The sequence below is a fragment of the Eubalaena glacialis genome, chromosome 12 (genome assembly GCF_028564815.1).
Source record: "Eubalaena glacialis isolate mEubGla1 chromosome 12, mEubGla1.1.hap2.+ XY, whole genome shotgun sequence".
NCBI lineage: Eukaryota > Metazoa > Chordata > Mammalia > Artiodactyla > Balaenidae > Eubalaena > Eubalaena glacialis.
Genome location: NC_083727.1, coordinates 67,588,866 through 67,733,044, shown reverse-complemented (window position 1 = coordinate 67,733,044; position 144,179 = coordinate 67,588,866). Strand labels below are relative to the sequence as shown.

At 39.2% G+C, this 144,179-nt stretch overlaps 1 protein-coding gene and 1 non-coding gene across 5 annotated transcripts; both read right to left on the bottom strand.

Moving 5' to 3' along the window:
- Nucleotides 1-37,997: 37,997 nt before the first annotated feature.
- TRNAE-UUC (transfer RNA glutamic acid (anticodon UUC)) lies at nucleotides 37,998-38,069 on the bottom strand. The gene has a single exon. It is a non-coding gene; the product is annotated as a tRNA-Glu (tRNA).
- An 18,441-nt stretch (nucleotides 38,070-56,510) lies between these two features.
- Nucleotides 56,511-123,225, bottom strand: MAP3K7 (mitogen-activated protein kinase kinase kinase 7). 4 transcript variants are annotated; one of them, XM_061207689.1, is made up of 17 exons: nucleotides 122,864-123,224; nucleotides 111,131-111,241; nucleotides 107,966-108,031; nucleotides 107,424-107,469; nucleotides 106,111-106,249; nucleotides 98,161-98,285; nucleotides 95,678-95,806; nucleotides 93,306-93,436; nucleotides 91,647-91,728; nucleotides 88,826-88,956; nucleotides 88,043-88,172; nucleotides 85,363-85,443; nucleotides 73,818-73,882; nucleotides 64,504-64,609; nucleotides 60,219-60,280; nucleotides 59,399-59,514; nucleotides 56,511-57,324 (listed from the first exon to the last, which is right to left on the bottom strand). In XM_061207689.1, exons 1-17 carry the CDS (start codon nucleotides 122,981-122,983, stop codon nucleotides 57,144-57,146), a joined length of 1,821 nt encoding a protein of 606 aa, XP_061063672.1. In that variant the 5' UTR covers nucleotides 122,984-123,224; the 3' UTR covers nucleotides 56,511-57,143. The 4 variants fall into 4 exon arrangements, with proteins under 4 accessions (XP_061063672.1, XP_061063673.1, XP_061063674.1 ...); XM_061207690.1 differs by lacking the exon at nucleotides 85,363-85,443; XM_061207691.1 differs by lacking the exon at nucleotides 59,399-59,514 and having other exon boundaries at nucleotides 57,212-57,324; nucleotides 122,864-123,225.
- Nucleotides 123,226-144,179: the final 20,954 nt, after the last annotated feature.

Here is a 144,179-nt window from a genome sequence, read left to right as displayed (position 1 = left end):
GAAACTGCTGTACCTCAAACATCCAGAGTTAGTATCCATCCTGTGGAGATGGAAAATTTGAGGAGGAAGAAGAGGGAAGGCAATGAATGTTGAGCTGAAATAAGAAATAGATTAGACTCTGACTAAGCTGGTGTCTTTTTCCCCCACACACCTTATTTGGGTTAATCTTATATTTAATGCTTTTAATGTTAAATTATAGATAAACGGCCATTTGAAAACATTTATTGGATAGGATTTTCATACAAGATGGCAGAATGAAACAATTTGAACACATTCTTATTGCTCTATATTAACATAACTAATTCGAGATGTTCAGTCAACTCCTTTGAAAGCGAGCATAGAAAAAAGGGAAAGAGACAAAGGCCACACTCGGAGAGGCAACATTAAAACAGAGAACTCCCTTCACCTGGTCAATTATTTCAGGGCAAGAGATAAGGCTCCTCATTAAGAACTAGCGTCATAAAAAGTACTTTGTGAAAGGAAATTACACAGAAAGAAGAAAGGGAAAGCAGGAAGCAAGCGCTATGGAAAATGTTTCTCCATTTTTCTAATTATTCACTTCATTTCCTGGAAAGGAATGGTTGCCCACTGGTGGGTTGGTCTAGTTTAATATTTACCTCAAAGTAGAATTCTATTGCCTAAGCTTTATTAACAAAGTCAAAATTACCGAGAAAAAAAGTGAATGACCATTAGAACGATGTGGACTTTCTGAAGACATTGTCTAATTTTTCTCATCACTTTTTCTGAGTGATAAGTTAACTTGAATGGGTAATGCAAGCAATGAGAACAAAGGGCCCGAGAGGCAGTTCAAGCAACCCCCCTTTTAATTTTTTTTCTATTTTAGAAAATTGACTTTGAGGTTTATATAGGAAATAAATTACATCCTCTACACTTGACCACAGATGGTGGAAAATCACCTAACTCCCACCTGCCTGAATCCTTGCACTTATTTTCATGTTTCTTCTTAAAACCGTTTCTACAGATCAGAGAAGAGGAGTGATGATTCTTGCCCACAGCTACCTCCTTGAAGATACTCGCCCCAATAGCGAGCTATATATTTATTCACTCTTTGAGCACTTGGGGGTGGGAAGGGGAAATTTCCATCTGACCTTTCAGTGCATTCCTTTTGTGAAAGTGACTTTTTTAGTGTGAATTCTCTGATGTGGTTGCATTTGGCTGAAGTTATTCTTATTTTTAGCCCATCTGGCAGCGAACCCAAATTTAATATCAGCGTGTGTGTATGTGTGTTGGGTGGTTTGCCAGGTTGAGCTGTTGCTGAGGTTTCAATCATGGTCACCATATCAGTGGCAAGATCTTAGTTCTCTGGGAGGTAAAAATGGAAATAATATCTGGCTCTTAATATCTGGCAGTAATATTTGTGAAGAAATGGTGACCTCAATCCTGGTAATTGCTATCTACAGTTGTTATTACTACTAATACTACTTCTAGACAATGTACTGGTTCAGGATTTAAGAAACTTGTGAACTTTAATTGCAGTCTCAAACAACACATTTAACCTTTCTGGAAATGTCTTTATGCAACAAATACAAGTCATTTAAAACTTTATTTTAAAATCTTTTACTGGCCATTGAACCTCAAGGGCAGGACAGTTTAAGCATCATTAGCAAGAAAACAGCAGAACTAGGCAGGAGAATCTTATGATCTAACTCCTTGCTTTCCTTGTCTACTTCCTAAATGGAGATCACCATACTCCCTATCCTAGGACAGTGCACTGAATTCCTATCTACCTATGACATTATTCAACAGTGACAATGATATGCTGTGACTGAGACTCAGATCAGTTGACATGTGAATAACACTCCTAAGTGTTATAAAGGATGGTCTCTCATCTTTGTTTTGCTTTTGTTCATAAAATCCAATTAACTGCCTCTGGGCTGAAAGATTGGGCTTATGGAGGAAGCAGCAGCTTATGGAAGAACCGCTAAAAGTGCTGACTTGGGTTTTTGGAGGCAGATGTTCAGACTGGGCAGGGGCTGAGAAGTCAGGGTGACAGATACAATGGGGTTGATTTATTACCTTTGGAATTGGTGGAGGCTTTGTCCAGAAATGGGCAAGTTCAGTGCTTCTCAAACCTTAGGGTTTTTATATATCCTGACCTTTACACCTCACATTCACCCTATGAGGTGGATACTATTATTACCTTCATTTTATAGATAAGTAGGTTGAGACTTAGGAAGTTAATTAAAATGCCCAAGGTCACCAGCTGGCAATTAATAGGAAGCAAGATTACCACCACACTGTACCCGTCTAAATCCACTTCATCCTATTTCCATCCATTGTTTCATCGTGGGTTTGTATAATTTGTAATGATGACTACTGGTCATGATACCTTGCTGGTCACACTGGCTCCCGTGCAGTGTGGGTCTGGACGTAAACCGGATGCAGGCGGAGCTCTCTGGCCGTCCCCAGAGGAACACGAGCATCTTCTTACCTGGCCCGTCCTGTCATTTATTCCCCATCTGCACATCTCTGCATGCACACGTGTCCAAGTGCCTGTATCTTCTTTATGACTCTAACCTTCCTTCCCTCAGGCCGCAGCGAGTCACTGCTTTTTATTAGGTGGTGTAATGAGGCCATCTGCCCAGCGGTGCCTCCGAGCAGCACCCTCTCACCATGCACATCTGTTCCTGCGAATCTGCAGCAACACCAGCCTCTCTGAGATCACAGGCACCGAGAGAGACTTGTTTTATGTCAGCACTCATTTCCCCCATCCTCGTTTTCTGTGGGTTAACAGGGAGACGCAATATTCCTGAGCATTTGGGGACAATTTTGAAGGGCAGTCCTATTGCCAGGTCTCCTGGAGTGGATGAAAGATGACGACAGGTATGAATTTTATGGATCAGATCAAGTGTCTCTGTTACATGGCATTGTCCTTAGAGTTTCTGTTGTTCACGAATGTGGCTAATACAGGAAACTGTGAAGACTGGTTAGCAGCGGGAAGGAGGCCCGTGTTTCTGATTCTGTTGGACCCATGCTTCATTCACAAAGTTGAAAGAGCCGCTTTCTAAATTCAAAGGGAGGCAGCTGCCAGAGAGAAGTCAAATGGCAAATCTGAGACCCCATTCGGAGTTGGCAGAAGACAGCAGGATCAAACTTCTCTCCCGGTCCCAACTTAGGACAACTATGGCTATTGTATGGCTCTTAGGAATTGGCATATGAAGGTATTTCATCAGCTGTGTCAAAACAGTGAGGATAAAAATAATCACTGCATACTGAGGCCCTGCTGTTTATGAGATGCAGGCATCGTTTCTGGGAAGTGTAGGAGACATAATACCCATTGTCCTCCTAGTTGGTCCCCAAGCGTCTTAATGGGGAAGGGGCTTAATGAGCTTTGGCTTCCTAGAAAATAGGAAATGAAACAAAATATCTATTGTTCTCAGTGTAACCATAATGATCCTCAGGACAGAAAACCCTGGGGTTATATAGGAAAGGGTACTCATGACTAATGAGAAGGAGATTCTCTCTACTAGTAGGAGACTTATTTCAATGTGGGAGTAACATACGGCATTATCAAAATACATGAGACACACCCAGGTTCACTCAGCAACTATTTATTGAGCCAGCACTATTCTGGGCACAAAGGATGTAGCTGTGAATGTGACAAAATACCAGCTCTGGTGGGATGACAGTTCAGTGGGGGCATAAGATAACACACAAACAAATAAGAAACACATGGAATGGTAAGTGCTTTGCAGAGAGTTAAATATTGGGTGGGGTGAGAGAGACACAGGGGTTGCTCAGGGAAGGCCTCTTTGAGCAGGTGACCTGGAAGCCCATTTCTGACTGTCAAGGAAGAACCAAGTAAAATGCAAAGTTGAGGGGAAGAGCACTCCAGGTAGAGAAACAGCTTCCAGGCTCTAAGATGAGAATGAGCTTGGAATATTTCAAAGACAGAAAGACACCTGACCTGGCCGAGCAAGGTAAGTGAGAAAGAATGTTAGGGTGTGAAATCTGAGAGGCAGGCAGGGGCCAGGTCACGCAGGGTTGTGTGAGCCACGGGAAGGATTTGAATTTTATTATAAATTTGCTGGGAAGCTATTGGAGGGGCAATAAACAGGAAGATGACATGGTCAGATATGTATAGTGTTTTGAAAACTTTTTATTTTGCTATGATTTCAAACTTACAGAAAAGTTGCAAAATAAGTAAGAGCTCCTATGAACTGTTACCCAGATTTACCAGTTGATTACATTTTTGGTCCTATTTATTTACCATTATCTCTCTCTGTACAGTTGTCCCTCTGTATCTGTGGGGGATTGGTTCCAGGAGCCCCTATGGATACCAAAGTCTGCAGATGCTCAAGTCCCTTATAGAAAATGGTGTAGTATTTGCATATAGCCTATGCACATCCTCCCATGTACTTTAAATCATCTCTAGATTACTTATAATACCTAATACAATGTAAATGCTATGTAAATAGTTGTAAATATAATGTAAATGTTATATAAATGGTTGCCAGCACATGGTAACTTCAAATTTTCCTTTTGGGAACTTTCTGGAATTTTTTTTTCTGAATATTTTCGATCTGCTGTTGGTTGAACCTGAGGATGTGGAACTGGTGGATACAGCAGGCTAGCTGTATATTCTTATAAGTATATGCATGTTTCCCCAAACCACTTGAACATAAAGCAGAGACATCACACTCTTGTAACATTAAACACTTCGAAAATATATTTCCTGAACCACAAAAACATCCTCTTATGTAACTGCAGTACTCATCGAAAATTAGGACATTTAATACTTACACAGTATTATTATTCTAATCTGTAGTCCACATTGAAATTTCATTAATTGTCCCAATAATGTACTTTATAAGCTACTTTTTTTCCAGGTCCTGTATTCAATCTAGGATCAAGTGTTGCATGTACTTTGTCTTGTGTCTTTAGTTTCCTTCAATCTGGAACAGCCCTCAGGCTTTCTTTGTCTTTCTTGACCTTGATGTTTTTAAAGAACACAGAACAAATATTTTGTATTGTACAGTGTCCCTCAATTTGGGCTTGTCTGATTTTTTCTCATGATTAGATTCAAGTTGTGAATTTTTGGCAGGATTTCAAAGAAATATTGTTATGTACACCTCAGTGCATGATATCAAGAGGCACATGATGTGGTTTGTCCCTATACTAGTGATGTTAGCTTTGATCACTTGGTTAAGGTGATGTTCCCCAGGTCTCGCCTCTATAAAGATACTATTTCTCCCTTTGTAATTAGTAACTGATTTGCAGGGAGTTTCTTTGAGACTCTGTGTAAATATCTTGTTGTTCATCAAACCTGACAAGTTTTAGCATCCATTGTTGAATTTCTGAATCCATCACACTTTATTTATTATTTGGAATTCAGCTGCAGGGAAGAACTTTCCTTTCTGTGTGTGTGTGTGTGTGTGTGTGTGTGTGTGTGTGTGTTAAAAAAGAGAAAGTAAGGAAGATAAAAGCAAAGCAAGGAGAACAGTTAGGAGGCTATTGCAGCATTCCACATAAGAAATGTAAATGGCTTATCTCAAGATGTGTTAGCAGAGGGATGGGGAGAAATGGATAGATTCAGGCTCTGTTTTAGAGATGAACTTGAGAGATTTTGCTAATGGTTTCCATGTGGGGGGGGATGCAAAAAAAGTTATCAAGGGTGATTTCTAGATTTTTGTCATGAGCAAGTGGTACCATTTAACGGCACCAATTGGTGGCACCATTATGGCACTCCTTGAGATAGAGAAGACTGGCGGAGACACTTTGGGAAGGAAAATCAAGAATGTTGATTGGCCGTAAGTCTGAGGTGCTTGCCTAAAATCCACATGGCAATGCCAAATAGTCCAAATAGTTGGTGCAAGAGAGTGGGAGTGGCTGATATACAGGTGCTATATAAAGCCAAAACGCTGGATGAGACTCCTTAGAGGATGCATGAGGACGCGGAAGAGAAGGGGTCATTGCATAAACCCTAGGCCACTCGAATGCTCAGAGGTCAGAAGAACGAAGCAAATTTGGCGAAAGAGCTGGACAAGAGGCAACCAGCAAATGGGCAGCAGAACCGGTAGAGTGTGTTCACAGTCAGGAGGAGAGAGTGGTCTACAAGGAGCGAGTGGTACACTCTGTGTGCGAGGAGGGGTAGGATGAAGGCAGGGCACGCGTGTGATTCTCCAGCTTGAGGCTCAGTGGAGCAGGACCAGGCAGAAGGGGCTGAGGGGAGAAATGGAGAAGAGGAAGTAGAGGCAGAGACAGTAAGCAACCTTCATGAAATTTCTCTGTGAAGGACAGCAGAGAAATAGGGCCGTGGCTGTGTGAAAATATGGGGTAGAGGAAGTTTTGTTTTGTTTTTTTCTTTTCTACTTTTTAATATGGGAAGCACAGGATCGCACTCTGATAGAGGGAGTAAAAGGGATGGTGCTGAAGAGAAGAAATAATTGGAGGAACCAAGTCCCTGAGACGGATGAGGAAAGATGGGAGCCAGAGGGCGGCTGGTCACTGGAGAGAAGGACACCTGATCCTTGGTGACCATGGGAAGGAAGCCCTGAGGACATAGGGTGTTCGTCTTGGTGGTGATGTGATGAGGGAGGCCCTTCTGGTTGCTTCAGTTTTCTGGAGGAAGTGTGAGAAGGCAAGGTCCTCAACTAAAACTGAGGTGGGTATGATGTGAAGAGAGAAGATGTGAAACAGTCACTTTGGAGAGTGGGAAAGCTCACAGATGTGGAGTGGGGTAGGGTTACCAGGCAGGGCTGAAGGCCAGTTGGAGACTTTGTGGCTGTGAATTGGAGTGAAACTAGTCAGGAACGTCATATTGAAAAGAAAGTTCTATAAAATAATGATGTGAATATCTTGTAATAACTCATAATGGTACATAATTTGCAAAAAGAAACCTGAATCACTATGCCGTATACCTGAAACTAATAAAATATGGTAAGTAAAGTGCACTTCAATTAAATAATAATAATGTGTGTACCACCCCATCGTTCTCAAAGCACCTCTCACACCCACTAACTTGTTTGGTCATCACATAATCCTGGGGAGTGAGAAGGTAGCATGAATACTTCCCCTTTAGAGATGGTCCAAACTGTAACTTAAAGGGAATAAATGGCCAGCATGGGTCACGTAAGCAAAGCATCTGACTACAAAACTCGTGTTCTTCTATTGCACCAGCATCCATGGAAGTGACTCAGAACAAGTGCGGTCGCGGAAACAAGTAAAACTCAGACCCATAACCATATCTGTTTTGAAAAGATTTTAAAGATGATGCTGTAGCAGAATATGGCTGACGGATTTGATGACGGTGATTCATGATAGAATAACCGTTAAAAGATTCTTACAGCATGACCCAAGAAAAATAAGGTTGATAAGCGTGGATGATAAATGGTGCTAACATAGCATGGTGGTTAAGAGGGTGGACTTTGGGATAAAGAATTACCTAGATTCAAAACTTGGCTCTATGAGATCCAGGCTTTGTGAGAGGATAAGTAATTTGACTTCCCAAAGTCAAGTTTACTCATCTGTAAAATGGTCATGACAATAGTACCCTCCTTCACTGGGTTGTAGTAAGGATTAAATAAAATATTGATGTAAAGAGTGTAGTACAGTGTCTGGTATACAGTTAGGGCTCATTAAAGTTATACAATTATTATTAGTAGTAAAAACTAAAAATGCAATGTGAGGATGGGCTGCTGTAAATTGTATCAACAGGTATGAAAATGTGAAGCCCAGCAATTATTTCTCAGAAGTGGGTTGACAAAGGAATATACACAGTACTCTATGTACGAACGTAAGATGATTTAGCAATAACTGCCACCAAGTATACTAGAATAGAAGTTTAATCGACAAGGCGATAGATTTGGCCCATAAAAAAATTTGCTGCTGGGTAAAAAAAAAACCCAAAAAACCCAAAAACAGAAAACAACCTTCGAGAACTTATGCATATTTATTTATACGTATAAAGCTCTCATTTAAAAATCTATTCAGGAAATATAAGCAAATATGTAACTCTGACAGAGAAACCATAGAAACTATGAAAAATTACAAATTCAAAGTAAACATGTTGGGTCAGCAATGTCAGTGATTCTGATCTTACCACGTGGGCACTTTATATCACATTACAGTAACATTCCAAAGACAAGGAGTTAGCTGGCTGCCTTCCCATCAGAAGGGCCCTAGTCTGTCCATATGTGAATATGTCGGGCTTAGCTGATGAGCCCCATCCTATCTTATGGAGTTTCTATCATGGTCATTCGAGTTACTAAAATAAGGTCATAAGGCAGCAGTTCTGTTATTTCTGATCCCTGGGCAGGTTGAATGCTGGTTTATCCACACAAGGTGCTATGCAAAATTAAAGAGGAACCCTGTGTAACTGGCAATAGAGGACTGCATATAAATCCTGTGTTTTATGAAACCTGATAACTCTTTGTAATTGTGAGGAATTATTCTGTTGAGTTAAAATAGCAAAGCTGTGCCACACTGCCTGTAAGGTTATTTTACCCTTCCAGTCTGACTCTTGAAGGCTTTAGTACCTAGGATTTGCTGAGTTTAGATCCCTGCTAAGGAAGGCTATAGCATAGTTCTCCCTAAGCCCTGTGCCTCACAGCTACCCGTGCAGCTTTAAAATTTTGTGATGCCCTGAACTCATCCCAGGAATATGAAGCCAGAATCTCCAGGGTTGGAGCCCAGGTACGGGCATGTTTCACTGTGATTATGCACACTAAAGGTTGAGAATTGCATTAAAGCAAACCTCCCAGGTTTCATAAGCTACTATATAAATATATGTGTGTGTATCCTACATTCCTAGATATATATTCATTTTCATTAAAATATTTAGGATTATTTAATGCCTACAGAGCCCATGCTCTTGAGAGTTTGAGAGTCAAAGTGACTGTTGATTTTTCTGCTAGGTCAGCAAGGTATTTCAGTAGCTTATCACAAAGTTCTTTATCAGATAAAGAGTGTTTTCAGCAGTAAGCAACAGAAAACCCATCTGAGTCACTTAAACAAATAGAAGGGTATTTTTCTTACAAGACTAAGAAGTCTGAAAATAGGTAGCCCAGGGCTGGTGCAGCAGTTCAATGATGTCAACAAGAACCTAGGACCTTTTTCTTGTTCTCTCCTGACATCCCTACCATGTGGCTTATTACACCATGGCTACAATATGGCTGCCTCTGCTCCAGGCATCACATCCACATTCAAGGCAGGGGGAAAGAAAGGAAGAGTAGCACTCGTCATGTCTCTATCAGGGAAGAAGATCACTGTTCACATCTCTTGGACCAGAACTGTGTCTTATGGCAATCTTTTGCTGCCAGGGAGGTTGGAAAAGTGACTATTTAGCTTTTCTTGCCTCCAGGGTGAAGGGACAAGGAGGAAAGAAGGTTAAGAATGGCCAGTCAGCACATTTTGTCTATCCATATGCCTAATCCATTAACTTCCCTGGCATCAGGGAAAGTGTCTTACTGCATCTCTGAATCATTCAGGTTTTTTTTTTTATTACCTTTAATGTCATCAATTTTATTAAAAATGGCAATAGCAGCTGCAACTATCATTTATTGACTACTTACTGTGTGCCAGGCATTGTGTTAGCTGATTCTTCTACCTTGCCTCTAATCCAACTACAATAATACGTCCTGCAAGGTGAAAATCGCTGTCCCTATTTCACAGGTAAGTAAACAGCCTCTCTGAGGCTCAGAGAGGGTAAACGGTTTGCCCAAGGCTACATCCTAAGAAGTGAATGAGCTGGGATTTGAACTTCAGTCTCTATGGCTCCAAAGCGTATGCTCTTTCCCAGTGCAGGCAGGGCCTCTATACCCGGATCAAAAATAGTCTTGAGTGATCCACACACACGAAGAAATATAGATTTATCATAATCACTACCACATTCCTTTTATAGCAGGCTCCGTCTCGTACCCACCTGCTGCCCCCTTACAACTCCTTTAAGTTATTCAAGAGAAGAAAGTCATCCTGATGTTGAAGACATCTCCCAAGTACTGTGGTCACACGTCGGGGCAGCCAGCTCGGCCTGGGACGCGCCCCCGGCCCCGCATGCGCACTCTCTCCCTCTGCTCTCGCCCTCCCACCCCTGGAAGCGCAGCTCGACAGACAGCTTCGTGTTGCCAATCTTTCCAGGAATTCAGCAAGGTCTCTGGGAAATACTGGGACGCGCAGTTTGAAAAGACAAAGCGGTATGGTCGTGTTACTTCTGGCATAGAAATAGATTTTACACTGGCAAGGTCAAGCCTTGATTCCTGGGGCGGACTCGACCCGGCGGCGGCGGCGGTGCTCAGTGATGATGAGCTGGGCGCTCCGCACGGCTATTGTGCAACCCTTGGATCCCAGCCTCCGGGAGGCTGGCCCGGGCAGTGGACCCACCTTAGGCAGAGGGGCCTTTCTTATTCAAGTCTGATTTACAGGAGACGTGACAAGATGCAGCAGAGAAACTGACCTCCGGGCAACTCCTTAGATGGAACTTTCGGTAAAAAGAGGAGCCAGCTGGATTTGCGAGGCTTTCCCTCTGCTCCAGAAAACCCCCGGAGACATTTCCTTACTGGGTTAATAAAGCTAAGATTCTCAAGCTTTAGAGACCAGCCTGTGATCACAGTAGCATTCTCCAGAAACACTTTTCAGGTCCCTGTTTTGTGGTCTCTTGAACAGTCAGAGGTGGGGATGGATGACAGTCCCCGAGGGATCTATTTCAAGCCATGGAAGCCCAGGTAAGTAAAATAACAGCCTGTATTTGCAAGCTACTCAGTGCTTAACATTCTCTTGAGACTCAAAAGCAAATCGGAAAACATTTTCCTGATTTTGACTCTTGTAAATACTCCGTTTTGCTTGTGATGCTGCCTTTGCTGCTTACTCTGAAGAGGCAGGTGATCAAAGGTGACCCAGGGACAATGGCTCTTCTGTCTCCCAAGGAGCTGCTGGTAGCCTCTGGCTCTTGGATTGATGCAAGCCAGATTTGGCACTTGCTTGTTCTCCAGGCTTGGATGTCTTAGGCACTCAGCCCCCATAAAGGGCCCCCAGGGGCTGAGAGCCCACATACACACTTTCTTCTTTTGGCCATGGCACACAGGACATGTCTGTGGTTCTGCCATCTCTCTACCTTACCTGTGGCATCTTCATCCACATATGAGGGCCTCCGTCTCTACTGCCTATAAGCACTGGCGGAGTGGGAGTGTAGTGGGCGAATCTCTGTACTCAAAAGTCAGCCAAGAGCTCTGCCGTGACCCCACAGCCAGAGAGGAACCACATGCTGTGTTTAAACTTCACAAGAGTCCTACATTCCTTGGTTCTAATAATGGGGTCTGAGGCCTCTAAATTCATAAATTTATAAGTACTAATTGTCTCCTTTTCAAAGGCTAACAACTCAGATGAGGCTGTGAACATCCAAGGAGGGTCTTCTGAGCTAGTCCTCTAGGTTCAGAATTCTCTTAGAAAAGCCTTCTCATCTAATGTGCTGTAGTATGTGCTCATTGATTCTGTTTGCAGGCTCTCTCTCCCACTAGAATGTAAACTCCATGAAGGTAGGCCTCCACTTTGCTCACTGAGGCAGCCTGAGCACCTAGGCCAGTGCCTGGCAAGTCCTATACCCAACAAATCGTAGTTGCCTTGATGCATGGAAGCTGCAGGGTGGCCATATTCTGTTCTATGGTCTAGAGAAGCAGGAGAGTCAGGATGTACAGAGAAGAAGCAAGCAGACTTCCAAAGAGGGGAGCAAGAGCTTTCTCTGTGGGTCCCAATTCCTTCTTGAGTCCAGACTTCCCTTTGGCCCTTGGGTTTCATGACTCCTTGGGATAAATGGCCTCCCTTCCCCCTTAAACTGCAGTTGGTTCCCATGACTTGCAACAAAAGACCTTCACTAATTATGTGAGCAGACAAAACCCCTAGAGCTTGCATTCAAGTGGAGGGAGACGGACAAGGAAAAGTAAGTGGAGTATGTGGTATGTCCCGTAGTGATGAGGGCCAGGGAAAATCAAATCAGGGAAGAGGGAAGGAAAGCATCTAAAATCCCGAGTAGGGACCCCAGCTTAAAATGCTCAGGGAGAGCCCCACTGAGAATGTGGTATCTGAGCCGAAACCCAAAGCAGATGAGAATGCAAACCAGGACGGTATGTGGGGAAGAGCATTCCAGGCAGAAGGACCGGCAAGTGCAATGGCTCCGAGGCAAGTGTGAGAAAGACCGAGGAGGCGAGAGAGGCAGGAGCCCAGTAAGGCTGGGAGGAAAGTAGGAGGACAGAGGGGCCGATGGGCGGGGACATTGTAAGAACTTTGGCCGTTAGCCAGAGTAAGGTAGAACGCAGGTTTTGAGCAGTTTTGCATTTTAAAAGGAGCCCGCTGGCTGTGGTAGGAGATCACTGTGGTGGCTGAGGTGGGCAGGATGGAAGCAGGAATCCCAGTAAGGAGCTCCTGCCATAACCCAGGAGAGGGAAGGCATGGCTGAATGGGGCATCAGTGGAGGAGGTGGTGAGAAGTGGCCCAGTTCTGCATCTAGAAGGCAGAGCTGTGCCTTCAACCGGCGAGGCCCCCTTTCCCGGACCAGCAGGATGTCTCCTCTGGGCTCGGTGAGAGCAGCTGGGCTGTTGACCCACTGTATCCTGCCCGGTCCCCAGCCTGCCCTTCGTGCTCCCCAGCCACGGCGCTACTGGGGGACTGAGCCCGCTCCACTGATCCCGGCGCGGCTGCACCCCTTTCCCACCTCGACGCTTCTCGTCGTGGGCTGCTTGCTGAAGAAGCTGTTTCACGCTTGTGGCCGTGGTGTGGTGGAAACAGACCAGGAGCGGTCGATAGGGGTCCAGTCCTGTGTTTGGCTGCGGCTCGGGCCTCAGTTTTCTCATCTGTGAAACGAGGGGTTCGATTTGCAGGATCGCAGGCTGTCGTTCTGTGGGTCTGAAGGTGGAATGATTCTGTCACTGAACCCAGGTCAAAACCAAACGCTCCATCATAAGTCAGAAAATAAATAACAAATCCCTCGGGTGGTTACCGGAGTGATGTAAAGTTAGCAAGAGTTCTCTCTGGGAAGCAAAGTTGTAGATTTTATTTTATTTTTCCTGGAACTATTCTACATTTTCCAACTCTTTCCAAATCTTTTAATATAATTTAGTATATGCATGTGCACATAAATGTATATGCATTCATAAGTGTGGTCTTCATATTTCTTTTCCTGTTTTGATTGCCCCCGCCTCCCCCCTTTCCTGTTCCCCACTGTCACCGTCTTGTTACACCCCCCCAAGCCCAGAAACCCATTTCTCCAATGAACATCCGTATGACCTCAGTGGTCACACAGCAATCAATCATCCATTCATTCCCTTAAAAAAAGACTCCAAGGCACAGCCTTGAAGACCCCACCTGCCATGGGAATCATCTTGGCACTGACCTGTTTTTGATGGGCCAGAGAAAGGGGTGGGTGACAAAAAAAGGGTAGGGAGACAAGAGCATGGGAGACTTTTGTTTCTTGTTTCCTGAATGAGTGTCCAAAACCTTAGGACTAATAGGATCATTTGTAGGATGATCGGCCTGCCTTGATAGCAGAATGGCTTTAGACTCTGCCACTACATTTGAACTCAGGGTGGCTTTCCACTGGGAGGACAGGTTGTCAGCATGTGGCTCTTGTAACAGGACTGGGGATGCTGCATACATGGGACTGGACTGGTGGCGTGCCAGGTCCTGAGCTAAACTGCACCATAACTTAATGCAGAAATTGCCATTAAGAGCTCCCCAGTTGGCCATCCAGCCTAGAAAGCAAGGCTGTGGCAGGCAAGCCTCCCCAGCCAGGAACAGGATGTGTGATAGGCACCCTCACCACCCCGAGACAGAGCAGGATGTGACGGGTCATTTCCTGCCGAGGACAGTCACCTTGTGAGGCTCAGAGCACTAAGCTCTGGGCTACCCCGGGCCTTGGACTTGCCTAGAACACATAGTTTTATAGATACATATACTTACGTGTCTGTGTATATTTTTTCCTTCTTCCCTTTCACACCTCTGGCTCGGACTTGGGTGGTGGTGAGAAGAAAGGCTTGTGTGAACCAGAATGTATGAACAATGCACGTGAGAGCTGCCTGGTTCCCGGAGGAAGAAAGGGCTCCAGAGAGGGTCCGGGCAGCTGGGGCAGACTCACGGAAAATCATGGAATTCCACAGTTGAGGCCCAGAGGAAGTAGATAGAAACAAAGATTATAGCCATGGAAGGGCCTGGAGGATATTCATATCCCACCCCACTGTCTCAGCAGGTGGGGAAACTGATGCCCAGAGATGTTAGAGAGGAAAAACCTTGTTCTTCAGCAGCTCAGCTACAGTAGATCAGACCCAAACTCATTTACCTACCTAAGTCTCAAAGTGACAGACTTCAGAGAATATGGAGGAATTAGGAAGACCTTTATTCTTGTTTAGTCAGAATAAAACAGAATGTTATTGACTCCTCCAAGGCAGACTCCAATTGTTAGGACTCCCTTTACGCCTTCTGAACTGAAAAGGAGCCGCCTCTTTTTCTTTCTGTGGGTGGGGAAAGGTTGGCGGTGTTTGCCTTCAGGCTATTTGTGATAAATCGCCTGTGAATTTTATCCTTAAGGCTTTGGGAGTGGACTTAGAACCTTAATTTGTGGTTCTGAGTGTTTCATTCTTGGTGACTTTGTATTATTTTGGGAAACCCTAAGAGAGTGGCTTGGCCTTAAATACAACCTCTTAAAATGGCTTGGAGGACTAGTTTGGGGACGTCCGGGCCGCAGAGCTGGGACCTGCAGGAACACGTTTACAACTGTGAGTCTCTATCCTCGAGGGTTATAAAACATGCCAGAGGATTTCCTCCTATTTTATAAGCCCACTGGGTCAATAGCTCCTGTGTTAATAGTTGAAAAATATGTATATATACAGGGAAATCTCCTTAATTTGGGCTAATATCAAGGAAAACCGCCTAAATTAGGAACAGAACTGATTGAAAGGAAAAGTTGAAATAGAAGGGATTAAAAAAAAGACAAAACCCCACTACTCTGTTCTCTGTAGCTACACCTTTGTTTTTGTTTGGTTTGGTTTGTTCACACTGTAGTGTATGCAGAAGTAGATGTTGTACTCATGAAACTTAATGTCATGTGTTACCTCGATAAAAAATAAATTTAAAAAATTTTGTGAGCGTGGTATCTGCACAGTGCAATAAAGCAAAGGGCAGTAAAATGAAAAAAGAAAACCCACCCCAAATATGTATACATATATTAAAATAAGGTAGGTACCAAAATCTTGTCAGTAATATATTCAACCCTAGTGCACTTCATATTTAGCAGAGGTTCAGCAAGATCTTTGGTATCAATTGTTTGAAGTACAGGTGTTCTGAAATGCTGAAAAGCCAGTGTTCTTTTTTTTTTTTTTTTTTTTATTTTAAAATTTTATTTATTTATTTATTTATTTACTTATTTGGCTGAGGTGGGTCTTCGTTGCTGCACGCGGGCTTTCTCTAGTTGTGGCGAGCAGGGGCTACTCTTCGTTGCAGTGCGCAGGCCTCTCATCGTGGTGGCTTCTCTTGTTGTGGAGCACAGGCTCTAGGTGCGCAGGCTTCAGTAGTTGTGGTATGCGGGCTCAGTAGATGTGGCTCACGGGCTCTAGAGCACAGGCTCAGTAGTTGTGGTGCACCGGCTTAGTTGCTTCGCAGCATGTGGGATCTTCCCGGACCAGGGCTCAAACCCGTGTCCCCTGCATTGGCAGGCGGATTCTTAACGACTGCGCCACCAGGGAAGTCCCAGCCAGTGTTCTTAAATAGTAATAAAATACCTCTTCACTCTTGCTAATTAAAGAAGAAACTACCACTGTTACCATTATTATTGAGTGATTTTTATTCCTATAGGTGGACCTATGAAATAGAATATTGTAAATTCCAAATCTTTCTCACGGTGTTTGGGAATTTTCTTGAGAGACTATTCACATGATATCCAACGTCTGAGACACCCTTGTTTCTCACTCAGCAGCTGACATAGGAAATGTGTCTTTTTAAAATTAATTAATTAATTAATTAACTAATTTATTTATGGCTGCGCTGGGTCTTCGTTGCTGCGTGAGGGCTTTCTCTAGTTGCGGCGAGCGGGGGCTACTCTGTTGCAGTGCGCGGGTGGCTTCTCTTGTTGCAGAGCATGGGCTCTGGGCATGCGGGCTCAGTAGTTGTGGCACGCGGGCTCAGTAGTTGTGGCTCATGGGCTCTAGAGCGCAGGCTCAGTAGTTGTGGCTCACCTGCTTAGTTGCTCCACGGCATGTGGGATCTTCCCAAACCAGGGCTCGAGCCCGTGTCCCCTGCATTGGCAGGCGGATTCTTAACCACTGTACCACCAGGGAAGTCCCAATGTCTCTTTTTTTTTTTTTTTTTTTAATAAATTTATTTATTTTATTTATTTATTTATTTAGCTGCGTTGGGTCTTCGTTTCTGTGCGAGGGCTTTCTCTAGTTGCGGCGAGCGGGGACCACTCTTCATCGCGGTGCGCAGGCCTCTCACTGTTGCAGCCTCTCTTGTTGTGGAGCACAGGCTCCAGACGCGCAGGCTCAGTAGTTGTGGCTCACGGGCCCAGTTGCTCCGCGGCATGTGGGATCTTCCCAGACCAGGACTCGAACCCGTGTCCCCTGCAATAGCAGGCAGATTCTCAACCACTGCGCCACCAGGGAAGCCCCCTGTCTTTTTTTTTAAGGGAAAAAAATTACAGATTCTCTTGGAAAATAAATAATGGATGGAATAATAAAGGGAACCACACTTCTGAACTGTCCCTTGGTCTTAGTTTTCACCTGGATATAGTAATACATTGAAGGCAGTATGCTCCCATAAGTAGTCAGATTGAAAAACGGAAAATCTGGAAAACTTCTAATGCAAAAATAATGCCTCGATTGTTCCATCAGCAAAGGAAAGTCACTGGATTGCTCCCACCCGGTGTGATTCTCCCTCCTCCGCTTCTGGTTTCCCCTGTGACCCACGACATCCATCAACCGGGAGGGGAGCAGGGAGCTAGGGCTTCTCACCCTCCCATATCTCAGCCAAATGTTCCTAAGAGGCATCATCTCCTCAGTGCTATCCCCATTATCACCTTTGTCTAAAACCGGTATGTTTTGTTTGAATATTGTTTTAAAAATAGCTGGCTCTAGAAGAGATATTGGCCTTTTTAGAAAACTGCTTCTGGCATGAACCAGATAATCTGTGAGCCTGAGCTCTTTGAGAAAGCAGTGTGTATCAGAAAGCCGGCGGTAAAAGCTATGGTTGCTAAGGGAACAATTGAATTGCTGACACGGAGACATATGATGGGACTGAAAACTCTTTTTTCTTCTCCTGCCACACGGAAAAGAAAGCAGATGAGTCAGAGGGACTGGTAGACGGTCCTTTCTGCCTGTAAAGAAAGCTAAACTGCCAGAATTGCCTGTTAGCCTAAAGGGAGAGACTAGTGGTGGTTAAGGTTGAGAAAAGCTGAGAGCAGCTGGAAAGTTGGGGATAAGTTGGTGAACGCTGAGGCTGAAACTGTGACTCAAAGCGTGCTGAAAAGAAAAAAGCCACCTACTAATGAGACTCACGTTAGGCTGTAACAATGTGCGGAAGGCTTAATCATATGTAGATATATTTCTTTGAACACCATCTCCTAAATACTTTGAAATGTTTTTTGATTGATTCATTCACTCCTGTACCATTCAATTGCCATTTTTGAGAGCCTGTTGTTTGTTTAAACACCTTTTATTGAGATAAAAATTATATACTTTAGGGCTTCCCTGGTGGCGCAGTGGTTGAGAATCTGCCTGCCAATTCAGGGGACACGGGTTCGAGCCCTGGTCTGGGAAGATCCCACATACCGCGGAGCAACTAGGCCCGTGAGCCACAGCTACTGAGCCTGCGCGTCTGGAGCCTGTGCTCCACAACAAGAGAGGCTGCAACAGTGAGAGGCCTGCGCACCGCGATGAAGAGTGGTCCCCGCTCGCCGCAACTAGAGAAAGCCCTCGCACAGAAACGAAGACCCAACACAGCCAAAAATTAAAAAAAAAAAAAGACCTAAAGAAGAAATACATGGCGAATATCTTTGTAAAAAAAAAAAAAAAAAAAAAATTATATACTTTAAAATTCAACCATGGTAACTTTGTAGTTTAATGATTTTTTAGTAACTGTATAGAGTTCTGAGTCATTCCTCCCATCCAGTTTTAGAACTTTTCCATATGGACAGGAAGTTCCCTTTTGTCTCTTCATAGTCAATCCTGCTCCCAGCCCCAGGCAACTACTGATCTGTTTTATATCTCTATAGATTTGCCTTTTCTAGAAATTTTATCTAAATGGAATTATGTGATCTGTGGTCGTGTCTGGCTTATTTCATTTCATGTGATGTTTCTGAGATTCATCCATGTTGTACCAGATATAAGTAGCTCGTTCTTTTTTTGAAATACTGAATAATGTTCCATTGTATAGCTATAACACATTTTGTTTATCCATTCACCAGTAGGTGGACATTTGGGTTGTTTCTAATTTAGGGCGATTATGAATAATGCTACCATGAACATTCATGCACAAGCCTTTGTGTGGACATCTGTTTTCATTTCTCTTGGGCACATACCTAGGAGCAGAATTACTAGATCATACGATAAGTATATGTTTAACTTCTTAAGAAACTGCCAGACTGTTTCCCAAGTGGCTTTACCATTTTATACTCTCATCAGCAGTACATCAGGGTTCCAGTTTCTCCACATCCTCTCTCTGTATTTGGTATTATAAGTCTTTTTGATTATAGCCATTCTAATGGGTGTGCTGTAGTATCTCATTGGAATTTTCAATTGCATTTCCCCAGTGACAATGATGTTGAGTGTCTTTTCTTGTCCTAAATGTTTGCGTATTAGGAAAAAATATTTTAAATAATAGAATTTTGAGTGGAAAATACGAAAACCAAAAAACGATGAAGGAAGGCACATGTCCAGATATTCTCCATCAGAGTTTATAGGACAGTGTTTCTCGTTGCAAACTACTTGCATCAGAATCACGCAGAGTATTTTTTTAAAATGCACATGCCCCCTATCCTGCAGAGTCTATACCTGAGTAGGGGTTCCAGAGCCTACATTTTTAACCATTCCCCACCCCCAACATTGGGTGATTCTTATGCACACTGGAGTCTGAGAGCCGCCACCCTAAACCCAAGGCATATTTGCTCACCTGGTGACCATTACACTGACTGCAGGTTCAGGGGTCAGTACTACCTGAGGTCCCTAAGAAACAAGTAGCCTTGAAAGAGACCTTGGACCCAAGCATCATGAACTCAGTGTGTAAGCCTTCAGGAAAACCGTCTTTCTGACCCTAGACTTCTTGTGCTGGAAATGGAAAAACTGGAATTCATCACACACAATATACATAATCCTTGTGTGCTATTACTAGGCAAGGAATTGCAAGGATCTGGTTTCCACCTCCTTTATAAGGTGGGCTGGAAGAACACAAGAATGCATGTGGGTTAAGTGCACAGAGTTCAAATATGAAAAGTCTCCACCAAAATCCCGAAAACACTGGCCATTTTTGACCAGGATAACTCTGTTTTAATGTCATTTCCAAAAGGAAGCCTTTATCGTCAGTTCAGCTGAAAACTCCTCAGTAGATGGCTTCCATCCTTCCTCTCCAGAGTGTGAGTCTGGTGGTCCAGGATGGATGCAAGCGTCTTAATCAGTGTCACCAGTTCCTCAGATACTCACCTGTTAAGGTTGACTGAACAAAAAGGGCTTAAATACTGCCCTTGGACTCAGGGTTCGTTATCATTGCTAGGTCATGCTTTAATGCATAAATTTGTAAGCACTATTGCTATTACCTCCCAAATAAGAACAAAAATCCGAAAGGCCATGGCCAGGCTTTGGGAGGATATTTCCCTAGAAAAGGAAGGTTTAGGACTCAAAGGGATGCATTCTCTGTACACCATGAGGATGTTGTAAAGCAGAAAACGTTAATAAAACCGTCAGAAATGAGGTCAAAGAGCTTAACGTGGAGGTGGGGCTGACGGTCTGGAATCTTACCAAGGATCTGCTTTTCTTTCCATAAAGGAAAAGCTAAAAAGGGACTCTTCCCATCTGAACTTCAAACTAGTTTTAAATACATTCAGGAAAAAAATTTATACACACAGCAAACCTCCCACTCAGACACCCTCCCACTGGCTGGTAATTCTCTCTGGATGGTCTGTGGTGGCATCCTGGGCACCATGGCACTACTCTCCGTGGCTCTGGGGATGTTGAGCACACGCACGTATGACGGTAGGACGGGTCTTTGTGGGATCCTTTCCCTCCAAAAGGTGACTTAGAGGCACTGTGAAGAGGAATTGCTTTGTAGGAACCCAGAAATGCAAACATTTATGGAATTACTAGACACAAATTACTTGGCACTGCAAATTGGAACAATTAGCAAACCTTTGTAAGGAAGGAATGTTGAACGTGCAACAACTTGAGAATGGAATAAAAATGGACCTATTATTCTTTGACTCAATTAAGCGCACATAATGTATTCAATATGCTTTTGCCAAACCATATATTTATCTGTACTGTTTGAGGGCAAGGGTGGGGCTACTTCTAAGCGAGACCCATTCATACCAGCCCTGCCCCTTACCCACCACGGAATGGAAGGAACTAGTGGTTTCTGCAAACGGATGAGAACTAGCCTGGTTGCACAATATCTTGTACACAGGTAAAATGATGCCAACACACTGAGTTATTTTTCATAATGGTCACAGATTTTTATAGGAATTGGCGATAGAGAAAGGGACCATCTGAAATAAAGCCATTTAGTAATGTGACTTTTTTCCCTTCTAGCTAAGTCCAAATTACGGACGTACTCTTTCCTGTATTCACCAAGATGGTGAACTAGACTCGCCCATTGGAAGTGAGCTTTAAAATTGGCACACAATTAGAATTTCTGTTCTACTAAAATAAAAATATCCAGTGGCCTGTCAATAATTTTACATTGCCAAAGGGCCAGGAAATCCTTTTCTAGTTTGTCTATCCATATTATTTTAAAAATGTAACCCGTATATGTATTACTAACAAACGACCACCCTCTGGGGAACGAGTAACCAGTGACTGAAAGCCACCATCAGAACTCGAAGGGACTGTAAAGATGATCTAGACCACACACCTCCCCTACAGGTTGGGCAAACCCTCATCTTCTGACTCCTTGTTCAGGCCTGGCCCAAAATCACTGGTCTCGAGTATGTGCCAGAAATGGCATTGGAGGGCTGGAGTGGGCTGCCCAGCTGTCCTGGCCTCACAGCAATAGTTCAACAAGGACTTTTTTTTGGTATTACTTTCTTCTATCACCTCTTACTCTGTCTCTTTCTATGTCTGCATTTTTTTTTTTCCTTTGAGACTCATCTTTGCTGTAATGCAAATACTTGCTCTTATTCCAAAATAAATTTTTCTGATTCTTGGAATACACTAGTTGGCCGTGTCTTGGCATTATGTTTATAAAGTTGTTTCTGTTTCAACTTTGAATATCTTCCATGTTAGGACTCTTTTTTGGGGCGGGGGGTAACTTTTAAATTTTGAAATAATTTCAGAATTTCTGAAAAGCTGCAAGAATAGTACAAAGGATTCCTATATACCTTTTACCCAGATTCTCCAATGGTTGACATTTTCCCGCATTTGCTTGATCATTTTCTCTCTGCATAGATACATATTTATTAGTTTTTTGCCTGAACCATTTGAGCGTAAGTTGTAGCACGATGCCCCTTCACTCCTACATCATTCAGTGTGTACCTTACTATAAAAAGTATTGCACTTCAATGCTGAAAAAGGAAAAAGCAGATAAGCAAAAAGAAGAAAATTAAAATCCATCTGGAGTCTTGCTACCCAGAAATAAACATTTTGCCGTATATTCTTCCAGTTCTTTTCTATGCATATATTCAAACTTTTTACCCAAATGTGACATTAAACATACAATGTTAAGCCTGTTGGAGTCTACATAGCACAGTGGGCGAGCTCTGGTTCTGGAGTCAGCCTGGGTTCAAATCCTGTGTGTACTACTCACTATCTGTATTCATTTCCTGTGGCTGCCATAACAAATTACCACAAACTGGGTGGCGTAAAACAACAGACATTTATTCTCTCATAGTTCAGGAGGTGAGAAGTCTGAAATCAAAGTGTCAGCAGGGCTGGTTCCTTCTGGAACTCTGAGGGAGAATCCGTTCCATGCCTCTCTCTGTGAGCTATGGGCGGCTGCCAGCAACCCTTGGCATCCCCCGGCTTGTAGACACATTGCTCCAGCCTCTGCCCTCTCTCCTCTCTACCCTCCAGTAGACTTCTGTCCTGTGTCTCTGTGGGTCTCAAATCGCTCTCTCTCTTCTCATGTAAGGATACCAGTCATAGGTGAATCCAGGGTGACTTTGTCTTTAGATCCTTAATTACCTTTGCAAAGATGCTATTTCTAAATAAGGGCACATTCTGAGGTTCCAGGTGGACATGAATTTTGGGGAGACACTGTTTATCTCACTATATTAGCACTGTGTTCATGGATAAGGAATTTTACCTCTCTAAGTGTAAGTTCCTGGGGTTATTTTAAGGACTAAATGCGATAACACACATAAAGCTAATACATAATATCCAGGACATGGTAAGCATGCAACAATTGCTAGTTATTGATTGTGACAAAAATACGAGTATAACATAATTTATTCAATCAATAACCTATCAGCTATTTAGATTTTTTCCCATTTTTTGTTATTATAGGTAAACTCCTAATAAATATCCTTGTGACTTTATTTTTGAAAATTTTTTTACATATTCATGGTTATTTACTGAGCATAAATTAGGTGTGGTTCCCAAAATTCTAAGACTTTTGAGGTCCCGAGTCCTTTCTTGGGCTGCGTGGTGTTATGACTGATCTCCACTGTCCGTTTGCGGAAATCATCTTTGGTACAGCAGTCTGGGGACCTATCTTAGTTTTCCCCAAATTACCATTCCTGGTAATACACACTGAAGATCTGACAATGTGGGTGCCTGTTCACTAATGATTCTCCTCCTGATGGAAACGCAGCAGGGCGTGGGAGGAGACGCACAGTGGAACGTGTGTCCCAGGGGCCACAGCTGGGCGGGGAAGGAGTGGTACCAAATCTGAAGCTCAGTCACTGGATTCTGCAAAGCAGTTTTGAACACTCAGGTAGACGGTAAACCACAACAACCGTGGCAGGAAAACAGCCCACCACAGACAAAAGCCTAAAGCTCCAGCTGACACTCTGGTGCTCACGTCTTACTAAGAAATTGCTGAGCAGTTCAAAGTCCTGGCTCAAAGCCCTCACCGCACATCGAGGAACCGAGGGGCCTTCTTTCGGGGGCGACCCTCGGGCCCCAGGTGATTCCAGCCCCGCTCTCCACCTCCTCCTGGGCACAGAGGTGAGGCCGTAGGAGCAGGAAAAGGAAAGGCTCTACGCACTGTCCCTGCTGTAGCCAGAGTACTTTGGTTTCCAATGTGAATTGTGTTCTTTATGACGTCAGAACGCAGAGAGGGTCACACAGATGCACCAGCGAACCAGGTGAGAAAGTGACTGAGGGCCATCCACTAAGGCCCTGGCATTTGACAGTTTCCCCCTGGAACAAACACACAAACCTTTAGTCAGCTTCTTTTGACCACAGTTAGAACATATTGCCAGGGCAGGCGACCACAAATGGTATTTAAAACCAGCTTGACGGTTTTGGGGGGAAGCTAAGTCAGAGAAATGCTCCCCCATCACACACACACACAAGCCCAGCCTTACCCTACCTCCCACGAGAAACTATTTTTCTTTTGATTGGCATTCTTTTTTAAAATAATGTTTGAAATAGTTCTCAAAAGTCATGAATTTGAAGCTGAGTGGATCTACCTGAAAAACCTATATTTAGCTTTGCAATGGGGTTGTGAAAACTTGTTTTTATTTTGATTGTTGTGGGTTTGCACCCCTGGAGTTTCGTTTTGACTTTTCGGGTTAAATGAGTTTCAAAATGAAACTCATCCGATTGTCAAATTTTCCCCCTTGTTTTAATTTAAAAACTGGAGGCTCTTTTATTCCAGAGGTTCTGACTATTAGTGTTTCTCCAGAATTCCTCTCCTTTCCCTGTAGCAAGCTGACTATTGCCCCTCGCCTGCGTGTTTAACACCTCTTTTCCCCCTTCTTAATGCCTTTAAAACAAAGAGCTGAGGCCAAGGGAACGCCCTTGGTTGTCAAAAGAGCTGAGCTCATATTCTTGCTCGTGGGTGGCGAAGCAAACTTGATCAGATCTGTGCTTGTTTCCTCATTGGAGAAATGGGATGCAAATAAGATCTTCTCTCTCTTTTTTAGGGTGCTGTAACCAAAAATCCAAGTTGAACTTGACTGTCAATTAAGGAACACTATCCCTCCTAAGTAAAAGTTGTTATTATAGGGAGGGATTTTATATCAAAATGTTTTTCATAAGCATTTGGAGCCTCAGGACCTGATGTTGGAAGGTGCGAAGTGAATTCCTACGCCCCCAGAGAGGTACAGCCTCAGACAGTTACTCTGACTGGCGAAGAGAAGAATGAATTATTAAGCCAACCTGTGAAGAGAGAACCGACATTCTATACTTTCTCTATTATCATAATTTATTGGGATTACTTTTTTAATGTCTGTTATACTTTATACAAAATAGTTAATAAGCTACAACTCTATTCATCTTATATTCATGTCCTATTGCTGCTGTAACATATTACCATAAACTGAGTGGCTTTAAACACAACATAAGGCTTCCCTGGTGGCGCAGTGGTTAAGAATCCACCTGCCAATGCAGGGGACATGGGTTCAAGCCCTGGTCCAGGAAGATCCCACATGCAGTGGAGCAACTAAGCCCGTGGGCCACAACTACTGAGCCCACACTTCACAACTACTGAAGCCCACGCACCTAGAGCCAGTGCTCCGCAACAAGAGAAGCCACCGCAATGAGAAGCCCTCGCACTGCAACGAAGAGTAGCCCCCGCTCACCGCAACTAGAGAAAAAGCCTGTGCACAACAAAGACCCAACACAGCCAAAAATAAATAAATAAATAAATAAATAAATAAATAAACAAACAACACAAACTTACTATCTTCCAGATCTGGAGGTCAGAAGTCTGAAAGCAGTTTTCCAGAGTAAAATCAAGTTGTCAGCAGGGCAGTGATCTTTCTCAAGGATTCAGGGGAGAATCTGTTTCCTGCCTTTTCCAGCTTCTTACGGCCGCCTGTATTCCTTGGCTTGTGGGCCTGCATCACTGTGACCTCTCATAAGAACCTCAGTGAGTACATTCGGCCCACCTGGATAATGCAGGATGATCTCCCCATCTCAAGATCCTTAACTTCATGATGTCTGAAAAGTCCCTTTTGCCATGTCAGGTAACAACATACTCAAGGTTCCAGGGATTAGGATGTTGGCACTTTGGTGGGCCAGTATTCAGTCTGCCACAAGGTACAAAAGCAGGGACCCAACCTCCTAGCCCTCTGTTGATCCAGTACTTAGCACACACACCACATCGCAGCAGACACTTGATTACTACGTGTAGAATGAATGCAGGAGGTTATGCCTGCTCTTGGCAGTTCTACTCATTAGATGCTTATTGAGCACCTTCTGTGAGCCAGACCTAAGGGCTGCAGAGCTGTCCAGGATCACAGACAGCTGAGGAGAAGACTGAAAGGGGCCCTGGGTGTCCAGAGCCCGGGGAGCAAGGGCACCGTAGCAAGTCCGTTTGTACCCTTGCAATTTCTTCCTTTAATTATTGGCTGCTGTCTTATCTAAGCATTCTTTGAATACATCCCCTTGGCAAATGTGATTAATTATATTCAGATTTATTTCTTTATTTCTAGTTTTTCCCCCCTGGGTCCTCTTCTGATGTGTTAAGGAGTTTCTACTGAGAATTATTAAAAGAATCAGTGATTAAGTCCCTGCAGAACCTCCCCATCCCCACCATGTGCCCCACTCAGCGAAAGCTCAGGTGGCCCAAAGGAGGTCCAAAGTGCAGCTCAGAAACACAGAAGAGGTTAAATGGGTTTTCCGAGCCAGCCTGAGAACCTAAGCACTGTAGCTCATTGGTTTTATGTGTAAATGTATTTCAAATTTCAAGTAGAGCTAATATACGTGTAACCTTTCAGAATACAACCCGTTAGCAAGTTATAGCCTGTCAGCTCGTGCACCAGTGTCCAGAATCTGAATCCCCTGACTCAATTCAGGACAACTCAGGTGAGTTACAGAACCCCATGTGGTTTAAGGCCCTTCTACACAAGGTCTTCTGGGGTTTGGAAGGGCTGTGCAGGCCTTCTAAGGAAGCAACCCCGTCTCCTGTCTACCCTAGACGTGACTTTTGCATTTCTCCCCTTTCCCCTTTCTCTCCCTCTAGCAGTCTGAAACAAGCTAGAGGATGAGCAGCCAGCTTGGAGGAGGTCAGCAGGAGGCTGCAGATAGAGAACTCCAGAGGCTGCGGCAGCCGTGAAGGACAGAGGTGGGATATACCAGTTGCTAGTGGCAGCCACCTCTACACATAGGTCACTCCAAAGGTCAGGCCTGTCTGATATTTGCAAACCCACATTTCCTGCCACGCTCCCAAGTACACCAGGCGCCTGCAGAAATCTACACTCACCCGTTTCTGAAAGGTTGATGGGTCCTCCCAGAGTTGGAAGGGATGCCTCTGTGGTTCAAAAGGTATGAGCTAAATTGGGAACACATTTGGTTCAAGTTTAGTCTTGAAAGCTTCTCCTCTTCAACTTCTCACGTCCTGTTAGCTGATTGCACTCCTGAGCACGAACGGCTCTGTGCTGCTGCCCTTTTGAGGGTGGATGTTGGAAAAAAAATAGAGTGCTAATCCCACACAACTGCTTTCAATTCTGCCCACGTGGGTTTGGAGTAGGAGGGCTGTTCACTCCGAATTTTTCTACACAGTTTTCAAAACCTGCATTTTTTCCATGCTAACATATCTCTGCTTGTCGGCATCTAATTGAGTTCACACACACACACACACCCCTTGTGTTCATACACACTATTTTCTCAAAGGGAGGAATCAGCAAGTGTGAGCCAGGATGACCACTAGGTGGCAGTATATGAAACACTCCTAAGGTGCTCAGGGGAGCGAAGTTTGAGGACCACCCAGAGCTGGGGTTCCCAGATATTAATCTGTAAAATTTTTTAATGAAGAAGAAGAAAAGGGGAGCGCTCTGTAGGTTTGTCAAGTTTTTATTTTTCCGGGGAACATTATTAAGATATAAATCAACTTCCACTGCTTCCTAAGAGAAACATTTTAACCATAGAGAAATAGGAAGGGCAGAATCTCAAAATTAGGGATTGTCTTCTCAATGTAATAAATGTCGTTTTATGAAAAACTCACCACATTGTCCTTGTGTTCTCATTTTCATGCAGACTCGTAGAAGAGTCATCATGATCAAGCCTTTGGGAAATAAACCTAGAGGAAAATGTGCCATTCCAGAGTGAAATCAAGATCCTTGCATTATCTTACTTCCAAACTGATCCTAACTAAGGCTTAAGTAGGGTTTCCATCTGGAGGCACAAAGGAGAAGCAGGGATTGCCATTCGGTCAAGCTGGGTTTGATAAAAGGCACTGGGGAAGCACGTGTCTAGACAAGCACATGGGCTACCTGCCCCCATGTTGGCTGCATTGCTGTTGAACCACCTGCCTCATGGTCTGGGCTACCTCTGTCTTTGCCTGTGTCAGGCCAACCTCGCCTTCGGAATGGGCCCTGTCTAGCTGAACGTCGCTGAGCCAGGCCTCTGGGGACTTCCCGCCGGTCCCAGCTGGGTGGGCATCTTTGCATCTTGCTCTACCTCATCAAAGAGTTTGCACTAGAACCCGAGTCCCCTTCTGTGGCAGAGCTGGGGTGAGACACTATACGTGGTGAAAGGATGTGCTCACCCCTCACAGAGCGACACAGATGGTAGGCTTTCAATCCGAGAGACCCTCATGCAGATTCCATGGCTTGGGTAAATCACTTCCCCTCTCTAATCCTCAGTCTCTTCATCTGAAGGTCGGGATCATGATGACATATACCTCTGTTAGCCACTGTCAGAGTAAAGGAGGTCATCTATAGTAAGTGTATAACACAGTGCTTCCTGTGTGCTCAATATGCATTAACTAATATTAATAATATAATTAATTTTGGTGCAGGGTGCTCGTTTCTAGAGTTAGGCAGGCTAGGTCACACCCCAAAGATGCCCTTCTTTGCAATGAGAATGTTACACACTGCATTTTGGGAGAAATTAGCTCACCACCTCTGAGTCTCTGATTTCCTATTAACAGCACTTAACTCTGTAACTGGTCGCAACTGAAAGTGACCGAGATGTTACATAGCCTGAGGATTTGGTTTTGAGGCACAGAGCAGGAGACCTGGAATTTTCCTTCTAGGATCCCGGGCAGCCCTGCTTACTCAGAAGGATGGCAACTACTTAGTATTCAAAGGGTGGGCAGCCCCGTTAAGCATCTCCGTCATTCACTAATTCTACTTAATTCAGTAGAAGGTCCCACAGCAGGTATGTCTATGCAGATAGAGCAGCCTCTGGTGAGGTTGGAGAGCACAGAGAAAACTCCAGATAATCGGACACACTGAAACTGATACCACGACACAGGAGTTGTGGGATGACTCATCCCGGCCTGGTGTAGGAAACTCCGCTTGTCACCGCCCGGGATCGTCATTGGTAAGGGGACCCTGGAAGGCTGTGCTTGCACTGCCACCTAGTGGTTACAAAAAGCAAGACTCAGTCTGGGAAGGATTCTGGACCCACAGACAGACCCACCTGGGCAATGATCACCGAGAACCAACATCCTCCTCACAGAAATTTTATAAGTTGAACATTTTATTCACAGATTTACAAACCAATTTCCTAATTTAATTTGATTTAATTTGATCACCCCGACCAAAGCACTGAAACGCTGTGAGATTCAAGGTAGGGGCAAAAGCACCAGCCTAGGAGTCTAAAGGCTTGTTTGAGTCACTAGCTCACTGTTCAACTTTGGGGAAGTGGCTTAAATCTTCCATTTTCTCTTAGAAAAATGGAATCTAACAATACCCAGGGTTTAGGCGGCTGTGAGGTCTGAGTGTGAAGCCCCTTTATAAACCATATGGTGTTCTCCCCTTTCTAGCATCCTGCTCCTGCGTCCCCGGGATTCTGCCTCTCTGCATCCCGATGCCCACACCCTCGTTTCAGTAAAACCTATCAGCCAACCCCTCTTCTCCCCCAGGAAGTGGTGGACCCCTCTCCCTTAGTAGTGCTGAAAATAGAAAGCACACAAAAACCAAACAAAAACAAAAAATGGGAAAGATCCAGCCCCGGATGTGCTTATAGGACAGTTAGCAATGAAAAGGGTCAAGAGAGACCCCTGCCATTCACAGCCCGCATTTACCAGGAGAAAACTTCATTCAGAGGACAACACACACCCTGAGGTGGATTGACACCCGACAGGTCATGCTGCGTTTACACCGAGTGATGGCTCCCCAAGCAGAGACAAGCAGAGGGTTCTGCTTGTTCCCCAGCCTCAGCCCTGGCCCTGGGCCTGGGCCTTCCTGCCTGACCTGGGTGGAGGCCTCCTCAGAACCACTTCCTGCCCTGCTCAGCCCTTCTCTGATCTCTGAAATTCTCCAGGGATCTGAGATTCTGCACACCTGAATGGGCTCCCCTAGCTCAGCCCCCTACCCCTCATCTTCTGAGGGGCTGGCTGGGCCTCACTGTGTGTCCTGCATCCCCAGCTGACCTCTAGGGCAGAGGTCTCCAAACTTGATGATGAGGCACCCCTATCTGTAAAATCATTTTAAGCACACACCTCACTATGAATATTGATTTCAGTATATATATGCACTACTGTATTAATACATCATGTATATTATAGGACTTTCACAAAGACAGATATTTTAAAAGGATGAGAAATTAAAATATAATGTATATATCATCACGCCTATGCCCTGGAGTGGGTGCGGCCCCACGGGCTTAGGTTTTTTTAAATATATTTGTAAATATTCCCTATGAGCACAAAACACTTGAAAAGTTTTAAAAATTAGGTACAAGTATGTTTACAGACTCAACTCTCAGGAAAGATTTTGAAACTATCACTTAAATACATCTCCCAAACTTTGAAATAGAAATAGGACATATGAGGTGAACCCTCTCCTGAAGCCCCGTCATGAACGCAGAGATGGAGGAGACCTCTGCCAGGAGGGGAGTCAGGCATGAGGAGGAACCATGATTCTCTTCGCAAATTACACCTTCCTCATCAGCCATCTCAGAAGACTGCGGCCATGCACGGTGAGAACCTCGGACACAGAGGCCAGTAGCTTTCTTGCTTTGTGTTCCAGCATCTTCTGACTTTCCTGAGAGGACTCTTGTCAGGATCTGCTGAAGTAAAGAGGAGCAGCTCTCCAGCAGCTACTAGACACAAGCGCTACTGGTTCACGTGCATACATTGTGCCATTTAATCCCCAAAGCCATCCTGAGAGACAGGTGCGTGCCCCGCACTGCAGAGGGAAGCTGAGCTAGGAGAGGTTAGGTCATGCCCTCAAGGCCCCAGAAGTAGAGTCTGCCTGCTTCTAAAGCCCCAGACTAATCGTACAAGTTCACAATAGTCAACTTTTGATAGTAATAGTAATATAAAATAAGTTGACATTTATGGAGTGCTTAATCTTTATAAAGGCTTTACTGCTGCATTTGTTCCTCACAAAAGCATTATGAGTTGATTGTATTATTTAAAAAGGAAACAAAAGCTTAGTGAAGTTAAGTAATTTGCTCAGAGTTGCCAGTTCTAGAAACTTGTGGAAATGTGATGTTTGACCTCAAAGTTGGAAACTGTAACCTCTACCTCCTTGTCCAAGTCAGTCCGGCTCTGCTGACTGGGAAGTGGGAAAGCAGGACCCAAACAGCAGCATTCGGGGTTCGCTGAAGGGTTTCTCCCACAGCTGAAGATTTCCCAGACCGGGAGGGGTTACATCAAGCAGGATTAGTTTGTCAGGTTGGCCGAAGGCCAGACAGAGCTGGGAATCCCTGCTCAGAGTCTATGTGAACCTCTGAACTTCTGTTTTCTTGCTGTGAAATGGACGGGCTGGACAAAACACTCCCCAAGATCTCCTGTCCTCTGACTTCCATGGTTCTATGATGGAATATGGACATTTTTGTGTGGGGAAGGGAAAGGTCTGAGAACAAAGATATTCCCTCCATTTAACAGGGATCCACCCGGCCTCCAGCCTGGAGGATGCCCACCTCCCCCCCCAACCCCAACTGTGTTCTCCAACTTCTAAGCACAGGCTGTTTGTTTTTTTAATTGAACTGTCATGTAAAACATCAATCCTTCATTTAATTCCTGAATTTCAGGGAAATATCCTTTGTTTCTGGAGACTCCTTGGTTTCAGCATGTGGGGTTGTTCCCTTGAATCAGCTTCCTTAAGAATATCAAGCAATGCTCACCTGGCCTTGTCCTCTGTGCGGGTTTTCTCCTTGACTCAGCAGCAATTAACCCAGAATTTTACCCCACAGTGCGCCAATTTCCTGAGACACAAAATTTGGGAGATGTATTTAAGTGATAGTTTCAGAATTCCTCCTGAGAGTTAATAGTCTGTAAACACACTTTTAGCTAATTTTTTAAATTATTTTTTTATTTTTTTGGTCGCACCATGCGGCACGTGGGATCTTAGGTCCCCCCAACCAGGGATCGAACCCGACCCCCCTGCAGTGGAAGCACGGAGTCTTAACCACTGGACCGCCAGGGAAGTTGCATTAGCTAATTTTAGAAACGTATCAAGTGTTTTGTGGTCATAGGGAATATTTACAAATGTATATATAAAAAAATCTAAGCCTGTTTATAAACTTCCCATAATAGTCTGTTGCCTCTAACCAGTAGCATAGGGCCGTGAATTCTCACTCATCCCCTAGATAGTTCCTGACTGAAGATCAGGGGTCAGGTCTCATACATGTCTCATGTTTTGTATTTCTACAGCCTTGGTTCAGTGCTGTCCCTGTTTGTTGAATTGAATGGATTTTAGTAAAGGAGTTCACAGGTTTGTTTAGTCTATTTGTTGCTGGACAGCTCTAATAGAATGTCATTCCCCAGCAGAACTAAGACACGTTTCCAGGTAATGCATTCCTCATAGCTGGGTAGAAGGGAGAGGAGCTCACCAGATCCTTACTGATAGGCAGCAGGAGGAAAGAACAAGAGTACTGGGAGCCTTTGTAAGCAAACGGTTCTGAAGACTCATCCCTGCTCACTTGTTGATATTTTAGCAGATACACCACACCAGCTGTGTGTAGTAGGAACTACCTACATATGAACGTTGAACTGGGCTTCCTTGGCCCAAACTCAACTGGCAATAGAGAAAAAGTCTTCTTACACCATCCTCCACCTTAAAAGCAAAGATTTATTTTGTGTCTAATCTCCGGAAGCTTGTAGTTTTCCATGCAGCTGGATATAAGGGTCATTACTAGGTCCACATCCACTTCCCCATCTTTCCCACTATCTACTATCATATGAGCTAGAGATTCTCACCTTTAGATTTTATTCTATATAGAGCTCTAGTGATGAAGGAGGCTGATGAGGTCATTGACTTTCTTTGTCCAACACTGCAGCCACTAGCCACATGTGGCTATCTAAATTGAAACTAATTAAAGTTAAATAAGAAATTTTAAAAGATGGTTTCTCACTGGCACTAGCCATATTTCAAGGGCTTAATGGCCACTTGTGGCTAGTGGCTACCATATTTAAAGCACAGAAGTAGAACATTTCCATTATCACAGAATTTCTATCAGATAGTGCTGGTAGACAAAAGCACTGATTTTAAAAACAGAGGAGAGATTAAATGCTTCACTCAAGGGCCTCGGCAGAACTATGAATGAAACCCATTTTTCCATACTTGAAAGCTACTCTTCTCTTCACTACACTGGAGGAGGTGTCCTTTAAACTACCCAGGGGAGGAGTTTCTCAGTGGCATGTTAATACACATCATCACAAGTTAACAGATAGGACCATCTAGTCCTCCCTGGAAGAAGCCAGCTCAGGCAGTGTGGAGAGCCAGGAAGAATGAGTCACAGGAGATGAGGGTCCATCATGACTCAGGGCATGGGTCAGGCAAAGCCAGAGGCAGGGCGTGTGTCATCCACATCTGTATTTCCCGGCCTGGACCAGAGTTGGGACTCCATTGTGTCAAAGGAAACAAGAGGAGCCAGGGGTGGCCTGAGTGGCTGGGTATTAAGCCAAAGGACAGTTAGGGAAGACTGGAGAACTCTAACCAAGATCTTCAATAAGAAGAGAGTGTCGCTGTGCCAGCTTTTCACTCTGTCTTGTCTTGGCCCTCCAGATTTAGGCTCTGCTTACTGGGATGTACAACACCATTCCGGAGTTGTTAAACTTTGCCTTAGTTCATATCCTAGGAAACTTGGTAATGAATTTCAACCCATTGTGAAAACATAGACAAGGTATAGGTTAAAAGTTTAGTTTAGTTTTGTTTTCAGTAGCTGTAGAGCTGAGCCATAGAAGGAGTGCAGGATGGGAATTCAGAAGACCTGGGTCTGTTCTCCAGCACTCTTTGATCCTGGGTACCTCACTTAACCTCAGCACCCTCATCTGTGAAATGGGACAACAGTAAGGATTTCTTGTCAGGATTGTTGAGGAGATCAAGTGAGGTAATATCCAAGACAATTCTGTGCAAAGCAGAGGGCTCTGTACAATTGTGGATTAGTTATTATCTTTATTATTGTTCCCTTATTTGGCACCTCTTTCACGCAATTATGGTGCTCAATTCTGGGTGGCTACATTACCTTAGGTTTGCCAGACGTACGTGTTTTTCCCCCAAGATGTATTGTGTTTAAACAATCGATGGATCTACCTAATATCCTTATTTGAAGATGAGGTAGTCAGCCTATGTGGTTTTGTGAGCCAGCAAAGAATAGTTTAATGGTTCAATCAGCTCCTTGAGGAGCTACATGGTGCTTGAGATATGCCAAATAAGCAGCATGCAACCTCTGTGGGGAGAAGAGAAGTCAGCCTACTTCGTGTGAAGACACAGCTTCCTGCGGAGCCAGATGTAGTTCGCATTTTCCTCTTGCTTTTTCCCAATAGCAGTGCTCAGGGGGGATAAACTTTACTTAACCTAATTAATTTTAATCACAGCTTTCAAATCTCATACTGTGAAAAGAATTACAAATTGGAATACATTAATAGAAGCCATAGTTTATGCTGTAAGCTAATCATGAAATGTGCATTTACATTTTCTGCATGAGTTTGCAATTACCATTAAAATAAAATTCCGTTATGTCCTTTTAAATTACCACAATGTGAAGAACAGTTGAGTCAGGCCCATTTTTGTGCTAAATTACTAGAAGAATGTCTAAATTTCCAAGAATTAGACAGCTTCCTCCATTTGAGTTGCAGCAAGGAATGATTTCCAGTCATCTGCTCCAAGCTATTTCCATTTTTAAATAATAATCTTTTAAACTAATTGTGCAGATGTCTCACCTGCTTTAACAAGTAGTTCTTTGAGTTCAGTACAGAAGAAAAATTATATATATATATGTGTGTGTGTGTGTGTGTGTGTGTATATATAGCTGTATATATACACATATATATGTCTGTATACATACATACATATGTCTATATACATATTAGGTGTTTTTATATCTATACATAAGATCTATCTATAAGTTTGTTTTTAGGTTCCATGTAGACTTTTATGGATATATGTATGTTAGTAAATGCTACCTTATTCCTCAAAGGATCGAGGCAGTTTAGAAGAAACAGAGAGGATATTAGAACAATAATAACATTAATAAAGAATTCATTCCCAAATTAGAATAGAATGGCAAGACATCGTCAGGGTAATATCACAGCTTCTCTGTGTGTAGGGCTCGGCAGTCTTTACCTCCTTCTACTCACAGCATCTCCTTTGGTCCTGAGGCAGGTACCACAGGTGCAGTCGTCTCCATTTCAAGGGTAAAGAGAAAGAGAGAGTGTCAGTGAGGAGGAGAGTGGGTCTTTCAGCTCCAGTCTGAGGCTCTTTCTATAGGAAGGCTCCTGGCATTTAGAAATACAATTTTTGAACTATGATAGCCCAACGAGGAGGAAGCAGTGGGCATAAGCAGTGACCATGTGCAAACTGCATCCTGATATCTGAATATTAGTGACTACAAAACGTTGGGGGGATGAATGCCCCTCCCTCATACAGCATGAAGCTTCAGCTGGTTTGTTTAGTCACCTGGCTGGACTCCTTTAGACTTTGGTTTCCTGGGAATATTTCATATCTAATTATGCCTGGAATGTTCCTAGTATATCGCTGGTTGGTTCTGCAGCAATGCACAGAAACAGCACCCCATAACAACAATAATAATAGTAACAGCAGCTCCCAATTACTGATCACTATGTTCAGGACAATTTGTCGGATGACAGTCCTTCCCATTTAGTGCTCTGTCTTCCTTCTTCTCAGGCACATATTCCATTTCTGCCAAGATTTCTATCCAAGATGGCTTTAAGATGCCCACTAACCAGTTTGTCTACCTCTGCACATACCAAGACCATGAGGGCCGTGTTGGACCCCTGGCTGGCCTATATGGAGGCAGATCTCCTTCAGGACCAGGAGGGCTGGGCCTCTTTGTCCAAGGGTGGTCCAGTTCCAGATACCAGGTCTTCTTCAGATGCCGACTTCTCTTGACCTGCTTCCTCCTGGCCTGACACTCATGGCTGACATCACTTGCTTTTGGATTCAGATATCGAAAGACCCTAGCCTAGGGCCCCTTAGGCCCAGGCACAGGGCCTGGATCTCGTCCATCGTTAAAGCAGGCAGTGTGTGGTCCCTGGAAGACCTGGGCTTTCAGATCCTGCAGAGCTGGGTGTGAGCTGTGGCTCCACTGTGTGCCTGCTGGGTGGTCGGGTGATTCACTGAACTGCTCTGCACTTCAAGTGCCTCATCTGTGAGCAGGGATTTACGGTCTGCTTTGCAAGGGCTTTGGGTGAAGATGAATGTGACATCTGTGTAAAGCCTGAAGACAGTCCCTGGCACATGATCAGTGTTCATTGCCCTGACACTGAGGCTCTGCCTGGGCCCTTGTCTGAGCTCCTGCTTCCTTTTCTTGTGGCCCTAGTGTCTCACTTAATTCCTGTCACAGGAGCACTCTGGGCCTATTTTCTGAGCAAGTGCCAGCCCCATCTCACCATTTCTGCCTCCTTCCTCCCCACTTCCACCCTTCAATTCTAGGTCTGTGGTCTCTCAGACCAGAGGGCCTGGACTCCTGCTGGATGGGGCCCTGTGCCTGGTTGAAGGGAGGATCTGAATACGGTCCTCTGGAGGTCTCTGCGCTGAGCTGAGGGCAGTGAATCCCCTGTGGCAGGTCTAGGTTGGCAGGCCATCGGGCAACAAGTGCATTTGATCTCGCTACTCAAAGTGTGCTCCGCGGACCAGCAGCACTCGCATCACCTGAGAGCTGGATGGAAATGCAGAATCCAGGCCACTGAGTCAGAATCTGCACCTTGACAAGATCTCCAGTGATACATATGGACATCAAAGCTTGAGCAGCCCTGGATCGCGCCGCCGCGTCACCTCTATAGGAGAACTCGGGTCCTTCTTTCCAGGGTCAGCGCTGGTGTCTGCAGAGCCTCCAACAGGTGTGTGTTCAAAACATGCATTAAAGTCAAATTTAGTTTAACATTCCATGTAGGAGTGTTTTATTCTTCTTTCTAGGTGGTCTAAAGCAAATTTTTGAATCTCTTTCCCCGAGACCCACAGCGAATATAGGCTGCTGCCAGCTTGCTTCAGGTTAACTTGCCTGTCCCCACGCCACGCAGTAGAGTCTCCTGATGATACCTACTCCAGCCCTTTCCTATTCTGGAAACACAATCACACACACACAAACACAGGCATGCACACATACATGGATGCATACATATACATATACATGGACATGATCACATACATACGTGCACATACACCAGAGGCCATGCCATTTCCCACCCCTGGACCTGTTGTCTCTTCTGCCTGGGATGTCCTTCATGCCTTCTTTTGATTAAATTTTAGTCACTTTAAGTTTCATTTAAAGTGTCAGCTTAGCCAGGGCCGCCACTTTGGTCCCACAAGACCCTACAGAAGATGGCTGTGTGGTGGTGTTTCTACTGTCATCCCATTGCATTACAATGTTTTGTTTGTGGCTTGATCAGGTCCTGGAAACACTGAACCCAGCGAGGGCAAGGGCCGAGTTGTATTTATTCATCTTTGTATCTGCAACACTCAGCACAATGTCAGGCACGTTGCAGATGCCCCAAGAATGCTTATTGAATAAATGAAGTGGAAAAAAGCTGAGCTTGTTCTGGTGGCTTGGTGTTTTCTCCTTTGAAGTTTAATCAGAATGAAATAAAATTACTGCAGACTCCAAGCGTTTGGGGAAAATTCTGTAAAACCTTGCAACCCAAGTGGAAAAAACAGATCAAAGGGAAATTAGATGGCAATTTGTTTTAAAAAAATTTCTGCGGCGCCATTTTAATTAGAGAATATTCTTCTCATTAAAATTAGGAACTCCCAGGGAAATACTTGGGATGTCCCTCCTCACATTTTTCACCAGCTATTACAGGGCCCACTGAGCAGTCTTTGTGAGGGAAAGCTCCGAGGATGCAGCAATAAGACACTCAGCACTTACACAGCTCTCTACACTTTCCACAATTAAGCCTTTCACCCCCGCTTGCTCTGTGGAGAAGGCCAGCGTTGTGGACTGGATTTGATGGCTGAAGAGGCTCTGAGCATAAATGATGTGCTCAAGGCCACACAACTGGACCATCACAAGCAGAGCCCAGAGTTTTGCATCCTCTTCCCATGTCAAGCAGTTTTTTCCCCCAACCTCAGAGTATAATCCCTTTTGACAAATAATGTACATCACACCCAAAGGCTCTTCATAAGGAGACGGAATCAGTGTTTCTCAGAATTTGGGATGTCACAGATCAGTCAGATGATTGAAACTAAGTTTAGATTTGCCAACTTTTTACCTTGCTAATTAGGAATGCTAAGAAAATCTATGTTCAGAATTATGTTATAAAATATTGACATTTTTATTTTTATTTTATTTATTTATTCCTTTATTTTGGCTGTGCGGCTTGTGAGATCTTAGTTCCCTGACCAGGGATTGAACCTGGGCCACGGCAGTGAAAATGCCAAGTCCTAACCACTGGACCACCAGGGAATTCCCAATATTGACATTTTTAAAAGAGGAATGATCTCTGAATAAAGCCCAGCTTTTAAAAAATTGAATCCATTTAGCTTCATGAAAAACTCACCCCACTGTTGTTGTTTTTCTCATTTCACAGCAGGCCAATGAAAACCAGCGATAGTTTGGAGTTGAGTTTGGGAGACACAGGCTTTGCCGAACTTTACTTGCTAGATCCATGTATTTTGTTGAAACCCCAAAGCCAAGCCTTTGTAGCAGAGAACAGTGAAAGGTCACCAGCTGGTATTCCACACCGAGGTCAGTCACCTGCTCCTTACACAAGCGTGGCAGAAGGCACAGCTCACTCATGACTTTTCCGGAGTTAGTGTGTTATGTCTCTGCTTTATGCTCCTTAGAAAGAAGATGGAAGACTTGAAGCCTTGATGTGATTTTTCCTAGTAGTTGTCAGTAGGATTAGGCTAAGCAAGTCCCTACCTGAAGACCTTATCCCGTGGTGTACCCTACTCTTATTTTTGCTTTGTCCACACAAGAAAAATAAAGAAGATAACTTAATGTTGAGATGTGAATTTGGGGGCTTATGTGCTAAGGGGAAATTTTAAAAAACAAACATAAACTCTATGAACATTATGAGGAAATTATGGAATAAAAAGTCTAAAAATGATTACCATGATTGGTTGAAGGGGGGGAATTGTGAAGAGATTTTTATGTTTTCCAAGTTTTGTTCCTATACTTATATTACTTTTAGAATTTAAAGTAGTTTTGTCATTATAAAGAAATGAGAAAAATTGAAAAACTACATCTTTACTGACTTTTAGGGATTGTCAATGAGATATTGTAAAAGCAGGTAGAAGATGAATCAATGTGCTATGGCAGGTTGTATTTTCCAAAGAGGGCACAATGGCATCGCCCCTCCATCAACCAATTGAGTATACCGAACGATGCAATGTGACTTTTGGGGCTATGTTGTAAAAAGCCATGTACTCTGCTCTGCTCTCTTGGAATGCCGCCCTTGGAATTCAGCTGCCATGCTATGAGGGAGCTCAGAGGAGCAGCCCAGGTGGAGAGCCCACATGTGGACGTTCTGGTCAACAGCCCAAGTGAGGATCCAACAGCAACTGCCAGATAGTCAAGTGAAGAAGCCTCCAGATGATTCTTGCTCCAGCCTTTGCGTCTTCCCAGAGGAGGCCTCAGACACCATGGAGAAGAGACAGCTGTCCCTTCTCTGCCCAGGTCAAATTCCTGGTCCATAGAATCCTTAATTCAGAGCATAATTAAACGGTCGCTTTATACCATTAAGGTTTGGGGTTTGTTACATAAGGAACACGTGTGTAGTATAATTCTTTTAGCAAAAGTAAGCAATCAAGGGCAAAAACAAAATCCCTGTACATCTACATACACAAAACATCTGTGTATACAAAAGAACTCCTGTACATATATATATATAAATATATATTTATCTAAAAATTTTTATTGTGTTAAAATTCACATAAAATTTACCTCTTTAACATGTACAGTTTTATGGCATTAAGTATATTCACATTGCTGTACAACCATCACCACTCTCCATCTCTTGATCTTTTTCCTCTTCCCAGATTGAAACTCTGTACCCATTTAACACTAGCTTCCCACTCTCACCTCCCCTCAGCCCCAGGCAACCACCCTTCTACCCTCTTTCTCTGTGACTTTGACTAATCTAGGTACCTCATATAAGTGGAATCATACAGTATTATGGCTGCCTTAGACCACTTAGCATAATGTCTTATAGGTTCAACCATACTGTAGCATGTGTCAGAATTTTCTTCCTTTTTAAGGCTGAATAATATTCCATTGTACGTATAGACCGCATTTTGTTTATCCATTCACCCATCAATGGACATTTGGGTTGCTTCCACTCTTCAGCTATTGTAAATACTGTTGCTATGAACATGGGTATGCAAACATCTGTTCAAGTCTCTGTTTCCAATTCTTTGGGGTATATGCTCAGAAGTGGAATTGTTGGATCATGTGGTAATTCTGTTTAATTTTTTGAGGAAGTATCATACTATTTTCCATAGTGGCTGCACCATCAGTGTGTAAAGTTTCCAATTTCCCCACATCTTTAACAACACTTCTTTTCTATTTTTTTCTTTTTCTTTTTTTAATAATAGCTCTCCTAGTGGGTGTGAAGTGGCATCTCATTGTGATATCTTTGATTTGCATTTCCCTAATGGTTAGTGATGTTGAGCATCGTTTAATGTGCTTATTGGTCATTTGTATATCTTTTTTGGAGAAATAGCTATTTAAGTCCTTTGTCCAATTTTTAAATTAGGTTTTTTGTATATATTCTTTTAAATGTATGTATACACACACACACACACACACAAATATATATATATATATATATATATATAAAAACAGGGAAGAGGCAGAGAAAAGCAGCCAATGGCGTGTTACCTCAATGGTATGTGTTGGTGATAGAAGACCAGGAAAAGCGAGTCCTCTTTGCCTTTTATGTCAGGTACTGGAAGGTTTCACTTGTCACCAGCATGTGTCACTAATTGAATAAAGAAAAAAAATTAAAGAAACTACCAATAAAATGTCATTTTGCTTAAGTGTCTTAAAATATCTGATGAGGCTTTTTCAATAGTACAGCCAAGAAAAAAAATTGTCTTGTGCTGACCCTCCAAGCTTATTTCATTGCTAAGATTTTAATGAGAAGAAGACTTCCCTTCATTGTTCTAGTCGCAGATGCTCGGCCTGCGTTTTCCCACCTCCCTCTACCCTCCTCCCTTCTGGAACAAGCTCAGACCAGGAGAGGAGCCTCTCTCTCTTTAAAGAGACTATTTGTTTCCATGGTAACTTGCCTTCTTCATCTTCAGAGTTGTAAACTGGGAAATTCTATTAAAGGCTTATCCAGGCAGTTGCTTTTGAAATGGTGTCTGATATTAGCTGTTTGCTTCATTCACCTTTGCTGCCCAGTAATCTTTTGAATTTGGTGATTCTAGCAAATGGAGGAAGTAAAATGAAACAATGTGAAGCTGATTATAATCGGTCTGACTGGTCCCGCTGTGCACGCTCGTCAGGTACTGTCATGGGCTGTCTTATGGAGCACCCTGGGGGTCTGTGATTTCTGTGGCCCAGGCCCACCTCTGCACTGGTCTCTGGCAGCGGAGACCAGCATGCAAGCAGACCTGCATGGAGAGGCCCCCGTGAGGTCAGCTGGAGAAGAGATAGAAACTAGCTCTGTTGTCAAAAATGACTTTGATTGTTAATGGATTTCAAGTCTTATCTCTGAGATTCTGCTATGGGCACATGGAGTTCATTATACCCCTGCTGTGAAAGCAACTGTAGTTCAAACAGGTGCAAATAAAGCAAGTAACCAAATTACATGAGGCTGATGATTTAAGATTTTCCAGGAGAACCTATGCTTGTAAAGCTTCATGTATTGACTCTGGGAATAGAAGGTGTTTGGGGGTTTTATTGACCAGTGTGATTGATAGGCATGAAATCTATATGGTTTTTAATCTCTGGATACTCAAATAAATGACATTTAAATCAGTTTATAAACATAGAAAATACCTTGAAAGCTCTGTTCCTACTCAGGAAATTCAGCTATTTTATTCCTTTTGAAAGCAACTTCATCTGATTTTAGCAAAAAATAACATTCTATTGGTTTTCCTGTTTTTTGTGTGTTTTTTTTTAAAGCTAATTGTTGATTAATAGCTTACCTCCAACTTTTGAACACATTTGCTAGGTAAAATATTAATATTTAAAAATATTTAGATTGGGATGATGAAAAAGTTTTGGAGATGGATAGTGGTGAGGTTGTATAATGTGAATGGACTTAATGCTACTGAACTGTACACTTAAAAATGGTTAAAATGGTAAACTTTATGTTATGTATGTTTTACCACAATGAAAATAATACTTTAAATTTTCCAGTTGGAAAATATGAAAGTTTCTGCAGTTGCTAAAGAAAAGCCCATTAAGCAAAACATAATTATATGAGAGTCTCAGGTTCCTAGCTTCCCCACACACACTTTTTTGAAGTATAATTTAAAAATTAAAATCGTATAAAAGTTGTAAGGGGGCTTCCCTGGTGGCGCAGTGGTTGAGAATCTGCCTGCTAATGCAGGGGACAAGGGTTCGAGCCCTGGTCTGGGAAGGTCCCACATGCCGTGGAGCAACTAGGCCCGTGAGCCACAACTACTGAGCCTGCGCGTCTGGAGCCTGTGCTCCGCAACAAGAGAGGCCGCGATAGTGAGAGGCCTGTGCACCGTGATGAAGAGCGGCCCCCGCTTGCCGCAACTAGAGAAAGCCCTCGCACAGAAACGAAGACCCAACACAGCCAAAAATAAAAATAAATAAATAAATAAATTAAAAAAAAAAAAGTTGTAAGATATACAACTTGATGTTTTGCTGTATGTATATATTGTGAAAAGATCATTACAATAAAGCCAGTTAACATATTCATCTCCTTACACAGTTACTATTTTCTTTCTCTCCTTTACTTTTTTTTTGGTGTGGTGAGAACTTTTAAGATCTACCCTCTTAGTGAATTTCAAGTATGCAATACAATATTATTTTTCGTCACCATGCTATACATTACGTCCCCATAACTTATACATCTTATACCTGAAAGTTTGTATCCTTTGACCAACATCTCCCCATTCCCCTCTCAGCTCACCCCAAGTCCCTGGCAACCACCATCCTACTCTGTGCTCCTATGGTTTGACTATTTTAGATCCCACATATAAGAAAATATTTGTATTGTAGTATTTGTCTGTGTCTGGCCTATTCTGCTTAGCATAATGTCCTTTGGGTTCATCCATGTTGTTGCAATTGGCAGAATTTCCTTCTTTTTTCAAGGCTGAATAATATTCCATCACACACACACACACACACACACACACACACACACATACAAACACACACACACACATTTATCCATTCATCTATGGGTGGACACTTAGGTTGCTTCCACGTTTTGGGTACTGTGCATAATGCTGCCATGAACATGGGTGTGCAAGTATCTTTTTGAGATTCAGGCTGCTAGCTTTCTGTGAAGCTTTCCTTTATCTTTAAACTTAGACTCCTGAGAAAATCCCAAATTTCACTTTCTTTCATCATATTCAGTTTTGAGTCATTTTGAATGTTTTTCTTTTCCCACGAGAGATAATAAAAGTACTATGTTTGGTAGCCCTTATCTCTAGAGACACTGTTTTATTTCTTCGTTCCCAATTCTTGCCCTGGAGGAATTTGCTGTCTCACAAGGGTCATCAAAGAACACAAAGCATCCCAGAATTGTAAGGGATCTCTGTGGTCAATGCGTCTGTGGTCCTACCAGGGCAGGCTTCCCTCTCCTGCGTCTTGGGCAGGTGGACATTCAATGTTGGCCTGATTACTTCCAGTGATGAGTGGCTCTCGACCTCACAGGCTGCCCATTCCACCCTTGTCAGTCCCACTTACCACACATTCAGTCAACAGTGTGTCCTCACCCTGTGGCGGGCACTGGGGATACCAAAGGGAACAACATGGACGTGGTCCTGCTCTCACAGAGCTTACATTAGAGCATTGTTCTTTTAGGCTGAAATCTTGTCCCCTTACCTTGGACCCATTTGTTCTGATTACGTCTGCAGAATCATTAAGAGTGCACGGCATCATTTAGTGAGTGATTGCCACCGGCAGCCTGGAGGAGGTGAGGATTTGTAGGCATGTAAAGTGTCTCAGATCTTAATGAAGTGAGTTAAGCCAGGGGCAGTCACAATACAATCTTACTCTTGCTGCTTCCTGGGAATGGACTGCAGGAGAACGGGAGCAGAGGAGGGATGCAGGAAGGATGCGACCACAGCAGCTCAAGTGAGGGATGACAGTGACTTGGACTAAGGCTCCCTGGGGCTGTCAATTTGGTCCACATCCCTCCAGGGACACGTGGGCGCATCATGACCACCTCGTCCCTTCCTGGTTCCTTGGGCTCGCCTCTCACCCTGCCTCTGCTCCAGCCATAAGGAAGGGCCCTCAGTACTTCTGAGTCCAAAAGGTATCACAATCTCTTCTGCTTCAGGCCTTTGAACATCTTACTCCTACTTCTGGACCATTTCTCCATTATATTTGCCTGGCCAACTTCTCTGCAACCATCAGCATTCAGCTAAGGCATCACTTCTTCCCAGATGCTGTCCAGTTCCCAGGCTACCCACAGGGCCCCCCTTTGGAGCTCCCTCTAGCACCCTGACCTCATACCATGATGGCTCACATCACAATGGGTGGTCCTTTCCTGTTTTACCACTTTGGTTTTTTTCCATTAACCTGCGATCGCCTTGAGGCAGGCACGCCTTTGTCCTGGTGTCCCCAGTGCCATGCCTGGGGGTAGATGCAGGAATGCTCTCAACAGCCATGAGTCAGGACTCTAGGTGGCTCTCCTCGAGCTTTCCCTAGAGTTCTCAGTTAACATTTCTTTTTTTCCTGAAGATGTTCATTCCCACCCGCCCACAGATACTGTCCCTTGTCTTCACTTTTCAGAATCTCCATCTTTATCAAATACTAATCACATTTCAGTGCTCCGGACTTCTCGATGGTGAACAAGCCTCTCACCATTGCTTTTGTTCAGAAAGAGCACAAAATGGAAAACGTTGACATACTTTTCTAGGATAGTTTCCTCCCTTTTTAAATGACATTTCTAGTTCTTTAATCTGAAATTATCAGTTTAGAACGGATTTTAATAATGACATTATAGTTCTAATGGACATCTAATGCTCGCATTGCAAGTGCTTGTCCAGTTTTTACTCTCTTGAGGATCTGATTTTTAAAATATATTCATTTCATTGTTACTCGGGACCTTATACCTTTTTTCAAAACATTGGCCTTTGTCTCCCTGAGTGATGTTCAGACTTCAGCATAATGTTAAGAGCCCAAGCTGCCTGCCACTGCACCCCACCTTGGCCACGCCCTAGCTGGGTCGCCTCAGGCAAAAGATTTCACCTCTCCGTGCCTTCTGTCCTCCTCGGGTATGAACTGGGGATAACAGTGCCTACCTCAGAAAGTTCGTGAACACTGAGCAGGTTAATACTTGTAACACGCTCAGGACAGTGGCTGGCGTTTGCAGTGGCAACAAATACCTTCCGAGGGAGGGGAAAGAGAACAGGAGGAGCTGTGTGTGCTGGGGCAGCCGGGACCTCCCCTCCGCACAGGGCCACGGGCAGAAGGAGGACAGGCCGGCCGACGTCCGACATGGGAAGACGGGGCTCCACCTGGGGAGCGGGCTCCGGCAACACCCCTGAGAACGGAACCTATCTTTCTGAGCCACGGTAGCTTCAGGAGCTCTGATCTGATTGTCCTGGTGCTTTCCCACTGATCGAACAGATAAAAATAGTTTCTTGAAGGCCTAGGCTGTTTTGAAAATATCATCACCCATTGAAAAAAAGGAAAAAAAAAAAAAGAACATTCCCTGACATTATAGCTTTAACTTAATTTTCATAGCAGTTAAAAACTTAATTAACTTAAAACTTAAAAACAATTGCTATGAAAAAGCTAAAATTTGGGACAGTCTGGGACAGTATCAGGAATACTTAGAAATGGAAAATACTTCTTTTGGATGACTTTTTCTTCAGCTAAGAAAAACCGACATGATTGAGCCATTGCTACTTTTTGCCTCTATTAACTTTCTCATTAACCTTTATTGGTATTTATATTGGTATTTTTATATACTTTATGTACATTGGTATAATATATTATAAAGAGCATTTATGCCCTGCTTGCCTCAAAATGTAGAAGCAGTCCATAATCTCACTATAGTGGGTAATAGGATGAGGGACTAAATGTAGACTAGCAACCATATAGGGGATGCAGATGGCTCAGACACCATCTACTCGACACCTGTGATTCTACTCAGGGGGCAGGACAAGGGGCCAGACACCTTGCTGGGGTTTGGGAGAGGAAAGGTCAGCAAATTCAGCTGAAGTTCAGGAAGGCAGTTCAGCCAGGCAGGTGGAGCCTGGTGTACAGAGAGCAGGGTGCCCAATAGAAGGTAAGGCAAGTAGCTGAGCTTGGAAAGTTCCAGCAAGAGGTGACAGTGTGTCATGAGCTCCAGAACAGGGCATCTGGGAACAGACCATATTTGGATGTCAGATAAGCAGGAACCGGCCAGCCCAAGCAGCTTGGGTCAGCTGCTAACAGGGTCCAGATTCCACAGTGCAGGTTGGTGGGATTAGCGTCTGCAATGGCCAAGATCAAGGCAGGAATCCTGCGCTAAGGGGAAGCTGTCCTCCTACTAGGGCACAAGCTCAGAGCCCTATAAGCAGTAAGGGGGCCCTGATGTTGAGTCCCTGAATGGCCCACACTCCCCGTCTGTGGACAGGACTGAGCCGAGCCGCATGGAGGAGCACGGCTGAGCGTGGTGGTAGGAAAAGCTATGTAGGCATCGTTTAGGCAAGCTTTCAACTGCAAGTGGCTGAAAATTCGAGTTGCTGTGGCTTATTGCATAGGGACATTTATTGCTTCTGTCTGGAGAGTGTGATCTCAGGGTTGGTGGGGCAACCCATCAAGGTCATTCCCATCCTCAGCTCCATCATCCTGACATGCGGGCTTTCTGTCACCACTGTCATATGATAGTTCTATGTATTAGGTCCTCACACTGGGTCCTATGCAGGAAGGAGACATGGGAGCAAAAGCCTTCTTTCTTCCAAGCCTCTGCTGTCTGGAAAGAGAAGGCCTTTTCAGAAGCCTCCTAGCAGTCTTCCCCTTCAACTGCCCATTGGCCTTACATAGGTCACTCAGCCACTCCAAGCAGTAACAAGAGCTTGAAATGCAAATCTTATGTTTCCCGCTTCTGTAGAAGGAAGCAGGCAAGGGAGAAGCATGGTGGAGACAGTGGTTGCTGGAAATCATTTTTACATAATTTTTTTTACATAAATCTTTCCCCCCCCGTCCCCCTTAATTTGAGCAGCACCCTATAAAACCTTTCCCTCTTCCTTGTCAGAGCACCTTAATTGCTTTGGCTCCTTTAGGAAAAAATGGTATGGATGTTCTCATAGGTTTACAGCTCACTCCTCTCTCTGAGACTGGCCAATCCTGACTCTTCAGGGTCAGGTGTTTTGCATATGAGCCCCCAGAACGCGTGGCCCACGGTGAGGTGGGGCACCAACGCCTGGACAAGGGGCAGCCCGAGAGAATACTACCTTACACTCTCCTTGAAAACTGCCAAGCCTTCCTAGGCCAAGGAGAGTCAATTTCAGGCAGTTGAGTTCTTAGGCCTCCTCCCTCCCCTGATGCCAATCCACGTCCTTAGACAGAAAAAGCCCAAGGATATAATGAAAAAAGAAGTATGTAACTATAAGGCAGGAAGAATTTCCTTACACGCTAAGAGTGGGGACCCTTGAATGCTGAAAAGATCAGTTCTTCTAGCTTAAAATGGTCCAGAAAACAGTTGAGCAAGAGGGACATTTTAGGGTCCTTTGATCTGGAGGTACCTGGTCTTCAGGGGATGCAGAGATTATAGAACAGGGTGCACCCTGGGGAGAAATATATGGGTCACTGGGCGCTTTCAAACACATAATGAATCAAAAAGTTTACCTCGCTTGTGTTCTTTCTGAAGGTGTTGGATGATATACTTCAGCAAAATGAGGGAGTAAATCATGAGACAGACAGACATGAAGTCCAGGAAACAGGGATCCAGCCCAAGAAAGCAGAGAAGGCGGGGCTCACAGGATGACAGCTCAGCACTGGCCTGGAAAGCACCAAGCCTCTGCGGCAGCTGGAGGAGCTGCACTGGGCAGGGAGAACGCTGGCTCCACAGGGGAAACGGATCTGTAACTGTGTTTGAGAATATGAAAAGTTATTGATGGGTGTGGGTGATACTTCTGTTGGAAGCATTTATTTAAAAAGGTGATAAATCTATAAGCAAATGAAAAAAAGTACTAGGAGAAACATGGTTTTTAGAGACAGGCAATATAAGTATAGTCATACTTTACTTGGCTCAGCAGTGAACACTAGTTACATAGTCATGATAATGTAATTTTGGCTGATTTAATCCAAAATTGTGATGTGCTATGTTGGGATAAAAGAGTAGGGGAAACTGAGAGCCGTGTGTGTAACGCAGCTAAATCCTCCGCAACCGTAATACAAAGTCACAATTTTGGTATGCAAATTTGATAAATCAAGAAATAGCAGTATAACTTATTACTTACAAATATGGGGCAAATATTTAGAATGGGTTGAGAGCAAGGGTTGGGGCAGCAGCTGTTCATTTCGTAGAAGATAAATTTGATTTAAAGCTATGTGCACGTTTTACCTTAAAAAATTAAAACTCATCTTTAAAAATGCATTTTAAAAGTCAGGCAAATTGTTGATTTACTTGCTGAGGTGTGTTCTGCTTCTTTGCTCTGAGAATTCCTGCCTCTGATCTATGGCCAGGCCGCTGTGGAGGTGCTCTCCAATCATGACCCTTAATGAGCCCACCCAGCAGGCAGAAGTAGAGGAGGTGTCAGCATTTCAGGGTTGGTTTTGCCCTCTTCTTAAGCAGAGCCAAGTTCTGAGGAGTTTATTTTTTTAGGAGTTTTAATTAAGCTCAAATTGGGAGTGAAGGGGGAAGGGTTGGGAGAAGAGATGAAAACCCCGTTCCTGGTTACAGCATCCTTGTCATACATTACTGCTTACATAGCAGTGAGCCGCCCCACTCAGCTACCACAGGGGAAATTACCATATGAAAATACGATACTTGGATTACAAAAGGTCCTTGAATACTCCAAGTGATTAGTGTTCAACTTAATCTTTAGGGATTAGTATTTATGCCAAGTTAATAACTGAAAAGATATTCCGTAAATGACTCATTTAGTCATAGTGTACATTTATGGTTTTACACAAATAATCACAATTTATGGTGATTAGAGTATTAAGTTCAATTTCCACTTATGTTTGGAGGCAGCTTTTTCTCTCAGCGTCCCTCAGGTTTAATACAGCAAGACTTAAAATGGGTCACATGTTGTATCTGGGAATGCTACCGTGCCATTTTACTGAGAGAGACTCTTCGCATTGTGCTGAGCTTGCAAATGTGTCTCTGGAGCAGAGCAGCAGCAACTTGCCCCCAATCCAGGACTCTCCCTACAGTCCTAGAGGTCTTCCATGGGGAGCCTGACTTTTACTTTTGTTCCCAGAACGTTCACTGATTCCTAAATCCAGGTAACATTTTCTAAAGGACTATGAAGAATTTATGGTAACACTGGTGTTATTGTACATCAGAGGATTTAGAATCTTTTCTGAAAGAAGGAATCCACAAATAAACATTCAATTCTATTTTTCCCAACATTTTGAATCATTCTTCTCTCATCAACACCTGAGGTATAATGTGACAGAAGATATGAATCAGCCCTAGCAGAGAATGGGGAAGGTAATATTAAATACTGAAATTACAGGCATTTAGAATTGGATTTAGGCCATTCCCGTGTTTACCAATGATGAAACTTGGGGCCCAGCCTCCCACTTCTCCCAACAGTAAGGTGGCGTCCAGCCAGGACCAGAGCCAGTCTGCCTCCCAGGTCTTTGCCAGCTCTCACACAGCCAGCTACAACCCTCTCGTTTTCAGGCTCCAAGGCAAAGCTCATTTGATGACTGCAGCGTCTTCCCTACATCGAGGAGCGATTTGATGAATGCTGACGTTAAGACAAAGCAGAAATGTACCTATTACCGCTACATCTACAGTTGGCATGCCTACCTTGGAATTACGAATAATACAAACTCGAGACGGTTATGTCAGTAAATAGTCTGACCTTGTCCCCATTACTTCAGCCCTTTTCTTTTTCCTCCTTTTCTTTACACTAAAAAAAAAAAAAAAAAAAAAATCACTTAAAAAATAGACGGCTATTCACCAAGGAAAAGTTAAAGCAGCATATCCATGTGTTCTTGAAGTCAGTTTGTAGAGGACAGTCCTGTGGGATGAAATATCATGTTTTAATGGATAATAAAATGTCTCATTCCTAACAGCCAGCAGAATAAGAGCTCTTGGGACAAAGGTGGTACAGGAAATCTTTTAAGTAACAAATATTTAAGTCCCATTTGGCTATTTTTAAGTGTAAAATAAGATCTTTTTTCCCCACAGAGCCAAAGCACTGCGTCTGGGGCCACATGTGGCTGTCCCATGTTAGTGGATGGGCCTCATGCTCCTGCGCGGGACCATCTGCTGAGACCTGCTCACGTCGTCGACCAACCACCTCCACATGTGTCACTGTGACAGGCTCTTATTTAAGGGGAATGGCAGGTTGTTCGGATCCTAAATGAAGTTCCAAGGAACAATTATAGCAATGCTTAAACGTTTCAGGCAGCAAAACTGGCTCGGGTACTACCTTGTTTGGGCAAGGAAGGAAATTAAATGCGGATTTCCTGTACTTTTTGATTTACAGACCTGCCCAAAGACGACCAGCATTCCTCCCTTGCCCACGGTTTTGCTTTCTGTGGTTTCAGTTACCAGAAGTCAACCACAGTCCCAAATATTAAATAGGAAATTTCAGAAACGAACAATTCGTAAGTTTTAAACTTCAAGCCATTCTGAGTAGTGTGATGAAATTTTGCGCTGTCCTGGCGGGGACTTGAGTCACCTATCCTTCCAGTGTACCCTCTGTGACGTTAGTCACTTAATAGCCATTTCCTTTGTCGGACTGACTGTTGCGGTTATCTCCGTACTTGTGCCCAAGTGACCCTTATTTTACTTAATGATGGCCCCAAAGCACAAGAGTAGCGATGCTGGCAATTCGGATATGCCAAAGAGAAGCCATAAATTGCTTCCTCTAAGTGATAAGGGTGAAAGTTTCTGACTTAATAAGGAAAACAAAAATCATACGCTAAGGTCGCTAAGATCTATGGTAGGAACAAATCTTCTATCTGTGAAATTATAAAGAAGGAAAAAGAAATTTGTGCTAGCATGATAAGTGCATAGTTAAGATGGAAAAGCATCAAATTTGTAAAATAAGGTATTTTGAGAGAGAGACCACATTCACTTAACTTTTATTACAGTATGTTGTTATAATTGTTCTATTTTATTATTAGTTGTTGTTAATATCCTACTGTACATAATTTATAAATTAAACTTTGTGACAGGTATGTATGTATAAGAAAAAAAGGGTTCGGTAGTATCTGCGGTTTCAGGCATCCACTGGGCGTCCTGGAACGCATCCCCTGCGGGTAAGGGGGGACTGCTGCACGTGATTCCTGTTGGTTTTAAGAAAGTCACTTAAGTTAGTATCACGTAGTTTGAACTGTGATAGTTGGCATGGCTAATACTGGAAAAAACAGACTCACCTGATGCCTTGTAAATGTGAGAATAAGCTGAAGTAGCTTTAAAACTGAGGCATCTCTCTAGTTCTTTCTCTGTTCTTTTGTCATGCTCATCACAGTTTAGATGTATATTTAGTTAAGTATCTTTGTAGGAAACTGATTAAAAGTCAGAAGGGTTCTAGAGTGTCTGCGGAAGAAGTATCACCATTTTTCCTTCAACCACAGAAGAAGTTGCACACATTTTCAGGTTTCTTTAGTCTCTATTCTGAATTTAGTAAATGTATCAATCAATGACTAATATAGTCATTCCTGTAATAACTAAAGAAGAGGCAGGTATCCACAAAGAGAAACAAGCAATAAGGCTGCAAGGTAATTTCATTTTGTGAATGACTTTTGCTTTTCAGAAGATAAATATTCAGCATTTGCTCAATAATTTCTGGTGCTTTCAAAGCAATTATCCCGCTGCCATATGGCATTTATAAGATATCACTAACCATTAAATTACAGAATAAGGAATGCATTTCACTACTTGGAAATGTAAAAGTACCATGAAACTCAGATAAAGTTAAATAACCATTTGTTTCTCAGAACAGTTTCACTGAAAAAACTGACATGAAGGGCAGGTCATTTAAACAGTAGTTTTAAGTTTTAGTGGGACCTTGTGGCAGGGGCCTAAGATACACTGGAGCAGTGATTAGCCACTGATGGAAAAGGAGTACAGGTCCTGGTGGTAAGCAGTACACACTCTGCCAATGCACTCTTACTTATGTCTATGGGCACCACTATACCAGGTAGGACCACTGGTAGGCACCTGAATGAGATACCATGTCAAATACTTTTTAAAGAAGATTGTTTTCATTGGTATTTAAAATATTTTTCTGCGTATTGTTTTGTGGTATAATCAACCTAATCTTTCCTTTTCTGAGCACGCAAAAAGCAGCTACAACCTAAAAAAAAAAAGGAGAAAACGTAAAAAAATTACATTTATGAAGCATATTTGCTGAAAACCACCAAGTACTTACTAATGTTACTTGCCATGTCCATTCACATTTCTAACACCTGAAGCAATACATATACAAATATACTTACTTTAACAAACAAATGCAAGGGATTTTGTGAGTGAAGTATTAAGGTTCTGTAAGAACATAAAAATAAAGTGATCTTAAATGTTTCAGAAGATGGTAACATTGCACAATCAAGCAGGCCATACTGGACATACCTACAGCCCTCTGAAACCTACATTTGCCCTCAAAAACTGATACTGAAAGGTTTTCAAGCATCACTAAAAATGGTCTAATTAAAAATTCCTGGGACTTCCCTAGCGGTCCCGTGGTTAAAACTTCACCTTCCAATGCAGGGGGTGCGGGTTCGATCCCCGGTCGGGGAGCTGAGATCCCTCATGCCTCGTGGCCAAGAAACCAAAAACATAAAACAGAATCAATATTATAACAAATTCAATAAAGACTTTAAAAATGGTCCACATCAAAAAATTCTTAAAAAAAAAAAATCCTCTCAAAGGAGTTAAAATAACCCTTCGAGAGGAGAAAAAAGCTTAAAAAAAGTACATATTGTATCATTTATGTAAAATTCTAGAAAATGAGAACTATTTTATATTGTTAGAGAGCAGACCAGTGTCTGGGGCTTGGAGTGAAGGGAGAGATAGATGGCAAGAGATGAGAGAACTTCTGGAGGTGATGGAAATGATCAGGATGTTGGCTGCTAGGTGGTTTTACAAGTGTATACAATATGTCAAACTCAATAAATTGCACGCTTTAAATGGATGCAGTTTACCGTATAAAAATTATACCCCAATTATTCTTTAATAAGACCCCCACACCCGCCAAAGGGGCAAAAAAACAAAACAAACCAAAAACAGAAAAACCTGGGCTAAGTCTCATTTTCCTGCAGAGTGGAGAACGAGTCTAAAGACCAAGCCTCACAGCCCCACGACCTGTATTTCCATTTGCAGCGCATCCTTCAGGTATGTGGGTGCAGGGTGGGGCGGAAGACTGGAGATAACCTCACTCATCCAATAAGTGAGTGAAAGAGCCGAAGCACCTCGGGACTTGGTGAGCATTTTAAGTTACAGCATAGCCAAGTGGCTTAAAACACAGACTTGGCTTTAAAAGACAAATATGGGTCTCAGTGTTGGGTTTAAAAGTGGTCACAAAGTCCCTGTGCCTGCAAGTTTAAAGTTACCTCACGTTCCCCTTCCTTTGTTTGCCATTCCATTTTCCTTCATGTGGGCTGATAGTGGCTGCTGAGTCTCCAGGCATGTAATTCTGCTGAAATCAGATGATGATGGAAAAGCAGACTCAGGCACAAGTCTTAACCTTTAGAAGCCTATTTTCCCACCTGTGAAATGGGAACACCATCTAACTACCATGTGACTGAAATGGACATGTCACTTGGCATTAGCCACAGCAGCTTGGCTTATCACAGGTGTCCAATAAATATTTGTTGAGGAATGAGTGAATAAGCAGGTATATTTACTAAAGTGAAGGCAGAGTTTATAAGAATGTGTGTGTGCACAGATGTGTAGGTTAGAGGGCTAGTAGGTTGATAAAGAAATGAAATACTTAATGTAATTTAGATAGATTACAAGAAATCAGGTTTCTAATGAGCAGAAGTGTAGTGATGTACATACACCGTGTTATACTTCATACAAATCAGGATTCATTGAAACTGTGAAGAAAATCCATTTAACCAAAAATTAGAATTGGAGGAAATGATGTATTAACTGGCCAATCACCCAGCCTCTCAAAAATCATGATTATGTTACAACAGCACTGAGTATTAGGATTACTGACTTTTCAGTTTTTATTCGATTTTGTATAACGTAAACATGCTGCTCGAGCAGAACACCTCACAGCTCATTTGCTGATATAAATCATTCACCATTTTTATGACCAAGTTTAGAGTAATAATCTGAATTTTATTACAAACAAAAATAAATCTAAAAAGCTTCCTTCAATTATACAGTATGCACAAGGATTTCTGCATCGCATCATTTTACATAAAATGTTCTGCACGACAGAAGCAGAACTTCCTACCATTTGAAGAAAGGAGCTGACCACTGAAAACCACACACACTTACAGAAAGAAACAAAAGTTTCACAGGGAAGGCCTGTGATCTGGCTACAGGCAGGAGCTGAAACTAGGAACATAAAAGAAATTTGCAGAAAAAAAAAAAGACATTTGATGCTCTAAAATACTTCACCAAAAATAGTCAAACATTTGTAAACAACTTTTAAACAGATCTCTTCAATATGCTATGTTGCTATAAGGTAAATATTCTTAACAGATTTTTATTTGACTCAAAAAGCTATTTTTACTGCTGAGGAGTATTTCCCTGTAAGTTAGATAAAAGCTTTGTTTTCCTTCCCTGGAGGTAAAAATAAAATGTAATTAGGGCTTATTCAAGGATTGTTTGTGAATTTTTCAGACTGGGGCCTCTTAGATACTTGCATGCCTGTTTGCTATTTCCACCCCAAAAAACGAGGGTTAGAATAAATGTTAAGACCAGAATTAATAACAAATTTGGCTCCTTGTTAATATCTCTGTTTGAAGGGTTGATGGGTGAGAACACTGATGAAACTGGCTGTGGATTTTAATCATCCCTGCTATCCTTTTCTCCCATGATCAAGGATAATAAGGACTTAAAAAATATGAGCTTGGCAACGCAAGTACTTAAAAACCAAGTAAGGCTGAATTGCACTCAGTGTACAGGACAGCTACAGTACTGCAAATCCCCAGGAACATACTGTAAACAAGCGAGCAAGTGTTCAACAGCCTTTTTTGCATTTGGCATCATGACTTAAAACTACTATTTTCTTCCATTTACTTATTTGGGATATTTTAATGAAGTGATTGCATGTAGTAATAACAATAATAAACTTTCCCTTTAAGTGTGTAGTGTATAGCAAAAACACATTCGTGACTAGAAATAAAATCTGAAATCTAAAATGCTAAATCCTAATGGAAAAGTTCAGCCTTAGCATCCACGCTTGGCTACCTCATGCTCTGGGATAATTAGAAAAGTCTCTAAACATTGACTAGGTCCCTTTTGGTGGAGTGACAGATGTACAGACAAGCAGCAATACTATGGAAGAGTGAAGCTATTCCTTAGAGTTATTTTCTGTGCCAATTTTATTTTACTATTAATACATTAAGCCTAGTAACACTTTCAGCTAGGTAATTAAATTATTTGGGAATGAAAACCTCCTTTTATTTAAATGAAGTGATGGTCGATATTTATTTACCAGAAACTTTTAAATAATAAATTCTGAAGAAGCTAAAAATGACACAGTTTAGTACAAACTGTCCTTTACCTTTATTGCTTGTATACACAAGGAATACATTATAAAACTCAGTGGGAAGAAGAAAAAATAATGGAAGAAAAAGTTACCTGCTTTAGTATTTTTAAGAATAGTTTTGATAACTTCTTAGATCAATTTGCTTATCTGAAATAGAGCAAAGCTACAATACAATCACGATATAATTCTAATAATCACAGCAATTATGCTTTCATTTTAAATTTTCTCTTCATAAAACATTAATGCTATAAAAATGAGGTCGATGACATCCCTACTTAAAAGACACCTTGTACTGGTATCAAAATGTAATTAATTTTAATACCAACTGAAAAAATAGAGCTTATATAGTTTATTATTTCAATGAAGTTTTATTATTACTTTTATTTTCAAAGTTGGTAGCAAAGTTACTGTTAACAATATAAATTTTCTATTTATAAGTGAAATTCCTTTAAAAGTGTTGAAAGGCAGCAGGCATCCTAGGGTGGGCTTGCAAGGAAAATCAATCATTCCAGTATCGATAATAGAATACTTGATGAATTTAGATTTACTCCTTTAACTTCCTCATTAACTTGTCCTGATTTGCCAGGTTTTTTGCTCATTTGGTATTGCAAAAGAAATCTAGGCCCAAGCCTTTTGGCTGGAGCAATTATTTCCAATTTCCATGATTTCTCTTCAGTTTTTCAAATATACAGTAGAACAATCCAATAATCATTGCAGGAAGGAATGATCATTTAAGCTGGATCATGTTCATTTATCTTTTAATTTCATTTGAGGGATATTAATATTAGAGTCATAAAAGCTTTACAGTTTCAGCACACGTACACGCAATCACAGAATTAAAAATCTTTATACCTTTAAAAAAAAAAAGGGTTCCATTTTGTTCAATGTATCATAGACAAAGTTTAGTCTAATGAAATATGCTTTTATTAAATACAGCAGCCGCCACTTACCTTTAAATATTTCATGGATAAAGTTCAGTACTGATCCAAGGATGCTGGCATCAAAGCCCTCACTCACAACTATCCCTAAAGGTTCTGTATTTCTATAATGTACCACCAATTATTCTAGATTTATAATACCCTGTCTTTATCTTGGTATATACCATCTTTTGGAAAAAAAAAATTATTGGTTTTTTTGAGATGAGATACAAGAACAAAATCATTCTTGAGGTTCCACCTCGAAAAAAAGACGATGATTGCTCATAGCAGCTAGTTTTTGATACCCCTTTTGTTAGGCTAGCCTTCACACAACGAGCATGCATATACAGCCACGGTTTACTGCATCTGTTTTGAAGTTGAGAACTGCTGCTTATTCAAGTACAGATGCCCCCATGTTATATAAGGAGACAGTTGAATTGCATGTCCACCATGAGAAAAGGAAAATAAACGATGAAACAAATGCAGCAAATATAGGCAGCTGGCATTCAGAACACGCCAAAAAGCTAACACTCATGAATTGTCATTATACGGGTTTTTCTTTCCTTTAAAAAAAAAGTCTTTCTTTGCATATTTTAAAATTTAACGGTCCCAGAGAATCATGAAGTGCCTTGTCGTTTTTGCTGCTGACTCCTGATGACCTCTAGTTGTTTTTTGCACTGCTGATAGTAAGTAGAAAGGCTTTTGTTTTCATCTAAAAGCTTTTTATGTTCCTGTACCAGACGAGATGTATTTTGCTGGTCCTTTTCATCCTGGTCCAGTTCTGCAACTAGTTCTTGCCTAAAAACAAATACCACATATTACACAGGATGGAAATATTCATACCTTAATAGCTGATGATGGGAGCTCAATTAATTAGAACTTTTATTCTGGGTCTATCATTATGCATCTTAGGTACACTACTCAAATATAATTATGGGCTGGAATGGAAACTATCATCCGTTCTTCTGGCATAACCATACAAATATCATAATCCTTTTAATAAGCAACTGTACTTAGATAAGTAGTGAAAACAGATAAAATGGTATAATAAAAGTGGCAGAAAATTTCATTTGGTATCCCTTTTGTGTAGGAAGGAAGAAAAAATGGCTGGGAAGGGCTTTATCTAGCTATACTTGAAAATAACACTTGAAGTTTTAATCATTCACATTCTACTTTTATACTCACGTATTCGTATTCATATTCTGAAACCACAATTCTATTTAACTACAGTGCAAAGTGGTAGCTAACAAAACATCTGCAAGCTAATTAAAATAGGTGCTATCCAACCTAAATCTCTTTCCTATTTTAAAATAATGAGAAGAATACAAAATACCACTTTTGAACCACTTACTCTTGCAAACGTTTTCAGGAAAAACCAGTCTTTTATAGGCTGATAAATTTTTTTTGTTTTTTAAAAAATTTATTTATTTATTTATTTATTTATGGCTGCGTTGGGTCTTTGTTGATGCGCATGGGCTTTCTCTAGTTGTGGCTAGTGGGGGCTGCTCTTCGTTGGGGTGCGCAGGCTTCTCATTGTCGTGGCTTCTCTTGTTGCGGAGCACGGGCTCTAGGCGCATGGGCTTCAGTAGTTGTGGCTTGCGGGCTCAGTAGTTGTGGCTCGCGGGCTCTAGAGCGCAGGCTCAGTAGTTATGGCGCACGGGCTTAGTTGTTCCGTGGCATGTGGGATCTTCCCGGACCAGGGCTCGAACCCGTGTCCCCTGCATTGGCAGGCAGATTCTTAACCACTGCGCCACCAGGGAAGCCCCCCAGCCTGATAAACTTCTTTAAGTGCCTTTTATTTGGGGGATATTATGTATTAGCTCCTAAAGTGAGGCTGCTGGAAATAACTGAATAACTAATGAAAAGTCCTCAAACTAAAAGTTACTAGTAACATTTCTCATTTAAAGTATTTAAAAATCAACTAAAACTATCATATTTTTTACAGTGCCCACAATTCACCATTTGTTTTCTTCTAGCATAGAACTCCTCTTTCAAATGATTAAAGTATGAAAAAGTATAGGTTAAGTATAAGAAATACATATTCAGACATAAGAAATACAGTTTTTTTTCTTATCATAAAGTGCCACAGAGTTCCATAATTAGGCCTACAGTTTGCAGACTCTAATATTTAATCTCCTATTTAGCCTTTAAAATATTAAGTTGAATTCATCTACATCATTGTATTAGTGAACTGTAAAAAAACTACCTACCACCATAAATCAGCTTCATAGGTTATTTCATGAAGGTCATGTTTAAGAAAACTGAAATACTGTTTTTTAAAGAATCTCAAATAGAGAAGTATGGAAATGGGACTGTATTTCTTTAAAAGGGGAGTAAAGCAGTCTCTGTATCTCCCAGAAAAATGTGTGTAAGTACAAAACTCCCTAGAAAAACACTCACAGATATGAAATAAAGCCCTCTAATAAGTAATTCTACTCTCCTAAACATACACCTGGCAAGAATATATCTACATATATGTTTCTAAGATAAAGCACAACTGAACATTAGTAAATCAAATTATTTTACCTTTGTCCAAAGAAACAATAAATCTTTGTAACAATAAATCTAAACAGCTTTTAACTTTAAAATTCTGAGAACATAAAACACATGGTTATGAACACTAGTTTATTTCCCTTAGTTATATTTTTCCTAATATAAGAAATAGTCAAAAGAGATGAGTTTTGCAGGGAAAATTGGCCAAAGGGTGCTTAAAACTTAAACATAAACGTAGAGAAAATCTCCACGTTAAAATATGCTTAGTGATTAATTCTAAAAATTATTAAGTTTTCATGTCTTTAAACAATATTGCACCTTAACACATTTTAAACTCAAAATACTAATGATTTATTTTTATTCATAAAAGATAACTTACTTTCTCTGTAATAACAATGCAATTTCTGTTTGGACTTTCATATATTCTTGTGCCATTTTACAATGCTGTTCAAACACTGCCATAGATTCTTTGGAGTTTGGGCATGGTGCTAGAGGCTGAAAATAAATCAGGAATGTTAAAACATAATTAAATCAAACTCAGTATCTAACTGAGAGTTAAGACAGAGACTGTGATATATTTTTATAGCACTAAAGCAATGATCTTTTAAAAATAAGTGTTAAACCAGGCCTAGAAAATCTCAGTGCCCTTTTGTCAGCGTTAACTCAGATCTTAAATTTACACTTGCTGCTTTAACACTTTCTCGTTGTTACAGAGAACCATGACTAGAGTACTCTTGGCCTCTGGTTTTACATTTCAGGTTGCCAGACTTTATTATAGTGAAAGATGTTTATAGCTCTCACACTCATGAGGAGACACTGAAGTACATTACTTGTATTTTCAGTCACCATGAACATGCCAAAGTACCACAAAATCTATTAAGCAGAAATGAGCTTATATGGCTTTTACATTTTAATGCACTAAAAATAAAGAGCAAAATGCTATTTTTGGCAGTCTTGAACAAAGATATGAGTAATTTAAGATGATTGTTAGAACAGGAACATATGATTTTGGCAATTTTAATTTTGATTGACTTAACTGAGAATCAGTTATTTCGGCTTGATTTTTAAAAGTTTAAGGAGGTCAACTAAAAGCATAAATAAATGAATATACAATAACAGATAGGAACACAACCATCAGCTTTAAAGATAAACTTCTCTAAAAGGAAAAAGCAAACTTTGCTGAGAAAGTACTCCTTTACCTGTAGTTGGTGATCCAGTGTAAGATAAGCCATTGGGATGGAATTATCTGATCCATTGGTATCTGAAATTAAAGCATGTATTTTATTTATTTTCTGTCACAAATAATTAGAAACAAAAAGCAAGAAAGTATGCATGAGATAATGGTATTGTTTTTCTTAGAGTAAAATAAAAGTTATTGCCACTGGTAATTTTTGAATTCTAAAAGTAAACAGAGGACATCCAATTACAGATCATTGGAATACAACCATACTCTCACACCTACAATTTAAGTTGGCTATAAGTTGAATAGAACACAGTATATTAAAGCATGTAAGCCCTTGTTTAATTAAAAACAGTGATATGGGACCTTTATATTTTAAATTCAGTCGTAACTGACTCTACCTAATCAAATCCCACATTCTTTCTTTCCTTGATCACGCTAAGTTTACTCTAAGGCTGTGTCAACTCCGGCAACATCAGTGTTCCTTCACAGGGAAAGGGGGAAAGCAAGAGGCACTTTCTCTTCCAGTGGATCACCTTCAATTAGTATAGATTCTAACATGAGCTGTCCATCCCACTCCTCCCAATGAGAATCACTGCATAAAATGAGAGATGTTATTGACGGGAGTATATTACACACATTGACAGTATGGAAACTGTGACTCAGTATCATGCCAAAAACAGTTAAACAGTTAAGGGTTAATTCAAACAACCAGCCAATTTCATCAAACTATTTGAACAGATAGGTTTTGTTTGTATTTCAAAAGAGGTAAAACTGCCATAACAACTTGCAAGAGAAGCATGGGATGGTTGCTTCCCAATATTAACATTTGTATACAACAGTTCCAGAAGCAGGAAGAATCACTGTGAAGTAATACGGACTTTTCTATTTCAGAAGTAGCTGCTTTCCCATCGTTTATAATAGAGAACAAGTGAGCTAAACAAGTGAGCTGTTCAGCCCTTTTTCTGATAAGCGACTCCTTGAAAGAGTGGTGCGGATGAAGGCAGGCAAGGTGAGGACGACCGCAAGGCTCTGCCTCAAATGCAATAGGAAACCAAGACAGTTTGACGGTTCAGTAACCTCCTAATTTACTGCTGACTGATATTCTAGCTTCAGTTTTTTTTTAAAAGGCCATGAAGAATGTGCTTGCAAATAACTCCAAAAGCGAAGCTAAATCAGACCAAATGAGATAATGCATGTAAGAATACCATGCAGTGCTAGCTAGCCTATGGTGAGCACTCAACACGTGGTGCTGGTGGTGGTTATTATTATTGTTTTAAAATTATTGTTATTGATACTAAACGAAGAATTGGGAAAGGAGGGCAATTTTAAACACTCAAGTTTACATTTCAGATTAAAAAAGTAATGTTAAATACTGGAGTGCAATAAAGAAGGAATAACAGAGGATTGCCTAAGAGAGCCTTTACCCTAAAATTATATATTAACATAAAGGTTTTTCTGAAATGGCTAAATAAGAAATACATTTGTTTCTCTGACGAAACCTCTCCCCACCCCCTTACAATAGTTTCAAATAATGCTCCCACCAAACACTGCTTTCCACAAAATTAAACTGATTAAAAGTGACTTCCCTCTGACCTTACTGGAAAAATTAAGTGTCTTGAAAGAGTGTTTTCAACTCAATATTTCCACTCCTATTGCTCTTTCTTAAATCTTTGATACTTGATATATCCTATTAAATCAGTCCCTTATATCCGATATGTATTTCAGAATTAAATATATCAGTGTTTCACAGTATTCTGGGGGTGAAAAAAAAAGTCCAAGGATTGTGCTAGTCAAACAATTTTAAAGCCCTTTGAGAGTGGGGAACTTAAGGTCCTTTATTGAATTTCATCTGTTCTCTGAAACCAAGACGTGAGATTTTCTCACTTAAATTGAAATTTAGCTTTCAGTTTTTGGTTACAAGACAGCAAGGCTATGCCACAAAAGTTTGTCTTTTAATTGCTCATCAAATCTAACCTCTTTTCCTAAATGTCCAGATTCACACTGATTTGGTTAAGTTAGGTGGAATCTCTTTTCTAGCCCCTTAAACACAATACTTATAACTATCTCATTTCTCTATGTGCTCCCTTCATGTGGAATGCTGTCTTCTCCTTTCTGCTTTATGACTAAAGAACAATAGTGACTAATCTCACTATTTTACAAAAAAGTCACAGACTATGCCAGGATTATGCTTATTTATAACTATTAAAACATTCGGTGTAGTAGTTTGTTATACAGCATGATGAATTTATTTTTAATGTGTCAGTATTCTGTAATCAGAATGCAAGCAATGGGGCATGTCTTGTATTTCTATCTTTGCAAAGTACTAAGAACAGGACAAACTCTTGAGTGAATGTTCCCCCTGTGCACCGTTCCCCACCCACTGTGGGACCCTCTACTGGGTCTAGGCATCTCTTTCACTAGCTGCTTTTGGGTATGTATGTCTTTCTCTATCCCCAATACATTCTAAGTAGAAACCCAAGAGTACTTATGTGTTATGATTATTAAATCATTGTGCTCTTTTTCTCTGAAAAAGCACAAAAACCTCTGCCCTTTTAAATTAAAAAATCTAATTAATTACATTGTTTTAACTTATGTAGGCACTTCTAATTTTTTTCTGGGTCAGTGGGCCTTCAAAGAAAAAGGTTTTACCTGTCTCTTTCCTACAATTTATTCTGTTAGCTTGATTATCAATATTTTTCTTAGAAACAGTGCAAAGCTGAACTTCATTAATTATAAACTTAAACCAGATTCTCAACTTCTAAAATTGTATTCAAAATATTTAAAAATGATAACCACACATTTGCAGTATATTTCAAGGCAAAGTCAAAATTCAGTTGATACTGCAACCTGGACCTATGTATGATGTCTAGCTATTGCTATTTTGTGGTATTTTAGGTCCCAGAAAAGAAACAAAATGCAGCAGTTAAGTGAGAGGGACTTAGGAGAATTTTGATTTTTCCCTCATGAATTCACTATCTGCCACACGTTGACTGGCGTGTCTAGATTAGTCCAGGCTGAAGTGAGGAGACCCACCAAATGCTGTAATGTCAGGGCGAGCACGCCCTCACCGAAGGATGTAGGAACCAAAAAGAGCTGACACTACCTGAATGTTAATGATCAAATCTGTCGAGAGCATTTCCCTGCCCACCTCTGAGGAGAAGTACGTCATGATAAATTCTGCACATGTGCTGAGTAGTGGTGAATGTTCTGGATAATCCTAGGCTGTGCTGTGCTGAGGGTGAAACTTAGGAGTTTTTGCCCCCAATGAATTTAAACTTACTAAAACTAGTGAGTACACCCAAGGCTAAACATAGTTCTATCTTACATGACACGGAGAAAAGCCACCCAGTTAATTTTTTAAATTAAATTATGAACTTGACTAAACCATGACAAGTATCTATAAACACTTGTAAGCAGAATTTTAGTTTGTAAAGACAGAAAGCTGACTTTTTAATTGCCACAATTAATAACATAGTTGATCTTATATAAAATCCCAAATTGTTTAATTTTCCAAGATCTAAGAGATCATCTTCCTTCTCTGACATAGTAACATATAGATAATTTTTACAGAAGTATATTGCTGTGTATTTATCAAGGTATCCCCTTAATGCTAAAGAAAACTTAATTCTATTATGGCACATAATTTCCTGCTTACCCATAATGAAACTATTCCCTTACTACCTTCAGACAGGCAGGTTTTAATACTAATATTTTGATTTTGACAAGTTAGTTTTTCATGTTGGGGAGTTTTAATAACTCATACAAGGCTTTTAAAAGTCTATTTAACAGAATATTTACGTAACTGAAATGAGGTCTCCCTCTCAGTTAAAAATGATTCAAAAGGTCAATGGTCAGAAATGTTTTTCTTACCAAGGTACATAATATCTTGTATTTTTAAAACAAGACTGAGATGAAGATGATTATTTTACCATTCTGATTTTAGTTATCAAAAGATGAGAATTTACTACTATCATTGAGAAGGATGGATTGTAATAGGACAATCAGACTGAAATATCAAGAATAGAATATCTTTCTATTTGAAAAAAGTCCCCAAACAAACCATCTTCAAAATACATGTTTAGTATCTGGGGGAAAAAAACACATGGGGCAAGGTAGTCTCTGTCTTAGCACTCAAAAAGGCATTTTAAAATTTATTGCTAAATATTTGATCTTATTAACAGGAAAATCTAAACTACTGTATAATGCCTGCCTTTGTAAGCATTAGAGTAATGACATGATTAAATGAACATAAACATGATAAATTCAACTTTATAATTATAATGAGGAAATAAACTGGTCACCTGTGGAATCATCAGGGGTCCATGGATGACTGCGAGCTGGCTTTTCTGAGGTTGGTCCTGAGGTAGTGATCATTCTGACGCTAGGACTGGATGACCTACTGCTCACCTGCAAGAAGTGACAGGAGGAACAAAGTGTGATTTTGATATGAAAACAAAAATAACAAGAGAAAATTTCCATTCTAAGACACAGGAGAGACTTCCATTTCTATCAGAAGAGGTCCCAAAACACTTGCAAAAAACAAATAAATCCTCTAAGAATATTAGATAAATATACATATGTTAAAAAAATTTATATGCACTCACATAAAATACCTCTTAAAAAACTGATAAGCTTGCAAGGAAGTAAGGGAAAAGCTCTGAGACCAGAAATAAAGTCTAGCAAGTGCTTAAGCTGCTAGCCCTGGGAATTTCAATTGAATCCCAATGGCATGTAGCTTTTGTTCTGACTGCCTGCTGCACTCAGAGAAAACAGGCATAAAGTCTTACGTCTTTGTTGGATGTGAGTAGGACTGGCGAACCCCCTGCTTAAAGCCAAAACCCAAGAAAGGCTTCACTCTCAGTAAACTAGGGAAAAAAACCTACCCTACAAAAGCAATAGCAGGACTTCCCTGGGGGCGCAGTGGTTAAGAATCCGCCTGCCAATGCAGGGGACACGGGTTTGAGCCCTGGTCCGGGAAGACTCCACATGCCGTGGAGCACCTAAGCCCGTGCACCACAATTACTGAGCCTGTGCTCTAGAGTCCGCGAGCCACAACTACTGAGCCTGTGTGCCACAACTACTGAAGCCCGTGTGCCTAGAGCCCGTGCTCCACGACAAGAGAAGCCACAGCAATGAGAAGCCCACGCACCACAACGAGGAGTAGCCCCCGCTTGCTGCTACTAGAGAAAGCCCGTGTGCAGCAACGAAGACCCAATGCAGCCAAAAATAAATAAATAAATAAATAACTTTAACAAAACAAAACAAAAGCAATAGCAAGTAAATTTGTCTGTCTTGGGTAGTAGCTCTGGGTAGAGGGGAGAAAACGTATCCACTGTGAATCAATAAAAACTTCCCCAGCTTGACGGAAGATATAACAAATCCCGACCACAACAAATCTCAAGCAGAAAAAAAAAGAGAAAACCTACATTACTGAGTTAAAACACAGGGCATATTATAGTCAAATTCTAGAAAACAAAGACAAATAGAATAGAGTAAAAAAGCAGCCAGAGAGAAAAGATTATCCACAAAAGAATACCAGTTAGATCCTCAAAAGCAACAAGGAAGACAGAAGAAAGTAGAATATCTTCAAACTGCTGGAAGAAAACAACTGTCACCCTAGGATTGTTAAGTCAACAAAAATGTGAAGAATGAGGTCAAAATAACATTCTCAGATGAACAAAAACTGAGTTTACCATCCATAGACTCTAACGCTAAGAATTTCTAAAGCACATATGTTAGGGAGAAAAAAATTTTTCCCTGATGGAAGGGCCAAGATACAATCAGGAATACTAGTAAACACCAGGATGAATCTATACACTGAAAATATTAAACAATGGAATAATGACTAATTTATAGAATTACCATTCAAATAGATAAGATGGTACTAAAATCTGAATAGCAATAGCATACATAAGAAGAAAATAGATTTAAAAATCCTTGTACTGTTCAGGATGAGGATAAAGATATTTACTTTAGGTTGGGCATGAGTGTTAAAATTTCAAAGGCAATTACTAAAACTAGTAATATGTAACTCCCAAACCAGAGAGAAAAATAATGGAATGAGAAATATATTTATTCAATTCAAAAAAAGGCAAGAGAGGAGAAAAAAACGGAAATAAGAGATAAGAAGAAGCAAATTTGTCAGTAACCATAATAAATGTAAACGGATTAAACTCTCTAGTTAAGATATTTAACAAATCAGATTGTCAGGCTGTAGGCTGTATTAAATGCTGTTTGAGACATTTCTAATTCACAGACAGAGAAAACAGAAAGTTAAAGAATGAAAAAAGGTAATCAGGCAAAACCTACCCCGAATAAAGTTATGTAGGTATGTTAATATCAGAGAGAGTATTTTAGGGAAAATAAAATACTGGAGATAGAGATATAATGATAAGTGGTTCAACTGAGAATATAACAATTCAAAATGTAAATGCTATGCCTATATATAACTTCAAAATAGATAAAGCAATAAAGGAGAAAGGGACATATTTACCATCATATTTTGATACTTCTCTGTGATATATAAACTATATTGATATTTTGATACTCCTCTGTGATATATAAAAGGGACCAAAACCCAAAACATGCTCACAGTAAAACCTGACCTCCATAAAAAGCAAGCTTGATCTAAACATACTTATGAACCCTATGCTTAACAAATGGAGACTATGCATTCTTTTCAAGCACCCATGAAACACTTTTGAAAACTGATAAAAAATGTTCATTAAATGGCAGATAATTAGGTTGGTATAAATACAAGATGAGAATATATAAGTAGACTGGTAGCACCTAACAATTCCTTTCCTAGTCCAAAATTACAGTGCTTTTATAAAACATCTTCAGTGACTAAGCCCTGTCACAAAGGTATTTTTCTTTTTGGGTGTATTTACAGGCTGTTCATACATAAACTTCAACTTGAGCCTGAAATGCTTTATGTCACTCTCAAAGTCTGTGATTCCTCAAAAGCATTAAAATCTCCTAAGGGCAGAGATTATGAGTACTTTTATACTAGTTACTGCAGGATTTAGGAGATTGCTGGATACACCATATAATGAATAAAAATCATATAATATAGTAAATAACCATATAATACTCATTAAATAAAATGATAGATAATACAAGCTTTTGGTACTCAGATGTAAGACTGGTGCTTAGGCTTATCTACCACTGATATATAATAAGAATAAAAATATACACCACAGAGAACCGGTGATGAAATATATAGCTCTTATTTTTAGAATGCTATTAATCTCCATAAAGCAAATACAGATATGACATTATTTCAGAGTCCTTTAACCTTCTTTGTCTGAAAGCTAACTCTTGATTTAATAAGAGTACACTGTCATGACCACAGTTGATTTCTATTGTAAATACAGAGCAATTTTTCTTCAGAGTGCTGGTAGAAGAGGGTTTCAGTCAGCCTAATTTTATGTTAATATTTAAATATAAGTATTTGTGACATGTGAGAATCAATATCAGTTATGAGAAATTAAACAAGATACCATACAAGTAAGAATTAGCTTTACAAAATATAAGAATGAATTCTGTATACTAAAAAGAAGTCACTGAACATTTGTGATATTAAAACAAATTATCCTACTTGGACCTAGTATGAATTATCATATTCCTTCAACTTAAACCTTTCCCAAGAGAATTCTTTGCTACTTTATTTCTTTCGTTCTAAGAAACTCTTAGTACCTTATGTGCACACTCATTTGTTCTACTTCAGATTTCCCATAAGCTATAAAACTAAGAAATAATGCTCATATTTTTAGGTCAAGTCTCAAAACTGGTCCTTCTTTAAAGCTATAAGAAAGGCTACGAGTTAAATTTAAATCCATAAATTAACTAAATAAGTCTTTATATTTTAAGGAATGAGTATCTCAATGAGTAATAATATAATATGCTAACATGTTTGTATTTAAAAAAAATAAAGAATATTTAAAAACAAGCCATAACTTTATTTTTTGAATACCTGAAAAATACAAAGCATAAATAAGAAGAACAGATAATATTTGATAATTTTTAAAAAATATGAAACTGCTGGCAACCTAGTATGAAAGAAGTCTTATTTTTACAGTAGCTACTTAAAAAAAAGTTACTGGTAAAATTCTGATGGCCATAAATGCTCTGAAACTATTAAAACTCATTTAGGTTGCTCTTTCCTTCCAGACATTTACAATTACTTTTTCTATTCTCAAAGAAACTGAAAAGTTTAAGAGATATAGAAATACTTGACTTACCACAAGGACTGGCTATGAAAGTGGTTATGAGAGTACAGAAATGCCACACAGCAATTTAAGGCAGCAAAAGAATACTAAGCCAAATTTAAACTGCAGGGCAAATTACCATCAGTAGACATGAACCAAAATTGGACTTTGACCAAAACTTTATCTCTATATTTATAAAGAGGAATTGGAAGTTATTTACAAACAAAAATAAAGCTTTGCTTTTTATGTCTCACCTGAAAGACTGGGAAAATATTTTCGTAAGTCAAGAATCTATGGCCAGGGTTACTTACTATTCAGACTGACATTTGAAAGCTATTTAAAACCCTCAGAAATCATCTTAGTTGCTAAAATTATAGAAGCACAAAACACAGAGATTAAATATTGATTTATATGCTATTTCTGTGAAGTACATCTGAACAACATAAATATTAAAAAGAAATGGGTATCAGTAGGTAATGTGGATTTACCAGGGTACTTCCTCATTATGATAACCAGATTAATTAAATCTATACATGACAGGGTATATTAAAAACATCCTTCCTAATCCAAAATTACGGGCTCAATCTAATTCTGGCTTCACCATAGTTCATTACAAGGGAAATTTTAGAATTTTATTTTTCTTATATGGTCTTTAAATTCTCCAATAGGAAGGTATCCTATGAACCAGGAATTATTTAAGACTATTATGTAAGCTTCTGATTTAGAGCTTTAACAGAAAATTATTTACACTAAAGGAGGTGCAGAATGAGGATGGACAAAAGAAGTAGTGTGATAAATTGTATTCCTTAAATAAATAACAACAGTGTATCATAATACAGCTTTTGATATGTGATATAAGGCCTTTAAAGCAAATACTTTCCATGATCCCTGAGAGAAGCTTCTCTTGTGATACAACAAGAACAGAACACTAATGGATTTTACTTCTTTCCAAGTGCTAGTTTTGTTTTATTTCTCTATAGTAATACACTACAGTGAGAACAAGCTGTAAGACCCCTGGGAGGCACACTAAGGGGGACAGGCATATAAGCATGTACTAAGCATCTATTGTGTGTCTGGTACTTTCACATGTTATAAGAACCCTGGGGGGTGGATGTTATGGTCCCCACTGGCAGATAAGGTTGCTAAAGCTCAGGGAAATTAAGGACTTGCCCAAAGCCACATATCTGACCAGTAAAAGTAGATTCTAAAGTCCATATAGAAATCAGTATGTCCGGTTCTTTAAGTAATCATAATCACATCATCTTGCAGCTGAAATTTTCACTGACTGCAGCACCCTCCAAGAGAAATCTTGAAAACATATCTATATTGGATACAATTCCAGAACGGGTAGGCAGGCATACATGAGAATGTATAATTTTAGGGAAACGTAGAAAGGTTCACCCAGATGTATTATAAAAAATAAATCTGTGCAGTCATCTGTAGAAATTTATTATCGGACTTCCCTGGTGGCGCGGTGGTTAAGAATCCACCTGCCAATGCAGGGGACATGGATTCGAGCCCTGGTCCAGGAAGATCCCACGTGCCGCAGAGCAACTAAGCCCGTGCGCCACAACTACTGAGCCTGCACTCTAGAGCCTGCGAGCCACAACTACTGAAGCCTGTGCGCCACAACTACCGAGCCTGCACTCTAGAGTCTGTGAGCCAGAACTACTGAGCCCGCGCACCTAGAGCCGGTGCTCTGCAACAAGAGAAGCCACAGCAATGAGAAGCCCGCGCACCACAACGAAGAGTAGTGCCCACTCATCGCAGCTTTGAGAAAGCCCGCGCGCAGCAACGAAGACCCAATGCAGCCAAAAATAAATAAATAAGTAAATTAAAAAAAAAAGAAATTTATTATCAAGGTGGGTTAACCTTGCTCAACAATACAGCAAAAAATGATCATCAATAAACAATATTTAAATAATTAATGATGATGCAGACCACCTGAAGGCAAAACACTTGAAACTGAAGAGGTCTAGGATTACTTTACCCTGCACTGCATTCAGTTTTATATGCAAGACAGAGTGATAGAGTACATTGTGTGCTTTTGGAATCAGATCTGGATTCAAAACTTGGTTATAGCAATTACTGGCCAGTGTAAGGGAAGTAAAGACTTAGGTAAGTTCCTCTAACCCTCAGTTTATCCACCTGCAAAATGGGGCAAATAAAAAGTACCAAACTTATAGGGTTAAGATTTAAATAATATATATTAAAGGCTTGACATTAAAGGCACGAAATGGGTGCACAATAAATAAAAGGCAGCTGTTACTGTTGAAGTTCTCTAGTTGATCTGGGCGTAAGTCTGATCTGCCCAAATAAGCTCCTGGGAGACTGGGCCTTTTTGGTACTGTCAATGCACCCTGGCCAAAGGCTACCACAAACACACCGGTAGTGGAGTGAGTTGGGTTTAGTATTTGTTGCAGTAAAGCAAAGCGCTCACCCTGGGGCACTTTGGGGTGTAAGACGGTTTTAGAAAGAGCTTACTAGAGGATCTGGGCTTTTGTTGAATGATCTTGAGGAGGCTCCAAGGAAAGAGGCGTTCACTCTAGATTGGCTACTGTCAGCAAGCAGTGGCAATTCTACAGGGAGGGCAGTCTAGAGTCAGGGTAAAGAAGCATCAGTCACTCATATCCGCTTGGAGAAGGCAATGTTTGTATTTTGTGGGTGGCACAGTGACCTTGTTTTTGTCTGTGCTTAGACAACACTATAAAATGGTCTTGTTTCGTCTCATTTTATCAGAGTCTCAGAGTCACTTTGTCTATTGGTGTTCTGAGATGTTCTTTATGTCCAGCTTCTAACAACACCAAGGCTTTAGTATCAGTTCCTGGATATCAGGGGCAGCTTTTTTCTCAGTATCTTCTCAAATGGAGGCCAAATCCATTACATGTGCTTAATGAGCTTCCTGAATTAATAAAAACCTTAATCAATTAATTTAAAAGTGAGTTGTATGTTGTGTGGATGCAATCTTTTACATGAATACTTACACAACCACTTTTAATTAAGAAGCTTGCTACGTTCACTATTCCTCCTCTCAATAGAAATGGCAGTATAAAAACAACCAATTTAATTTTAGTTGACAGATGAAAAGTTTAAGTGATTTTATTAAGATCAGTCTCGAATCAAGAGTCATAGTAGAAACTCTCGTCAGATCACTTTCCCCTATGAGATGTGACAGTAAACTTCATTAGTAAGCTCTCTCTTTTCCTCTGATGATTGTACTGACTGGGCAAATACTTTTATGTTATTTATCAATTTCCATGGCCAAAACAAACAAAAAAAACTGCTATGCATCTGTTTAATCACTGCTTAGCCAGATTTTAAAAAGAACTATACCTTCAATTTTGAAAATCCAGATTATGCATATTTTTCTTCTTCAAATAATGAATGTTATTTTCAGTAGTAATTAAAAAGATTTAATGGTCATTTATCATAACATTTTCAGGGGAAAATGTTTTCATAGTATACGAGGATTACCATTTGTCATTCTCACCCCAAACTGGATATTAGGCATTTTAAGTTTGTAATACTTAAGTAATTCTGAAAGAGCAGATCAATTTTAAAAACTGGCTAGACAATGGCTACACAGCACCTGTTTTAGAACAGGTTTTACCACCATAACAAACTCCCCCTCACTCTGAATCTTTTGGAGTAGTCCATGACAATTCATGCAGGTGACTGTCCCACAATCAAAGTCTGCCTCAGTTCCAGTGTTTTATAGATGAAAATGGTAATGATCAGAGTCTCAAGTAATACGGAGTTTGTGAGGAAATAAGCAAGGCTTGGTATGGTGAGGTCAGTGCTGAAATATAGCAATGCCTTTATTATAGAATACAGAGAAGAGCACTGGCACTGGCAGATGCTCCTGAACTGTCTCAGAGCAAGCCGCTCATTCCTAGTCAAAGGGAGAACACTTGGCTAGAGTTTCTCATAACTGGAATGTCAATGGCAATAGTAAATAGCATTAAAAAGACTGAGCTCATCAAGCCTCTAAGGAATCAAAGCAAATACCAGATGTCAAGCTATCTGTTACTAAATGCCCTGCTTAATACTTTAAGTATTTGAGGGGGGAGAAAGTGGGAAACTTCATTCAAAAGTTCTGGGATCTCACGAAAGCAGATATACTGAAAGAGCTGCTATTAAATAAATAAAACCAAGATTTAAGGTCACTTAATATCATAAAATATATAATAAATTAATATGTATTATGTATATATATTATATGTACGTATGTGTGTATATATGTATTTGATTGTGTGTATGGGTATTGCGAGAAATAAAAATATTTCCAGATATAAATGAAGATCAAGGCTATCATTTAAATATCTCAAGTGGTTTTGTTAGTTAAGTTACCTGATGGCTAGAAAAGGTTTTCAAATTTTTATTAATGACTACAAAGAATCTCTAAAATTTCAAGTATGTTATAAAAATGAAATAATAATAAAACACCTTTTAGATGAAAAGTACTAATACATTTTACCAGAAATTAAATCCCATTGTTTATAACATATAATCCTATAATTTTTCATGAATATGGACCATATGTGGTATTTTTATTACTTCAGATGCATGCTATAGTCTTAAAATTTATTTATTTCAGCAAAACTGAAAGCAACAACAAAACCTCATAACTAGTTTTCAATTCATTTTAAGAATGTGATATAAATTATATATGTTAAGTCTATATTGACCTGAGTAACAGAAAAAGCAATGACTGCTACTTTTATATACTTGGTTGGTTAAAACTCTGCACTCGTCAGAAATGGCTTAAATTATAGCACTGTCTGGGTCATCTACAAAGAGGTAAGGGGCGTTTAGAAGAACATCCAGAAATATAAAGATGAAGAATAAAAACCTGAACAACTGGGATAGAAGACTTTCTAGAGTTTATCCATCTGCTTAGTAAATACTGTCCTAAGGATGTTACACAAAAATATAAATCTAGGGGATATGACGAATTAAAAGATGTTAAGAGTCCACCAAGTATGTCAGTGCCTGTGATCCCGGAGGAGTTGACATCTTTTGGGGAGGTATTTATTCCCCTCATTAGTAAAAAGGAGATAATACTAATGATTCATTTTAGAGAACAATGTTAATGACAAATTGTTAAATTACAAAATTGAATACTTCCTTATTAAAGCATATATAAAAACCATGTAACACACATAGAGCACTATTGAATTAATCAACCTATTTTCACAAATTTTCCTTCAAGTTAAATCAATAATGGCATCTATACATTTTTTCCCTTAAGTATTTAAGTTCTGGTGATAACGAATTTCTCTATCATAATTTTAGGTCAACTCATAAAACTAATTTTGCAGAGTATATATATATAGTATAGTTAATTCTTGATTTCTGCCCATTACTATTCTTCAAAGACAGAGAATTCAAATATTAAGTCTTACCTGACCAGGTTCTGTTCCAGTAACAGTCAAGTCTTGGATGGATCTACGTCTTGGCTGCCCGTTGCCTTTTAAAAAATAAAAGAAGTAAAATACTGAAATCTACTTGAAGAGACAATATGGGTTTAACTGCTACAGGAGGAAGTTGGAATCTGTTGCTCCTTGGATCTACACAAAATGTTTGTGAGAAAAATAAGTGAGTTTATTGCCTAAAAAAAAAAGTGAAAGAAAGATGTAAGGAGAGGAAGAGAAACAGCTATAGTATTTTAACTCAAAAGTTGCTGGCCTACAACAAAGTATGTCCTGATACAATAACCACTCCTACTACACGAAGAGCTGCTGAATTCTCTTCTACCATCTTCTGTCATGTGTTTAAATAGATGAATGCTTGGGGGCTGGGGCTGATGACGGCATCTATTTCAAGGGCCTTACGTTACAGTTTCTACAGCAAGACAGCTAGCAGGTTGTAAGCCATGACTGACTTTAACCAACAGCAGTACCTGGTTTGATTCAGGTCCTGAAAGGATGCTTAGGCTTGAATTTATTACACTGAGTCACACTTACCTAATCCCATTAGTTTTTGTCAGAATCTAGTAATTTATTATTTGTGAACAACAACTCTTAATTTCCTAGTGGAGATGAATGACTCTCATTCCATTCCCAAATATACAGCTTGTTGAAATGGGCTAGTGTGTTAATCCTGCTTCAGGAACTTCTATGCTAAAAATAATTTAATTAAAAATCAGTTTATGAAAGAACTCTACAAATGTAAGTCTTCAGTAAAATGGAATGAATTAAACAACAGCTTCACTCAGCACTTTTACTTGGGAATAGGGCTGTTTATACAGTATCTTCTAAGATGAGAGATCAGCTGTCTAAAAGGAAACACCAAAATATTATGAGTAACAGCTGACAAAAAAGTCAAAATTCTTTTGACTCTGAAAGCTATATTATGTAATTTCTCAACTAGTGGGCAGCACTCAGATCTTGTACTCGAATAGTTGTGGCCTGATTAGCAGACAGAATTCATTCTTAAAATTTTGTATTTCCATAACCTTCAGTATCTTATTTTAAACCAATCAGCAATATAATTTAGCATCTTAATCAAGGTGACCCTATTGTTCTGCACATAAACTAAAAGGACCTTACAACAGAAGAATAATGTTTAATGCAATAATACGTGTAGTGAACAGAAAAACTCAAATTTACAGCCACCTTGAAAGTATAACTTTTCTATTTAAAGCTATGTCTTAGAATTCTTTGCATAATCTTAACTCAAATTTACTTCGAGTTTCATTTTATTCCAAGCTCCAACTTTCAATTAAATTTGACATAACAACAAACTGCACATTTACTGAATCAGGCACATTACGATATTTCTGTGAAAACTTTTAATTATCCCTGTTTCCTGGGGACAAAAAGGATCCCTACCACCATGACTAATAAGCAATTTCAGGCACATTTCATTCGACACAATCATTCTAAAATTAGCTTAGATGAGACAGGCTTGTAAAAGTGTCTGGAATTCTCTTTTCAGATTAGCAACATTTGTGAATCTCGGGAACCACCCAGCACACGTGTCTAAAAATCAGTACATCACCATTGCAATAACAACAAAAACAAGCTCCAATCTAGGTGAGGGAAGGAGGAAAGGGGAATAAAAGCTTTTAAGTAGGGTAAAGGAGAGCTGACAGTTAACAAATGCCATAAAATGAGAAATCTTCAAGCTACAATATGAGTCAAAGCAAGCAATACTAGGTAATGCATTTTCATTAGCATAACCACGGCAGAAACCATCTGGCAAACAGTTCAGACAAAGCAAAAAAGGACTGCAATCAACAAATACTTGTTGCTCCAATATTAAGTTTTAAGTCATAATTTAGAAATATGAATGTAAAAAACATCAAGCTCCTATTATCGCAAATGAAAATTACTGGGTGTGTGCTCAGTAAATTTAGATTGATTTTGAATTTTTTGGTAACTAAACACTAATTTAGAAACTCACTAACTTTACACTTTTTCAGGGTTCTTTGATATGTGCATAACTATATTACACATGGCAGTATAAAGGAAAAAAGAAGTAGAAATGAGGGACAATATGATGTTAACAGATGCTTAATCAAGGAATATGAAACCTGTAAATGATGTCCTAAGTATTTTATTCTGTAATGAATTCTGGAACTTTCACGACTTCGGGTAGGGAACAAATGATATTTTTAAGAATAACTTTTCTAAGTAAGAGCAACAAAAGAAATACACTATATCCCTAAGCCCCTCCCCCAACCAACAGGGTGGTTGGAATGGCAGCTGATAGGTTGATCATTTCTACCACATTAAAACAAAATCCATCTCTTCAAAAAGCTGCTCTTTTTAAGTACAACTGATTTCCTGAGCTGGTATTTGAAAGTCATCACAGAGTCCCTCCAGAGACTGCTGGATCAGGTCCCAGAGACTAATTCTTGAGGTTTTTCTTAGCGGTTTCCTTACCTTAACTACTTACATTTTCCTATGTTCCAACTTCCTGAAGACTCTCTTCATGTAAAAATCAACACATTTTCCTGGAGACATCTCTTAAACAAAATGTTGGAAATTCTGATATTCATAAGTTTTGAATATTAAAAATTATGGGACACTAACCTTATGTGTAAAATACACAAGATTTAAAAAATTCACACAGCACTATACACTGCAGGATTATACTAATGCTTCATGGTAAACTGAATATGTAATTTAAAAATATATGTTAACTGTCACTGCAGAAATACAAAGGATCATGGGAGATTACTACAAGCAACTATATGCCAATAAAATGGACAACCTGGAAGAAATGGACAAATTCTCAGAAAAGCACAACCTTCCGAGACTGAACCAGGAAGAAATAGAAAATATAAACAGACCAATCACAAGCACTGAAATTGAAACTGTGATTAAAAATCTTCCAGCAAACAAAAGCCCAGGACCAGATGGCTTCACAGGCGAATTCTATCAAACATTTAGAGAAGGGCTAACACCTATCCTTCTATAACTCTTCCAAATTATAGCAGAGAGAGGAACACTCCCAAATTCATTGTGAGGCCACCATCACCCTGATACCAAAACCAGACAAAGATGGCACAAAAAAAGAAAATTACAGACCAATATCGCCGATGAACATAGATGCAAAAATCCTCAACAAAATACTAGCAAACAGAAGCCAACAGCACATTAAAAGGATCATACACCATGATCAAGTGGGATTTATCCCAGGAATGCAAGGATTATTCAATATACGCAAATCAATGTGACACACCATATTAACAAATTAAAGGATAAAAACCACATAATAGTCTCAATAGATGCAGAAAAACCTTTTGACAAAATTCAACACCCATTTATGATAAAAACTCTCCAGAAAGTAAGCATAGAGGGAACCTACCTCAACATAATAAAGGTCATATATGACAAACCCACAGCCAACAGCATTCTCAATGGTGAAAAACTGAAACCGTTTCCACTAAGATCAGGAACAAGACAAGGTTGCCCACTCTCACCACTATTATTCAACATAGTTTTGGAAGTTTTAGCCACAGCAATCAGAGAAGAAAAAGAAATAAAAGAAGTAAAACTGTCACTGTTTGCAGATGACATGATACTATACATAGAGAATCCTAAAGATGCTACCAGAAAACCACCAGAGCTAATCAACGAATTTGGTAAAGTAGCAGGATACAAAATTAATGCACAGAAATCTCTTGCATTCCTATATACTAATGATGAAAAATCTGAAAGAGAAATTAAGGAAACACTCCCATTTACCATTGCAACAAAAAGAATAAAATACCTAGGAATAAACCTACCTAAGGAGACAAAAGACCTGTATGCAGAAAACTATAAGACACTGATGAAAGAAATTAAAGATGATACAAACAGATGCAGAGATATACCATGTTCTTCGACTGGAAGAATCAACATTGTGAAAATGACTCTACTACCCAAAGCAATCTACAGAGTCAATGCAATCCCTATCAAACTACCAATGGCATTTTGCACAGAACTAGAACAAAAAATTTCACAATTTGTATGGAAACACAAAAGACCCCGAATAGCCAAAGCAATCTTGAGAAAGAAAAATGGAGCTGGAGGAATCAGGCTCCCAGACTTCAGACTATACTACAAAGCTACAGTTATCAAGATAGTATGGTACTGGCACAAAAACAGAAATACAGATCAATGGAACAGGATAGAAAGCCCAGAGATACACCCATGCACATATGGTCACCCTATCTTTGATAAAGGAGGCAAGAATACACAATGGAGAAAAGACAGTCTCTTCAATAAGTGGTGCTGGGAAAACTGGACAGCTACATGTAAAAGAATGAAATTAGAACACTTCCTAACACCATACACAAAAATAAACTCAAAATGGATTAAAGACCTAAATGTAAGGCCAGATACTATAAAACTCTTAGAGGAAAACATAGGAGGAACACTGTTTGACATAAATCACAGCAAGATCCTTTTTGACCCACCTCCTAGAGAAATGGAAATAAAAACAGAAATAAACAAATGGGACCTAATGAAACTTAAGAGCTTTTGCGCAGCAAAGGAAACCATAAACAAGACGAAAAGACAACCCTCAGAATGGGAGAAAATACTTGCAAACGAAGCAAGTGACAAAGGATTAATCTCCAAAATACACAAGCAGCTCATGCAGCTCAATATCAAAAAAACAAACAACCCAATCCAAAAATGGCCAGAAGACCTAAACAGACATTTCTCCAAAGAAGATATACAGACTGCCAATGAACACATGAAAGGACGCTCAACATCACTAATCATTAGAGAAATGCAAATCAAAAGTACAACGAGGTGTCATCTCACACCGGTCAGAACGGCCATCATCAAAAAAATCTACAAACAATAAATGCTGGAGAGGGTGTGGAGAAAAGGGAACCCTCTTGCACTGTTGGTGGGAATGTAAATTGATACAGCCACCATGGAGAACAGTATAGAGGTTCCTTAAGAAACTAAAAATAGAACTACCATATGAGGGGGAAAACTGTGGTGGGGTGGGGATGGTGGTGTGCTGAATTGGACGATTGGGATTGACATGTATACACTGATTTGTATAAAACTGATGACTAATAAGAACCTGCAGTATAAAAAAACAAACAAACAAAACAACTAATACTAAACTTTCATTGGGTTATCCGTATGGAAATATGTTAATATAAATGTTTCAGACATTACGTGAAATTTCTAAAAATCTTATATGTTCTGGTATAATGTTATAAGTCATAATTCTAGTTATTACTTTAAAATGTATATCTCAGAAAAAACTAAATTTCCTTGTCAATTGCACTATTATGAACTTTCATCAAGTCTTTAACTGTGGTCATTTTTAAGTCTTTTGTCAGTTACAGACAGTTCTGGGTGTACTCTGATGCTTTTGCAAATATCTTCCTATAAAAGGGTTTCATCTTCAAGGAATTCATAGAAAAGACTCTGACAAGTACAGGCTTCTGGTAACTGACTGTACTGCTGAACTGAATGAATAAGCATTTTCAGAATTCTAATGAAAAACTGATGAACTCATAAAAGTGCTAACAAAAGATCAAGATGAAAAAAAAAATTAATTACATGGGACTGAGTGAACTGATGAGGATGATTATAATTTTTGTGACTTTCTGTTTGAATTAAAAAAAAAAATTCCACAAGGACTCAGAGGCAAAGAATATAGAAATCAATTTTCACTGCAAAGTAAAGGAGCTGTTACAGTGGAGGATTACTGGACTGAATGTCAATATTATGACATAGTATGAGTGTGTTTCGTGTTTGGTAATTGCAATCATTGTTGCTTTTGTTGTGGTCAAAAAAAAAAAAAAAAAAAAGAACTACTATATGACCCAAAAATCCCACTACTGGGCGTATACCCTGAGAAAACCATAATTCAAAAAGAGTCATGTATCACAATGTTCATTGCAGCCCTATTTACAATAGCCAGGACATGGAAGCAACCTAAGTGTCCATCGACAGATGAATGGATAAAGAAGATGTGGCACATATATACAATGGAATATTACTCAGCCATAAAAAGAAACGAAATTGAGTTATTTGTAGTGAGGTGGATGGACCTAGAGTCTGTCATACAGAGTGAAGTAAGTCAGAAAGAGAAAAACAAATGCTGTATGCTAACACATATATATGGAATCTAAAAAAAAAAAAAAAGACTGAAGAACCTAGGGGCAGGACAGGAATAAAGACGCAAACATAGAGAATGGACTTGAGGACATGGGGAGGAGGAAGGGTAAGCTGGGACGAAGTGAGTCACAAGAGGGAGGGGATATGGGGTATATGTACACATATAACTGATTCAGTTTGTTATAAACCAGAAACTAACACGACATTGTAAAGCAATTATACTCCAATAAAGATGTTAAAAAAAAAAATATATATATATATAAAAGTTGGCACAAGTTTCATATTCCTTTACTAGTTTCAACAATTCTGGCTGGTTTCTTTTTTTTTTTTTAAAGATTTTTTTGATGTGGACCATTTATAAAGTCTTTATTGAATTTGTTACAGTACTGCTTATGTTTTTTTTTTTTTTATGTTTTGGTTTTTTGGCTGCGAGGCATGTGGGATCTTAGCTTCCCGACCAGAGATCGAACCTGCACCCCCTGCATTGGAAGGCCAAGTCTTAACCACTGGACCGCCAGGGAAGTACCCGGCTGGTTTCTTAGAATAAAGCCTCCTTTAGGGTGGGGTTTTTTTCCCCCCTACCAAAGGAAAGCAATTATTATTGATGAGTTTTGCTTTCTAATAAACCTACTTTATTAGGTTAGAGTTCAATTATTTAGATAAAAAAAAAAGTGATCTTGGTAGACCACAATATGGTGCAAAGAGACTACCTAAATATTCACTGTAAGGTTAGATGCACTTCCTTATTTAATTAGCCACAAATATGGAATTCTGCCGAAGGTGAGGTGGCTACTCTTGGCAGAAGTAGGTATAGTATATCTCAGTAGAGCTCTCCTTGGGCCTCAGTGTACCTAAATAAAGGTTTACAGCTGTTAATGACACTGTGCAAGGTAGGAACTTGAAGATCTAGAAAAGCTCAGTTCTTTCTATCTCATGCTCTCTTCATATTGGCGCTGCACTATTTAAAAAGGGGAAGAACTGCACTAATAATTTACGTACATACAGTTATAGGAATGTTTACAAACAGTATCTACTGGTTCTTGAACCAAATACAGTATTAGAAGGTTATATTTCCGTCCTGATGGAAAAAGCAAAGTGGTGCCCAGGTGTCTCTGCACAGTGTCTCGGCCTCCAGCTGCCCAGCATTCTACAAGGTCCTCACCACTCCCCTCCACCCCCGGCGCCCCCATCTAAATTACCTAAGATATTTGAAACTTCTGAAGGAGGAAAACAACACATAGGTATTAGAAAGCTAACTACCCATTTACTTTCTGTTAAATATTATGTTTGGCCCTTGGCCCTTTCCATATTCTATTTATTCTACTTAACTATATATTAACATTTACTTTTGGAAAATACCCAATATACGATAGAGCTAAATGTACCTGACTGAAATTAAAAGTGAATGAATAGTCATTAAAATTTTCTCAGTTAAGAGATCTAAATGCAGCTGAAATCATAAGGATTCGTAAAGTTTCTTTTCAGCTTCAAGAATATTATAAACAAGAAATATCAATTAAATTTAGGGACCTGGGCAAAAATATTTTATATATATTAACAAGATTGACTCAAAACATTTGCATATTCAATCTTCTTTATCAAATCCTTAAGAACAGTACGTAAGACAGTACGTAATGCTCTTTGGTCAAAGCATTCTAAAATCCAAGTAAAAGAACCGAATAAACAAAAATCCATGTTCTTATTAAAGTCTTAAAGGAAAAAAAAAATAGAAACATTTAAAGCAATCCAATAGTATGCCACCCATTCTCTTTTCTTCAAATAAAAGTAATACAAATTAAAATGTACTGGTTGAAAAAGAGAAAGGATTATGCTTTTAAAACTCCAAGTTTTAATGGAAAACATTTAAGAAAGCCTATTTCCTTTTCTGGAAGTCTTATAATGTTCAATAAACAAATGGATTAGAAAACTAGATCAAATGGTTTAAATTCTGGGCAAGAGACTTCTACATTTACATTAACTTTGCTTAGGTAGCACACCGTTAGTGGGCAGGATCTTCTTCACAAATGAAGAGTTAGCAAAATGTCATACTCTATTGGTAATTTGCTCATAAGTATGTGTCTTGCTTGGTAAAAAGGAGCCAGATCGATCTATAGCCACTCTCTGTGGGCAGGGGAAAGTGGAAAGAAGGTTTATCCATACCAAAGTTTGCCAATACCTCTTTAGAGCCAGGGCCAAGGTAGAAGGGGTACAAAAAATTGTGTAGTCTGATCCATAGGAAGTCCTGAGGTATTAAAGGTTCATTTTTGCACAACCTGAGAGACTGTTAAATTGATGAATATTGGTGTTAGCTGTAAGTTACCTGTTCTTCCTCATTTGTTGGTGACAGAGTATATAATAGTGTTGAAAAGCAGGCAAAACACAAGATTTAAATTTGCTGACCTATGACTAGGTTAGGCATTTTAGTCATTATGAAGATGTATTAAAAAAAAATCTTTAGAGTAATAGTGTGTATTTAAAAACTTTTAAAACTTGGTAAGGTTTTAAAAAATGCAAGAAACAACAAACACTTCAGAAAAGATACATTTGTACACTGCCAATAAATACACATAAAAATTTATGTGATGCTTAAATGAGCACTCCTATTAAAAAGAGGCCGTTTATTCCAAGAGGTACATTAGACAGTATACTGCACTTGGCCAAAGGAAAATATTATTGAAACTACTTATCCATAACAGATAAGATAAAGAGTACAGCTATATTTAAAAAAATGCTTACAAATGGGATCCAATGCTAATTAATGCCAGTTTGGATATATCAAGAAGTATCTGGTAATATAACCACAGAGCTTGTAGGGAAACCAACCTCGAGGAAAAAAATCCTAGAAGGTATTAAAAAATTGGGGGAATTAAATTTCATCCTCCTTTACAATTAAAATGGCCATGTAAGACATTTGAGATATTCCCAAAGCACGGGTTATATCTTTATGTTTAACTTAAAAATATAACCTAAGAACAAATTAATGTTTAGCTTTTACGTCCAATTGTTTCAACTCCAGTGCTTGCATCCTTTTATTAAAGGAAGTGAAACTGATTAGGTTAATGTTTGAATATCTGGGAAAAAACCCAACAAGAATATTTAATAAAATGTATTACCGAATAATATTTCCATTTGAACAGCATTGTTACTCTGGCAATTAAGAGCAGAATTAAGCTTTCCTGACTCCGTAAGTATCCAATGTCATAAAAAAGCGTCTCCTGGCTGAAGAGCTCACTTAAATTTAATACGAACCCTAATGAAGTGCAAGGCAGAATTATTCTAACTTCTCTGACTCAAACAAAACAAGAGAACACTGATGTAATTTGGCATCAGAAGATCTAGGATGGGATCCTGGCTGTGTGACTCTGGGAAAACCATTCAACATCATCAGATCTAAGATTTTCATCTGTAAAATGGCTATAATTTTATCTGATAACCTAGTTATAAGACTTACAAAGGTTAATTAAGATGATGTGCTTTAAACTACTTTATAGGCCACACAGTACATCTAACCAGGGTTTCTCAACCTTGGCACTGCTGACACTTCCGGCTGGATAATTCTTGGCTGTGGGAAGCTGCCCGGGACATTGCAGAACGTGTAGCAGCATCCCTGGCTTCTGTCCACCATATGCCAGTAGCACCTATTAGTTCTGACAATCAAAAATGTTTCCAGATGTTGCCAAATGTCCCCTGGGGGGCAAATTCACCCTGGAGGAGAACCAATGAGACTATTATTCTTTCTCCTCTTCTCTCTCCTTATCTTGTACACCATTGGCTATTTCACCCACTATGTGTGGGTGTATCTGTTCTTAATGCTTACCCATAAGACCCAGATTAAGATTATTGTGCCATTTGCCTAAATTCTCCTGATTCCCTCAAACGTTTAAGATAATCACAGCTCAGCAGTATGTATGTTTAAATGTTGCCACTTCTTCAGTCAGAATATTATTCCCTTACACTTGGGACCTTTCAGTGTAGAGGTAAAATGATCCTAAGTATTTTGCTAATTTTGAAAGCAGCTCATGACTCAATAAATAAAATTACTATGTGAAGAATGGGTTAATGGTATTCTCTGAACGGCAACAGTGAAAATGTTGTAAAATAAACCACTTTGATAACTAGAATAAAAGTTAATTACTCTATAAATAAAATGGTTTTGTATAGACAAAATGGCCCCTAAGAATTGTATAACTTATATTTTACACATATCTGTTATATACAAATTTTACATGTATCATAGTTCCTAGCTGCTGGAGCTCAGTAATAGTTTGTTCATTTATGTAATAAGCACATATTTATTAAACACAGTGTGTGAGGCACTGAGCCAGATACTGCTGGTGCCATCAATAATAAATCACAAAGGCATGGCCTCTATCCTCAGGTTTCAGTTTACTGGAGGAGAAAAGAACTACTAGGCATTCATATATAATCCAATACTATGCTAAAAGCACAATCACAGGCAAAGGACAGTGTGCTGGAGCATTCACCTAACTACGCCCATGATTGTGTGGGGAAAACTATATTTCCCTGTCAAAATTTCAGGGGAAGAGGTGGAGGAAAACCTAAAGCAGAAGGGTAAATAAATGATGATTTTGATAACATATATTAACCAATACTGAAGGTCACATATGCCATTTAAGTTTCTATTGAAAATGGTGATTTAGATGCATCTGTGAAATGATCACCATAAGAAATAAAAGCAATTTGCCAATATGAGACACGGAGATACCATGTGTGAGTTAGGTATAAAAACACGTAATTTGCAAGAAGATTCTCCTGATAATACACAGGAATCAGAACTGACCATAATTCTTTGGCAGGATACCAAACAAAACAGCAAATCTCATTTAGTTTTACTTCATTTCTGTTTTCTAGGTTAAGGCAAAACGGTATTTAGCAACTCTTTTCTCAACTTCATATTTCACTTGCTCCCAACAGAAAGAGGCTGGGATAGAACGCCTAGAGGGAGCCCCAAAGTAGTAACGAAGGAAGGAAAGGAGCGAAGGACAACAAATATTTTTAAAGGATTGTTTCCTCTTTCTGCTGGGTGCAAAAAAGGTCTGGGTTCAGCTCTTCCGCTCACTTAAAAGATGAGAGGAACTTGGTAGAATTCTCGACTGGTATTCTCCCTTCCGTGAAAACGTTCACTTTACCTTCTATTTTATCCTCAGTTTTGGAGATGTGAGGTTTCCTGCCAAGCCCACTTCAGTGGACATAAACGTATACAGTTTTTAATCTGTCTCCCTAATGACTGCATGCAAGGTATCTATTTTCACGTTCCATCAAATTGGAGCAAAAAGCATTTTTTAAGTACCAGGGATCATTATTCCAGTTCCACAGCTATTAGACCGACTCAGGTGGTCTATGATACCTGATATGACGATCTCAGGGTCATCCAGAATGTTGCCAAATGAAGCAGTTTTACGGTGGCCCCGTTTAGGCTTGGAAAAGGCTGCAAAAACACATATATACAGTATACATGCAAACAACTACAAATAGTAATAGAAAACGATGAACAAAAACAGAATACTTTTCAAATAGTTATGTTAATAACACTTCATGCAGAATGGCATGCAGAACTATCTAACTTTTCATCCATGCTTAGAAAAGGCATGATTAAGGAGCAAACAACTACCAATACAAGATGTTTCACATACTGGCTTTAATTAGCAGGAAAAAAAAATAGGGCCGAGACAAACAAAGCTGCAGGGTACTGAGAAAGCTAGATTTCAAACATGTTCATAGAAATAATCTACCTAAGTGAAACCACTGAAGTGCAACGGAGGGTCTAGGATGAAACTGGGAAGGAAAAGAGGAGTTAAAAAGAAATAAGCTGCCATATTTGTTTTAAATGAACAAACACAGGAATGTATGTCCAATTAGGTGTTTCTTGAAGTGTGCTATAAAGTAAAATTCAGTGATTAAATGATAATTACTGAATCAAAGTATGAAATGTTTATGCTTTTATAATTATAAATATTTAAACATACTTCTGGTAAACTAAATATTTATTGTAGTTTCCAAAGTTTAGGATATATTCCTGCTAAACTTGAAAAGTACTGAAAGGCTGGAAAATATGAACCTTTCAAAGTAAGACAGTTCACCAACGGATGTTCAACCATCTGTTTTACATTTAGGCAGAGAAAGGATAGGGTAATTCAAATGTGTGTGGTTATCTTTAATCTAGTGAAATACCACTTCTGTAAAGAATACTCATAAACCAGTACCTGACTAAAAAATTGACACGAGAAGATATAAAATTACTGTTATTACATTACAGAGCATTTCCTGTTTTAGGGTAGCAACCACTATTTGGCAGGTCTAACTTGAATGATATTCCTGAAATGAAAAAGGCTGCCGAAGTGTAAGCATGTGTTCCTGTGTACACTGTTCATTGGACACTACGCTGCGACACCCCGACTCCACACAGAAACGCTTGTGACTCATGGAGGCCAGGAAAGCTCGACAGTGGCTAGTGACCTCCATTCAACTTGATCGTTTCTAAAGACCCATCTGTGTGGCAGAGACTCCTGGTCACCAGCTCAACAGAACCCCAACTTTATTCAGGACAGCAATGCTCCTAGATAAAAGATTGCAGATCCTTCCTTCCCATGGAGCCACAGGGCTCTTCCTTCCCATCTGACCCTATCACTATGGCCAATGACATCTATGTGGGAGTTGTTAGGAGGGACTTCTAGGAAAGCTCCTTAAAAAAGCCTGGGCATGTGCCCTTCCCCTAATTCTTGCTTCCTGATGCCAGGACTGTGGATGTGATGATTGGAACTGTAATAGCCATTATGGAGTACAAAGTAACCTTCAGGATGAAAGCCACACAATAGGGATTATGACACAGAGAGACAGAAGAAACCCAGTTACCTAATGATCATGGAGCCTACCTCCAGATTTGTTTGTGTGTGAAAAATAAAGCTTATATGTTAGACACTGTTATTTTGGATATTCTGTAATATCTAACTGATTCTAATGCTAACTGATAAAATAAGTGATTAGTTGAAGACAAGTATAGTTAGGATGGTCCTCTGGACAACTTCTTTCTGAAAAGAGCTTCACACAAAATGAAAATATTCTATTTAGAAAAAAACCATAAAGACCTAAAAAAAAGAGAACAAAAACAAAAAACCAAACAAACAAAACCCAAAAACCTGGTTAGCTAAGTTAAAAAAAAAAAAATAGGCTAATACACTTGGAAATATACTTGTATACACATATGTAGTTAAAAGACTAGAGGTAAATACACAAAAACCTTGTGTTTATCTCTGAGTGGGACAATTATGGAAGACTGGTATTTTTATTTGTTTATATTTCCACATTTTCCACAATAGAAATGTATTTGTAATCAGTTCCTCTCCACCCCTGGGGGAATCAGAAAGAAAACAATTTAACCCAGCATTACTAAATGAACCTGGTTAGAAAAGGTTAGAAGTTTACTCAGGTAACAAAACATGTAATTATTTTTGTGCTGACCAGTCTTTCTGACAAAATGGAATATAAATGCTAGCTTTTTCAAGATCAAATAAAATTACCGTGATCTTTTATTTTACAATTAAAAGAATTAATCATAAACTTAGCTACTTTTTGCCACTGAAAGTAGGAGCAGCAGCAGATAGTAAGGCCAAATTATATTTGGATCTGGAGTACATTTTCCTGCTAATTTCAAAACAAAACATTTGCTATTACTTGAGTTCAGCACAAACTTCTAGTAGAATCACACTCAAAATCCTCCAAAACATCCTGGTTTTGGCAAAATTTCAATTTCTCACTTAGATTTTCAGCTTGTGCTTGAGCTGAATTACATTTGATAAAATCTGTAATTAGGAAGGTATATTTTATAATCCAAATAATTTTACAAATCATGCTTTCCTTATTTGGAATTTGAGACACTTTTTGCTAGAAGCAGAGGAAGTACATTGTAAACTAACTTCCTACTTTAAAAAAAATTTAGGACGCGCACAAATAAACCACTGACATTCCCACTACTGAAGCAATTGAAACTACCATTTTCACTCCTCTTTAGACTTTTATTTTCATTTTACCTGTGGTTGCAGCAATTCTGGCTTCTATTTCAGACATGTCAGCACTCATCCTCTTGCCCTCAGAGGCTGGGGGCAAGCTCTCCACACTGCTCCCACGAGAAGCTCCCAAGCTCAAACGTCCAGATTCGCTCTGTTAAAAATACAGGTCAATTTGAATTACTAAAGCTCTTTATATTTAAAAATCCTGGACAGCCTAGAAGGAGGAATATACCAACTGGGATTCTCAGGGGTTCTGTTCCGAAAGAAATAGAAAGTTTTCAGGGAGAGGGAGCTGTAAGGCTGAGGGAGAACAAGCTGCAGATCCTGGCCTTTAGGATAGGCTGGTCACTAGAGCTGGGAGTTAAATGCCCAAATATTGGTTAACCTAAATGCATCGGACAAGATGAATAAAATCACTCCTTAAAATGTTTTAAAACCAATAATAGCAAAAATATAATAAATCTGGATAATATGAAATGAGAGATCTAAAACAATTCCTGTAACTGGGAAAGGAATATGCACTTTACATTTGTAACCATCAACCGTTCAAGTTAGGGATTACTGTAAGGCGGGAGTTGCACAGGTGGCAAAGGCAGCAATCATCAGAAGGGGAAATGATTTGACTGGTAGTGAATTCTAGAAGAAAATCATTACACATCTCTACTCTTAAGGTTGCCTGTCTGTTTCAGGAACAAGATTCAGGACCTGTATAGTGGAAGATGACAAACAATTAACCTGTTAGTATAATGCTCATGACTACTGGTTAGGTTACCAAAAGATTTTACTTTTAGTAACAAAACAAACCTGTTGTTTTGCCTGGTTTTTCAACAATTTTGATTCTAAGCGTTTAATAGTATCATTTGTGGCAGGAACTTGCTCCATATTAGTGTCGCTTTTATTACTGGTATTTGTAGAAGCGATGTCCATGAATGAGCCTAGGAAAGCAGAAACATTTATGACTACAGGTTGGGAATAATATAAATGCTTCATTCAATAAGATGCAACTTAAATTCTTTTCTAAACTAGCAAGACATAAATAGAAATAAAATTGAAGACTTTTCAAGCTAATGAAGATATCCAAACAAACCCATTTTAAATGAAATTTAAGGATAGCACAAAAAGGGAACCAAAACGCCTAGTCTTCAAATAGTCAAGGATGACTTTAAGGTTCTTAGCCTGAGCTAGTAGAATGGAGTGGCTATGAATCAAGATGGGGAAGACCACAGGAGGAATGACTTTGAAGTGAGCTCAGTTAGGAAATGGTAATTTTGAGTTCCTAGTAGATATCAAGCAAGTAGTTGGATATATGAGTGTGGAGTTCAGGTCTGAGAAGGAGCAAAACTTTGGCAAATACATGGTATACAAAGCCATGACACTGGATGAGATTACCAAGGAAATGAATTTAGATAGATAAGCAAAGAGCCAAATAACTGAGCCCTGAGCACTCTCACGTTTATAGGTTGGGAAGATGAGGAATAAACAGCATAGGAAACCATGAGAACAAGTGACCAGAGACGTAAGATGAAACCCAGGCTGGTATGGTATCCTAGAGATCAACTCAAAGTGCTGAAAGAAGTAGAGAGTAATGAACTGTGTCAAAGGCTGCTGAGAATCAAAAAAGATGAGAACTGAAAAATCATTCATTTAGATTTTAGTAATGTGAAAATAACTGGTGACCTTGACAAGAGCAATTCTGGAGTAGTGGTATAATAAAAGACTGAATGGAGTGGGCACAAGAGAGAATGGAAAGAGAGAAGCTAGAGAAATACAAATACAGGCTACAGCAGTCCCCCCTTATCCTGGGGGGGATACATTCCAAGATCCCCAGTTGATGCCTGCAACCCTGGATAGTACTGAACCCTCATATACTGTGTTTTCTCTTATACATATATCTCTATGATAAAGTTTAATTTATAAATTAGGCACAGTAAGAGATTAACAACAGTAGCTAACAATAAAATAGAACAATTATAATATACCATAATAAAAGTTACATGAATGTGGTCTCTCAAATTGTACTACCTTATTGTACAAATTTAATACCTTTTCCATCTAACTAAGCACTTATCCTGCACCGTGGCTGTAACTTTTGCAGTTTGAGGTATAACAGCAAAACCAGCACAGATTTCTTTTTCCTTTGTCACAATTTCACAGATAGAAGTTCTTACTGCAGATCTTGGCAACCTCAGCATATGATTTTTTTTTTCTTTCCTTATTAAAGTTGAGAATTTTCACCTTTTCACTTAGAGGAGGCACTTTATGGCTTCTCTTTGGCATATCCGAATTGCAAGCATCACTACTCTTGTGCTTTGGGGCCATTATTAAATAAAATAAGGGTCCCTTGAACACAAGCACTGTGATACCTCGACAGTTGATCTGACAACCAAGAGGGCAGGATACACTGAACAAAGGGATGATTCACGTCCCAGGAGGGATGGAGCGAGATTTCATCATGCTACTCAAGATGTCTGCGACTTAAAACTTATGAATTATTTAGTTCTGGAATTTTCCATTTAATATTTCTGGACCACAGTTGACCAAGGGTAACTGAAATCACAGAAAGTGAAACCGTGGACAAGAGGGGACTACTGTATATATGCTCTGGGAATGATCCCAGTAGAAAGGCTAAAACTGATGATGCAAGAGATAGGGAAGAATTGCTAGGAAGAGCAGATGGGATCTGCTGCACAAAGGAGACAGGCTTGCCTTTGGCTAGGAGCACGGATAGTTCAGCCACAGGAACAGAAGAGAGTGCAGAGTAGAGGGACAGATACAGGCAGCGGGGAGAGTGGGCTGGGGGAGCTTTTTTTTAAAAAACATTTATTTATTTATTTGGCTGTGTCGGGTCTTAGTTGTGGCATGTGGGATCTTTTGTTGCTGTGCTCGGGCTTATCTCTAGTTGTGGCACGCAGGCTCAGTACCTGCGGCACGTGGGCTCTCTAGGTGTGGCGCTTGGGCTCTGGAGCGCGCAGGCTTAGTTGCCCCACGGCATGTGGGATCTTAGTTCCCCGACCAGGGAACGAACCCGCATCCCCTGCATTAGAAGGTGGATTCTTAACCACTGGACCACCAGGGAAGTCCCTCTACTATCTTTTTTGGTGACCACAAACTATGGAGCTGAGGAACTCCTGAACTAAAACACAGCTTTTTAAATAAGAGTCTCTGTAGATTGTTCTACAAAGACCAAAAAGTAGGGTGTTCACGATAAAGGAAATACACTGTTTTATATATATAGGTATGTATGTATGTATGTGTGTATGTGTGTGTATATATACATATGACATATATATATTTACAATATATATATATTTACAATAATTTCTGATACTATTTGATCTAGCAGTATCTAAGAACTATTTTTCAAATAAAGAATGACATTCACAGCAATATAATATCCAATCTTCTTATATATAACTGTGTAAGAATTTCAAGACTTGGAAACAGGTCTTCAGCAACTCTTTAATCTGGGTACCTGCATGAACAATGGTGCACCTGGAAATTCAAATTGCAGTCAATCTGCAATTAAAATGCAAGTGAGGACATCATTCATTGCTTCTTGATTATAATTTCATGGGACTAGAGACACAAAAATTTAGGCTATTACTGTTCTACTCTATCCATTTACCTGTACTGGTGGCAGAGTTGCTCTGTCCTTCATCTGAATACTGACACGGGTATTGTAACGGCTCATCTGCTCCTGGAAAGTACTATATATATAAAAAGTAAACAACAATTTAAACTTTCTTTAATACAAATTAAATCTTGCGAAAACTAACTTGAAAGGTACATTTGAATTACTTCCTTTTCGAGATTTGAATGTAGCAAAAATTGCTGCTTTATTTTCACTAAGGGATACACTGAATTTGTAAATACCGAAGGTTTTGATTTTACAAAGACAACAATGTGCTACTCTTCTGAATTTCAACTATTATCAATGCCATGTATCTACCTACATATCTATTTACACAGTCTAGATAGTCTTAAGAAAACTGCCAATATTCCTCCAGAGGAACATATGAAATACAGTAGTATCATTCCTCATAATTATATGAAACATTTATGTTCTCACAGCAGTGATGTAAACCTCCAAATTGTTGAAATGACTTAGTCTGACAACTGAAATGGTATGCCATAATTTGTTAGAACCAATATTTTAAATATCAAGGACAGATTATGAATGTCCCTCTATGAACTGGAGATAAAATACTGGATATATCTGTCGGATGAAAATTAGAATTTAGGGAGAAAAAGGAAAGTTTTCTTCTCAAATTACACAAAGCACATAAAAGCACAGTTAAAACGTGAACAATTTATGTAACCCGAAGTTTTAAGGTATCTGAGCTGTCTTCTTATGAATGTATCTTCAGGTCCTAGGATTCTATATATAGCTAGTATCCAAATATGCAGTTAAGCTTTAATCAGATTAGTTCAAGCTGGTTTGCCTAAGTTATTTTCAATAGAATGAAAAAACTAAATTTTTGGCCATTTAGGAAATTAATTGATATTTAAAGAGATTGAAAGATTCTTCTACTTAGCAAATTGTTCTGAAATTAGGCACTTTCATGAGTACATAAACTTTTTAAAGTCAAGGTACCACTTGATAGATTTGTTAGTGCACCAAAAACCAGAGGCCTAAAATTATTCAAATAATTCTAAAAGTGTTTGATTTATAGATTAGGAAATTCTAATAATCATTTAAAACGATCCTTCTAAATTCCAAAATTCTACAGAGCCTAGAAGAAAGTTTAACTTTTTAATGGCAAATGAAACGCTGAAAATATGCAATGAAAAACCAAAAGGTAAAAATCACTTAGATAAATGTGTCTGGGAATGCAACCTCTCTATTGCACTACATAAATGACTGCTTGATAAAGATCTCTACTAAAGAAAATTTAAAACTTAGCAAGTATTAGAGCCATAAAATACCTAAGTCCTGTAAAGGCTTTAGAGATCACCTAATTCAACTTCTCTCACATTACAGATAAGGCAACAGGCCCAGAAACAAACACATCTGTCCACTAAGTTAAGCAGAAGGAAAAAGCACATCCAGAAACCTAGTCTTGCCATCTTTCAATTATAAAGAACTAGTTCTTTTTTTTTTTTTTCCAAAATAACGTTTCCTCCTCTGATTATATCAGTAACGAACACCCATTCTAACGTGGAAAATACAGATAAGTATAAAGCAAAAAAAGAACAATACTGTCCCTTTACTTTAAAACCCCCTTATAAGTCAGTATATATAAAATTCCCTTAAACCCAAAGCCCCTCAAAAGAAGGATTATACCCGCATCAAGTGAGTCATTATTTTCACAATTTCCTCCATTGAAGGGCGCTGAGAAGGATCTTTAGACCAACAACGAGTCATCAGGCTCTCAATGGGCTTAGGTAAATTTTTGATCAGCGGTGGTCGAGTACCTACAATTGAACATTAGAGGAGGGGAGAAAAGAATGTATTTACTCAAAGAATGGTGTAAGTTTTTTAAAAATATGTATTTCTGAAGTGTTATTTATTTTACAGATCTTGTAATTTAAGATTTTTTTAGGAGGACTGAAAGTACCTTTTTTTTGTCCTTTGGATTAACATTATATTTTCATAAAGTAGAGGTTACACCTTTTGAGAAGCCAAATTAAAATTTTTATATACATTATGACTGAGAGTTAATAATATTTCATTTGCTATAAACACTCTTTTAACAAATAATAATGGCTTAATGTGTATTTTATTAAGAATAAAATGGTGGCTTGAGGTAATCTTATTTGAACTATATTTTCAGATTTATCGTTAACAATTTCAAATGTGTTTGAAAAATCATCTTCCATATGTCAAAAGTCATCAACTATGGTGTTATACTCACTGACCTCCAAATGGCTCTTTTGTGGGAGACAGGTCTTAGGGTTGCTGTGAATCAATCATTTCACAAGCTGAAAACTGCCAACTTTTGTGTAATTAACAAGACTGTAATATCATTAGTAAGGTCCCTAACTTAACGAAGGCCTCAAGTATAATGAAATCTTTGTAAATTTATCAATTAATAAGTTAGTTCTTTTATTCCTTACTTCATGGACATTCAATTATTTACTGACAATTGACAGAAAAAGAAAACAAACTGTCCTGGTCAATGCTCTAGCATTCTCTACAATGACAAGAAAGGTAGTACAATGAAAGGTAGTATAGAAAACTGGTAAACACACTTGAGATTACTCAGATGACTGCTTGACATGTCTAAGAATGATCAAAATAGTGAGGCAGATATTTATTTCTATCACATGTGGAACAGTGTGTTAAAAATGCCATTAATCAGAATAATTATAATCAAGTGATAGAAATTAAACAACAGAGAGTGATGTTAAAAGTTAGAAGAAGGTTAAGCGATTTCCCTTCATGAAAAGTTTATTTTCCCAAAGCAACTGGGAAGTAACTTGATTAATGAGGATGCATTCTAATATCATGAGTGGTCAGAAACATTGTAACTACAGGTATAAAAGGAATAGGAGGGATGAAAGGACATTGTGTCCATAAATCAATATAACTTAAAAATATGGGCATTTGAGCCAGAAAGATCTGGATTTAAATCCCAGCAACACCACTTACTAATCTTGTGACCTCGGGCAAGTTACTTAACCGCTCTAGGTCTCAGTTTCCTAATGTGTAAAATTGTAAAGTGAGGCAGTAATAGTACTCGCCTCATAAGAATGAATGAGAAGATAAAAAGAAAGACTATGTGAAGCACTTTGTGTTTTGCCTTTATGAATAGCTTAAGTAACAACCCTTATTACAGTAAGTCCCCTACATACGAACCTTCAAGTTGCGAACTTTCAAAGATATGAACATGCGTTCCATCAACGTCAGGCATGAGTGAAATTGCAGCTTACCCTCCATCGCCTACTGCTGACGATCCTTCAGCTCTACCATCTCCTACCTCCTCTCCCTCCTCCAGTCAGTAACTCTTCTTGCCTGTTCACTTGATGCCAGCCTCCGTATGCCAGCTGTTATACTGTACTACTGTACTTTTCAAGATACTGTACTATAAGGTTTAAAATGTTTTCTTTACTTTTTGTGTTTTTTATGTATTATTTGTGTGAAAAGTATTATAAACCTATTATAGTACAGTACTACATAGCCGACTGTGTTAGTTGGGTACCTAGGCTAACTTTGTTGGACTTATGAACAAATTGGACTTAAGAACGCGCTCTCAGAATGTAACTTGTTCGTATGTAGGGGACTTACTGTATTATGCTTTGTTTTCTCTCCTCAGTGAGACACTTGCTTCCTAAGGAGAAAAAGGCAATAGCTCCCTAATTATCTCAACCATGTGAGAGATTTTCTTAATTTAATCTTTAAATTTTATTTTTTCCAACAGAGTCCAGTCCAGTGCTTCTCTGTCCCCTCTAGAGAGCCAACCGAGGTAGTTGGCTCTGGCTGTCTACTGATGGCCTTTCCCTAATCAGCACAGCCAGCAGACCTTCTCAGCTTTGTGCAAAGCCAGGACTGCTCCCAGCCCTTGCCCGTTTTTAGAGTAGGGGGGTGGGCTGGAGACTGGTAATAAGAAATTGTATATTTTAATATTAGGGATAAATGGTCTTCTTTGGGGGAGAAACAATTTCCAAATAGGAATAAAATATATAAAATATATTGAAGAAAAAAATTTCACAAACCATTATGAACAGCCCACATGATACGGAAAGCTGGGCCACCAATTTCATCAAAGGGTTTCCGACGTGTTATCACTTCCCAGAGGATAATACCCCAGCTGAAAACGTCACATTTTTCACTGTAATTGCTACCTAGAAAAAAAAGGTAGTAAAATTTCAAGACCTTTTCCCACATGACTAACAGAAGCAACTGCTTTCATAAATTTTAAGAATGAGCATCATGTACAAAAACAAGAGAATGCCACATGTAGAGCTGAGAAATTACTCTTTCTGAAGACCTCAAGTCTTTGCAATAAATACATTTTTAAAATGAGTTAAGTATTAATAATGCACTAAAAAATCCACTTTAGAAGCTGGTCATTTTTTACCTTCTCATCAAGAAACACAGACCTTATCTTTTATTTATTTAGACTTATATTTTCTCTGGGGCAAAGTATAAAACATTTGTACACTCCTTTCTATAATTTCTTAATCTTAAATGTTCTTCTCCCATTCTCTTGATGGATAATACTACTATCAAAGCAGAAAAAATTTCTAATCTAGTGTTAAGATTTTCTTTTCAAAATATCTGGTGAGATAAAATTATTAATTTGCAAACTTAAAAATAAGTTGTAAGCAGGAAAAACTATGAATACAAATTTACAGTAAGCAGATTATGCAGCAAAATTTATATGATTACTAAGTTGGCTGGTGAATCAGCACAATTAAATAGCCAAACAAACAAACCCCCCAAACCCACGAACAACCCACTACAAGAGTGACCAATTATTACAGCAATAGCTATGCGTGTACTTTACAAAGGCACTAGGCAGTGCACTGTAAGAGTTACAATGACTTTACAATCTGATTTGGGCTACAGGTGCTGACATCTTTCAGAAATGAAGAAATCTACATAGCCTAACAGTCTGAGCTTTGTTGCTCTAAACAATTAACAGCAACTTTTATTTCTGGGTTCTTTTGTATAAACAAATCTTTCGGCTCTCCATACTACAGTAATAACTGTGTTATTTTAACTCAAAGAAAGGCACATGAAATAAACAAATAATTTTAAAACAATGCCAATTATATGCATTCTGTATACAAACTTGAAAACAGGCGGCATTATTTAATTTTATATAATTTAACACTTGCTTGTCCACTAACTTTTTAACTGAATTTTGTGGCAAAATAGCTCCACTCAAGTGACCAGCTGCATAGCAAATTTTTTTCTCTTGGTGGCTAAAAACAAAGAACAAAAAATTTTAAATTCATCAAAAGTAAAGAAGTCAAAATCAGAATCTGATTACTAAATGTTTCTGAATTTTATGCGCTTTCATACTTCCTAACGTATGAATCACACATCTTCAGTTCAACTTTTCTCATTTAAAAGATAAGTTGATGTTTTTGATGTTTTTATATAGAAACCTCATATGCAATTTATGGATTACTCTTTTAGAACTTCAGTAAGACACAGAGACGTAAAACAAAGTAAGCATAAGCTTACCCTTTACTTAAGGTTCTTAGTATCTTTACTTCTGGTCCTTGCATTCTTTCTAAGGCATGCTCATTTAAACTTTAAACTGCTAATTCTTTTTTTTTTTTTTTTTTTTTTTAAACTGCTAATTCTTAATCGCTAGGAAACCAACACAAAGTACAGTCGATCCTCATGATTCCCAGTATTGTTCTACAAAGTTGCTGTGAACCTTGAATTAGTGAACACTGAATCATCTGCTCCTAGGGGAATTACAGGGTTGGGCTCCGAAACTGATCAGTTGACATTTTTGTCAACTGATCAATACATAACCTTGTTTTATGTGTGTTTCTGTTTGAAACACCTCATTTAATATAAATTGTTGATTCATTAATATTGAACTCATGGCCAACAGCACTGTAATTCATGCCTGAATGAAGATTAGCTAGCACATGTATTTTCTCTGTAAGACACATCACAGCCTTCTGATACTTAGGAACACTAGAAAGCACTTCAATATTACTCGTAGAGGCCATTTTAAACGGTGAAATCATCAACACAAAGCACAAAAAAAGGAAAAAAATGAGGCACTAAATACATCACAGAAGTGATAAAATAGGAGAACTGATACAACAGGGCAGAGCATTGCCTTGTTTGACCTCAGCTGGGAAGGTGTGTGTTGGGTGACTCTAAATTTTTCCCTGCTTTGTGCACGCCTGTGAATGACTATGAAAGAATTATGAGTACTGATTTTAGGATACAAGTAGGCAATTTTGCAGTTATGGAACCTGAGAATGAGGATCAACCGTACATATGCTTGAACTTCATAGAGGGTGCTAGACAACGTAAATCTTGCTGTGAGATTCAAGATCTAAGGCTATGTTTATTTAATACCTCCTTAGACTTTAGTATATATCTTATAATTATATACTATGCAGAAATAAAACCATGGAAACAGGGAAAAGCCATAAACACACTGGATTTACATGGAGTAATAAGGCAGATTATCAGTCACATCACGCTTTTGCCATTTTACCTTCAAAAACTTCAGGTGCCATCCAAGCAGCACTCCCCTTATTATTGGTCATGTGTGTCTGAATGTCACAGGCTGTACCAAAATCACAGATTTTTAAAACTGTCCCCCCTGCAACCAGCAGCAAGCTGTTTTAAAAAATAAAAGGTTATAAGACCAATATTTGATTCTACAATAAAAGAAGAGACATTTGTGGAAACAGAAAAGGTTAAGCAAAATGTCACCATTCAACTTCCGTGAAATGTTACCCACTCACCTATAACAGCTTAATAATACAGAGGAATATCAGCAAAAATTGACCTTAGCCTAGTTCTCTTAGGGAGACTGCTAGACCCAAATTTTGATGTCTCCATTTCTATCTCTATAATTTTTCGTGACTATGCTTCTCTCTGGGCCAAAATAAAACATGGGGTTTAAAAAACATCTAGCAAGTGAACATTATGGTGTCCTGAAATGGGAGTGGATGGATATCAATAGTTTCATAAATTGTTCGTCCCCTATACTTAACCTTAACCGGTGTTTTTCAAGCTACAGGCAGAAACCTAATCATAAAATTCTAGATCACAGATCTGGAAACCTACATCACAAAACCAATTCAGTATACTATGACAGCATTTAAAAAATAAAATAGAAAATATCAAAGTGCATCACAACTACTAAGATTAAACATTGTTTCAGGAAAGTTCAGTTTCAGTTCTATATACATTAATACGTACACACGATAGATTGTGAAGTATTTCTTACTGTGGATGATGGTCCTGAAGTTTGCGAACCTGCTTTGCTCTTATTAACCTTGCAGTGAGCAGAAATGAGTCTTCAGCCTAACATAGCAAGACTGGTTAGCTGTTCACTGACCCTATTTCCTTTCTTCTCTGGGTACATTTCTTAGCCTTCTGAGCAATTACGTATGGCTATATGACAATTCTAGTCAATAGAATGTGATGTACTTCACCTCCAAGCCCGGCCCATATGAACTCTCACATATATAAACTCCTTTTCCTTTCCCCATATGTCACTGAAGGCACAGGATTCTGAACTACAAGACAGAAGGAATCTGGGATCCTGACTCACCATGTGAATCAGGAACATTCACTTTGGACTTCACGAGCAAAAACCAAAAACTTTGTACTTTAAGCCATGAGACTTCAGGGCTTATATAACAGCGTTACTGTAACCAGTATGAGAAATGGTATTGAAATGGGTGTTGCTATAACAAAAATCTAACATATTTGGTATTGGTTTAGCAGTAGGCAGCAAGAACACTGAAAGTGGAAGCTGGAAAGAGAGAAGATCCATGTAATGACGTGGCAAAACATTTGGTAAAATTTGTCTCCTGTGATGATTTGTGGCTTTAAAGGACTGGAAAAGCTGACTTCTTCGACTCCAAACAGCAGGAAATAAGATTCACAAAGGCCCATTAAGACAGCATTGCAGCAAAGAACAAATTAAGAGAAAAGTACTTCCCATCTCAGCTTCATGGCCTCAAGGTGCCTCCATTTAGTTGAGAAAAGGCACTGAGGCCTGGAATCAAATAAACTAGGCTCAAGATTTTGTCTAAGAAGGAACTGTGGTAGTATTAGTCACAGGCACATGGAACTGACTGGCACCTGGGGGATCAAAAGCCCACGTCTGAGGAAGTTATACTGCCAACGGAACCACAGGCCTGGAATAAAGAAGCTTCTGACTGTCGTACAATGCCCTCAGGACCCCAGATGTGCAGAAGCAGGAAGCAGGCTATGAAAGCTGGACAGCTTCTGAGGAGAGTATATGGCCCAACACCTACTCCTGACACTACTACAGAGAATGGACAAGGAGAAGCCTACAAAAGGGTGAAGCTAGGAGTCATAAGCAATGGAAAAAGGAGTTCCTCTCCTAGGGCAGGATCAGAGTCTGATCAAAAGACAAACCTCTCACAACTCCAGGGCAGAGGGACCAGAAAATGCAGGACTTCATTGCTACAGACCAGTAGCTTCTGTATGTTTCTGTTGTTTCCTTTTCTCAATGGAGCCTTTTACTGATGGACCTCTCTTCTACCATTTTGTGTGTGTGTACGTGTGTTGGGAGGGGTTAGGTGGGGGGGTGACAGATAACTTTTCTTTTTAATTCATTTGTTTCCAGACTGTGAGGAGCTATATCCAGACCTGTTGGAGAGGACTACACAGCATCCTGAGATCCTGGACCGTGAGCCAGGTGGTGACTGGAAGATGTTTAACTGGCAAAGGGCAGTAAGTGGTTCTACTTGTGTGGTAAGAGCAGTAGAGACCACAGGCAGATGTGGCTGGGACTGACCAGCTGCTCACCAAATCCATCCCTTCTTCCTCTGGAGCACAGAAGACATTTCCCAACCTCTCTTGCAGGTAGGTGTGGCTAAGATTGAGCTGTGGCCACTGCTATGTGGGTAGAAGGGACATGGGTCACTCCATGGGTCTGGCTCCACAAACCTCTCATACATCAGCTTCCTTCTCTTTACCTGCTGGCTGAATGCAGAGGTCCCCAAAGTCCTGGAGGATGGTAGAAGTACAAGATGGAGGGAGCCTAACTAGGCCCTTGAATGACCATATGGAAGGTCATCTGTCAAACAGGAATATGTTTTGGATTTCACCTGAGTCAGAAATAAATTTCTGCTGTGATAAGCCTCATGTTGGCTATAGCAGCTAGTGTTAAAACAACTACTATACTCAGCTATTAGATTCTCTTAGGGAACTGGTACTCATAGTCTTAGGTTTTTCATATCCGAATGCAACTTGGTACTCCTATAAGAACTGAAATATATAAAGAAATCTGAAAGTGTACAAAGAACCATGAACATAAAAGATAATTTTAATTAGCTTATTATTATTAAAAATTAATTATACATTTAAAAATATAAATCACTCTCTACATCATTACCTAAAAGGCTTATAGGCATGTGGGTTATTCTGCAAACCAGTAGAAACAATTCTTTATTTTGAATCCCTTCCAACCATCTTCTCTTAAATGCAAAAGAGGTACTACTGTTTTATATAGCCAACGTTTATTTTAATGTATGTTTACTGATTTTATTTCACTATTCCTTCTTGAATCTTATGCTCGCCTTAGGTAATCATATTCTTTCTTCCCCAAACACCTTTAATGAAGGTCTACTTACGATGAATTCACTCAGGTTTTGTTTCACAATATCTTAAATGTAATTTAGGGCAGGTACACAATTCTGAGTAGAGAGCTATTTTTTCTCAGCTCTGTGAAGTTACGATTCCAGTCCTCTAGCTTCCATTGCTGGTGTTGAAAAGTATACTTCAGTCTAACTGTCAGTCCTTTGCAGGTAATCTCTTTGCTGATTGAAAAATCTCCCCTCTGTTTTTGCTGTTCTGTAGCCTCATTATGGTGTGTCATAGGGGAGATTTCTTTTCATTTATCCTGCTTAGAATTCATATCTTTTATTTGGAAAATTCCTGGCTAACCCCTCTTGTATTAGTCTCTCCCCATCCTATTTTCTTTTATTGGAATTCTAATTCTATGCTGTTAGTCCTCCCTTTCCTTCTCCCCATGTTCCTTAACCAATCATTTTTTTCATTTATTTGTCTGTGTTGCATTCTGGGTAACTGCAGATATATCTTACAGCTCACTGAATCTCTTGTCACCTATTTCATATCTGCCATTTAAAAATTTTAATTATTTCTAAATGTTTTATTTAGTTCTTTTGGCCATGTTGATAGTTTTCATTCCTTGCACATTTTAATTCCTTCATTTCTGTAAATAATTTGAGCATATATATTTTATACTCCATATTTGATAATTCCAAATATCTGGAGTCTTACTATTTGAGGGCTTCATTCCATTTTGTGTTATTTATGCTGACTTTTACTCATGGTAACTTGCATCCTTATGGGTGTGGTAATTTTTACTGTGGCTTCATATTTGATTGATCTTAATCTGGAAAAATCCTAAAGACCGGAATTGAAAGTATATGACTTTAAAATAGAGTTTCAGTCACCCTGAATGCCCTGAGACACCACCAATCTCAAAGCACTTTTAACCTGTCCTGTTGGGATTTTTTTGATTGGGCAAGTAGAGCAAATTCAAACTCACAACAGCATGAGGGGAGACTCTCAGTTAAAAAAATAAAAGCTTGTCTAGTCAGAAAACGGATTTTTTTTTTCCAGTCAACTTTTCTTTTAGTTCTTCCATCCAAGATACTGAACTTAGGCAGAGGTCTCAGTTCTGCTCCCTCACCTGGTACAGAACAAAAGGTCTGCAGCCTGTTACACAGAAGCCGTTAAAATTTGGGCCTCTACATTCTTGATACTGGCAGAGGCTCACAGGACAGCCCTTGGTTTCCCACTCAGGGTTCAGTTCTCTCCATCTTTTGGCTTAATGATTCCCTTATTTTCTTGTAAGATCACCTATGCATGTAAAAGGATGTTTGTTGTAATATGTAGCATCTCTGGGTGCTTGCTGTAGGATGTTTTTTCAGTTTATCTGGTTTGCCATATTGCTGGAGTGTCAAAATTCTTATCATGTGAGTATAAGAGTCCAAGCTATCCCTGTGAGCACGCACAGGATGTTAGATTTTAAATGCATACATATCATGGCTTAAATTTCATGTGCTTCTCAAAATAAGGTATGAAATTTTGCCAATACATTAGTGTATGCTGGGATAAGTGGCAGGGAGCCAACAGAGTCCCAGGTTAAAGCCAGCACATCTCCCTGGACCAACATTTTTACTCAACTGTAAGTATCTTTAACATCCTAACAGTGACTTCAAAACAAATTGCATAACACAGGACGTCGAATGCAAAATTCTTATGCAACTTTCCTTAAGAAGGCTTTTTAAGCTCTGTCCCTACTCTCAGACTTACTCAGGTTATATACATCATAACTTTGTTCTGGGGGGTTACGGGGGTAGGGGGGAAAGCTGAGAAGCACCAATTTAGGAATTTAGGGCCTTACAGAATCTCAAAAATGTCAACTGATTCGGCAGCATTGTATTTTCTAAAAACAGTTCTATAAATTAAATCTTCCCAGTCTAAGACTGCCCATCAGGCCAAGAAGAGTTTCTATTTTAATAACTCACTTTACTTAAGAGGTAGTAAGGAATATTATTTATCCATTAAAAATAAAGAGGTAAATATCTGTATATAGTAATATGAAAAAAAAGTCCCAGTAAGTGAAAAAAGCAACATTATGTATAGTGTAATCTATGCATGCTTAAAAAACAAAACAGTGCTTATCTCTGAGGATTGGAAATGGGAGGCAGAAAAGACTTACTTACATTTTTAAAAATAACAACATATACATAATTAAAGAAAGTAAAGTAAAAATAAACCAATATAGAAGAAAGAAAACAACTGTCCTTATTTTTAATGTCCTTATTTTGAAGATGTTACTAAAAATGTTCAATCCCAAAACCATTTTTATGTTTAGAGTATGTGTGTGTGGTAAGAGTATAACCCTATCATGATTAACATGACCCAATAAAAGATTTCCAGAAAATTTTCTGAACTTAAGATTCCAACTCTTCTAGGTGCTATATTACGCAAATATAATCACCAAGTAGCATACTCTTATTCAGGTTTTCCTTTTGATGACAAACAGAAATAAAGACGGGTAATATAATTTGCATCATCACATTGTAGTAATATTCAACATCGGGTTGGGGATTCATTATAATTACAGTTAATAAATTCTTTGTAAATAATTTTGTTACAAAATTCTAACTGGAGAGATTACTTAGAAAGTTAGTTTTCTTTTAGTCCAACATGACTAAGATAAGCCAGATAAACTACTATTCACATCTCCATAATGCTACAAATACTTCTATGATAATTTAGGTGGAAAGAATGTTAAACGCAAATTACATGCACTTCAACAAACAAAAAATGTTTCCTTGTTTTATTGCTCTTAAGCTCTTACTACTTTTAACCCAAGATAAGAATTCGGTAACTGACTTCCTTGTTTCATCCTGGTACACTCAAAATATCACAATAATTTTTCTGAATGACTTTTATATTATTATTGCTATTATTAGTACTCCTTTACTCATAAGACTTTGGATGAACTTGCAAAAGATAAATAAAACAGGGGCACTAGTGCAAGTTGATACTGTATAAAACACCTAACCACATCATCAGGTCCCTTCTTTATAAGCCATTCTGAGGAACTCTTCCTGACCACAGAATCAAAAGGTTTTCCAGTGACAATAAGATACAGCACATGCATTTGTATATACAATTATATATGAAAGCACAGTCACTCCAAAGAATTTTCTTTTCCCCAGTACATTCTGAAAAATCACTTCTAATTCTAAAGCCCAATTTGTATGCTGGGTGCCCCACAGGAAACGTGCAACACTACAGGATGAGTCCAACCATAAGGATGCCCGAGAGAAATGAATGACCTAGACAGACCAGACCTCTTCTAAATATGTTAATGGTATTTATTAGCAAAAGGAGAGTCCCCATCTGTAGATGATTTTGGTAGGACGTATCTGGTCTGTCTAAATACGTTGGTTAAATAAACCTAACATTTATGGATTTTTGGGGTATGGTTGGATGGAGAATGGAGGTAGCTGTTTAAGCTGTGTAATTATGGAATATAAAAGATGTTAAAAAACTAAAATAACTTTTTTGAGAGATATTTTAAAGTATATTGTTTAATAACTCATCAGTTATTCCAAAGCCAAAAAGGTCCTAACGCAGACAGGTGACTTTCGGGAGTTGCATCTAATGGTTTCTGGCTCCTCCAGGAAAAGGATGCTTTGCCTGTGCCTGATACTTGCCTGTATCCTTTAAATCAGCCAATTTGTTGCTGGATAAGAGCTATGATTTTCATGAGTTTGCTTTGATAATTCAACTCTTTTAAATGGGGGGGGAAGGGGGGAATGGAGGACACAATCTCCAAAACTAGGGAAAAAAAAGTGCTTTCTTCTTTACTAGCCAAGACAGGTAGCTGCAACAACAACCTCAGGAGTCAAGTTAAAAAAATAAAAGTATCATAAATCTAGGGCTTAAACATTATTTGACCAGGGACCTGGGGAAAGGGAAATCAGTTTAAGCTTGGAGGTGGAAATAAGGTACACTAACTAGCGAGAACAGTGATTCCAAGAGTTGAAACCTATGTAGAGTGTATCAGATTAGATAGGAGAGTGAGAAGTTATACCCAGAAGGGATGCTTTAATGCTTTAAACCAGCATCAAGAGAATGGAATACTTGAGACTGATTTTCTAGGGGATACCTCTTATCTGAGGACTGATGTGGTGGCCAGGGGTAGAGGCGAAAGAGCATATGGGGACTTTTTACTTTCTCACAGGTGGACAGAGAAGAAAAAAATAGAAATGGGGACAAAAATATGTGTTTTCTTTAATTGTGTACCCACAGAAACAAAAAATCCACAAAGTTTTAGCCTTTAAAAATACTTATGTAGGGAATTTTGAAGTTCTTTCAAAGTCCCAGAATCCTCAATATGGAGAAATCCAGAATATTTTCAATTTCTACTCAGATGTGCCAGCAATGCCCTTTGCCTTCCTCTGAAAAGGCAAATAATAACCACTCTGCATATTTGTGTGTAATGTCGACATTGTGCTTATTAGGGATAGAGTGGGGAACAAGACAGACTTGTCTCTGCTGACATGGAATTAACTATTTAGGGAAAACAATACATACCGTGGGCACAAAATAGGACTTACAGACTAACAGATTCTAGAATTACGCTCATCTAAGGTAGAAGTTATTAAAAATAAAAATTCAACTAAAATAAAAACCCCACTAAAGACAACATTCTAAAATGCAAGCTTAGATAAATGACTAAATGATGAAGGTGAGTTAAAAGTAAACAATCTTAAAAAAATTAAAAACAAACATTCTTGAGCAAGCCAAAAGGGATGAGAGAAGAAAAACTGATGTGCAACAACCAGCTTAAATTAGGGAGTGGGTAGGGGATGGCAAGAGAGAGAGACACCATATTATTAGAACTTACTTTGGTGGTTTCAGGTCCCTGTGAATTAGAGCTTTGGGTTGCATGCTATGAAGATAAGCCACTCCTTGGGAACACTGTAAACACCAACTCATTGCGTGGGCAGCAGTGTAATATGGCAATGGTTCAGCACCATGCAGCACTGCAAAAGAAAGGCACAAACTAAAAAGAACTTTATTGCATATAACAAAAGACACAAGGTGAATGCAAGCACTATCAGAACACACGACTGGGTATTTTCCTACACATGCTCCCATCGGTCCTGCTTTTCATTCTTTTCTGAATAAAAAGATGGAAATAGTTAATGATTTCAAATGGATAACTACCACATAAATACCTAACATTTAATAGGATTCTATTAACTGTTATACATACATTCAAGTAAAATTAATATACATTACCACGTTTTTTCATATTGACAGATGCAGTCTTTCACACAATAATATAAATTATAAGCAATGTGATGACATACTACTATAAGAGAGATACAGAGAAATACTATGGAAGGAAACAAAATGTGCATCAAGATGTTTACAATTATGCTTTCTATAATAGCTAAAAACTAGAAATAGTTCAACCAAATAAAACACGGGAGTATTAGATAGCCATTAACAATGACGATCACATGAGCAGGAAATATAAGTAGAAGTTTATATAAAATAATGTTAATTTAAAAAATAAAATGCTACAATTTATTTTACATAAATGCTGTGACAAGAGAATATTTATATATGTTTGGTGTTTCTTACAGTGAAAGGGTTAGCTCTGCTCTATAAAGGTAAATAAACGATACAGTTTCCTTTCATTGTTATCAAAATGACATATATACACTAACATGTATAAAATAGATAGCTAATAAAAACCTGCTGTATTTAAAAAAAATGTTCTGTGAAGTGAGTTTTCACAATTTTATTTTTGGGGAAAAAAGCAAAATAAAGCAGAATAAGGATGTGTGGTTAAAGAGTTCCAAAAGAGGAGACTGAAAGCTAAGAGAGGGCAAAAAGAAAAAATTAAAAGTATGAAGATATTTTAAAATCTATTTAAAAAGCAAGTTTGACTTTACTTAAATGCTTTTAACATTATGCAGAGTACCATCAATTTAAAAGATTGATATCCTTACACTTCTAAATTTCACATACTAATGTTGTAGCATCTTGTCTTTTCATTTTTAATCTTTAGCAGATTTCTTTTTTTAATTACCTCCTTTTGGGACTCTGAGGATAAACTGTGAAGAACATTAAGTAACTTACAGTTTATATTAAAAGCTTTTCAATTATTTCACTCTACTAGATAAAGACAGGTTTAATGACACTCACCATTATACAAGGAGCCCCCTTCAGCATATTCCATCACAAGACACACCTAAAGGAAACATATGCCAGAATAATTAACCACAGAGCTATAGCATCTTAGGGAACTTGAGAGATAACTTAGTTCAACCTCTGATTTTATAAATGCATTAAAAATCATTCTTTTGTCCCCTACTATGTGAATAGTGCTAGAGGAAATAAAAGGTATCTATGATCTAAGACCTTGTCTTCTAGGGGACCACTGTCTAAGAGTGCAGATGCATATAAAAACATAATCACGAGATCTTTGGTGACTTTTTCCAGTGCAAATGAACAGGTGCTGTCATAGGATATTGTAAGCCTCCTAAGAAGATGAGGTTACTGGATAAGACCACCTAAGACAACTATTCCCTTATATTGTGTTGCTAACAGATTAGAAACACATACAGTACAATTTTTTATTTTGAAATAATATGACAGATCAAAACAGCTTCATAAACTACACAGCTGCACGTATCTGCCACGTCATTTCTTATAGACAGAGTATAATGAAAAAGTGACAAACTTACTGGATTCAAGCAGGCTCCATATAGCTTTACAATGTTAGGATGGTTCACACGGGATAACTGCCGAAGCTGTAACAAATTAAGGTTTCTTTTAAAAAGTGCTAACTTTTAACGAAGTGATCTCACAGTATCATTCAAATCTTAACATTGTACAAAACATTAGTGTAATCAATCAGCAATCACTGTTTCCTATGTAGCAGGCACTGTGGTCCTAACTGCTTGCCCAGAATGGCACAGAATCCCTGCCCAGAGCTCTCACTGTTTAGTTGGGGGAGAGACATGTACACAAATAATTAAAGCAATGTGCCAAGTGCTATAACAGGAGTTATGTACAAGGCATAAGTACAAATTAGAAGAAGAAATTAACTTTGGCAAGAAATGTTAGGATGCCATCCCTGAGATGGCACTGAGCTGAGTTATCCAAACCAGAAGAAGCCATATCATCATCATCATCATCTTCAAAGGTGATGGTTGAATGAAGAGCCGACCTACTCTACGCTGGGCATTGGTGGGCACTTTACAGATACTGTATAATCCTCACAACTTTGCAAGGTAGGTATTATTTTCATTTTAAAGATGAGGTACCTTTAAGATAAGGCTCAGAGAAGGTTAAGTGAGCTGCTAAATACCCTAGAGTTAGGAAACAGTACAGCCAGGGTTTGAACTTTGGTCTGACTTAAAATCTGCATTCTCTTCCCTCCATCTTCTATCTCTTGAGTTAACTCCCTCTTCTCCATTCCCACTACCATTGCCTTAGCAATTCCAACCTGAACCACTGTAGTAATTACTACAGCCTTCTCCTAACTGGTCTCCTTACTTCCAGTTTTATCCAATCCAATCCAATGATTCATATGGAGGTCAGTGAGGGGTCTGGCTGTACTCATTTCCCTTTCTCTACATCTCAAATTTCTATTAACATATCCCCCCCAAACTGCGCCTTGCTCTCTCTTCTCTTTCTTCTCCCCCTTTTCTGCTTCTCCCCCTTTCTTCTGCCTTTCCTTCTCTACTACCTACATTATACTGCTGGCTCATATGAAGTCCACTAAGGTAAACCTTTTTACTGCATGCTACTTAGAAAGCTGTATTTTTCTACAGCCAACATTTGTAGATTTTCAGTCCTAATAGAATTAATATCACTATTTATTATATTTCATCTCGTTAAGATTCACTACTGAGCTTCAGACAGCAGATTATTCAAGCATTTATTCCTGTTCCCTCCTCAAATACCACTAAGACGGTAAAGGTACTTTTTTCAAGGCATAAACTCAGAAGGATGAAGAGAATGTGAAATGAGAAAACAGCACATATTTTTGGACGTTGGACAGCAAATGACTAGCAATAACTGACACAGCAGACCTAAAAGAAATAAGAAAAAGTGAGAAGCAACAAGATTTATCTCACAAACCTTCCAAAAGGTGGAGGAGTGGTAGTAGTACCAGGTATCTATTCATACAAGCTAATAAAAGAGCAGAGATTGCTTAAAAGTTAGACCAAAGATTCCCTCCAGCCCTGACTTCAAACAGCTTAGTGACTGCCTCTTTACTGTCTCAAAGATTAGAGGTTGATTCTTTACAGAAGGTGTAATACCTTCCTAAATATAGAGATATATATTTACTATAGAGATATAGAGATAAATACAAAGATAGAAATATAATAATACCTTCTTTAGTGAAGGTGTGAGTCTCTGGATCGGGGGATACCATATAAAACTAAGGGATGAGCTCAAAGTAGTTGCCTCTGAGAAGCAGAAAACTTGATGTGAGGAGGTACGGGGATTAACGTTTTTTTTTTAGTAAGAATACGTGGAGAACCATTTGACAATTTATCAACAAATTACATGTATACATAACTTTGATGAGAAACTTTTTTTCTCCAAGCTATTATGAGCTTTTTGACTCTGGATTACTAGCCTTTAACACATATTTTTACCTAGTTTTAGGAAACTGCCAATACAACAGTATACGATCAATGACCTCATATAAACCATAAACAAAAATTGTGAATAAGGCAAGATAAGGCCAGACTCCTGGAGCATACTACTATAGATCATCTTTCTTCATGATGACATCAAACCATTCATCAGCATTTCTCAACTCATTCAACTAATTACAAAAATCCACTTCATCATCTCACAACTAAGTTCTCATTTCTTCATGTTATACATTAAAAAGTATCATGAAGTATATTTTGAAATTATAATTAAATAAAATCACAGATATAAATTCAGAAGGTTTATAACGTAAAGACCACCCATCTATTGGCCAATGAAGTTAAAAAATGATAAAACCATTGATTTATTGAAATACTGTGATCTAATATATAAAACAGCATAAAAGAATGAAGCTGGTAATACAATAATCTCATGATTATCAAATTCTCCTCCATCATCAAATATGTAAGAGAAGAGAGTTGTAAATTTTCGTGCTAAATGAGGAAAACCAATTTGAAATTGTTTTTCCTTAAAATAATCTCATTCGAATTTCTAAAAATGTTCAGTTAAAAATGAAAGCATAAAATTTCCCTTCTTAATTTTAGATAATGGGAGAGATTACCATTTCTTTTCTATTTTAAAATTTAAATTCTATGCCTTGAAATAGATCTGAATTACATGGAAGAGATTGTATTTTAATTCAGGGATGAATTCATTTATGTAGCTAAGTCTCTTTTCCCCTGATTTTTTTTTTTTAATTAATTTTATTTATATTTATTTTTTGGCTGTGTTGGGTCTTTATTTCTGTGCGAGGGCTTTCTCCAGTTGCGGAGAGCGGGGGCCACTCTTCATCGCGGTGCGCGGGCCTCTCACTGTCGCGGCCTCTCCCGTTGCGGAGCACAGGCTCCAGACGCGCAGGCTCAGTAGTTGTGGCTCACGGGCTTAGTTGCTCCGCGGCATGTGGGATCTTCCCAGACCAGGGTTCGAACCCGTGTGCCCTGCATTGGCAGGCAGACTCACAACCACTGCGCCACCAGGGAAGCCCTCCCCTAATTTTTAATCAGAATTAAGAGTGTGAATGAAAAAATGTTCCTATGGCATTCCCTTTGGTTCAACCAAACTGCTGATGTTCAAGTATACAGAGAAATGACAGCTGAGAAACATTTTTTTTCATAATATTAAATTCACAGAGTATCTTAGGTGAAGAACTACACAACAGAAATGACACTTCAACTTACCTCTACAATAAAAGCTTTCCTCTCAGATTCACTTTCTATTTGTTTAATAGCAACATCTTTTGCTCTCCACTTAGCTTTGCATACTACTCCAAAAGCTCCTCTTCCAACGACCTTTAAAAAAAAAAAAACAAAAAACCCACGAGAATCAGAAACAAATAACAGCCTAATTCATAACACTGAAGCCAATCTGAAAGATTTATTAAAGAAGATTTTTAGAAATCATCACGATCTGGATTTGCCACTGAGCAGGTATGAATTTTCATTAGAGTGAGGAGATAATGAAATGTACTGTCTCTGTCTTTGAAAGTTTATGGTCTAGACATCTCTTCATTCTCAAAACCGAAAACAAACAAAAAAGACAGAGACAGAAAACAAATTAAAACAGGCAAGATGAATGAGAAGGCAGAGAGAAGATGGCTTGGAAAAAAATAAATAAAAAGCAGAAACATATAATCAATGTTTTAAGCTCTCATATTTATGAAATTAAAAAATAGCTTTTAAATAATTCAGTGGGGGTAGGGAGTAGAGGGGAAAGGATAAAAATATAGATGATAAAAAACTGGCCACTGTGAAGGACAGACAAAACATAGTATCATATTATACAATGGAATATTATTTGTCAAGAAAATGGAATGAACTACTGATACATGCTACAACATGGATGAGCCTTAAAAACACTACACTCGAGTGCCAGACACAAGAGATCACATATTGTATGATTCCAGTTATATGAAATGTCCAGAAAAGGCAAATCTTTAGAGATAGAAAGTAGATCAGTGGTTCTTTGGGGCTAAGAGTGGAAACTGGGATTAACTGTAAATGGGTAGGAGGAATCCTACACCAAGGTGATGAAAATGTTTGAAAACTGATTTCTGGTGATGTTTGTACAACTTAGCAAATTTGTACAAATCATTGTACACTTCAAATGGGTAAATTTTATGATATGTAAAATATATCTCATTAAAGTTTTTTTTTTAACGTTAAAAATAAAAATTGATGATATGTTGCATTATTGTTGAAGCTGATGGGTGGCTCATGAATTCATTCCTCTCTCAGGCTATTCGACTTTTATTAATGTTTGAAATTTGCCAAAATATTAAAACAACAACAAAAGAATAGCTTTAGATACTTGTTAGAGCAAAATCATTCTACGTTATCACTGCAAATGACCTTAGTTAGGTGCCATCTACTCCAATCTTTCAACTTCCAACAGATCTAAGTACTTCCTTAAGCAAAAAATCTAATTCCCTGTACAGCTCTCATTTATGATGTACTTCCTATATAGTAGGCACTAAGCTAAGTGCTTTACATACATTACATCATTTACACAACCTTAGGTGACAGGTACTAGAGGTATCTTCATTTTACAGATGAAGCACCTAGGTTTAAAGAAATCAACTAACTTGCTCAGGGCTATGTAGCTAGTAAAGAACAAGCGCAGTCTGATGCCAGGAAGTCTAACACCAGAATGTTAGAGATCCTGATTTGTACACATATATCTGTATTATATGTCAGAAAGGAGCAGTGATATCTTCTCTTGGAGGAGGAGTCTTCACTTTAGGCAAACTTACATGTACAGGGACTCCTTGTGGAGTAAGAAAGGGGTGCTTATAACTACCAGGACAGTAGTTGTAAACTGAGATGGATGGCCATTCTAGCCATAGCTCAAATTCCACTTCAAACATTTACACAAAGCAGTATGGACATTTCTCATGTTGCTTAATGTATAAAACCACCCAAATGGTTAACATTTATTGAATGCCTATCATGTGCCAGGTACTAGTCTATGTGCTTTCATGCATTAACACATTTAATCCTCCTCCATTAAGGTAAGTAGTAAACTGAGTCAGACGGTTGCAAGTTGCCCAAGATCACAGGGTCAGAGAAGCCAGGATTTGAAGCCTAGAGTATGTAATAACCAATTCACTCTATATTCAGCCTCTGTATGTCATTAACTTAAAGGAAACTGGGCTGTCTTTCCTTTAGTGACTTTCCCTTTTTCCATTCCTAGCCCTGGGTGCTCAGGGACCTCCTGCTTAGGCTCTAGCCCTCCTCCACAGCTCTCATGAGGGAAAGGAACCAACGTCAGTTTTTTGGACTTGTCATTCAGTTACTTTAACATGAATGGTTATTGGTTAAACCTGGTACCATCAGAATAACAGAAAAAGCACACCTAGGATCTGGAACCTAACAGACTTGAGTTTAAATGTAGGTTCTGTCTGCCTATTAGCTACCAATACTGGTAATGTCTTTGAGCTTCTGCTTTCTCAACAGTAAAAGGGAGATGCTTACATTTTCCTCAGAGAATATCTATAGTGTTCATAAGTCAAAACCAGGCATTTTCTTCAATACTACAAAAGAATAATAAGTGCTTGGAGCTGGGTATGAATCAGTTTCAGGAGCTATACTCCTCATTTCTCTCACAACTAACCACAATGATTGGCAAACAGGTCCTAAAATGAATTTCAACTTTATGACAATGTCGGCTAAGAAAGCATGGATGGAGACCAGCCAACCTATTGATATTACTATGAAATAATGATGGTGAAGTAATTTAATATATTCTTCAATTATATATTTACAAATACATCAAAGCAACTGGTACTTGGTAGGTCTCCTCTTGTTTCATTTTCCTATTCTCAGAAATGTCCCCGCAGGGATTCCAAACATTGCATTTGTGGATCATATGCATCTGTTGTAAAAACTGTGTAAGGTGTGCATGACTAACTGTGATGCACAAATGCCACCTAGTGCTGAGATGATGGCTGACTCTGAGTTTGCAACATAAAACTATGATAACAAAATGTGGGCAAGCAAGGACATGATAAGCTTCCTCCCTTTTGTTTAAGAAAGCAATTTTTTGAACTGTCTGAAATACAAACAGGCATATTCATGTAAGATGAGAGCCCATGTACTTAAGAAGCCTCCACTCACATTAGGGCCATATTATATTTCACATGTATGGTGAAACAACAGATCTAAAATGATAATAAAGTAAGTCCAAGATGCCCAAGGTTGTACACATAAACTGAAATACATGATAGAAAAAATAACTGCTGTGAATTCAAAGGTTAGAGGCACAGAGTCAATGCTTAACGAATTATATTTCTGTGTATCTAATGATTCTGATCACCAGTTCCAAGGTGTGGAGGGGGGTTTTCCCACACTCCCAAGCAATTCTCAGATACCAGCTGGACATCCTACCATTCAGCTCAATTCTGACATTATCCACCTGGACAGAGCATCAGATGCCACAGGTTAAGGGCTCAGTTCTACCAGAGTGCTCCCCCTCCCCCTTGAGAGGCCAGTCACAAGCCAGGTTATCTATCACCTGTGCTTCTGATCAACCAGCTATAGACTGGAGGTACCAGTGACCCCCTCCCTTGGGTTTGATTAATTTGCTCAAGTGGTTCACAGCACTCAAACACTTTACTTACTAGATTACCAGTTCACTACACAAGGATATAACTCAGGAACAGCCGGGCAAGGTAAGCAGAAAGGGCACGGAGCTTCCACGCCCCCTCTGTGCCCCACTTTCCCCCAATCCTCATGTGTTCACCAACCTGGAAGCTCTCTGAACCTTGTCCTTCTGGGTTTATACCGAGCTTTATTACAAGGCCATGAATGATTCAACCTCCAGCCCTTCTCCTCTCCCCAGAGGTCAGAGCGGTGGGACTGAAAGTTCCAACCCTCTAATCACATTGTTGGTTCTCCTGGCAACCAGCCCCATCCTTAAGTGTGGTCCAAAATTAACCTTGAGACATCTTTATCTCTCTCTTCACTTATGAAAATCAGAGGGTTTGGGGAGCTGTGAGCCAGGAACCGTAGACAAAGACCAAATATATATATGAGAAATATATTTTGATCATTTGAATGGCCAAGTACCTATTTCTTATAAATCACTATATCACAGAATCAAAATGTGACTTCTCATTTTTTCAAACGGCATAAATATTAGGGGTGAAAGAAAAAAAATATATAAAGAATTGATTCCTGCCTTTGTGGGATGAAAATGAGGTAGAGAAGAAATTCAAGACAAAACAACAGCATTGAAATTTTTTTAAAAAACACTTCCCGGCTGAAGAGAGCCAAAGGTGAGAGTCCATGATGGCAGCTTTCAGGATAGACTTAGGGCTTCAAGGGCAGGAAAGACCTATTCCCACGTTCCCTCCCTCCCAACTTCTCACTGAGATCCCCAGGAGGAAGCAGCCTCACAGGATATGCTTTGCCAACATGGGAAGCTGCAAATGAGTAAGTGTGGCAAGGGAGACAGTCAGAGGGAGGCCCTACCCAGGTTCTCTCAGCCCCGACAGTACAGGGAAATGATACAGAAAAACTCTTGCCAAGAGAAAAAACAAGGTAACTGAAAACTGAAGAGTCTTCTGACTGCAGGAAGGAGGCTGTTGGATGGTAGACAGCTCAAATACAGGGAGCTAAATGCAGAGCTCAGCTGAATTTCAGAGGATCAATGAAAGCCAAAGGGGAAGGCCTAGTCAGCAAGCAGGGAAAAATGGGTAAGATCTCCTGCTTTCGAGGGGTGAAGTGAGGCTAATGCCAAGAGAATGATGAACTTCATTTCTTTACTCCTTAAACCAATATTTCTTGAATGTCTACTATATCCAGCTACCATCTGGGATACAAGAGATACAGCTGTAAATAAGACAAAGGCCCTGATCTACGAGGAATGTACTTTCAATTTAAGGGGGGCGGGGAGAGGAAAGAAAAGACAGTCAGTAGACAAAAAGATGAATAAGAAAAATATCAGCTTGTAAAATAAATGCTGTGTAGAAAACCAAAAAATTGAATAATGTGACAAAGAGACTGGTGAAACTTATGGCTGGATAGTATGAAATGCCATCTGAGGAGGTTACTAACTTCATATTTGAATGACACATGGAACCAAGCAAAGAAGAAGAAACAACTAATGTAAAGGCCCTAAAGGGGAAAAAAACCCCCTCATTTCCTATTCAACAATATTTGAACCCCATCTATAGACTAGGCGTTATCCTACGCATTCCAGACAAAGAAGGGAACAAACCAAACCAAAATCCTTGCTCTAACTACTTATATTCTCGTGGAGGGAGACACATAAAGAGGAAGCAAGATTTATTAAAAAAAAAAAAGATATATTTTAGAAACTAATAAGCGCACTAAGAAGAAAAGCAGCATAATTGTGTGTGTGTACACGTGCGTGCACTACCCCCACCCCAGTTTTAAACAGGATAGTCCTGCAAGGCCTCACTGAGAAAGGTGATACTTTAGTGGTGACCTAGAGGAATAGTTGGAGTGTTTGGTGTGAGCAGAGCATAGTGGGAAAAGGGAAGAGTGATGCAAGTTAAAGGTGGAGATAGCATTGACATATACACACTACCAAATGTAAAATAGCTAGCTAGTGGGAAGCAGCCGCATAGCACAGGGAGATCATCGCATAGCACAGGGAGATCATCTCGGTGCTTTGTGACCACCTAGAGGGGTGGGATAGGGAGGGTGGGAGGGAGATGCAAGAAGGAGGGGATATGGGGACATATGTATACATATAGCTGATTCACTTTGTTATACAGCAGAAACTAACACACCATTGTAAAGCAATTATACTCTAATAAAGATGTTCAAAAAAAAAAAAAGATAAAGCTGGAGAGACAGGCAGACTCTGGATCCTGAACGGCTCTTGGCACCATGAAAAGGAGTTTGGATTTCAGTCTAAGTAATGGGAAGCAATTAGAGGAATTTAAGGAGGAATGTGACATGATTTTGCATTAAAAAAAAAAAATCATTTCTGGCTCTAGTGTGAAGAATGGATTGTAGGGAAGCTAGCGTATATACAAAGAGAGACCAGGTAGAGGCTGTAAAAGCAGCCCAAGCAAGAGAGAAGAGCTTTGAGGACAAGGTTGATGGTAGTGCAGAAAAATGGGCAGATCTGGGATAGGTTTTACAGGTAAAGTCAAAAGAGCTTGCTGATGATCTGCATGCAGGCAGGACATGTGGACAGGAAAAGAGATGAATCAAGGATAACGTCTAGACTCAGCACCAGTTTAATGAAGGATAAGAAAGACTGGAGCAAGCAGATTTTCCTTCTTTTTTTTAACAGCACAGAGTTCTGATTTAGTCATATAAAGCTTAAGATGCCTATTAGATATCCGAGCGGAGATATCAAGAAAGAAAGTGGAAACATGAGTCAGGGAGAAGTCAGGCAGGAGATGAAAACTTGGGAGTCATCAGCATTTAGTTGGTACTTCTAGTCAATCAACTGGATGCGGTGACCAAAAAATAACATGTAAATACTGGGGTCCCAGAACTGAGCTTTGAAGCACTTCAACATTTAGAACACAGAGGAGAAGAAACCAGCAAAAATTGAGATGCAGCAGTCAATAAGGTAGCAGGCAAACCTGGAAAGTGTCACTAGAAGCCAAAAAAAAAAAAGAGTTTCAAGAAGAAAGCAGACACAAAAACAGCAAAAGCATTAGGCCAATGGCTCTCTAAGTGTGGTCTCTGGGCCGGAAGAATCTGCATTGCCTGGAAATTTGAGAAGATGTAATTCTCAGGTTCCCACCCAGAATTACTGAGTCTGAGGGTCGGGCCCAGCAATCTGTGTTTGAACAAGCCCTTCAGGTGATTGTGATATTTGAGAATGACTGTATTAGGTTATATTAAAACCATAATTAATAGTGAGACAAGACACTTCACTGGAAACCATGACATAGACCAGAGAGCCCTCCCTTGCTGAAGTTTTCCATAAATAATATGGACATGACATCTTGGGCAAGAAGAAAGAAAAAGAATTCTTGTGAGCAACCTAATGTTTTTCTTGACACATAGTAGATCAGGGGAAAAGAGTGGCACAGATGGCAAACTGCGACACAATGGCAACTGATGTAAACAATGATAAAACTAATATTCAAACTACAAAACACTGAAAGGAAGTCACTTTTTACTTACTACCAAATTTCTAATTCACGTTCACAATCAAATATGCTTTTTGGATTGCATTCATATCTTAGTAAGGTTCTTTGACATATTATCATTAACAATTAGTTTGAACTGACAGCTTTCCCCAAAGATCAGTTTTCACCAAGAGTGTAAAAAATGGTGCACATCCAAATTACAAGTATCCCCTCCAACACACACATCCATCCAAAATGGTGAACCTAGAAATAAATATTTCAGACATTTTTCACAATCCCTCAGCTGTAAAAATAGAAGAACAGAGGAACGCAAAGAGAACTTTGGTTTTAAAAGGGAAATCAATTTAGAAACATTTCCTTCTGAATTTATGAATGTTTTCTAAATTAAAATGTTCTCAGATTAATTCTCTTATTATATGTAGCTCTCCCCCTATGGTTTAGCCCTCATGGTTTTGAGTCCACAACTTTAGTCTCATGTAATAAAGCAGATTTAAATTTAATTTCTTAATAAAAAGTACAGAAGAATAAGAGAGATGATTATAGAACATTTCCATGCAATTAGTATTAAAAGGCACAAAAACCAAAATCAGAAATTGGTGTATGTGTTTAAAGAAAGCAACTCCTTTAAAAACTAATTTAAGACGGAAGACTACTCCATTCCTTTATTCAAGTCAGGTTTTTAAAAACAAAAAACCACCTAAACTAAAACTACATGGAAAAGCACGTATGCCACTGTGCTCTTAATTTACTATGAAAAACTATTTATAGAAAACCTTTAGATGCTAGGCATTGGAGTTACAAGTGTGAATAAGACAGGTTAAACTTTGCTGGGGGGATACATAATTTTGGTTACTGGTAAGTGCCATGAAGGATAACAAAAATGACAAAGATCTAGGTTGCTCAGGGAAGGCTTCTCTAAGGAAGTAACATTTGAAGTGGGACTTGAATGGTGAGAAGGAGTCTGCCATTTGAAGTTCTGGGGGAAAGAGCATTCGAGGCAGAGGAACAACTGCAAAGAAAATTCATCTTAGTATCTTTCCCAATCTATGATGCTTACTTTATTCAAAATGTAGTTTCAAAATCTTTCCCACTCAATGGAGCCTTCTGTGATAAACTCTACTTTCAAATTATGGGTTAAGTGCTCAATTTACATTACATTCATAGTTTTAAATTTGTGGTCCTGAAAATCTAGTCTCACAGTAAGTCAAAGTTTTTAAGGAGAGAATCCTAGGATCCTTCTATTCATCTTCCATAATCTTAGCAGTATTATCCACAGAAGACACTGTTCATTAAATGCTCAAGACCAACTATTATAAAGGAAATCAGTATTTTGTTTCCCCATTCTTACAATAAGGTTTGGTTACAGAGTACTTCAGAAAGAACCAAAGTGACCCTGTAAATCCAAATGGAAAGAGCAAATGACTCAGGAGTGAGAAATCGCAAATTCATTTCCTGGCTCTACCATTTACTTAGACATGAGGCTTCTGGCAAATCAAACTCTATGACCATTTGACAATATCTGTAAAATGGGGGTATCATTTGCCCTATTTAACCAGGATTAGTTAGTCACAAACTACAGTCCACACGAGATCACGATCACTGTCCTTAAAGCTTACTGTGGAAACACAGCATAAACGCTGCAAACAATAATGTGTTTTCCAGACCTACTAGAGAATGGACTTGAGGATATGGGGAGGGGGAGGGGTGAGATGTGACAGGGTGAGAGAGTGTCATGGACATATATACACTACCAAATGTAAAATAGATAGCTAGTGGGAAGCAGCCGCATAGCACAGGGAGATCAGCTCGGTGCTTTGTGACCACCTAGAGGGGTGGGATAGGGAGGGTGGGAGGGAGGGAGATGCAAGAGGGAAGAGATATGGGAACATATGTATATGTATAACTGATTCACTTTGTTATAAAGCAGAAGCTAACACACCATTGTAAAGCAATTATACTTCAATAAAGATGTTTAAAAAAAAAAATAATGTGTTTTCATTTTAGAGCTGGAAGAAGCCTTAAATGATCTTGTTCAATCTCTCATTTTACATGAGAAATCAGAGGCCCAGAAAAATAAGGTGACTTGCTCAAAGTTACTGAAATACATTATGGCAAAATCCGTATGGCATCGACATTTTCTAAATACCCAGCCTACTGGGTACACTTTTTTACCACACCACACTGCCTTCACCACTTCTTGCAAGCTAGTCCACAATGTGCATACCTCACAATGACAAAAGCTAAATGACTTTAAAAAAAAAGTACCTACATAGGTTCCTGATGCTGAGACCTGACATAATTTGATATCAGAATTGAATTTAGGAAGTTCCATGCTGATATTACTGAGTCATGATATTAGAGATATTAGAAATGTAAGGCGTAAAATCAGTTGATGCCTTAAAAATATGCACCTACGAAATGAGTGCATATTTGGCCTATGGTTGGAGTATTTTTCTTACATAGTTTCCAACTGAATTGATATAATGCTGATTCAATTACACTGTTATTTGAGAAACAGAATATGATTTTCTTTATTTATACACAATATACTGGTACCACATAAAATACTGAAAGCAACATAAAATACTTTTTGTTTTTAGTCACCTTTCTCTGTTCTCTTATTCATGATTTTAAGCTAGAAGCAGAATCTAAGTTAAGAAATAGTTACTGAGTGCCGTGCACCCTAGATTATATAACACTGTTTTAATGTGAAAATAAAGAATATAATGAAAATTATGTAACAGTTTTAACATTAGAAAAGTCTAAATTCAATCTTTAACATGAAATTAAACTGTGTAATAAAAAAGTGAGAAGAATAAAATTAGATGACTGCCTGACATTAGAAAACTTCAGCTACAAACAAAAATTTACTCCTCAAGAATGTCCTAAAAATACCAAAGAAAAGTTGAAACATCAAACATCATCTAAACTGAAGAAAGGGTCTTTGGAAACAGAACCTCAATCAGAAGTTAAGTGGCTTCGGAGGAAGAGCAGTAAAATGATAAATGACACCTTAGTAATCAAGAATGTAAAATGCTTTAGAAAGTAGTGTGGGAAAACTAAGGTGGTAAAAATCAAATGATGTAAGTCTGTGAAAGCATTTGGAAGACCATGAAGTACAAGTTATTATTATATGACAATCTGTAGTCTACAAGCATAGCAGTTCACCACAGAGCAGACGTAAATGCTTATTTAAAAACTGTAATTCTTTTATACTGACTCACCAAATTTTCATTCTTAAAAAAGAAAGAATGTTAGCCATGAAAGCTGGATCAACTATCCAATTCTTAAAAAGGAATTTATCATAGCCTCAATAGAACACACACACACACACACACACACACACACAAATTCCCCCCTCTTTCCAAACTATGGGTCCTTCTTTTAGCCATGTGACCTTAAAGCAGGTCACTGTTCCTCTCTGTAACTCAGTTTCCTAGTAATGTGTGTCAGGCAGTGTTGGGTGTTTTGCATGTATTACCTAATAAAATCTGTTATACAAATAAAATGAAATAGAAATTATTATCCCTATTTTACAGTTAAGGAAATGAAAGCTCAACAAAGTCAGTCAGGAGACTTGCTCCAAATCATACAGCTAATAAGTGGCATAGCTGATATACTGAACCTTCATCTAACTCCTTCCAAAGGCTTCGCTCTTCCCACTTACACTATCTTGTAAAATGAGGTTGTTTTCAGTGACCTTTAAGGTTATTTTATTCAAGTAAAAATATGATTAAATAATCCATTATTCTTCCAAAACATGTATAGAAAAAAAAATATTTGTTGAAGGATAATTATCTCACTACTTTTAGCTTGCCACCACCTAAAAATAATTTTGAATTTTTAGAGTAGAGGTAATTGAGAGTCTGTAATATAGGACATACAGGGTTCTTTTTGGTGTACGTAATGTAAGGTGTTTAGGTGATAAACAAATGGTAAATAATAGATACAATTTTCAACCAAAGTTTTAACACTTTCTAAAGTGTATCTTTACATATATACAGATTTTACTTTTCTAAATTTTGTGGACTTTACAACCAAACTGTGAATTTGAAAAGCAGTGTATTAAAGGCACATTATTACCTTTCTCTAAAATAATTTAATTTATTGCAGAATAAAGAATGGATTCGGGTTTTCTAACAGCGATTTTTGGTCTGACATATTCTGGTTGTCACCGAAATCATTAGTTATCTCTTCAGAATATGCTACTTGAAACATCTTTTCATCGTATAGCAGTCTACAGTACTAAAGGTGAAATCAATCTAAAGTAGTCTAATTGAAGGCAGAACATTTACTATTACGACTACTGCTCTACGGAATTGGCTAAACTGAGAACCATTCCGTACTCGGGGAAAAACCGTGTTAGATCTCAGGATGTATTAATCATCAAGCATCCATAGAACACCCACTGGGCGCCAGACGCTGAGCTGGAAGTCGAACATAATAAAATCCTTGGCCCTTAACAACACCATGCCTTAGAGAACCAAAACTCCAAAACGGCTATGGTCTTTGCTTAATTTTACTACCGAACAGATTCGAGAACTGGTGGACCACACGACCGCACCAGTTCATCCTTCTCTGTTTGAGACGACCAAAATCCAGGCACCGGAATATCAAATTCAAACTCAAGAGTGCCGAAGTGAGGAAAAAAGAGAGCTACACCGGAGCAGGTGAAAGCGGAGAGTCCCCTTTACACCCGGTCTCCGTGGGGTGTGGGGACACCCGGGTGGACCCCGCGAAACAGAGGGGTCGAGGAGGCGCCTTAAGAGTCGGGACCAGGAAGAGACCTGGACAGGCCGGGGCCGCCGCCTCCGTGCCGGGCCTCGCTCACCTCTTCCACCTCGATCTCCTTGTAGTCGATCTCTTCAAAGTTGAGGACTTGGGAGGGGGCTTCGATCATCTCACCGGCGGAAGACGAGGAGGACGAAGAAGCGGCGGAGGCTGTAGACATGATCCCTTGCGGAACCCGGGGGGCCAGGGAAGGTTGCGGCCCGGACAGTCCGGGGGAGACCCGCGCCCACCCGCCTCCGGACCGACCTTCAACCTGGAGCCACGGCGGTCCGTGGCGGGGACAGGGGCTGCGGCCACAGCCGAGTCCCGGCTCCGGCTCCTCTGCGTTTTCCTCCGCCGGGCCCCGCCCACCAAACTTCCGGTTCCGGCCTAAAATCGGAAACCAGAGGTGGGCGGTGAGCTCAAGGGAGGGGAGGGGAGAGTTTGGTGACAGAGACAGAGAAAGGAAGGACGGGTTGGGGGTGGAGTGGGGGAGGGCGAGAGGCTAGCTTGGACCCGTTGGACAAATTTCGCGAGATCTTTGTTAAAGGGCCTCAGCAACCGGAAGATACCGCGAGAGCTGGCGCGTGACGTAGTTAAAACGCGCGAACGGAAGTGGCGCAGAGCATGATGGAATATCAGTATGGTTGGTCCTCTAGGAACCAGCGGGAAAGATAAAACCTTCGGTTTGTACTCTGCTTCGTGAACTATGTTGTGACCCCGCTCCCTTTTCCCTCAGAGACCTGCAGACGGACGGTAGTGTTGGCTTGAGTTTTTGTGACGAAGCTTACTTTTCAGTTTCACCCCTAAGGTAAACTGAACTATTTCTTAAAAAGCCTTGGAAAATGTGTTTCCCTCAATGTGTTTGGAAGGAAGCGGTTGCTACTGTTACTTTGAGCCAGTCCCTGATGCTATGAGAGATTCTAAAGAAAATAATACACAGCGAGCCAGCGCGTGTAACCTGATTAACACTATGTAGCCTCACGAACAGAAGTTAATATTAGGTAAGGTAGATACTTATAATTTGGCATAATTTGTCGTTCATCTGAATTTATGGGGTGTATTAATGGTACGTGTCGGAGTGCAGAGCGCTGTGCTGGATGCTTTACATTTACAGTTTAATCATTAACAGTAGCCTTGCAAGTTAAATATTTTTGTTGCCATTTTCAGGACGTGAGAAAATAGGCTCAGAGTAAAACAATTACGATTCTCACAGGCTAGTAGAACCTAAGTCCGAATATCTATAAGGCGGAAAGTAATGCCGGTGTTGTATCAATACTATCAACACAATTTTTAGTTTTAAACTAGCTGTTAAACTTTAGTCAGTTTGACCTGAAGCCTAACTGGGAAAATTGGAGTTAGAGATGAAGGTTTAAGGACCAAGGATGAAACCCTGGGAATGTCAAATTCTAAGTCTCAGTATGAGACCGAAAAGGAACTGGCGAAAAAGTGGGGGAATGGTGATCTGAATATCACAGTAGGAGAGCTTTTCAGTTAAGGAATAGCCAACCAAATAAATGCTGTACAGAAGTAAGTTTAACTAGTTTGGGATTGCAAATAGGTCATTGAATATGGCAATTAAGAAGTTATGAACTCCTGGAAAACATTCTGTCATTTTTTGTAGTTTTAGTAACACTCAATGATAGTTTGGTGAACGGGTAAGAGAATGAAAGAAAGAATAATTTCTTCTCACAGCACAATCTCTGGATGATCTTACCCAGGGTCTTGACCACTTTTATGATGATAACTCCCAATTTGTCCCACTGTTCAAATTTTTCCTGAATTCCGGACCTATTGGACATCTCTATTTAGATGTAATGTAAGCACCCAAACTTCAAGATTCCAAAAGCGAATTCAGAAGTTATTACCCACCACAGATATATTCTTTCGTGTGCATTTTCTGTCTCCATGAAGGATCCCATCATCTACTCAGTTGTCCAAGTGAGAAATCAGAGCTTTATTTCTACATGTGAAGTGATGCTTAGTGCACTAGTAACCAAATAGAAGCATATTAAATCAATGGGATAACCATTTTTACCTGTCATTTTTTTACTCAAATTCCCAAGCTAGGATGGTCACCTCTTAACCTTGTCCTTTCACTCTGCAGGTCATATCTAATTTCTCTTTTTACCACGTTGATCTTAATACAATGGATGCTACCAAGTGGGAATTCAAGATATATTTGTTATATGTTCTAGCTGAATGAATAAGTTTTGCCAGTCCTCACTTTCCCTGGAGTGCAAGATCTGTTTTCTATACCTTCAGTTTAGGACTAGAATCCTGCTGATAAGGGACTAATCACTACAGCCGTGATGCTGTTATGCTTGATTTTTTCCCCCCAAATTTTGTTAAGAAAAATATCAAACATACAGAAAAGTTGAAAGAATTTTATAGTAAACACCTGTATACTTACCACCTAGATGCTATCATTAACATTTTACTATACCTGTTTTATCATGTATCTGTCTATCCATCCACTCATATATCTGTCTTATTTTGTTGGATGCATTTCAAAGTGAATTTCCTACATGATCTTGAACATCTACCCCAATACTGTACTTCTCCTTCTGTGTTTTATGCACCAATTTGGACTTCTGATATTGATAGTAATCTAAAATCAATTCTTGTCCTATTTGCTTGCAGATTTTCTTCCTTCCTTCCTTCCCCCCTTCCTTCCTTCCCCCCTTCCTTCCTTTCCCCCTTCCTTCCTTCCCCCCTTCCTTCCTTCCCCCCTTCCTTCCTCCCTCCCTCCCTCCCTCCCTCCCTTCCTTCCTTCCTTCCTTCCTTCCTTCCTATCTGGCACCTCTTCACTAGCTTCTGATAATAAAGTCCCAGCTCTCAGCCCTGCTTATGTCTCTGGCTCTAGTCATCCCCAAGGTCCAATCTACCCCTCCCATTCTGTGCTTTATGAGCCGATAAATTACCGTTTTTCATTTAAGCTGATTCAACCTGTATTTTTGTCACTTGCAATCAAAGAATCCTAAGCAATGTAGTTTGAATCCAGAGAAATGAGGGAGGAGAATTTGTCTCAGTTTACCTCAATTTTGACTTTGTATTCCTTTTAACTTCTTTAACTTTCACGAGTTACAGATGAAAGCTTGAACCTCACAATTTCATGTCAACTTCAGTCACTAGTCGATTGCCTCTCCACAAATTTCCAGAGATACACATCAAGCTATTAACTGGTCTCCTTGAATTCCCTCCCAGGTTGAGCACTCTCCACCACCCATCCTCATGTCAGTGTCCTAATAACTACTCTCTAACCTTCAACTGTCTTCAGTTTTAACCCTTTTATAGTACCCAGGGGATGAGGGCAAAGAGTTTTGAAATCCATTTCTCACCATCTCTTTGCATGTTGTAAGTGGGATTCTCATCTTACTTCGCTCATTTGGGATATGAAGGTATCTGGCACCTATTTTCATGGAGGCTTAGCAGAAGCGGACTAAAACAGTTTCCCTTTAATATTCTGTTGCACTGCCATGTGTCAATATAATACCTCAGAGAAAGAGTTCCATATTTTATCTGTTAATAGGACTTTTGTGAAGAGTAACAGGAAACTCAAGGTAACATTGCTTAAACAATAAAGGGATTTATTGGCTTGGTTAAGTGGGAAGCTAAGAGCTAGAACAGGCTTCAGGTGTCATTTGTTTCATAAACAATGATAACATCAATAATTTAGTTTCCATTATTGTCTTCTGCTTTTTGTGGTATTTGCCATTGCTCTAGAACAGAGTTTGTCAACTTTTTTTTCCCCGTTATTGATCCCCTAAGGAGCCTTTTAAGACTTTTTCTTCACGGCCCCCCAGCATTTTAATACCACATATATATTGTGTATATGTTTATGTACTGTATGCATATTTATGCTTTATACCTAAAGAGAGTAAGTTTTTTTTCTCTCCCCAGTTTTCACCCCCTGGGAAATGATATCACCCCCATTAAGAATGCATGCTCTAGCAGTTTCATTTTTCATATGAGATTACATTGTCCAGTACAATGACAGAGAGCATCTCTTTTGGTAGCTGTTTCAGAAGAGCAGGGAACTTTAAGCCCTTGGCAACTGTACCCTTGAGTGAAGAATGGGGACAGGCGTTTAAGGTTGCGAATGTCTTGTTTATCCTAGATCCAGGACTCAAAGAGTCATGAGCTTTGAGAAGGAGGAGCTGCTAACCAGAAGAAAAATCTAGAGACTTTTAAGAGGGGCAAAGCAGGGAATGGTTGCTGGGAATGCAACCAACAAATGTTCATTATTCATGTCTATTCAGGTTGAGCTCTATTCTTAGAAAGTGTGTCTTTACTGCCTGTTCCAGAACCAAGCTAGCCCACCCCAATCAAATATTATTCTTTCCAGGAAGTTCAGAAATAGTTTTCTGCTTCATTATATTCAAAACTGCAGTACGCAGAAGATAGCCAACCCCTTAGCAATTCAGTGAGTGGCTGAATGGAGAGTGGCTCCCCAAATTCCTGCATTTCTTTGATATTTGGGTTTATCCCCTATTTTCTACTCCCCACATCTTCATTCTAGGTCTTTCACAGTCCATGGGGCTGCTGGGAGGGTTTTTGTTCCAGGTGCCCGCAGTGTGGCTGGTCAGAGAGGGCTTGCAAAGGTGGGGTAGAGGTGCAGCTCCAAGGCATTCTCTGACATGACACATAGCTGACATTTCTGTTTGCAGCTGATGTTCTTTTTTGTTCCTGTCCACTGTGCTAGCTGCAAGGCAACTGATTTAATGGTGCCCGTGTGTCCTGCAGATAAAATTTCCATCGTTTTTGAAATACTTGATATGAAAAAGTTCAGCTGGTTTCAAAATCCATTCATGTTATTGGAAGGAATTTGAACATTATATTTGCTATTTAAATAACAGGAAGAGCTGTTAGAGTTTTAAAATATGATTTCAACTGTTGTAAATTTTAAAATGGTTGTAAAAATATTTAAACACTTTTTTCATTTCCTTGTATGAACATAAGTTCTCTTAGATAATGCCTATCAGGAATTTGAAGAGTTCATCTTTAAAAAGTCTTGATCAGGATTGATAGTAGACATTTCAATGATAAAAGCTTATATTAAAAAGTTATATTTATGAAGGAAAACTTATAAAAAATTCCTCTTAAAATTTTGAAAAATATATTTGATATTTATAAAATTCCAATGTTTAACATTGTAATGCTTTATATTTATTTATTTTTCAAAATTACAGTGTGAGAAAAGCATTTTTTTTTTTAAGTTAAGCCCAAATAGATTCTTTAAAATCTTTTCCAGTTTATTCCAGAGTATCTTACACTATTATCATTTTCAACCTGTGCCATGACATGAAAAAGTTTGAGGAGCACCAAGTTAGGAGGCTGTTGTGGTAGTAACAGAAGTAATAGTGGTTTGAACAATGTAGACAGCGGCCATAGGGGTTATGGATAAATGGATATGAGAGATACTGAGCAAACAGAATTGGTGGTATGTGGGGGAAGGAGGCAAAGGAAAGGGCAGTGTAAGGGGTGATTTCCAGATTTCTTACTCGTGCAGCTCAGACGGGAAGGGTGCTATTTTCAGAAGCAGGGAAGACTGGAACAAGGTTGGGGGAGAAGAGAGTAAAGAGCAGTTTAAGACACTGAACTCGAGGTGCCTTTGAGAGTTCCACGTGTCATTATCAAGTAGGCAGCTAGTCTTAGGGAAAAAGACAGTGCTAGAGAAATAGATACTGGCCTGCTGATGATAATTTAGGTCATGGAAATGGATGAGATCACCTAGGGAAGATGTGTAAAGTGAGAAAGAATAGGAATTAAAGCAGAGCCTTAAGGGATAAAATGTTTAAGGCATGGGCGGAGGCAGAGGAACTGCCAAAAAAATTTGTGGAAAACTAAAAATTATGATGTTGTGGAAATCAAGATAAAAGGGTGTTTCAGCATTGCATACTGTCAAGAAGCTAAACATGAGAAAAACTCAGGAGTGTCCATTGGATTTGGGTCTTGCCTCCTGAAGGTTAGCCAAGGCGTATCTCTTTGTGGGGAGGGTGTGTGAATGGGCTCAGATGGGTAGGTTGGGTTGTCCACATGTGAGGGTGTAAGGTTCCTTGCAGTATACAGTTGAGTCCAGAATAGGAGGGGGCGGGGTAGGTCAGGAGCTCATACCACCACATTCTTGTGAAGGTACGTAGGAGGATGGAATTTGTTGCCTTTACCAGTTATCTTGATTTAGAAGTTATAAACATTTTGATATATGGTATATGAGCCTCTATTTGTATTCTTGCCCTGGACTCCACAAATGTTAGAAGAAGGCCTGTTTTTATATATGTTAGGTTTCTATTCCTATGTGCTAGTGGTCTACATGTAGATGTTTCCAACTTGCATTTGCAATTTCTCAAAATTTCCTATAGATGTCTCTTATCTTATCACTTAGGTCTCAGCTCAATCACCTGCACTCAGCTCCCCACCCCTTCACTTTTTATCCATTACTCAGTTTTATTTTATTTCTAGTCCTTTACCTATCTGACATTATCTTATTTACTTATTTGTTGCCTTGTTTATTTTCTGTCCTCCCACCCCCTCCCCACTCCTACCCATTGGATGTTAGTTCCACTGAGTCAGGGATCGATAGTAAGCCTTGTGTTCACCACTGTCTCCTCAGGATTTAGAACAGCACCTGAAACGTAGACACTTAATAATCTTCTAAAACCTAAATGAGTATCTACATTCCTAAGTAAATGCTGTTTAATTTGTTTCAGGTAAGGAATAGGTTAACCAAATATTTCCTGTAATACCATTGAGGGAAGATTTAATAAACAGCTAAATTGATATAAAAGCAGCATACCAAATTATTTATCAGGGAGATTTCTTAAGTATTTGAGAATTTTGAAGGTGCTTTTGTTCTCCTGGTCAATTTAAATCTCTCTTCAATCTTAAAATTACTAATGTTTAAGGTAATTCTCTTTCTGTATTTTGCAAGGGTAAACTTTAGTTCTTCTTTCCCAACACTCACTACTATTTAATCCATTTGAATTGTCTGTTTATTAAAATTTAATAATAAGGTGCTATTGGGGCACTAATGATTGCTTTCAGTAGTAACTGATATTTTAACTAAAACATGTAAAATCAAGATAGACATTTTTATTTTCTGAATTTCTGAGGCAAGCTTAAACATCCTGATGTACCTCAGCATCAGCTTTTTTTTTTTTTAAATTAATTAATTAATTAATTAATTATTTTTGGCTGTGTTGGGTCTTCCTTTCTGTGCGAGGGCTTTCTCCAGTTGCCGTGAGCGGGGGCCAGTCTTCATCGCGGTGCGCGGGCCTCTCACTATCGCGGCCTCTCTTGTTGGGAGCACAGGCTCCAGACGCGCAGGCTCAGTAGTTGTGGCTCACGGGCCCAGTTGCTCCGCGGCATGTGGGATCCTCCCAGACCAGGGCTCGAACCCGTGTCCCCTGCACTGGCAGGCAGACTCTCAACCACTGTGCCACCAGGGAAGCCCCTCAGCATCAGTTTTTAAAAGTAGACACTTAATCAGATAAGAACATACTTCAGCAATAGTCTTCATAGAAATAGTGCTCTTCACTACAAAAGTACATTCATTAAATGTTTTATTTCACAGGCTAATAAGTCAAATCAGTGTTCCTAGATGGTCTTTTTCAGAAGAAATTCCAGAAGCAATTTGGCTTCATTTATGGGAATAAATAAGGGTGGTTCATTTCACACAGCCTCAGGGAATCACAAATTAAAACTTTCCACTAAAGTGGATGCCATCTACTATTCATTATTTCAACAAACAAACCACTCCACACTGCTGAAGTTGCAATCAGGGTAAGGGATATATAGCGCTTGAAACCTGCAAGGCTGAGAGGGCCTAGTTTGCATTCTTATTCATAAGCAGCCCGTTTCACATTTTCCTCTGAGTTTCCCAGCACCCCACAGAGCTCCTCTCAGGGGCGCAAAGCTCCATTAAGTAAATAGAGGCTCCGTATTTAGAAGCCATCTCTGGGAATTCAGAGTGTTCTGAGGGGAAAACTGGTACTATCAAGATTAAGGTATTAATGAAAAGTTCTGTTAACTTTCTGTCCGGATGCTAATTAATCTTCTAAAAATTGTTAATTCAATTATGTAACGCACTTAAACTTTAACACTTGGTACAGAAAAAGTAACAGGGTATTTCAAGTATGCCCAGAGGCATTCAGAAAGTTAAGGGAAGTAGTCTAAACAGAAAATCATACCCCAAAAGTGTTTTAGTTTGATCTTCAGTATTTACTTGTTCTATCACATTTGATAGGCTTGGGAAATCAGTATTTAGTGCTCAGATATTTGAAGAAATATTAGAAGTATTAGAAGACATTCAGGAAGTGGAATTTTGACAACTATTCTTTAATGGAATCTACCTGAAGTGCAGAAATTTTTGTATGGATTATTAAACCCATGCTGGTAGTGTTAGCTTGAATTGTTAAATAAAGAAGTAATCTGGTAAGTCTTTAGTATTTGAAGCCTGACTAGCCATACTAACTGTCAGTATTGAGTTAAATGAGTTATGTTGTATTCCTATCAATATTAAAATATTTTGTTTCTGTTGTTAGCAGGGATGTGAATCATATCGATGTTGTTAAATATAAAATGTCATTCCATCTCTAAATCTTAATGTATTCCAAATGGTGTGTGAAACTATATAGTACAGTGCCTAGAAAATATGTGGTATTCAAAAATGTTAATATGAATGAAATACTGTATAAAGGCATAGAAATAGATGACATGATGTGACAATAAAAGTTAGTCACAGCCTCCAGATCAATGAGTTTACTTCTGGAGATTCTGATCCAGTAGGTCTAAGATGTGGCTGAGGCAACCCGAGTTTCTATTTCACAGCCCAGTAGGAGTTGAGAACCGTTAAGGTCACATACAGACAGCAGCATATATTTTAATAAATAATTGTAATAATTCATTTTAAAGAACTGAAAATTATTGATAACATTTTAATCTTGGGCCCATTTTCCTGTTGTTTAAAAGAAGAAAGTTAATGGTAGTGATTCTGTTCTGATTTCTAGTACATTTCTTTTAACTAAAGTTGAAGACTGTTTCCAGTAGGGTCCATGGAACAAAAATTCACCTTGGTGAGGATACCTTGATCTTGACTGTAATCTCTGGTTTTGCAAATTCAGTGACTCAGTTTTAGTGATTCACTCAAGGGATGATTAGCCTTTTGATTCCTCCTAGCCAAAACCACTAGTGACCATATGAACTAAAAAGCCAGTAATGTTATGCTAGTCCTTCTGAGGAAGGGGCTGGAGAAAGGGAGTCTAGTTAAGCGGGGGACAATTACAGTAGATTAACAAAAGGAGGCTTGAGAGGGGTGGTGTATTTAAAGAAACTGGTCTTGTTGTGATGAACTCACTAGTGTCCTATAATTTCATTTTATCAACCTGAGCACTATTTAAAAAGACAACAACTAGCTTTGTAACCATAGGAAGGCATCTTAATTTTAATGGGTCCTAGAGGGTCTTTGTAGAATCACCAAAGCCTATTTGCCTGAAAGCATTGCGTTAAATTACTAATTCTAGGCTTCTATTGTGCTCTTGAGCTAGATTCTATTATATTACTCATTGTAGCTGCTAGACAGTGCAGTTCTAGGCTTCTGTTGAGCTATCAGATAATTAGATTTCTTTGGGGCATAATGGGGCCCCTTAAAGACAAATGATTAATTGTAATCTTATTTATCTGAAGAACATGAGCCTTCTCTGGAAGAAGAAGCCTTTTTTATTCATTTATTTAATGAGATAATTATACTTTAGGATTGCATCACTATGATTTTCCTAATAGTATTCTCTTTCTTTTCTTATCTGATCATTTACTACTGATTTAAGGCCAATTATGCTTAAATTTGGGGCTGGTGTGGTGAGATTCTTTGGTTTCAGAGAGAAGAAATTGAAGTTGAAATTTAAGGAGAGTGAAATATTTTATAGAGTGAAAGGTCAATTAATCCTCAGGAATGAATCCTCAAGGATGTTTAGGAATGTGGTCATACTATAATGAATGCATCAAATGTAATATTGTTATACTGTACGCCATTAAATAGAAATTGGTAATTTTGGGAGGATGAAAAATAGCAAATATTGTCATTCAGTTTATGTTAGAGTTTTAAATCTTTAAACTTCTTTAACTTTTCTAGTAAATACTACCAGTTTCCTTGATAAATGGCAATTGCTTAAGGTTAGTATGTCATTATCCTGATCCAAACTGGATGCAATTCACTGCCTAAAGGGCAATTTTATTCCGAGATAAAATTAAGCAATTCTTGATCAATAAGTGAGAGTAAGTTTTACACCTCCTCATATATGCATACAATTCAAAAGTTTATTAATCAATATAAGCCATCTTCATTAAAAGAAAAACAATAGCATATTTGAATTGACATATGGTGGTTATTAAACATAACAAAAATGGAGGCATCTTTGGTTTCAATTTCATATAATATTGCTTACCTTAACTTTCCTGCTCAGAATTGATTTCTACCTTTTTCTAAAGGACTCATATCAACTTTAATAAATGTCAGATTGATCCCCTTGGGAAAACAAAGAATGTGTTATTTCCTGTGTCTCTAGCTTAATTTATTTAAAAAAGATATCATCAGAATTGATAATTCACCTCCAATTGAAGCATATTGAACTGGCATGCAAATGATTTCTGAAAGCAACAAAATTTAGCTGTAGGACCATAATACGATGTGAAATCTGGATTAAAAATTTAGCCTTTAAATGCCATTAGATCTTGAGAAAGAATGTGGGTGATTTAGGATATGTGGAGAACAAGAAGTTAAATGACTTTATTTCTTTCAAGATGCTTTTTTACTTTAGATTTTTTATTGACTGTATAGTTGTGTTCATATTAGGGAAAATCATTAAGGTTTAATCTGTTCTTTTATTCTTGATACTTTATGGCTAAAACAGAGTATGTGACTATCTCTTATGGAAGAAAAAGTTCTGTATAAAAGCTCTCCCCTCTTAGCTAGGTTGTCAAAAGTGAAATTTAGAAAATAAATTAATATTCAAAGCTCAGTGTAACTGGGCTTCTATGGCTGTGTGTGGTATTCTGGTGTACTGTTTCTGAATAGTTGAGTCCTAAATCGTTTATTCACTCCCTCATCAACAACAGTGATTTATTGAGCGTAGACAGTAGTGGCCGCTATACTATAGTGCCTTTAAAGGCTATTTAGCCTAGTGCTAAGAAGTTACAGTTATATTTTACTTTCATATCCTCTCTGTATTCTAGGGCCTCTTCTGCTTACATACCAATTGCTGTTACTTGCCTGGTGTAGCATACACTGTGAGTACTCCAACTTATCCCCTCAGATTCTCTTACTACTTCCACACATGCCAGCTTGACTTCCAGGGGCCAGCAACTACATCTCTGTTGGGGGGCTAGCCTTGGGTTGCCAAAATCCATTTTGTCCACATGCTTGCGTAGGCTGAAAGTGAATGGGAATTAATGTCCCTCAGGTGATGGCCCTTAACCCAGTGGACCTGTGGCGTAAATGTATAAATTCCCAGGCTCTTCACCCCTTTGCTGGAATAATTCTAGAGCTTCTCTAGTATCCACTGGGGTAGTTGGCTTAATAATACACCATGTATTGACTTCCTTTCATTTTCTATGTCATCTTCCCATTTCCCTGTTAGGGTCACTGTTCTAAATAAGCTATGTTGCGTTCAATTCCTGTTTCAGGATTTGCTTCTAGGGGAAACCCAACTAAGAACTTGTTATTCTCCTAACAATCCAGGTAGAATCTTGGTTGTGGCAGTGCAAGTCTACAAAATACAAATAATGAGTAGGATTTTTGTATCTTTTTTCAGGCCTGAAAACTATATACCCCAACATATGACTGGCAGAATCTTTCTGGGTATATTTGATTGTAGATTCACATTCACATAAATACGTACTGGATTAACTGGTTTCATTTTGAGATCACAAAGTGATCCACCAAATTGTTCACTTTAAATAATGGAAATAACTGGATAGAGTGATTATGTACGTCATTCTTCAACTGAACAAAATTTATTGAATATCCACTATGTGCCAGGCACTATTCCAGGCTTTAGAGATATAGCAGTGAATAAGACTAATGATTACTTAGTCTTACTTGTCTGCCCTCATGAAAGCTTGAAGTTGAGCTTATTTTATTGTTTCCAGCTATATTTAGATGCTGTTCTGCAAATGTGTGCTGTTCTTGCAAATCTTTTTTTTTTTTTTTAACTTAGTTTTGGCTGCGTCGGGTCTTAGTTGCGGCACTCAGGATCTTTTTTTGTGGCACGCGGGCTTCTCTCTAGTTGTGGTGCATGGGCTCCAGAGTGCATGGGCTCTGTAGTTGTGGTGTGCGAGCTCAGTAGTTGTGGTGCGCGGGCTCAATAGTTGCAGCGCACGGGCTTAGTTGCCCTGCGGCATGTGGGATCTTAGTTCCCCGACCAAGTAGTGAACCCACGTCCCCTGCATTGGAAGGTGGATTCTTAACCACAGGACAACCAGGGAAGTCCCTGTTCTTGCAAATCTTAATAGTTGTTAATAGAAGGTTATTGGTTTTACACAATGTGTTTAATTTTTTCTCCTAGTTCTTGCATTGCAAGACTCAGAGTTGTAATATGTTTCTTCTGTCATACTTTTCTATATTGATTGCTGCTTACTGATTTTGCATATCTCATTGGTCTACTTAATTAGTTCTTTTTTTTCCCTCTTCAGTTTCAGTCATTCTCTTTCAAGAATTCTCTTTCAAGAATGACTTTTCATTATTGTAGAATTTTGTTGTTTCAAGGTGTATTTTATTACACTGATCTCATTAAGGTTAACATTTTTCAATATTCTCATATTTGGTTCAGCCATATTTTACTTAAGATTTTTTAAGTTTTTTATTAAGTATAAAAATGCTCAAAACTGAATACATTTTTGATTAAGTCAATAAGTGGTCCAAAACAAGTAATTCTTAATACTATACTGAATAGTATATTATCAGTTTGAAATAAGCTTTCCACATTGTGGCAATTTTCAACGTAATTTAAAAATATATTAAGTTAAAACTTTCTTAGATATGCATAAAATTCTTGTAAATGGTTACTGCCTTCCTGTCACATGTCAGGGTAAACATATATAAATTCTCTACCATATATAAATTAAAAGCTATGTTTTTTTCATGTGCATGCATTGCTTGGAGTGTTCACCTGAAACTTGCACTCAGCCAAAACTTGAGGAAACATTACAGAAAGCTTATGTGCGTTGTCTGTTATTTGAAGGTTTGTACTCATATAATATGTGCGTTCCTTAAAAAAAATATTACTCTGTCTCAGAAACTTTCACATCTTCTCCTCTCTGTCTTGACTATCTCTGCTCCCTGATACTTCATGTGGTCACAAGTTAAATGACATTTCCTCAGAGAGACATTTTCTCCCCAGTTAGTTTAAAGTAGATCTCCTTAATATTCTATCAAAGAACCCTATTTTTCATGGTATTTGTAATAAATTCTAATAGATATATGTATAGGTATTTGTTTTTTAGTGTTTATTTACTAACTCTCCCACCACTGTAAGCTCTGTGAGGTCAGAGACTATATTTGTTTTGTTCACCACTGGATTACTCAGTGCCTGGCATAGTGCCTAGCACATCGTAGGGACTTAAATATATTTGTTGCATAACTATGTGGCTTGACCCAGGCTCTTGAGATGTAGCTTCTACTGTCTTAACCCTTTTTTGAGCCTCATGCCTTCCAAGTCAAGGACCCTTTGTGCCCTCTCCTTTAGCTATCTATTCTAGGGGTCATTCTGGTATAGCAGTCATCATCTATTTATGTGATAGCCTGGGCCTCAGGCACCAAACTGGGAGAGTGATCACAGAAACCGAAGCAGAAACTCCACCCTTATAATTAGAACTTCCCAGAGTTGAAATTGAAAGGGGCTGGGTAATCCCAGAAGCCCATTGGTCATCACAGGGGCTCCAATCCCAAGCATGACTTGGCAGAAGAGGCTCAGGCAGCAACCTGGAAGCCAGTGATGAGACTGGGAATATGGGCAAGTGTGTCAGCTTCTAAGCTTATGTTTTGGAGTACGATGTGTGTATGAGTTGGCAAGGGTGGTGGGAGGTTGTATACTGGACAACTGTATCTGTTTTCATACTGACTGCCTAACACGTGGAATATCTGGATAAGCAGGAAGATGTTAGAGAACCACTGTAACCTGGGGTGCTGGGAGATGCTCGGGGAGTCAGAGGTAGGGAAAATATGAGCTGACATACTGATCTCGCCTATTCCTATCCCATTCTGGTTCTTTGTTGGTTTTAAATGTGGCATAGACACTTCCTATCTTAGCCTTCTCTGGTCCCTTTTAGACTTCAAACCTTCTTAGATGCAAGGAATTAATTTTTCTCCCCACCATTTTATTGTGAAAAATCTCAAACATACAGCACACTTGAAATAATTTTATTGTGAACACCTATGTATTTACCACCTAGATTGTATCAACATTTTTTTATTGTTTTATCACATCTCTGTCCATGCATTTAGTCTTTTATCCACCTATTAATACATCTTAATTTTTGGTGTATTTATTGATGAAAGTATATTGCAGGCATTGGTACATTTTCTCATAAATACTTCAGCACTCATTAACAAGGGTTCAGTATTTTTTACATTTTTTTTCCTCTTGAGGTAAATTTTACATATGACAAATGCACAGGTCTTTAGTGTACATTTGTTGAGTTTTGACAAATGAATACATCTATATAATCTAAACCCTATTGAGATACAAAACATTACCATCATGCCAGTAAGTTCCCTCATGCCCTTTCCCAGTCAATTCCTGCCCCAACCCCTAGAGGCCAGGGCTGTTCTGTTTTGGTTTTTAAAATCATAGTTTCAAGATGTTGATTTGTACCAGTTAGTATCATTATGAGCCCTCAAATAATCTTTTTTCAGTTGTTACCTGTTCTTCTCATGATTCAAATAGGAAAGAGCTCTGCTTCCAAAATTTGAAATCAACCAAAACTGGAAAAAAAAAAGAACCTGGCACAGCGCCAGCTTTGTAATGACTTTCTCTAGGTAGGCCTAGTGTTATGCAATCTAATCCATGTTTCCTCAGGGTGCAGGAGACACAGAATAAAAATAGGGTCAAAGGTCACAAGGTCACACTAACAGAAACAATACAGTATTTCTCTGGTTATCACCTCCCCTCCATTCTCCCAGGTCCATTCTGAGGTCATTCTGGCCTTTTAAATTCTTACCAGTGCTTTCAGGAAGTCTCCAAACATGTCTCGCATAGGTTTCCTAACACGACCCAAATCATCCCTCTGTGTTGACACTAGCTTGTTACACTTACTTGGGTCAAACTGGTACTCCTAAAGTCTCTGCTAACCTAAAGATAAATTATTTTCCAGGAGCACCCTTGGGCTCTTTTATAAAGAGAACATTGGTGGCCAAACCTCACTTGACCTGTAGATATACTTAGACATGTCTAAATTTTCTGTGGATTCATGGCTCAGCTTCATCTTGGTGTCTGTTGCTACTATCACAAATGACATCCTTCAAAACTAAACCATTGGTAAGGGCCATACCTTTTTTCTAGCCTTTACTCCTCCAATACAATGGGAAACACTTTATTTTTTATGTTGGCCTTTAGCTTTCATACATTCCTTTTCATGTATTAAAGTACAGACTTTCATACCTTAAACATTGACACACCCACACTACCTTCTGTACACTGAATTTGGACTCTTCTAAACCATCTTATCAGCAATGATTTTGAAATAGTGCAGGGTTGGCACTAAGTGGCAGCCAAAAATTTAGCTTCACCTATTTTCTTGGCCTAATCCAAGCAGCAGTATTTATTTAATATTTGAATATCCTATTATATTTTATCCTTATTTGAAAATGAATTCACAATAGAAAAATGAAAGGGCTGGTAAGAAACAAAGGCCTAAGTATCTTAATAACACATTTGGGACAAAGATTAAAATTATTAAATGAGCTGAAAGCAGCGATTTGTCAATCTCAGAGGTTCATTAGACTTAAGTGGCTAGTCTATATGTTGAGGTATATTTTTTAAAAAAGAAAGGACATATTGGGATGCTTTAGAAAGATACCAGCAAAGATTAGGTCAAAAATGTAAATATAATGAGAGATTTTATAATATTTTGTAGCTCTTTGAGAAGAGAACTCTGTTAAAGTAGTTTATTATATTATAATTTTCCTGCTACTATTTATCACAATTTATAAATGATAAACATACTAGGTGATTATTTATCCAGTGTAGATTTATCCCAGTACACTATAATCTCCCTGAGGATTATTTTTTTCTTTTTTTTAACCGCATTTCCGTAAGAACCTAGCAAAATGACTAACACTTAGATGGGTTCAATAATTGTGTTGAATGAATTAGTGAATTTGTGTAAATATGCCTATAGAAAGCTACTCTGGTTTTGGACTGAAAGATATGCATATTTTAAATATTGATAGACACAATCAAATTGCTCTCCAAAAAGCATAGATTCCATTCTTGAGGCATTGGGAAAATCTGAAAAGGATATAGGTTTGTTTTCTTGGGAAGAAATTAATAGGCTAAAAAAAAAAAAAAAAAAAAAGGGAAGCCCTGTTTTATTGTGTTTAAAATGTTGGGGTAGAGAATTATATTGTATTGAGAAATTGTGTTTTAAAATTTTGAAATTGTGGCTTCTTATAGGTTGGTAGTGTTGTTACTCTGGGGTCTAGATGTTGGCCAGGTGGAGAGTAGGAAATGTATTTTAGATAGAAGGAAGAGCAAGTGCAAATATACAATATAAAAGCAAAAATCCAAATATTCAACAACAGAGATGAGATTAGATAACTTGTATACATCCCTACTTTGGATAATGAATGAGGTAGTGCTGTAGGTACTGACATAGAAAGATATTATATTATTGAGGGACAAAACACAGGTGATATGATCCTGTTTTCTTGAAACAAACACTCAGTGTGGGTGTGTGTTTGCCCACACAAGCTTGTATGTGTGCCCACAGAGAAAAAGTGTCTGGGAGGGTACAAACCAAACTGTTAACTGTGTTATTCCTGGGAAGTGAGTGGTTTGGGGTTGAGATATAGAGATTTTTAATTTAATATATCGATACCTCAGTTTTACTTTTTTTTTTTTTTTTTAACAGTCAACCTGTATACATTTTGTAATGAACGATTTTCTAAAGAAAAAAGAGAATGCGGTATGTGGAAGCGCGGTGGGCTGCTCTTAAGGTGCATTTGTTAACAAACGTGCAGGAAGCATCAGAACATTTCTTACGGCAATTCTTTACTAGACTTATACAAAATAGGTAAGATTAGATTAGTGGTTTTCTAACATTTCTAGAGACATGGAGTCTGTTGTTTCAGCTCAATCATAGGCAGAATTCCTGTGTGTGAAAACGATGAAAGCAGAGTCAGTTGGTAGAAGCTGGGAGTGAGGGGCTTCTCTCGGTGTTCCCCTCCCCTTATAATCTTTTGACAGCCCCTAGGGCTCTGCTGAACACAGTTTAAAATACACTGGTCTCTTCCCGGGATGCTTTTGATTTAGTCCTTCCTGAAGGTCAGAGGGATATACCAGCTCTGTGATTCTAAAGCACAGAGAATAAAGAATGCCTACAGGTAACCCCGGAATTCTCTCTTGCTTTACAGAAAACACGTTTTGAGCAGGAAGCATTTGTGTCATGTAAGATATTTCCAGATGTACAATAGAAGAGAAACATTTTTTATTTTGCATTTCTTGGCTTTGGAGTCTTACAATCTTACTTCTTAAATTCCAAGCCCTTTGTATATTCTGAAGGTGACTAGAACGGTTTTGTTAAACCAACAAATATGGGTTCTATAAATGTCTGGCTGCTCTGCCAATCTTAAATGTAATGAGACAAATAGCTTAAAAAAATAAAACATTACTTTGTATTTATCTAAGAATGTGGCTTTTCCGGGTCCAAGCAACTGAACAAAGAACTACATTTTAAAAACCCATGTATAGTATTTAATAGTGAAATTTAAACCAATTTTTTAAAGAATTATTCTTCTTTTAGGATGTGCACATAGTTTTATATTTACTGTTTTGTGCCTAACATTTGATTTCTGGAATTATTTGTAGTACTAGAAGCACAATTAATACCATACATATATTGATATGTTTAACTTGTTAATAAAACTTAAAAGTTATTTTCATATAAACATGGGAGTGTGTTTAAAATAATAGAGAAAGCATATTATCACATTTTATTCACATAGACCCAAGTTTTTGTTAATGGCTTTATTTATTTTTATTTAAAATGTGTGTGAGTGTCTATATAGTAGAGGGAAATAAAACAGCCATAATAGAGAAGATGAAGAAAAAAATCTCATGTCCCCACAAGGTGGTACTGTGGTTCTTTTACTCTTTCAAAAATCTAAGCATAGAATTGATATTTCTCCACTTGTTTTCCTTCCCCCAACATTTTATAAGTGATCTTCAATTAGATTTTAATAAAAATGAGAAATAATTTCAAAGGAAACTTGATGCTTTTCGGTTTGAGGTAACTGGCAAGTAATCAAAAATCTCTATTTAGCTTTAGCTTTTTTCTTTTTAAAAAATTCTTATACAAATTTTGGTTATAGTTTATGGTATTTTATTTATACTCTATACTGTATATACTATGATAGTGTAGAGTGGTTTTTTGTTATAAAGAAATAATGTATTTTCAGGCATCTTTAAAATGTTTCAATAAATGAGCATAAGTGCAGCTCATTTTTAGGCAATTCAAGTTTTAGGCAATTCAGTTTCCTCTCTCTTCTAACCACTCAATAAGTAAGAACTTGATCTAAATCTCGGTTTTATAGGTAAAAATTAGAGAACATGCTTTAAAAAAATACCACTTGAGTGTATCTTGTGCTCTTTTTATGCTGTATCTTTCAGCGTATTTGAAGATTAAAAAATATGTTTACATGTAAGTATGGAACATCATGTATGAATTTGTTTGTCTGTTAGTAAAAATTCAAGACGAGTAATTCAGGACTGGGTTCCGGTTTCAGCTTCCAGGTTCCGTTCGCGGGTCGTTTGGAGACGGTTGCTGAGCCCTTGAATAGATTTCTGGGCCCGGCGTCGAGGACACAGTGACAAAGAAGCCACCGTGGCCCCTGCTCTCAGGGTGGTCTCAGGGGTCCCGCAGAGGAGAAATTTAATGGTTGGAAGTAGGGCGAGGGGACTTGTTTCTTGAGACCGTGTTTACACAGTAAACCGAGTTCTTCCTTGACTGCCCGATTATTTGGGGTGGCCCGGGGAGGGGGCCGATGGAGATTATGGGCATTTGTCTTGGGGAGCCCAGGGTGTAGGAAGTGGAAACAAATCTTTGATGAATTTGTTGGCTACAATAATGAGTCTGGGAGGAAAGGGAGAAATGAAAGAAGAGAAGGAAGAGGATTCTTCGAGAAATTGGGGAGACAAAACCAAGGGAAAACTTACACGATGAAAAATGATAGTAAAAGCCAGAGAAAAAATAAGGCAGAACACAGAAAAGAAGAAGCAGAATCGAACGAAGACGGGGCAGGGCACTAGGAGCTCGAGGCTGGGCATCCATCCTTTCATTTCATCCCACAGGGAGCCCGCGGAAACAGCATTTTCGGTCCCGCTTAATGGGTGGGAAAACATCGACCTTAAAAGGTTGGGTAACTGCTCAAGGTCACCGCGCTAAGTGGCAGAACCAGGATTCTCACCGCTCCTCGACCGGGATCTGGGCTTTGGCCGGATCGCGCCGGCCGTCCGGGAAAAAGGACTAGCAGGGCTGGTGATGCGCGGCCCGGGGCCGGGCTGGAGCCGCCGCACCAGGAGCGCGCCGCGGAGGTGGCCGGGCGGGGAGCGGTCATTACCTCCCCAAGCAAGAGTGCTTCTCAGGGGCGCGGTCCGGGGCCTCTCCTAGCCCGAGTCAGGGCAGAGGAGCGAGAAGAGAGCGGCCCCGGACTTCGGCGAGGTGAGAGGCGTCCCATGTTGCGCAAAGGCTCTTCGTGCATCGCACTCAAGGTCCCCTAGCCACGCCATCGCGGGGTGCCCCCCTCTCTTGCGGCCTGCAGCACCGAGGGCTGCGGGCTGGGGCTGCACGGGGTGAGTGCTGAGTTAACCACACGCCTCGGGGCTCAGGAATCCGGCGCGGACGACGGTTCCCAGCGCGGGGCTCAAGCTCCGCGGTGGGGCGGCCCTGTCAATGAGGCTTGACTCAGACCCGAGGAGATCGCGGGTATTTACCAACCTAACGGCAACTTACGGGAATATACAGATACATAAGACTAGGGACGTATGTACCTCATAGGGGGTAAAAACAAAACAATCACAAGGAAGAATAATACCCAAACGGTCTGCACTGTAAATGGATGCAGTTTCATGTTCTGAGCACCCTTTTCGATGAAAAGCTCCTGCCAATCCTTAGTGATTATTCAATGATTATTAATTGACGAGACACCTTTCACCTGAAAATGGCTTGTCTGCATTGTCTTCCTTCGCAGAGAACTGCGAATTAAAGTTTCTTTGTTAGAGAGAACAAAGAAGAATCCAAATTATTTTAAGGAGGCTTAACATTTGACTTGGCAAACCGTTTTGCTAGAGATCAACCTTCGCTCTTTGACTCGCCCCCTCTCTGTCACAGCCTCACTGCAGAGAGCTGTCTCTGCAACAAGGCTAATGCTCCGGCAGGTTTGCGCCCGCCCCCCTTTAGAGATTCGCAATTTAAAGTTAAGAGGACATTTAGAAGCCTCATAATACAGCCTTTTACTTTCACACGGAAGGTAGGCGAGGCCTGAAGAAATTAAGGCCATCTTGTAAGTTTGCGCCATAGCTGGGGGCCAGACCCCACGCCCCGCCCTGGCGCTCCCCTTTTCGGTCGGAGTGGTGGCCTGACGGCTCCCGTGGCATCGCTTCACCTGGCCCCGCACCCTACGCTCATCCTTCTTCCTGGGAGCCCAGTAAAAACTTCCTTCTCGAGTGTCTGGAGAAGGCAATGTCTTCTTTTCATTTTAAAAATTATTTTCTTTTGCTGTCAGATTCATTCTGACATAGATCAGGGGTGGAAAAGTGTGTGGTATAGAGTCATTAGTAAATCCATCTCGTTTTTTGTTTCATTTGACAGCAACACATTAAATTAATCCCTGTCCAAAAGAATCACATTAAGGGAGCTGTCAATGCTAATCCCCAGCTCATTGTTGCTACCTAGCTCAGGGTTGACTTTAATAGGTCGCGCTGACATTTGTTTCTTCAGAGGCACGTTGGTGACTTCATCCAGACCCAAATCTATTCTCATCAAAAGTGGAGCCACCCGCAAGTTTTCTCAGACCCTGAATTCTCTGGGCTTCTAGCTTAGGGTTTGGGCTCTTGTTGGAAGTGTTGATTCACATTTTTACCTTAAACTGGGTAAAGATGGTTATA

What these genes read in the sequence shown, in the direction of transcription:
- MAP3K7 (XM_061207689.1), bottom strand. Translation starts at nt 122,983, where the DNA reads ATGTCTACAGCCTCCGCCGCTTCTTCGTCCTCCTCGTCTTCCGCCGGT. An exon ending in AGGGACCTGAAACCACCAAA is followed by an intron (nt 98,286 to 106,110) that starts GTAAGTTCTAAT and finishes TTTTTAAAACAG; the next exon opens with CTTGCTGCTGGTTGCAGGGG. An exon ending in CATGTGGGCTGTTCATAATG is followed by an intron (nt 93,437 to 95,677) that starts GTTTGTGAAATT and finishes GTTCAATTGTAG; the next exon opens with GTACTCGACCACCGCTGATC.